The sequence below is a fragment of the Solea senegalensis genome, linkage group LG15 (assembly GCF_019176455.1).
Source record: "Solea senegalensis isolate Sse05_10M linkage group LG15, IFAPA_SoseM_1, whole genome shotgun sequence".
Lineage (NCBI taxonomy): Eukaryota > Metazoa > Chordata > Actinopteri > Pleuronectiformes > Soleidae > Solea > Solea senegalensis.
Genome location: NC_058035.1, coordinates 17,920,278 through 18,064,456, shown reverse-complemented (window position 1 = coordinate 18,064,456; position 144,179 = coordinate 17,920,278). Strand labels below are relative to the sequence as shown.

Genomic DNA, 144,179 nt, shown 5'->3' with positions numbered 1-144,179 from the left:
AGTTGTGGGGCCCAGACAAAATGTCACCACAAAGTCAGAATGTTGTCACAAAGATAGGTTTGTAAGTTCTTTAGACGTCACAAAGATATTAATACACACATGTACACACACACACATCCAAAAATGATGGAGTCACCACAGACAGTAAAGGATTGACTGTTGCTCTGTTAACCCTTGACCTAAAGAAGGTTTAAATGCTCATGGTTTTATGTAGAAGTCGGAGGTAAGATTGTACAACAGTAAAAAACAAAACAAAAAAACCCTGAATACAAATCTAATTTGTTTGCTGTCACAGGCATTCAAGCTTATTACAGCAGTAATGTTGTATTGTTGGGTGAGATCCTGGTATAGCTGTGATAATGAGCAGGTTTCGCATTCATTATCTCTTACTCAGTAAAATGGTATGAAGACATAGGGTCTGCATTGCGAAGCTAAAGCTGGAGTAGAAAAGATCCAGTGTAATCTGGATGTAAATTTACTAAAAAGAAGTCTTACAAAGGTATTTCTTCAGTCTATTTTATCGAGATTGTTACTGAGCAAATGACCTTTTTACATTTTTGTCTGATGAGCAAAGAGAAAAAAAAGAAAGAGAAAAAAAAGAAAGAGAAAAAAAGTCAAGTGATGTCAGACAGTTTCTGCTGCTCAAACACAGAGAAAATGGTTGATGTCTGATTCAGTCAATTGGACTGAAATGTTCATTTATTGTAACGTGACACACTTATATCTGAGTTTTTTTGTTTGTTTTTTTTCAAGTAATCATCACAGCATCTCCTCGTTTTGTTCTTATCTGAAATGTCTGATTACAAACGTGTAAGTGTCTATGTCTACACTGTCAAGAGTCCTGTCAGGAATCAAAGAATCTTTGTGAATTCCCTAATGATATTAATGCATGTACTTGGCATTTCTCTTTCTTTTGAAACATTAAACTCTGCATCTTGTTTTAGAGTTGTATTTCCTTCCATTGTCTTTTTGATGCTGTGTCATACAAATCTGATGATTCATTTTTCAGTTTTGCTGGTGTTTAAAAGCCTGTTTTCTTAATCTCATCGGCACATATATGTTTGTTCATGGTAACCTTTGTAAGTTTTCCCATGGTGCACAAACGTGAGCTCTTCTATGCATATAACTGACACCATCAGCCTTCCATTGCTCAATAAATAAATACGAAATAAAAGACTGGAAGAAATCCACTATCAGCCATAGGTCATTCTCAACTGTGGAATAGCACCAGCTATTTTCAAAAGAGATGAAGGGTGAAATTGGTTTTCAGTTACCATGTTATCACTGCTGGATTTCACGAATCCGCTCTAATCAAGCCAAATCTCAATTCTGTCAAATTCAAGATTCCCCAAAGGTAAAGGTAAAGCAACATTTGTCATAAAGTCAGATGTTTTCAAACTATTTAAAATCTATATGTGTTGGGTTAGTGCGTCGAGTCAACATATCTAGTCACCATGTAAAATGACATCATTTCGCGGAAAATGCTGCAGCCTGTATTTTTGGAAAGGATGCTGACACTATGAGGAAAAACCATGATCCTTACTAAGCTCTAACCAGGTGCCTTTTGTGAGTAAACATAACCGCAATTATGGATTTTTTTTAATCTCCCTTAGTCCCTCATTTAAGCCAAAAGCAGTTTGCAAGTTTAAAAAAACATCATGTTTAAATGTGCATAATAAAAACTAGGGCTCATATGAATCTGTGGTTTGTGGAAACCTTAAATAGCAAACTGTGATCCTGGAGATTGGGTTGCATGTTGACAGGTGATTCATTAATCTGTCCTGTGGCAATTTTCCTGCTGAACTCACTTTCATGTTGATCCACTGAGTCTCTTGTCTAACACGTTGACCAGCAACATCATCTTCAGTCGTCAATGTGGTTAATGTGAGTTTCCTTTTAAACACGCCAGGATTAAACGCAAGCGGTTTATAATAAATTCACTGCAATGCCAATAAAATGAGGTCATGTGTATTTCTGACAAGCTAAAGAGAGTTTGCCTGATTTTATGTGGGCAGTTTTATATAGTTAAGTCAGCTAGCAATAAATGGGAAATAATGGTTCTACATAAAATTGTGAGAGAAAGATGGAGGAGAAGGAATCGTATTACTGGTGATGTTATATCAACTTAATCTGCTCACTCCTTGACAGATCCATATTTTTCATGACATGCATTGTTTAAGAGTTGAGTTGGTGAACTGACAGTTCATCCAATTAATTATTGGTGTCTTTTAGTCACAGCACATCAAATGAATTTGTTTAAATAATTCATTCATTCATTCATTTATCTGAAAGTCAATAACACAACTCACTAAGCTCTAACTCAACTAACTGAAATAACCACTTCTGTGGTCATTGTGCAAAATGACATGGTTGTTTCTGGGAAGATTCCTAATTAAGGTCATGTAAAATAAAGCATAAAGCTTTCATAAGGGAACGTGGACCCGTCCAACCATTGCAAGGTTGTTGTACATAATTAGTGTTGAAGTCTGTAATAATGCCTAAAGCAGCTAATGCCAACGTTTTATGTTTTATGATAGACACTGAATGTTATGTCTGTTGGTAGGAAATAAAACAGATTATAACAAGACAAAAAAGTCAAAAGCTTTGATGAAAATAAAAGATATTGTGCTTTTCTATGGTTTCTAAACTACTTTCTTATTTGTTGATTTATTAATAGTTCTAATGTTTGGAAGTAACAACTGTGTTCCTTCCTCTGCTCTCACCTTTTCACAGCTTCTCCCCTGTTATCATCTCCCATCCCTAACCACTCTCTCTCCTCCATTCTTCTCTACTCTCTATTAATTATTAATATGAAGAATACAGGGCTCATTCAGGATGCATAATCTCCATGTTTTAATAATGTGGAGGTTCACAACATACACTTAATCGCAGTACAGAGACGCCACCATTAAAATACTGCTACACTATAGATGTGTGAGATAAGCATCACACGGGTAACAGAGAGACAGTGGACAAAATAAAATAAATCTTATGGACTGTGTACAGAAAGTAAAGATTTGAATAGAATTGTACCTCATCCAAATAGAGATTAGTGGAAATGTGTCTTCAAATGTCATAAAAAAGGTTCACTGTGTTTTCTCAGTGTTTACACAATTGGTAGAATGCAATGTTTCCCTTTACTCCACCACTGGTTTATATTTATTAAGACTGAGTGCACAGGTGTGGTTTTCACTCGTGCAGCATCCGTGATCCACAAGACTCTCCACAACAAAACAGCTGTAATTACCATATCAGTCTTTTCTTAATCCCTTCCTCCCTCTCTGTTGGATTCTATCTTTACATCAATATCCCACCCTCTACTTTACTTCAGCCTTAATCTCCATCTCTCTGTCCTATAGTTTCTCCTGCATGTGCCACTCTGCAGAGCCCCTGGTACAACAGAGAGGTTCTCTATCTCTTTGCTCTCAGCTGGACAGAGACACATCAACGCTCTGCTGAGCTACATGAAAACCCTCTCCTCTCTGGTTCCTGCATTTCTCAGTTTTTCCTCCTCCACCTCCCCTGATCTCTCTTATAGGTTGTCTCAGTGAGCGATGGCAGACAAGTGCCCCTGCTGTGGTTACAATCCTCCCACCTCCATGTCTCTTTTTCTCCTCTCTTTTGCTCTGGATTGCGGTTCCCATATTACTAACAAGAGTCTGCTGTGTGGAAATGGTGACGAATAAGAATAGGACACTTTTACAACATACATACATACAATTACAAGGTAAAAATATTCAGGTATATTACTGAACATGTTGAGTGCATCTACTGGAGGTAAATGCAACGTATATTCTGTTTACAACTGTAAAAAAAAGGAAATTAAAAATATATACAGTCTGTTTCCAAAGGTTAGTCCTTCTGGAGTTACAAATCCACTGCAAGGTCGAGGATTGTTCGCAGTAGCATCAGTGGCTTGCTTATTGCTTGCTAAACATTTTGAAGAACTCACTCTTTCAACTCAACTATACTGAAAACATCTTTTTTGAGTAATGAATATTTTTCTCTGGATTATAGGTGCCTATACTGGATTACTGTCAGTGGTAGCTCAGTGATTCTCTGTGGCTGATGAAGCCCCAGGGAATCCAGGGATTTTGCACTTATGCTGGGGATGCAATGTGTGTCAGGATGTGTGTAAAAGTCTCCTCCTCCCCAATGTACCTCTCCCTCGTAACATCTTCTGGCCTGCAACCCAGTGTCTTTGAGAGCCATATTAGCAAGTCTGAAAGTGTCAAAGGCAGAAGCGCAGCCAGAGCTCAGAGGGAGGGCGAGGTGCCGGGTGACCCTGAAGTAATGCTCATGAGAAGATGAAAAAGTGAAAGTAGACAACCCATTGTGACAGCTAATATATGTCCCAATATTCATTACATGTCCCTTCCCCTTGACCGCTCAACCTGGGTGGGATTTAAATTAAATGGTGTGTTCAGGTATGCTGGAGTGAGGGAGGCAGCATGAGGCGAGGAAGAGAATCGAATATATGCCGTGTAAAGTCCTTATTAAAGTTCCGCTTCATTACACGCGAGCATGTCCACGGACCACTGCATGAACAACATTCAAACATGAGGCTTGTATATCAGCACAAGGGCAACATGGCTGTATGTGTTGTGTGTGCATATCTATGTCAATTAAGGTAACATAAGAAATGTAATTTAATCCATGCTGGGTAAAGGAGGGTTGATCTGTGAAAATGCTAGCCGTCAGATTAACAGGTTTACAGGATATGCTGAGGTCTGTGTCAGGTGAGTGCTGGATGCTTGTCACAGGAACACTGCAGCTATCACAATTGCTATATGCAGATGTTGTACCTGCTAATGACACTAAATACTGACAGGATGTTTTGGAATTCATCCCAGTGCGGAAAGTGATGAGCACAAGTTGCATTAAGAAGCAGTAACAGTAGCATTAACAGATATGTCAATCTCAATCTGATCAAAAATGCAAATATGCAAAAGTATCAGCTCAGGGTATCAGGGCAGCTTTGTCGTTTTTTGTTTTTTTTTCTGTCAGTCAAATTCTATGATGATTGGATTTAGATTGGAATGATTGGTAAGGTTGGTCTTAAAACAAGCTGTCAACATGTGCATGTAATGCTTAAGCATATCTTGAATATACCTGGTCTTGTTCACAGCAGATATTTATTGTAGGACACGCAGGGATTTAACCAGTTACATTAAGAGGGTCTGCACAGTCTACAACTGGATTAAGGCAGCAAGTAGAGGTGAACTGTACACTGTGAGCCTGAGTAAAAATAAAATAATGTGTACAGTTATTTGTGTTGTTTATTTTCATGTATGAGTGCTGTACATGAATGACACTGATGTAAAGTGGTTCTTACATAACATTCTAGTCTAATTTTGTAGCAGGGAAACAATATAGTGGTAATACCGTCTTATTTTTAAGTAATCCCAGAGTAATAGCTTGGTAATATCAATAAAAATGTGTGTGGGACATAATGACTCACAGACTTTATCATGTGACAGTATTGTGCTGTTGGTAGTCGACAGTATTTCTCATTACCAAGCCACTACCTGGACAAAACTTGTGTTTCCAGGGAACAAACATAACAAAGTTGCTACTACTAGCTCATTTCCTAATACATGACGTTGGTAATTCCAATTACTTCACATACAGTATAACATGCATCATCTCTTTTCTTTATCACTTGGAAACACTTTTGAGATATTTACCGCTTGCAGTATTTTTTTGTATGTCTATTAGTTTTTTTGCTTGTCCTTTGTATATAACTACATACTGTATATATATCGTGCACTGAGCTCGTTTGACACTGCATTTCGTAGGATCACTCAAGAGGATGTGCACCGGCTCTGAGCAACAAAAGGCAAGTAATGGGATCAAGTTGGCAGCACACCAATGCCCGCTAAATGTCCATAGCTGAATCCTGCTTAATCTGCTTTGCTGCCATAGTCAACGTGTCATAAAAAAAATGCACAAATGAAACCAGTCAACAAAGCATTTTCTTACAGACTGTGGCCTCCCAGTCTCTTGGTAACACACTGTATATAGACAATTCTGCAAGATATAGATGCAGAACACCTTGTGAAAATGACACCCATGGCATTCAGCGAGATACTTTCAGTTCCATGTACTGACCTAGTTTGGAAACAAAAGTGGCTCGCATGTGGACATCACAATCTCACACCTCCGATAACGTCACTTTGTTTATATGATGTTGAGTTGAGGCTTCATGTAGCTGATAAAGCACCAGCATCCCAACAACTAGCAAATGTCATTTGGTGGATGCTTTTACACAGAGTGCCGTACACTCTCATAAACACATCCATGCACCAGCATGGGTGGCCCCAGGGAGAGTCATTCTCTAAAACCCCAGCAGCGTTCATGTCTTCCTTTAAACAGACTCAGCAAAACTGCTCTAACTTAGGAAGCCTGTAAAAGAAATTCATCATGTTGAATTTTTATCTTAAATATAGAAGCAAAGGCGGTGCTTTTTCTGTAGCCACCATAAACAGACTATTTCAGCACTATTTATTACATGGGACAGCTAATTAGACACTGGAGTTAGTTTGAGAAAATGTTGTTGATGTTTTTGTTTTAAGAACACAGAGCAGTGAACATACTCCTACATTTAAAGGCAGAGCGTATCATCAAATTATGCATTGCTATCTTTAAACAGGTAGGTCAAGCAGGTTCTCTTCAAAGTACTTCAATTATTGAAAAACAATCAAGAACATTTCTAATTAACAACAATCATAATTCTGAAATTCTGGCTAATATACAATTCACAACAGATTACTACTCCAAGTTGACCGCGATTGGTTTGACATTTGATTATATTTAAAGGTCCTGTGTTTAATAATTACTGACACCTAATGGTGAGGCTGTGGAGTGTAACAAATGAAGGACTCCTCTACTCACTCCTCCCTTTCCCCAAGCATGGCCGTTGTATTCCAGAAGGAATGCACACATTTTCCCAAATCTCCACTCTTCCACTCTCTCTGCAGTTTCATTAAAATGCACATCCATTCATGCTCTAAGTAGAAGCATGGTGGCACAATATGGTGGACATCAAGCAAAGCCTTTGCGTACAGAAGGCTTACTCTAAAGCTATCAATCAATTTCTACCAATAATTCCTTGTTAATGTTACAAACTGGATCTTACTATCCAACTATATACAACATTTTAATGATTAAAACTATTATTAACAAATCAATTGCTCAATTAAGTTTGTTTTTGGTCTGAATCGCAAACAGATTTAAATCCCTACTCAGCAAATATCACACAAATGCAGGTTGAAAGTTATATCACTATAAATATAAAGTGATAAAGAAATACTACTACTTTGAGAAGATGATGACTTAAAAAAACTGTGTGCTTACAGTATGACTGAAGTGATGTTCCACGTGCATGGAGAGATCTATACTTACTCTCTAGGACTAAATAGCTACTGATATCCATTGTGCACACAACCTGCTTTAACATTTTTAATGTTCCCTGAATCTTACAGTTATTTATTCAGTGCTATTTAAAGTGAGTGAGACAGCAACTGTTGAAAGCACAGCAACCACACCTCATGCACAGGAATAAGTACTTGTCTGCCTTCATTCTGCTTTGAGAAAAGCTTCAAGACCTTTAAGTTACACTTAGAATAAACAGCAGGCAAAGATCTGACTATTTGAGAAGAGATTCAAATTTTGGAAAAGCTGACCTTTTGGATATACAAGGTTTTGGGAGGCCGCTAAAAACACTGCTGTGTGACTTATGGGCCTCGTGTGGTTGGTTTAAAAAGAGAGCAACCACTTACACAGAGGTCACTGCAGCCTTTGATCATCACCATCAGAAAATCTCCATCAACAGATAAGCTTTATCATTTGAAAACATCTGGAAACATAATTAAGATAACAGCTTAGTTTGATACATGCCAAATCAAAGTTTAGTTTGATAAGATCCCTGCCCATGGTGATACATGATTCCACTATCACTGGATAGAGAGGTTTGTGTGCATTTGTGTATTTAAGCAGTGCACTAAGAATTCCTCCTGAAGCCAGTTAGAGAGAGAAATGGGGAAGATATATGGAGGCAGATAGGGACAAGCAGAGTGAATGAGGGAAGACGGTGAAAATAAGAGAGAAAGAGGGTGAGAAACAAACGGATGAGAGCTCTCCATTCTCTGTGTAGTAGCTTTAAATCTCTCATCGCCCTCTTCCTCCATACTGGTAAATTATTCAAAGCTGCTGATTTATCACCTCCAACAACAACACAGATATAATAGTTCTGTGTCTTAATGGGAGATCCACTTTAGAGGAGCTTCTGCAGTCATGGATACTCTGAAAGCAATGGGCTCTTAATGCAGCTCAGCAGGCGAAGAGAAAGTGTTGACCCAGACTATGCTACCAAAAAAGAAAAAGGCAAACAAAAGTGCTTTGCAAAAGTCTGTGGCTGGTAAGTCAGCATTCGTGTGGTGGTTGAAATCTGCTAACAACATTTAAGTGAAATGAAAAAGAAGAAAAGAAGAAAATGGTGATATCATGGATGCACTGATAAGTAAACGCCTGCATGTACTGAGTTAATCATTGGTGTTCGCATGTGCACTGATGACTTTCAGTGGCTGAAAATATTGCCTTTATCAGTGGTTCAACAACGATCCACCCTCAAGTGTCGGGTTACTGAGTGTGAGCCCTGGTTTTTGGCTGTCAAACTAACAACGTGGCCACTTAAGAGTGCAACGGCCTCGGTCACTGGTTTGAATACTAGCATTAATGGTTTGCCCTGGATGTTTCTGAAAGAATGCTATTAGAACCACAGCCGGTGTAATAGATCTATTTTGCCTGCTGTTGGTTCAGTATAAGGACTACGTGGCCTTGCTTTGCATTCAGCCTGTAACAAAATATCAACTGGCAATATTGTGTAACAGACACCGAGGTAATAATATCTGAACACTTGAAATAAACAATAATGTGCATCACTCTGGTATTGAATTTGACTTCTTCTGGTTAAACTAGGACATGACCTGAGTGGTTAATTACAGACAACTGACAGAGTGCTGAGTGAAAACGACAGCTAATACACATGTGAGGGTAGTAATTGCACTAGTATGCGAGAAAACATTTAAAAAATGTTCTTGTTATGGCTGCCACTGGCAATCAGTTAAAAACCTAGTGAAGCAAATGTGACCATTTGTATGCACCCACAGTGTGAATTATTATTATCATTATTATTATTATTATTATTATTATTATTATTATTATGATAACAATAATCATAATAATGATATTAACAATAATAATAATAATAATAATAGTAATAATAATAATAACAATAATAATACTACTAATAATAATAATAATAATAATAATAATAATAATAATAATAGTATGGACTGACCTTGGCAAACAAACAACAAGAAGTTGTTGTGTTTAGGTTCCTCCTAAAATGCAGGCCATGAATCAACTGGGGGGGAAAAGCTAGCATATAAACCAAGAGTGGAAACATGTCCCCTTGGTGTTTTGGATGTTTTTTGACCTCTGCCTACTGACAAAAATCAATAGTCATGCATTTTTATCTATAACAACTAAACACTGTCATTCATGTCTGAGGTGGATTTTTTTCTTCCACCTTTAATGGCAAATACATCCCCTGACAGTACAGTACTTTGGGATCTTCAGCATTTAATGAAAAATGTGGTCAAATAATAGCCCTTACAGGTCTTTAGTTTCGACAGGTGGCTCGGCAAAGGTGTCCATTTTGACAAGTGGATTATCTATGAACTGGAGCAAACTTTTAAGCCTCTTTCATTTTGCTGTCTGTGTTGTGTCCTAAAAAGATAATCACATAATTAAATATTGATGATATTTTAAACCGGAAGCTCACAATCGGATTTCTGGAAGGTCAGAATGATTAGACCAGTGTTTACTCAGTCATACAGTAGCTTGTGCTACAACAGCTAGATAGAGAGTTTTACACAGGGAATGGGAAAACAGTCAAATCAAACGATTAATTCACAGTTGTGTTTATAAGAATCCTGCTTTGTGTCATATCACATCATACATTTTTCATACCTCTAGGATGCTGTGGAGATATGAGGGCTCCCTGGTCCAATAAAGTGTGCATGTGTGTGTTTTTATGAGTGCATGGAAGAGATATTTGCTTTAAGGAGGTAAATCTGAAATGAAAAGGGGTGGAGAATAATTAAAACACACACACACACACAGAGGGAGGGTTCTTAATGACCGCAGAGGACAAATATCCATAATGTGAACAGATTTAAATTCCCACAACACAAGAATTGTCCTCCTACCACCTCCAACTCACAGGCGCACACATACACAATACATTTGTTTCCATCTGGTGATGTTTACTTTAGACAGTAGATTCTGCTGCAGGAGGAGGGAGGAACCCGAGAGATGCTTAGAAGAGATGGATGAAGCAACAGTCTGATGGGAAAGTGAGTATTCCTTTCGTAGAAATCACCAGATTACATGCATGGTCAGATTTCATCAACCCCTCAGGTATTTTTGTACAGTGAATCTGTCTGTGTGTCTCCCTGTCTCCATGTGCCAGTGCTCAGGAGATTTCACTACACGGGAGCCATTACTTGGGGCAATGAAGATACTCAGTAAATAATGCATGCAGTATTTATTGCATGTTGGCAATACACATGGCATTTTGATCACCAGGTACGAGCATCAAACTGCCACATTATCTCTTGTCTGCGCGCTCAGATGTAGATAACAGGACATTTATAGAAAGTGGCATTTATGATTGAGACTTATGTGGTTAATTTGTGTTCCATACATAACAGAAAATACACAGTATATAACTACACACGGCATCGGAAGCATAAATCCACAGTGTTTCCACTGTCAGATATAAGAACACTGTTCAGTATGAAACTGAATATACAACAAAACAAGTTGATGACAAAATATCAACACAGACACCCTCAATCAACGTTTATACCACAGTTAAGGGTCACTGGTGAGATTTGTATTATATTGTAGGGCGACCTGCCAAATGACTCTTCGGGAATGACATTTTAATTGAAAAGGCTGCATCATTCATTTCTGTGCCTGAGGCCTCTGCAGTCCACTTTGTTATCCACATCGACAGTGATGCATTTCCCATGGTGTCAGGTGATGATTTTATTCATTCCAACATTTACACTTCAGGTTTCCAGCCAATTATGTTAACGTACAATATGAGCAGCCATTTACTCTGGATAGATGGCAACAAGGTGGTATGAAGAGTGCTGGGGTAAACCTCCCTCTGTGATTAACTATATATATATGCATATATGCATTATGTGAGGCATGTGGCATTCCAGGAGCAACCAAATGGACCTGCACAACACTCGAGCATCTAGCTGCCATTTCTGGTATCCCTGTAATAAAGATATTCCAGGGACTGCAATACACTGCAAAATAATAGTGTTTAGAATTGAAACAGGCACTACAATAAGTCTGGATTTTTATCTTCCAGTCAAAACAAATAGCTGTGAAAGAAAAGAGTGCAACTGGCAATAAGAGGGATGTGATACGAGCAATGAAGGAGATTACAGAGGCCAACAAGACAATGTTATGAACAAGAAAATGGATAAAAGGCTAGTCCCGGAAAGATGAATAGGAGCTAATTGTAAAATCACATAAGGGCCAATGGAATTCAACCAATGCACAAAGCTGAATCGTGCCATGTTATACAAGTGGCTGGATGCTAATGATAAAACCTAATTTAGATGTAAGAGAAATACCCACCCCAAACACACACACACACACACACACACTCCACCCTAGCCCCAAGACCATGCTATGAGCAAAACAGTGGATAAAAGCTTGCTTATATGAAGATAAGAGAACTGGCTGAGAGCAAAGCCAGATAAAAGGCTGTGTGAGATAACAGCCGTGTAATATGTGTGACTGTTTCTTAATGGATATGATGACTCATCTGGGTGAGGGAGTGAAGGATTACATGAAACAGGATTATTAGAATCTTGTTATGAAAAAATAAATAAATAAATTAAGCAGTAATGTCTTATAGTTACTGAAATGAGCACGGCGATCAGATTATGATTATTTGCTGTGATTCCTTTGTTTGATGTTATTTAGTTAAGATAATGACTCACTGGGTTTAGAACAACAATAGGATTTTAGGCAATACAAGACAAAAAGCTCCAAAGACACGGGAGATCTGATGTGGTTTGACAAGCATCAGATTTGCATTATAGCTGCAATAGGGCAATGCTATTGTCAGACTGACATGATGATCGTGATGTTGACTTAATATCACACATCCTTCCGTTCAGCTGTACTGACTGTGACATGACTTGATCAACCAGAAGAAATTAAGAAATAAATAAAGCACTCAGTGATCATTGTCGTTGTTACAGAGTGGAGGTCCCATCCCCAGCCAAGCTCCCCATGATCATATAAGGGTGAGTTAACCATTCCCTGTTTGTGAAAGTGGTCACATTTAGGCACCAGGTTAAAGCATCAGGTTAGGGCCAGAAAGTGAGTGTGTTTTTTTTTTTTGACAGCACTGCTTCACAGTGTTAAAACACACCAGGATACTGCTTCAACACGTGACGTGTGTCACAGTATTAATAGATGCCATGTCACAGCATTAAAACATCCCATGACATCATGATGGCCACACAGCAGTGTCATAATGCACCATGTTACTTAAATTGCACTCTTTCACAGCATGAAACCACACCAGGAAGCTGTGGCATTTGCCACACCTCCAACGCCTCCTACCTCAGTGACAATATTTCCTTAAACAATCATGAACTACATCACTTTATAAATGTTGACGTGACACATTTCAAAAATATGAACGCAAACATTATTTTCCTGAATCCATCATTTTTCAAGATTGGTAGAGAAATAAAATAGCAATGTTTTTGTAGCCTGATAATTGAGAAACCTATGCATATTTAATAAATAGTATTTCTAACCATGCTTAAGGTAGAGACGCTGCAGCTGAATATTCTCCTCAGTGCTGTGTAAGTGTCTTTAGACCCAGTGTCCTATGTGGTTAAGAGGCAAGAGACCAGAACAGCTTCAGCATAACTGATGTAACGTGGGCTCTACGTATGCTGTCACACAGCAGACAAGCCACAAAACCAATCCTGAATAAGCTGTTGACAGCATCTTACATAGTGCTGGTTATCACGCAATTGGTCCATGAAACGACTAATCCAACTGACAACATTCATCTGGCAGCAAATGAATCCAAAAACAAAACAATGACACAAAAAAACAACAACAACACATACAAATACAGTCGTCAAATTTGAGAACGACAACGAGGGAGAAAAATGTCGAATGATAATGTTGGTACTGCAGTATTGGACTTCACTTAATCCCCATCATGACTTAATGCCAGTGTGATGGTGCTGTGCGCTGCAATTACCTCCCACTCATACATTGTAGGGACAGACAGGGACGAGAGCAGATGCTGCTGCTATGAAGACAGATCACTGTGGGCTCTACGCGTCTTCCCTGAGCTGTGATGCTGGAGTGTATAAAGAGTGTGTGTGTGTGTGTGTGTGTGTGTGTGTGTGTGCGTGCATGTGTGTGATGTGTGCTCATCTTAGCAATATTGTACTGTGATTGTTGTAAATGTGTCGTGATATTTGTGAATATGATTTTATGAGCTTGTGTCTTTGCATCCTATACCTGCTTGGAAGTAGATCAGGGGCTTTGTTTGCCTGTGGAGTTACAGTAGAAGGATTTGTATTAATGATTTATATTTGGATGAATACAGTGTGTGTGTGTGTGTGTGTGTGTGTGTGTGTGTGTGTGTGTGTGTGTGCATGCTTCATATCGATCAGACAGACTGCACTGGAGGCTCCGGATGGATGACCCTCTATTAGGCTGTCTGTCTCCCAGGAAGGAACACCTCAGCGTGGGGAGGATATTGACCATGAGGAGTTGAAGGCCTGGAGGTCTGGATTTTATTTCATTCTGAGGATTTCAGAAAATGCCACCATAAAAAAAAAAAAAAAGATATCTGGAAAATATTTGCCATAAAAACTGAACATGGCCATGACTCAGCCATGTCTCATCACACACTATGAGGCCCATCTGAATATGCTACACATAAAGAGGAAGAAGCTGTTCATTTTGAGGTGACAGAGGTGGTGTTGTCTTTTTTTATTATTATTATCATTATTATTATTGTTATTATTAGTAGTAGTAGTAGTATTATTAGTATTATTATTTTAACAATAATAATAATAATAATTTAACACAGCTGACATATACGGAGTGTCAGTGTGCAGGCCTCAACTAACCTACATTCAGCTAAACATGTCACTTCCCCGTTAGCTATATAGTGGAGCTGGTGCTGAGTGCTGTTTTTTTTCTGTTGTACTGTTTTTACAGTGAGCAGCAAAACAGGCAGATTACATCAGGTGCTTGGTTTCAGGTCATTTTGGTAAACAATAGGAAACAAAACAAAACAGAAAGAACTACTTCTCGTAAGAATTCTCGATCAATCTGAAATAAAGGAGTTTTAGTCAAACTAAAAGCAGTGCATCATTAAAATAACATGGACATGCTATAGCCCATGTTAGTTTTTTTGTAGATAGACAGATACTTTATTCATCTCACAGAGAAATTCACAAGTAGTATAATTTCCAGGAGTGATCAAAGTAATTTTATTACAATAACAATCAGCTCTATCAGTCTAATATATATTGCATATCACATTATCCATTCTGTTGATACAAATTACAGCTTCACAACAAGCCTATGGTGCATGCACTAGGCTTCATTTCCACCTCACTTTTATGTCCAGCTGGATGTCTCAGTAAATGTGTAACTGCTGTCACTTCTGGCAGTTTTCTATTCTCCCTATTTCACACTGCTCTGCTCTGTTCCAGAGCCTAGCAATGTCTTTTATTTATTTGTTTAAGCAGACAAGTTCCCATCTCATTTACTCCTCCTCATCTGTTGCCTCCATCTCTACACTGTTTCCTCTCTAACCCCTCATTGGCTGCCATCATCTGCCTCCTTGCCTCGAACCCAACTACTATTAGATAGGCGATTTTTGTGCACACACACTCGCATATCTGCAAAAGTAAAGTAAATCCAATGACAATGAGGGAGAGAAATAAGAGCATGAGAGAAACGCTGTGTTCAGACAAATGCAGTAAACTCAAGAAAATGAATTCAGAAGCACACCTGGCTGACAGTGGCGAGAACAGAGTGTATTTTATCAGACTCAAATAGGTGTCAGCCCACAAAAATCTATGCACCTCCTCTTCTTCTTGCAGAATCTTACAAACATATCAACTCCAAATATTGCATATTAAAACAATTAACTTGTTTAGTTGTTCCATGGCTAACAAAGGTGCTTTGCTGGAAACATTCCACACATTTTACGCTGTAAAAATAGGATGAAATGCCAGGAACAATGGAGTACTTGGTGTTTGATACACAACATTATTTCAGACAGTACTGTTGGGGGAATATTGGCAGCAGTTATGAAACGCAGGCTCTTTTTATAGTTTGTGACAGAGCTGTAAAAAAAAAAGGGGGGGCAACATTTAGTGGCAAGGTTGCGTTGGCTGAAAACAAACCCAAAGCAGGTGTTAAATTGATGGTAGATCACATACCAAAGCACAGTCCAAGTTGCTCAGCACTGGCAGTAAGTGATGAAAAATCTTGGGCATAGCCTAGGCAACCAATTGTTATATTTCCACCAAATAATCCAGAGTGGGATTATGTTATGTAGCTGTGTGGGCTGGGATTCACAACATGAAAACTAAAGAATCATAACCCTTAATTTTCAACTGCTTTATCCTCCACATGAGGGTCATGGGGGGAGCTGGGCATGTCGCCAGGCATTACAGGGCCAACATGCAGAGACTAACAACCATTCACTGTCATCTTTACATTTATGTCGCTATATAGTGACCAATTAATCCTTTTGACTGTGGGGGAAAACCACAGTACCTGGAAAGAACCCATGCACACATGGAGAGAACCTGCAAACTCAAGATAGAAAGGCCCTCGGCCAAAACACATACACCTATGTGGTAAAGATAATAGTTTGTCTAACCAGAATTTAAAATGGTGACCCCCCTGGATGTGAGGCAACAGTACACCGCTGTTTGGTCATGAATTAATTAATATACTTAATTAAAATCAAAGAATCAGCAGCAGGAGTAAAACCCTATGAAAACAAATAATCAGGAGCTGGCATTTCCCCCACTGGCAAAATTTAAAAAAAAAAATCAAAAAACACTTTTCATGACCTGACCTGAACATAACTGTGAAGGGCCATGGAAAACTGTGAATGCTTTGTCAAGTTCTGATCATGATTACACTATTACAGATGGGTTGTTACGCTCCATCTAGAGGAGGACAAGCAGGACAGTGGCAGCAGCCCTCACGCTGGCACACACCTATTAACACACACACACACACACACACACACAGACAACGGACGCACATCACATCAATCAATCCAATACGAAAAAGAAAACAAGAAACAAACCCACACACAAAACAATATGACGGCAGTCATAACATCCCCTTTCCCAAAGATTAACATCCCTCTATAATGTTTTTTGTTTGTTTTTTTGACAAAAAAGCATTATAGAGGGATGTTAACAGTTGATAATAGCGATGATATTTCCTGTACACTTTTTTAGATTAAAAAAAAGGACCAGCGTATAAATCGAGTTGCGCATCGTGGAAAGGAAAACTAACTGGTTTATGGGCAGTAAGGACTTGTACTGGCTCTGAGCTTGATCCGATGTACACTTCAAAGTTTTGGAGCACAAGCAGAAGGGCAAGGGCTTCTTTTTCTATGGTGCTATAGTTTAGTTGATGTTTATTAAATTTCTTGGAGAAGTAACAAGCAGGATGATCAATGCCCTGCTCAGCTTCCTGCAGAGAAGAACCTGCCCTGCACACACTGGCATCAACCTCGAGCTTGAAAGGACGCGCAAAGAATCGGGTGTGGCGAGAACAGAACGATGCCTTAGCTGATTCAAAAGCTGCCTGACATGTGGGTGACCAAACAACAGTTTTCAGTGGGCTAACCAGACAAGATAAGCTTAACAGATAGGGACAGTGTCTCAACATGGTCGGACCATGTAGACGAGTAGGCAATCATCCAAGTATGCTTTATTGTACCTTATCCCCGCCAACACAGTATGCATTAGTCGCTGAAAAGTAGCGGGGCGTTGTGTAATCCAAACAGCATTACAGTGTACTGGAGGAAATGGTCAGGTGTAACAAACGCAGATATTTCTGAGGCACGTGACGTTAGAGGATCTTGCCTATAACCTTTTAATATGTCTAATTTGGTTAATTGCAGAGCCTGCTATATCTACACAGTCCTCCATCCGAGGAAGTGAAAACGAGTCGGGTTTGGTGAAGATGTACAAACTGCAGTACTGTTATAAATTAAACGTTGGCGGCGTCTTTCTTTAACGATAAGAGTCATGCTCCATCTAATTTGTATTAAAATTAACATGTACACCAGGTAGGAAACATACAGAACCACAGTCTCACCGTTCACAGGAAACTGATTCAATACGCACTAGCTTATAAAGAGATACAGCACTACCCACGGAGGAGGAGTCAGGTGTACAGGGCCAATAAATCAATTTCCTCCTCCACATGCATACTCTGACTCGGCAAGTTGTCCGGTTGCCTGTCTTATTCGGACTGTGCATGTAAATGTACTGATTGTCAGAGCAATTCCTCTGCCCTCTTCTGCCCAAACACCTTGATTTGTCATTTTTGCACCTGACTCAAGTATTTGGTTCAGTGTTACGTGAACCATCTGAGCTATAAACAAAGAATGCAACTGTACAGCAACAGGAAACTAAATGAAAAACATAAGAACGAGCTATGACAACAAGAGCCTGATGTGATCACGATGAACTGAACCTACACAAATTTGTACTGGCAGTGAATCACATTAAACACATCCCCACCGTGCGGAAATAACTCAAGTTATATCAAATTTTACAGAACTGAACTGATTTGAAATGCAACCAAGCGTAGAGAAATATACTGTGCCAGCTCTATTTCCCATCTAATGAAAGTCAACAGTGTCCATTAACTATTTGCAGCCTCTGTCTTTTTTTTTTTCTTTCACTCTCATATAATTATTAATGTCTCCCTATCAATGTAGAGAGGGGCAGAGAGTGGGGAAGAGGATGGATGCCATTTTCAACCCATGTAGTTCCCAGGACAGAGAAGTCCTCATGAATCTTACATGTTGCACATTAAGGGTCAAATGTATGTCAATGTGTGTGTGTGTGTGTGTGTGTGTGTGTGTAGATAGTACAGGGAGAGATGCCAGAGCAGAAGGAGCAAAAGAAAACAGACATGTGGATTAAATGGCAGAGGAACTGATACATGATAGAAGTGACAATAATACTACTGTTATGATGGACAGATGAGATAATAATGAGGCCATAGGGAGGAGAAAATGTGATTATCACAGATTGTGCATGTGTTTAATGTGTGTGTCCAGGTATACAATTTAAAGTAACGTTTGTAATGCTGCAGTTGTATGGACTAGTGTGAATAACACAACTCTCATATTCACTGAAATGGACTCAGGAGTTGGAACAAAGTCAATTCATGGGTGTGTTTGATGTACATGTTTAACCACACAACTTAACTGCTGTCACTATGAACATGTTTTTGTTTGATTTGTTTATTTAGTTTTCAGTCTTGTGCTTGCCATAACCTCGTAACTTGACAGAGAAAGATGGAGATTAATCTCTGGAATAAAAGTTAGCTCCAAAAAGCAAGACTACTTGGTGCGTTAAACCTCCTGTCTTCAGACTGGGGTGGATGAAAAATTCAATCTGTCTCTGCTGTGCCAGCACTTGTGATGTGATGTGACCTGCATCTGAGTAAATGTTACTTTCCCACCAACCAGTTGGGCCACGTCTGCCTGCACGTCTATCTATCCATCTGCCTTTCAACGTGCATTTTATTCCCATCTTTTGCTGCGACCCTCCAAGTCAAGGTATCTCTCCTCATTCTGTGCATTTTTGGTGTTTGATAAATAGTCCCAAGGCTTGTTGCAGACAGATACCTAACGTTACTTTCTCCAGAGGTACATGAAACACAAACTTATTCTCTCTCTGTCTCTGTTCTTCATAGTCTCTGTCACGCACTAAATATTCAATGTGAAAGTAGCCTGTGCTGTGCCCTTCACTGTGACAGTTGTTACATAAATAACTAGTGTTATTGTTGCTATTTATTTATCCCATCCCTTATACATCATACTGCTTTTTGCATGTTGAGCTATCCATTATTGACATTAAAGCTTTTCTCAGAGTGTTCACAGCCTGTCAGGGATACTCCCGTGTAATGGGAGAGGATATGGACCTAACAGCATTGGCTGAGACAGGATAAAACAACTCCACATTTAGAAAAAAAAAAGAAAAAAAAATGCACCATGCAAGACAATTATTGGCTTTCCATCAGCCTATTTTTAAGCACATTTTTGGAAACACACAAAAAATATGAAAAGCCTTGAATTGTTGCACAAACTTTTTCATAAAAAGTTGGTGAATGAGAGCAAAGGAAACGGGAATAAGAATAAATGCAAATAATAATATATACAAGCAACAGAAGTATATGTATCAACAGCTGTTGGCAGTCTATTTATGTCATCAACTTGCGGCTGCTTCTGCAGACATTAGCCCAATTTACCGCTAATCGCAATGAATTAAATCCTTGTATTTGCTTAAAAGCGGCGAATGGAAACACGCATTGCTGCACATTTTCATTTACCTAATAAAATTTGGTTGGCAATACAATTTCTTGGAAACCTAACTATGTGGAAAGGTGGAGGGAAAAAGAGAGAGAACAAATGAAGAAAATGAAAAGAACGAAAAAACAAAAAAAGAGGCATCAAAACAAATGACAGAACACAGGGACAAAGAGAAAACAAGCGAGGACAGAAGAGGAGAAGCTCTCCTGGCAGTGTGAACATGTTGAGGCTTAGTTGGCGCACACACACACACACAAAAAGCGGTTCCTCCCAACCCTCTCTGCAAAAACTGTGATGTCCCTGGTGACAGGTTGCAAAAAGCTTTCTCATTGCCTCTGTCTCACCCTCCCTCTTTACCCTTAACCTTCTTTCTTTTCTGCATTGTGCACCATAGGCCTCCATCCCTCTGTTCATGCATTTATAATTTTTGGCACATCCCTAGCTTTTCCTGTAATCAACCTCTGCATCTATTTAGCCTTTATTTATAGGAGATGTCAGAATAGCTGAGATGCCAATGCTTTTTCACCAGTATTGATTATAAGATACTTAATTGTACAAACAGCCAGGACTTCAACAGTGTTAGTTTTTGTACAGACTATAGAGCTACCATATGATAAAGCTGTGTGCAGTCCAAAGAAGACTTTTAAAAAGAATGTGCACACTAGAAAAGTGAGCATTGATGCACTGGAGAACCCTATTGCCCCCATTGAACCCCATGCAATAGACAATGGACGAACACTTGCAAAATCTAGGGGATTGTGAATGGGGTTTTGAGCGTTTTAAGTTTGCAGGGTTCTGAGTATGTAGAAATTAGAAAACAGCGAGACTTGCCTCTATGGTCGTACACACTGAACATGTGAGCTTATTTCCCAACGTATAAATAAAAAACCTGTGAAACCATCTTCCATTACTTCAAATGGAAGATATAAAACACTACACAATCATGGATCACAGATATTCACAGGATGCATATTTGTAGTGAACATTTTAAAGAAAAATAAGAAACATAAATAAGATCATTATGAATCATGAGGTATTGGAATGACAGATCGGAATCACTAGCACTCTTGGCCAGCTAGTAACATTTACAATTCACTTACATGAAATATTAACAATTTAGCTCATTCACAATAACTGTGAGCAAATGATTAGGATATAACTGTATATTGTCCTATCCCTTCTCTCCACATAGCCACTCAGTTCTTTCATCCTAGCCATTCTCTTGCTCTACTTGACTCACTTCCTCATTCTCACCTCCTTATGTCCTCAGTGACACCTGGAGAAACAGACAGAGCTGGCAAATCCTCCGATGCAGAGATAGTGAGAAAGAGGGAAAGAAAATGTTGAGCTTTCCTATGGGGCACACCAACACACTCAAAATGCCATTAAAATAACCACTTAACCCCTCTAGTAATATATTATGGTGCCCTACCACTTACTCTAGAAGTGTGTTTTGCACAGCAACACATTCTTGAACTGAATAACCAAGGGAAATGGGGGGAAATGCAGGAGTCCGCTCAGTTTTTAAGGTGGAATGAATTGACTTTTAGGGAGCATATGCTTTTAATTCTGCCTCATAATTGGACTTCTCATGTAAGTACAATTCAGTGTTTTTTTGTGCATGCACAGACCCCAATTTTAACTACTCTAAGATGTGTCAAAAACTAAAACTAAAATGAATTTTTAATGTAAGTTACCGGAGTTAATGGTAAAATTGCAATTGCAAATTTTCAGAATCTTGTCTTAGTAACTGAAATCTACCACTCCATGCCGCTGAAATCCGGCCCCCCTAGTGACTGGCAAAATCATAGTGTGAATACATCTATGTGCGTTACTTGGCAGGTAGCTCAACAGAATCTAGACCTGCACTTTGTGTGTGAGTTCAAACCTCAAGTGATGTAGAATGCTAATGCTAATACAGTTAAGTATCTTAAAATCTTGTAAAACACTGCTGCAGCGTGATGGAGGGTGAGGGCCTGTAGGGTCAAGGCTGCTTACAGTAACAATTTCACTCGGTTTTGTGAATGTGATTAAACAGTATCTGTGCTTCGTATCACATTATGTGCTAACTTTGAATGTTCGCTAAGCAAATCGGACATGATCTGCAACGGCGGGGTACACCCTGGACAGATCGCCAGTCCATCACAGGCCTCCATATAGAGACAAACAACCATCCAGATGAGATGAGAGGAATTCTTTGTTTAGTCTTATCAGTCTAATGCATGAAAGGCAACGGGTGTTGACTCAGTAAACTCTCTCGCACATTTGACATGCATTCGGTGGTGTTGAGCGTTGACCTGAGGCCTGTGGCGTAGTTCATTCATCCTGCTACTTCACACATTACCCTTTGTAGTCCCGTATGTGTATTACTATGTACACAATACACATGCACACGGTAACCTGCAGAAAGCCTGATCCACTCTGTAATATTTAAATATCACAACGTGTGCACTCACTAAAACCTACTCAATTAATCATGGCGTTCTTTGGCCCTACTGTAGCTACTTCTGAATGCTAACATAATGGACAAACTACTTCCATTTTCTCCCTGAGCCTGTTTAGTGAATTCAGGGTGGAAAGAAAGCAAGGAGCAGAGGAGAGGAAAAAAAGAGCGATTGTGATAGAGTGAGGGATAAAGGGAGAGCAGAGGCAGAGAATAGGGGATCAAGAGAGGTGAGGCACTAAGGAAAAGCATGTTTATATTGCTAAGGGGATAAGGGATATTAGATACAAATTATTCATGTGGTTATGCCAATCCACATCTCATGAGAAGGGCCCATTTGTACGGTGAAGACGACAAATACTCAGATACAGAGAACAAGAGTACAGAGCAGGAGCTTGCAGAGCAGAAATGGGTAATAGAAAAGCGACAACAAAAGCACAGTTAACATACATTATGAACATTTTCATGAACTTTTAAGCATGTAATTGTAACTTATAATCAAAAAACTGTGCAGGGACTGGGAAATGCAGGGACCAAATGTGACAAAAGTTGCACAAATAATATGGTTTGTTTATAAAGAACATAAGAAAATCTGAACTTTTAATCACCAAAACTCTCAAGTTGATTGTTGAACTGTTAAGAGAATTTGAGTCTTCTGGAATGCCCACAATCTTTGCTGCTGCCCCCTGAAGATACTTTGTCACCAGACAATGTTGTAAATTGCTGTATACATTGAGCTGAGGGCCACACGGTGGTGTAGTGGTTAGCACTCTGGCCTTGCAGCGAGAAGACCCGGGTTCGAGCCCCGGTTGGAACAAGGGCCTTTCTGCATGGAGTTTGCATGTTCTCCCCGTGTGTGCGTGGGTTCTCTCCGGGTTCTCCGGCTTCCTCCCACAGTCCAAAAACATGCAATGTGGGGATTAGGTAAATTGGACACTCTAAATTGACCGTAGGAGTGAGTGTGAGAGTGAATGGTTGTTTGTCTCTAGTTGTGTGTGGCCCTGCGATGGACTGGCGAACTGTCCAGGGTGTACCCCGCCTATCGCCCGATGTAGCTGAGATTGGCACAGCACCCCCCGCGACCCTCTGGTGGAGGATAAAGCGGTTAGATGATGACTGACTGACTGACATTGAGCTGACCTCAGATACTCCATCAGTGTAAATTCCCCTATGCAAGTGCCATCACTTCTGACCACATTAACGCCACCTGACTTGGACTTTAACACTGCCACACCATAAAAACATCAGAGCAGCCTATATTCCTTAGTTCTTGTTTAGAGCTGCTAGAAGTGAAAAGATAAAAAGCTAGCTTGGTTGACGGATGTGAAACCAAAACATCTTAACGTCTATGACATGGCAAGATGGAGAAACAGAGATGGATGGAAAACCTAAGTTAAGCTGGTGTTGAAGGACAAATGCAGCAGGCAGTGGCATCATTGGAGATGACAAATACAGAAGCTCATCGTTGTGGCGTATCAGTGTCTGTTTGTGTTACTGCATGTGATGCTGTCCAGGCTGCAAGGAGCACACACCGCAATCTGCTTACAATACAATGACGTCTGATTGGTGTGTGAAATGTGTTGAGTGAAAATGTGTGCGTGTGTGTGTCAGAGCTTTGTGTAAGTGCTGGTTGCTGGTTAAAACTAGAACTATTACAAGTGCATTTCCTAGGCCCTTAACTTTACTACAGAAGGTAACTTTTGGCTTTTATATTTTTAAATGATGGTAACAGACGAGTATTAAAAGTTGCAATGTCATGTGTGTGTAATGTAAGTTGACCATGAACTGACACATGCAGATAACACATGTACACACACATGCATGACCCCTCACACAAGTATACACACGCTCTCTAAGTTGAAACATTCAACATAATTCATGCTGAATGAGGCCAGATATCACTATTTATTTATCTTTTCTCTTTATACCTGCTTTGCTTTCACTGTCCTCAAATCATCCCTGATCATTCCTTATTTAACTCACTCTGTTAAAGGCACGAGTTTATTTCACTTTACTGTATCCAAGTTACGTATTCATGTTGAAGACAAATTCCCAAGTGATCACTATTAAATCTTAAAATATGTTCCAAAAAGTGCTGTATGCAGTGCTAAAAGAGCAGGAGCAAAATTACCAATGCAGATTTATGCATCTCTAATGGTGGTCATTTCATTGGCGTCAGTAGGCTTTGGCAAAAAAGAAAACCAGCAGCTTAATCACTGTCACTGTTCAGCCCAAAAACTCAAACCTATAAACTGCATCTTTTTCATCTTTAAGTAGTGAAATTGAGGCCAAGGTCTACTTTTGTGAAATATGCTCCACTGGCTTGACTGTTCACGGATCTGGGATTTAATTTTGTACAGGTGAGAGTAAAGACCAGCTGTCAAAGTATTGGTATTAGAAATGTATTTATTTCTTTTGATGCAACTTCATCATACCTGTACATCCCTGTCACTACATCGCTATATCTATGGTGGCCCTGAAAGGTCAGACTTTGTCAGACTGTATAGGGGCAAGATGACTGGCTAAAGCATAATCGAGCATGCCAGACTATTTCCACAAACACAAACACACACACACACACACAACGACACACGCCCAGTGAAGCTATTTTCTGGAGTTGACACGTTGTCATTTGTTACAAAGACATCTCTTCTCCTCCCCCAGCCTGTCTGGACCATGGCCAGAGTTTGTTTTCTTGCGTGTGTGGTGACTAAATAGCAACAAGGTTCAGGGAAACAGAAAATACAAGAACCAGGAAAGTTGAGGATGACTAGGGAAGCAGAGAGTCATACGTGGCTGATAAATTTGATAGATTGGTGGATGAGCAGTACCTGGATTGTCGCTGTAAACAGCTGTTGCTATTTTCAGCCAAAAGATGAAGAGATTAAAAAAGGAGAGAATGAGGCAATGGTAAGATATCATGAAAGGAGATGAAGTGAAGGATTTGGAAGAAAAGGCAAAGGACCAAGTGATGCATGGAGAGAGCGTGTGAGATAGAGAAAGAGGGATGATAGTGCAGATGAATTAAATGAGGGAGGGATAGAAGAGAGGACTGTATGGCAGAAAGACACAGTCCATCATGCACCCTGTCTTGCTGTGAAAAGAGGAAGGACAAAGTTTAACCAGGATTTATCACCTGTGTCTAGTCACTGGAATAAGGCTTGGGATATAGATCATTACGGAGGACACAAATAGACTTGCATGCACCTGAACTGGGGTCAGTCCACGTTCTTTATACTCAGTTCAGAACATCTGACCAATACGCCTGACCTGTGCATCATGGAGGAAAGTATCTAGATAAAGAATCAAATTGTGTCAATCATAACATTGTGTGTCTTTGTTTTTGGCGTCATTAAAACATAGCACTGTATTTAACTTTAAAGTAGTTTTAATTGGATTTTGTATGAGTTGTGGGAGTTTAATTTGCTGCTAGTTATCTTTATCAGAGATCTTGTTCTTATCAGGTTTTGTCCCAGATTACTAATTTGTAGCACATGTACACCACCAAACTGCTAATGGTTTTCTTGTGGAACTCATCATTTATATAGCAGGAGTTTGGTTGAAGACCCTATCAGACCTTCTGCATTTTACTAATTTATTACAAGAAAAGGCAGCTGAACATTTAGCATGCTACACCATCACTAATGTCATTTTTTTGTTGGGTATGGTAAAACTACTACTAATACTACTACATTATACATTTAGATGTTGTTGTTTTTTTTACTCAAGCTTTTCCAATTCACCTTTTGCGTGCTACATGAATTAAGAATATACTGCTTTAAATAGTCTGACAATGTATCACACACATCCAAATGTGTCACACATCCACTCCGGGAAACCAGGTCTAGCTCAAATTCACTGCCTTTAAAGTGCAGGATTTTAGAAGTAGTCACTGTCCTCTATACTGTAAATATGCCCCCTATAAATTAGCCATGGAATATTTCTCCTGTATTGTTGACATGAAGACTAAACAAGTCTGTGCAGCCCTGATATCCATGGAGAACTTGAAGTGCTGTGTCTCAAAGCTGCTTAGAGACACGTTTATGTTCCCATACATTTATATTTTCTGCTTTGTAACATTTGAATCCTTGTCACATGGTACATAAAACTAACTCAGAGGACATGTATAAGCCATGAACACTACAAAAGTAAAAAAAAAAGCTTTGTAATACAGTATGTGAATAGAAAACCACTTTCATGTAAAGCACAAGGAGTTTCATACAATAGAAACATGAGTCACTTCTTACTAAGATGTTTTACATATAACGTTTGTTATTTTAGCACCTCACACTGATACTGTGAAAGCAAAATTGTTCATGCCTAAGTCAATGCTGTCAGAGATGCAAAACCACTCACTCGCGATCTAATTTTTTTTGATCAGGTACATTTTTTTATCAATAACTAATTTTATGAATAACTAACTTTAATAGAGCTGTCTGACTGACATCTCTCAGTGGATGCCTGACCATCACCTGAAAATCAGTCTCGACAGGACTTTCTTCTGCGTTCTGGGACCTCCCACCTTACAAATTAAGCATTAGGTACACATCGCCTGGTTTGTTTCTTAAGATTCCACAAACATTATAAGAGATAATAGGTGGATTTTGCTTTATTTCCCGTCTGATCATATATGGTCTGTATTTATGTGAATTTTTAAATAAAAAAGTATGTGTCATGTACTCATTTTCCTATAAACAAAAGTATGAGGGACCTATAATGTACTTTAATGTGTTTGTTGCAGCTACAATTCATGTCAAACCTTTGCATAAAACTGAATGAATGAAACTGAATGAAGAGTTAAACACTGTAGGCAACTCTGTTAGACTCACTTTTCCACAGGAAGAGACAGTGAGACTTGGTGCAATGGCACCGTGGCAGACAGTGAACGGCAATCTCAGTTGGATGAGCCCCAGTGAATCAAAGAGTGAATGCCACTGACAATGGGTTCAGTATGTTAAGGAGTGCACATCAGACTTCATTATCATTACGATGATTTACAACAGATGGCTCTGGAGGAAGAGGAAAGAGGTGGGGTGAGATGGAGAGGAGTGAGAGATGTACAGAACAGTGAGAGAGGGGATATGGAAGTTAAACCGACCGAGAGAGAGAGAGAGAGAGAGAAAGAGAGATAGATAGAGGGAAAGGAAGGTAACTTAAGGAAGTGTGCATGAGAGACAGAGGGTGCTGAGACTGCAGAGTGTGTGTTGCTCTGTGGGCGGGTTTCTGATTGTAATGACTGCAGTGAGGTTACAGGTCTAATTCGTGGAAGGGCTACATAATCAAGCCACATTGCTGTACAAATACTTTACTCAGTCAGTAAGGTTAAAAAGTTATGTGTGTCTAACTTTAACTGCATTTATGTCTGGTTTTCATTATGTTTCATTTTACTTTGTTCTATTTTGTTGATGGCCACATGCAGAAAGAAAGACAGCAACGTGGGTAGCGTTCGTAATGAGGTCTTTTTTGCTTCACAAAAACACATAGTATCAAACAAATGAATACAAATAATAATAATTACAAAATCCATTGATAATAATGTGTTGTAAAATGTGTTACTGCTAATTAGTTTTGTTTTTTTTTTGTTTGTTTTAATAATGTGATAAACAAAGATTTGACTAACTGTAAGCCATCATGTTCATGCACTACACCAGTTTCCTTCCAGTGCTTTGGCGTGGAGTAAACAGGTCATTACAGGTCAGCTTGTGTGTACTTTAGATTCAGAATAGTTGCACTGGAAAAGTCTCTCCATGATTTCATTTCAACCTGCAAGTTATTTACAAGGATACCAAGAGACCATTAGCAGTGATGGCTATTTTGGACTCATTATCTTGTTTTGCTGTTGATTTCCCCTTGAAGCAGCAAGACGAAAACAAAGCATGCAAACTAGATTTTCCTTGTATCTCACCACAACACTTTTCCAGTTCACAGGTTTTACAACAGTATGGACACCTTCTGAATTTCCAACATGAGCTGTCTGCAACTTCTTGTTGAAAAATGGTAGTTTACCTAAGCAGCAATAGCCATCAAAAACTAATTAAAGTGCAGCAACTCCATAAACTGTTGAATAATTTGTTTTGATTGGAACATAAATACAACTGCAGCGATGACTGCTTTTGTGCTTTTGACTCAGTGTCCCAGGGATATAAAGAAAAAAACACAGCAGGGTAGTCTTTTTAGCCCAAATATGTTACAGCCTCCTTTTAAGGATGAAGCATGGCTCTCAGGAGACCAAACATAAGGGACTCCACGACGATATCTCACCAAAAAAATGTAGGTTTTATTTAAACAAATGCTGTCATTTGAGACAGAAAATAGGAATGAAGGAGGTCCCGGCAGGTATACCTGAGTTCAAAAATCCTGGTTTACCTGGTAATTTTACTGTGAAGCGTGAAGGAGACTCTCTGTATCACTTTATGAAAGAATGTAATGTAAACCCAGCATTTCTCAAGTCTGTACTTCTGTGTCCTTCCTGTTACCGTCTACCTCACCCTCTCTCTCGCTCTTCCCTTCTGACTGTGGTCTTGTAACCTTTCCAATCAGTCTGAGACTTTCATCACACAGTCTTTTCTCTGAAATCACATACTTTCGGGGCAGACTGAGAGGAGAAAGTAATTCTTGCCAAATGAGAGGCACAGCTGCACATCCGTGGCCTGATTTCCCTCCTGCAAAGGTGAACTAAATTTTGACCGAGGTTATGGCCGGTGACAGTAATCACACATCAGTTGGTGGATGTGAGCCATTTTCTGTGAGGCTTGAGCAGGGTCCTTAGGTCACTGCAGAGAGGTTTAATGAGTGCCAAATTATCCCTCTGCGCTCCTCCTGCCTCCAGGGAGGCAAAAAAATCTGCCCTGTGGTAACTGTAATACACAAACAGCACACAATCGGATGAACATACAGGAATGATAACTGTGTGGTCTGATTGTCCTCCCTGCTCCCTGCCCTGTGGGTGTAACCCTGGTGAATATTGCAGTGTCCCTGCTGTGTTGCCAGCTCCAGCTTTGATTGTGTTTTAATATGGTTCTGGTTAGGGAAGAACTCATGTCCGGGTGAGACAGGGCAGGTACACGAGGTGGTTTTCATTATGATGATATTAATTCAAGCAGGTTGAACAAAGTTAAGAGCCAGATTTGATATGGAATCTTTCATTCTAATGAGATATTAGATGTATAGCTGGCAATAATTCAAACAAATCTGCTAAAGCTAAAATAAAAACAAAGTAACCAGGAAACTGGGAAGGGCTGACGCCAAGCCTGCAATTTGTGTGAGGGTGCAATTCTCAAAGTTTAAGCCAGAGGTGTCAAACTGCCGGCCACACACGGCCCCCCCAATCAATTACATATGGCCCACCACTTAATATCATTGTATAATGAAAACATGATCCGGACCTCCTCTGTGTCTGAGGCACAGCTGCCAGTGAGGTATTGACAGAATATTTACTAGTAATATTTTTACCTCGTTATTAAATTTATTACATGAAACATTAAATTGCATATTTATAAGCTTGTTTATAAGCTTGGTGTTTTAATTACAGCTGTTATTATTTTCTTAATTTTAGATTTATTTCTCTGTTTTTGATGTTAATAGATTTATTTAGCATCATAAATATGTGGTTAGTGTGAAGTATATAAGTATATAAAGTAAGTATATAAAATCAAGCATTTTACTTTGAAATTCTGTGAAATCTCATCGTGGAATATTGTGCCCCGTCTTGACCCGTATAGCCGCTCATCGGCCCCCAGGTCATTCAAGTTTGACACGCCTGATTTAAGCACATGTTTTCATGCATTGCGTTGTTTTTTATTTTTTTTATGTTCACATATTAATGAACACCAAGTCTATGGAACTCAACTCAATTTACTGTCATTGTAAAACCAACAACAACATCTACTTTTTGTTTCCAGATGAAACTTTAAGAATGAAAGTGACTGACTCCAAGGCTGGTTGGTGCAAGTGTGACACGGTCCAATACAAGGGCTTGCTGATGACGTAATATGATGTATGTGAGATGAAATAAATAAAACACTGCCCAGACTAGCTCAGCATTTTCCATTGTGCATTTCCTATTTCATCATTTTGTGTTTCAGCAGATTCCAGTAAAGCAGCACAATAACCCCATTTTCTCATAAAGCTATAAAATACTTCCTATGACTTCCATCTCAGTCACTGGGACTGTCATGAGCCCATTTGCATTCATGTTTTACATTTTCTTTTCTCCTTTGAGTAATGTGTTTAGAAAACAAACGTGGCATGTCTTTGGTCATATTAATGCTGGCCATGGATGTTCCTGGAGGATTTCATGGAACTTGATGAAATATAACCAACCCTTTATACTTGGGCATAACTCTTCTGGGAATGTGCTTTATTTAAACATCAGACATGTAAAGTAACCTACATCAGTTATGTGGTTAGCTTTGTCATGTAGATATACAAATTTGTGAAATATTGCTTTAGATGTTGAGTTTAGTTGTATTAAAATGTCCCACAGCCTTTGTGGTACAAGAAATACATCAGAAATGCAGTTGAACAGTTGACTTATATTGTTACTTGTTGAATTGTGAAGAATCTTTTTTCTTAGTTTTTCTTAGTTGTCATCATCTATGTTAGCTTCTGTATTAATTCACCAGATTCCATGTCTTCTGTGAGCAATAATGGATTTAGGACAGTGAAACAAACATATCACGAAAAATGGCAGCACACCTGACCTTCAGACAGAATGTATTCTCTGCCTTACAATTCTACGTTTATCTGATTAGCGAGACTTTGTGGGACATATCTACTCAGAAGGTGTGGTATTTGGTACCAGTTGTAGCTAATTGTTGCACAGCATTGGGAAGTGTTTACAGGCTGTTAGCAAAGAGCTCACAGTTAGACAGGTAATTAGAATATCAGGCAACTTCACAAGAACAGTGTGAACAGGTGTCGTTGTGTCCTGTGCACAGATGTAAGCAATTACTGACATTTGGATATTAGATGTGCTCGATGAGATGTGCAGTGTTCATGCAGTGTAATTCACAGCATCCCATTTCAGGACAATGCAACAAAAGATGTTAGTCAGTGTTTGTTCCTTGAGGAAAATGTCAAAAGTAAAATTAAACAAAAAAAACCCAATGCACATATAATAGCATACTGGACCCCTGCCTGGATGGCATGTTGAAGATAAATTGGATTACCCTTATTGGTTGATTCAATTTTGACATGTGACCGCTTTGTAGGTTGGCCCGAACTGTACAAATGAAGCCATTTATCACAGCATGACTGTAATCCCAGTGAACTAGTTCTTCAGAAAACTTCATCAAACCCCATGACTCAACTACTGGCGCCAGGGTCAAACGTCCACTTGCCAGCATCTCTTTCAAAAGGGAAAGTAGAGTTGTGTTTTTAAAGTTCTTATTGGGGAGAAAAAACGTGCACCTTTTTACAAACATTTTACTAAACATTTCAAACAATGTGTGTGTTGACACCATGTGTAAAGGTGTGACCTGGTAAACCTTGGTTAAATTGATGTACACAAAATATATTGGGATATTGTTACTGAAATACTGCCCAACCATATCTCTACATAAACGCGTGTCTTTTCTTGTCTACAGTTTTCTGCCAGATACCTGGCAAATGCTTCTTCTGAGACAGCTGTCACATTTTCGCTGCGGGAGGTGACAGTTGAAAACATTTGCACAACTTCACTGACACCACATGGATTGGGTGCTGTGACTTTTTCCAAGGACAGTAAATGCATCGCCTGCGTTACCTGCATTGACTCTGGTTAGTTATTGTAGAAAGGCCTGTTAGTCAGACTGCCACACTCCGTCCCTCACTCTCTCTCTCTCACCCACACACCGCGCTGACAACTGACTATGCATGGAGCGTCAGTTACACCTTCCACTAAAATATAAGCCAGACTTTTGGTCAGTTGTTGCTCGGGGGAAACTTGGACTTACCAAAGCGTCTGTTATCAAGCAAAAGTGTTTACATTGCCTTGCAGGGGTTGTTTAGTTGTTAGCCTTGAGGGATTTAACATAGCCTAAAATAAAAATAATAAAATCACCTTTGTGACAGAACAACTGCAGAACACTGCTGTATCCCTGTGTGCACAGCCTCCGATAACTTCTGAAGAACATCAATAATAAAACATCTATCAGAGATGGTTGGACTGACTTATTAAAAACGTGACTATGCATTTACTCAACTGTGCCTCAACTGTGTTTTGCAACGTTGCAGGCCAGGTTTTGTTTTTTTGTTTGTTTCAATATAAACTGGATATCAAGTTGCAGTCTGCATGAAATCAATCGGTGGGCCATATATACCTACAGGCTGGGAGTTTGAGACCTCCGCTTTATGCTATAACCCTTATTCTGTTGAGCTGATTAGGCACCGCCTACTAGCACCAGCTCAAGTTTTACCATAGGAGAGATAACAAGTCCAATTCCTGCTTTCCTACAGTCATTAAGTTGACTGCTTGGTCTGGTTAGTGATGAGCAGGGCTGTCACAGTGCTGCAAAGCTCACCGACAGGCTAGCATGACCCCCACATGTGAATTTACACATAGAGACAGTGAGTTAGCGCGAGAGTCGATAACAGAGGGTCAAAGCTTCGATTGATTGAACAAAACAAATGCATTGTCAGCCATTACAGTTGAAGAGTAGCAACATTTGTAAGTAAGTACAGGCACTACACGCCATCAATGAAACAGAAACACGGTATGTTACCCGAGTACGTCATGATCAGCCACTCACACCACTGCTCCTAAAGAGCCATGCCACATGTTCAGACACCCATGCAGTGGCCATTGTTTCTGTCTGAACTGGTCTGAATATGAGATGAACAAGCAGTTGAACATCGGTCGCCTGGGTGTATATTTCTCTGAAGTAAGGGCTGAAGTAAAAGATTTTTAAGTGTAAACACGTTAAACTTTTCAGTGGTATCATCATCCTTTTTTTCTGGCATGTGTTGCACTTGCTCTGCTGGCAATGGGAAAGAAGTAAATCAAATTGTAAAGCAGGTCTGTCCATGTAAAAAACAATAACAACAAAAACATATGTGTGTAAAAAAAAATAAGATATATGAGATAATGTGAGAGTCATTTCTCACAGACATCCAATAATCCACCATTAGGCAACCATAATGGATTACCTTTTTCAAAACTGTTAATGTTATAATCCTCCATAGACCTCACAGCTGAGTTTTAATTAAGATGTACGTATAAAACGCTGCTGTTCCATGTCTGAGAACCTTTTTTTTTGTAGGTTAAGAAATTATCATAGTGGGCATGTCATATACAGGCTGCTATATTTAGACTAAGATTAATCATCATTACATAAGTAGAGCATTGCAATCATTGGCTAACAAGGAAAACCACTATTTCCACTTGAACTATTGCAAACAATTGCTTGACAGTAAAGAACAACCACACTCAGCAAATGCACAGTGTATTTCCATCAAAACAGTGATAATACACACTCCATGTCAGCAATGGGTTAAAGAAGAGCCAATGACCAACTATAACAGACTAAGACACACATGCACTTAGTGCAGAGCTGAGTCCTGTGTGTTTAAGCTCCCCCACCACCAGTCACCAGCCACCACCGGCCCTACCAAAGCCATTCTGCCCCTGTGTGTCATATTGCCATGTGTTTCTGATGTGAACAGACAGCCCAGTAGCAAACAGTGGCTCGACCTAAACATACCTGCTGTTGCTTCTGGCTATTTAAAATGACAGCAGAACCCAAAGAACAAAAGGTCTGTGTATGCATGTGTGAGAGTGTATGTCTGTGATTATGTCTGAAAGATGTGAATGCAAATTTCAGTGTGAAATAAAAGCACAAGAAAGGGGAGTGTGAGAAAAACGTTTTTACATGTGTATGAGGATGTGAGGTCTGTGTGTGTGTGTGTGTGTGTGTGTGTGTGCATGCAAATGTGGGGACAGCTGTTTGGTTGAAACCATCTTGAGGCAATTTACATTCAACCAACTCTTTGTATTGCACATATCATTAAAGTATGTCTGTGTGTGAGTGTGTGTGTGTGTGTGTTTTTGAGGTCTTCAAAGCAGCTTGATTTTCCAGTTAATGACTGCTGTCTTCAAAGCAAAACTCACACAGAGACACAGAGTCTTACATGTCCCCATCTGTGTAACATCTCTTGTGCCTCGAAAAAGCACCACTCACATATCCGGTGAACTCTCCGACTGTACGCTTTTGTTTATATGTGAGAGTGTGGATTCAGCAGTGTTCCAACATCTGAAGCTGTCTTGCTCTCACTCTAACTTTGTGTCTGCCTGCCACACACAACCACACTGTCCAGACTTTTACTAAACTACCTACTATAGCTTAATAAACTCCCCTCTGGAAAGGGTTATCAGAACAGAAGTATAGCAGAGACAACTCAAAGCTCTTGATGAGGTTTTATTGCACACATACACACAATTAACATTCGCACACTAGTTGGCCTGACACATGCAGCTACACTAGCCTGCCGACAGTCTTAATTAGTTAGTTAGGTTGGAAACCTGCAATGCACACACAAAAACTGTGAAAATCAATTTAATTCCTGCTTGTTTTTGAAATCCTAGCAATGCTAGTGTATGGTCACTCACGACAAGGCGAAACTAAATAGTTAAACAACTGCTCCACACACGCAGTCTGGAGATCATCATAATCAAAATAAACCTTAAAGTAAGACGAAAGATAATACAGTGAACATCATTACAGTAATCTGGTTTGATTGTAACATATATTAACTATATAGATTGTCACAGTAATTGTTCACACCTGTTGCCTTACAATACTCATTCCCACTCACCTGCATAGACAAATTATCAAGAAAATAATCCTAATAATCAAGAACATAATCATAACATCTATAACTTATAATAACATATATAGAGAGCAATAGTTTCAGCTGCTGGGAAGTTCTACACACACACACACTTATTAACATTCAATCATTAGGACAGCTTAAACAAAGTGCTATCCCTAACCTTAACATAACCATTTAATACCTGACCCTTAACTTTATCAAGGCACAAATTGAATCTTAGTCTTACATTTTACCAGCTCTCTCTCTCTCTCTCTCTCTCTCTCTCTCACACACACACACACACACACACTACAAGGAGAATGATTAATAATTTCAAGAGTGTGTGAGTGATGCATGTGTGTGAGATTACAGTGACTTTTCTTCCAAAGTTTAAACTGTATAAAAACAGACAAGGAATATAACATATGAGCTTTAACGTATGGGGTCACAGAGTTGGGGGAGTGGAAAAGTTCTCTCTCTCCTGTTGTGATATGAATTATTAAATAACTGTCGTGGTTATGCGAGTGGCATATGATGCAGCATGTGTCCGACTAATTGTCCAAACTAATGTTGAAGCTTTAAGGCAGTCTTGAAATGCAATATTGAGCTCACGCTCCCTTTATAGTCTCCCACTTTGGTAATATCAGTCTTCATATAATTAAAACAGAAGGTCACTGCATAGAATAGCGAGTCAAAACATTGCATTACGCTCTTTTTTAGAACAACATTAAGCAAACTGGATTTTTTAATAAACACAAGGGCAACTATTTGATTATGCAAGTCTCTGCATTTTGATAAAAATATGTATATTTTTAAATAGATTCAGTCCATTTTCAAGCACTCACTTGGTGCAGTTTCATCCCTGTTGGGATGTGCTAAGATATTGCTAAGATATCCCACACTTAAGCCTTACCCTGGGTAAGGCATAAGTGTGGGAAATGATACTCCAGCTTCGCTGATCATCCTTGGCTGAGCACTTCAGTGTATTTGAGCTTCTACTTCACAAAAGCCTCGTCTGCTGCATCTTCAGCAGAGTGAAGTTTAAGTAGATAAAACAGACTGCCAAATGTTGGACCAAACGCCAGGTCAGGTCTTGGGCCAGCACTGATGAGCTCTGGCAAGACACAAGATACTTGGCTGACGTTAGAATGTATTTCTAAGCCTCTTATGACTGCTCTAACACATACCAAAATCCTTTCCTGGCTGTCTGTTTGATGTGCAACGCAAATCTGATGCAAAGTGTTTAGGACTGTGTAAGTAATCTATACTACTTTGAAAAATGAAGACATTGAACAAAACACTGAAAATGAATTACTTTAGAATGAATGTAAGTATGAGTAAGCGGGTCTGTCAATCTTACCGGGAGTGAAATGTAAGCAATAAGGATTTCACAAAGAGAGCTCATGGAGTCGAGTTCCCTGACTCCAGTTGTAAAAATCAAATATAATCATATATTAATTTATATCAAGATAGATCTCAATGGGATATACAAGCAATGCCTACATCAGAAGATTGGAATCATTAACTCTGCATAATGAATCATTTTATCTCCTAACTTTCCTCACATGCGGTCAAGAGAATTCAAGCGTCTTCTAATTGAGGTTTTAATTCTCACTTCAAACAAAAAAAATATATTTTAGCATGAAGCCTTGCTTCTGTTTTACTGACACTGATATGTAGATGCTGCTTTGTTTCATTGTTTATACTTTTTTTTTCCCATTTAAGGGCCCCACATCATGTGGTGATCTCCAACTTTGTGTTGAATCTTCTTATCTTATTTAAGGTGAGAAGTTAAGGAAGACCGGGTTTCTATCACACCAACATTAGTCATTATACAGTTCGCTTGCTACAGGTCTCTGCTTACGTGCTCTCAGCCCCTCTGTTCTTCCCTCATTCCCTTCTCAGTCTGCAACACTTTTCATGCATAACAATGAGAGACCATGTTTATGCTCCCACTACAAACCCCTTTTTAAAATGTATTCATTTTTTTTCTCCCCCCTTTGCTTCTCATTCACCTAATCCCCACAGTGCATGAGCGGTGTTTCCCATTAATTTCCCGTCATAGTCTCATTTGCACTGCAACATTGTTTCTTAAGAAACCAAAACTTTATTTTTTTTTTACAGCATCATAGATGTTGTTAAAGTGGCTGCACCCATTCTTCACTGTAGCAGATTTACTCAGTCCCACCTTGACACACACACTAACAGACTGGCCATCAGAAGCAAAAGGACAAATCCTGCCACATCAGTGGCCCAGTGGAAAAAAAAAATGATATATCCATATAGTTAGTTCCATGCTTGGTAGGCAGTCCACCCTCACACCCAACCCCCATTGCCTGTAGCTGTGGGCACAATGTGAATCTAATTCTGCCGGAAACACTGATGGGTATTACAATAAACTGAGAATAAAGAGCATGTTAACAGAGCAAAGAGGACAGGAAAAGAGTGTGCGCAAAACAGCATGATGGAGAGCGAAGATGTCCACATACAGAGATGTCGAGACCAGTGTCAAACCGAGCTCAGTCCTCCTCTCCTCTAGCTTGTTAATCTCACTGGATTTGACATTTGGAAACCTCCACCACTCTCTCTGTCTCTCTCTCTCTCTCCTCCTCTTCAGTCCTTATTTCCCCACACACCCCCACTCACTCCCAGTGCACTGAAGTGTGAAAACATAGTGCTACCATTGAATAGACGAAACTTCTCCTTGGCTCTAAATCCCCTCAGAAGCATGGTAAGACAACGATTTCACAGTGGTAAGGCTCACCTTGAACAAATGACTCCGGCTCCAGTTTGAGGCTATAATACCACAAGTAGGAGATTTTTTTTTAACAAGACCAGTGTTCACTTCCAGGCCATTGTCCCTAGGAATTACACTGTTACTGTGGATTCTGCATGTATTAGTATGTCATTTGTGCTGCCAGGGAGAAAGTCATGGTGTGGAGGTCAGGCTGGTGGACGAGGATGCTTTACATCTGACTTTTATGCTGAAGATCAGAGTTATCATTCATCACAGGTGACAATTTCACTTAATTTGGTTTGAAATGTTCACTTATGCAGCGTAGGGATGGAAAAAGCAATAATCAAGGCCAAAATGTGGCAAACCTCATGTCTTGTATAAAGACATCATTTGGAAATCATGCAAAGTTACTGTCTTTTTGTCCAAAAGAAAACCTTGATTTGCATCTCCAGTGTAGAATAGTAACAATAAGAGGGGATTTTGCACAAAAGAGAATGGAATGCTTGATTTGTATAATGCAAACGGCTGAATCCTCACATTTGCTTCAAATGAATGTTGGTATACATTTGCACAGAATGGGGACGAGGGGTTTCTATGTCCAATTGGCTAAAATTCTAATTAGAGGGGATCTTTTATTGTCACCATGAATCAAATACATTAGTAATACAAGAACAAAAAAAATGTCAAAGTGTTTATTTTGGCAGCTGCTGATTTAAGACAAACAAAATTGTGAAACACTCATTTAAGATTTATGATACAATTTTGCTGGTTTGGCTTGGTTTCAAGATAATAAAACAGTCTGATATGTCTATGTGGAAGACAATATTGTTTTTTGTGCCAATACAAACACAATATTGGTATACAAAATTGAGAATGTGAACCTTGTGCAGAACTCTACCCGCATGTAATGCATTTTCAAGATATACCACAAATCACTGATGCGGGAAAACGCATGAGGGGTTTGTATGTGAATAGAATTTAAAGAATCACTGATCAGAATTCTGCTGTAGATTCAATCACCTCAAAGCTGTAATGTGTTTTGAGAAGTGACAGTCAAGCTAAATTGATTCCATACAATGTGTGTGTGTGCGTGTGTGCGTGCGTGCGTATGCGCCTCCATGTCTATAGATGGCTGTGAGGACAATATTTAACTATTTTGTGAGGACATCTTGAACTTGTGTGGGCATGTTGGCTGATCCTCACAACTGGTTAGGTTAAGGTTAGGTTTAGGTCAAGAGTTAGGCATGCAGTGATGGTGTGTGCGTGTGTGTGTGTGTGTGTGTGTGTGTGACACACAGTGAGAGAGATGCCAGTTGTTTTCCATCCAGCTCAAGTTACTGGCCCTCACCCTGAGCTATCCATCAACCCCATGGGAAGACTGATAAGCTAAAGTCAAAGGAGTAAAAGTGAGTGAGATACATAGTCCAAATATGTTAGTTTATTTTATTTGTATTAGAAGCTGGGCAGAAAGACGTCAACAAGTAAATGTTTTTATTAAACATGTGTGAACACATTCCCAGCCAGTGTCTAAATCTTATACTTTACTAATTCCCTTAGGGAAATTATTTCTCTGCATTTGACCATCCTAGAATTAGGAGCAGTGGGCTGCCACACTGAGTAGCACCCGGGGAGCAATGGGGGTTGGGTACCTTGCTCGGGGGTACCCCAGCCCTTTCGACCTGGTTAGGACTTGAACCTGTGACCCTGCAGTTACAAACCAAGTTCCCTTTCCACTTGGCCACGGGCCGCCCAAGCCATTGGAATTAGCAAAAACTGTACTATATATAATGTGTCTTATATGACATTGGGGGTTTTGTTAATTTAAACAAATACAAACAAATGACAAAGGACAAAAGCTCCTGTGTGTGGAGGATGCCCCATATCACAAACTGAATTACACCAAAAACCCACACTTGATTCAGTCCCTCTGTCTGCTCTTCCTGTCAATCCCATTTAAAAAGTAACCGTGATTAATGCTCAGAGGAAAACATGGCTCCATATGTCTACATCTTTTGGAAATCTACTCCCATTGAGCATGAAGAAAGCTGACACACCAAGCTACATTTTCAATGACAAGATCTATAAAACCTTTATTGTAAATTATTTCGTCTTCAAACTGAATCAGGGAAACACAGCTTTCTATGGACAGCAACAGTACGTGAAAACATCATGTGGCATAATTACTGGGTAAGGTTTTACTGACACCCTCTATTATTTTGAATGACTGGGCTTTTGACAACGAAAACGGTGTCACAGTGTTGTCACTGGTGATGTGGCACAAAGCAGGTATAAGACGTAAAGCAAGATTAATACTGTATTTACACTATCTCCTTCTAACGTCCATAAGCCTGAGAAAATAACTGATTCATTTTACCTTAGCAGCGCAATCAGGTATTTTCCTGTGGTCATATGCTATACGGAAAAGGGTGAATGCACCGGCTTTAAAAAAGAAGATGAATTCTAATTTGAATTGGGGGTAAAAAAGCATAATCAGTTCCTAAAACCTCTATAGATTTCATATTAAACAAAGTATTATTGTTGTACACAAGAGGCCTCTAAGTTAACCTGTGATGTGATAACTGGCCTAAAGCAGGCTTGTGTGCACAGCTTCCCCATTTTATTTATATACATATTTATGTGCATGTGTGTGTCACAGAGAGAGAGAAAGAAAGAGAGAAAGAGAGAGAGAGAGAGGGAGTGGTGAGGTAGAGGACTTATGAGGATGTATATGACAGATTCATAACTCAACCAATTCCACAGTGGGTGGTTGTGTTACGATAGTATGCTGCAAACATGACAAATTGCCAACTCACTGCTCACTAATTGTCCCTGGGGCCTGGAATACAAGTGCTTGTTGTGAGCTAATTGTCACCCAATGGGAATGCACCAATCCACTGAAGTGAGAGATAATAATATTCACATGGCTGGAATGTTGTTATTAAAAGAAAATCCATTACTGATCACCTGGAACCTGGAAATCCATGGACTCCTCAAAGCTATTCATGTGATGGTGTTGCAGTGAACTTCAAAACTTCCTTGGAGTTGAGGTCAGCTGAACAGTTTCATATAATTTGGACTCTCATTTGAGTCATCCAAAGTGCTAATCAACTGTTGCCCACTGGGAGCTGCCTTATTAGAAGAGGGAAACCGATGACTTTGTGCAAACCAAAGCAGCCTGTCCCACTGTAACACTGGGTGCATGCATGCTAAACTGAATGTATTCCCTTTTTGTCAATATCACATGAACTTACTGATTGTAAATTGCATGTAAACTGACATAACACAAATGTTTTCCTACACACAAATCCTTACATCCAAAATAGCTTCTATTATAAAGTGAAATTGTCAATTGAAACCATTTTATTTCTTCTCTTAAAGCAGTTCCATTGATGCCTTAAAAAGTTGACTTCACTGAATAACTAATTCAATAAATTCCTCATTTCGCATTTCACAGCGTATCCAACGACAGAGAAAGACACACCGTCATATTCACATATCGTTTTTTTCACATAACATTGATGACATTCACTTTTATTTTTATTTATTTTTTACTCTGTGTGTGCATCTGTCTTTTCCTCTCCCTCACACCATCTCCCCCCACCATCTCATTTCTCTCTTCTGAGTGTAAATGTTGATTTTGGCCCCGAGATGTCTTACTGTTTGTTATTCTTAATAAGGGTGCATGTCATGTGTCAGTGTGTGCAACTACAATTTGCGGGTGTCTTGCTGCTATTTGCTCTACATGTGAACCTCAGAGCATCGCTCTGATTCATCACCTCATTAATTATTCTTCTCTGTAGCCTCCCACAACAAACCCCTCTTGATAAAGCCGCAATCCACTAATTAAAGAATAAAGAAAACCATGGGGTTTGTATGTGCACATGCAGAGTTTGCCAGAAAGGTTTTTGATACACACCATGTAGTTCCTCTTCACAAATGAAGAAGATGCACTGAATTTTCTCAGAACAGATCTATGCTGCTTGCTACTGCTAAAATCTGATTTGAGATAAACAGAATGTTTGTAAATCCCTATAACCACTAATACAACTGTGCTGTGCATTTATTCACAGCTGGTAATGAACTACTGTGTTGAAATCCTTCAGCCTCTCTTCTTTTCGTTTGTGCTTCACACTTCATGAAAGATGAAACCCATAAAGAGCCGTGCTGTGATCAAATATAACAAATAAATCATTCTATGGGAGAGAGCAATGTAAACAAAATTAATAAATACACAATACAATACAGGCAAATAGTAAATTATCTTTATTTCACAGCATGTAAGGCTGCAATGATTAGTCAACATTATTGATGACGACTATTATTAAAATTAATCGACGTGGTATTTTATTGTCGAAACGTTGTCAACCTGTTTAAAACATTGCATCTGACAAACCACTACAGCAAGTGCAGGGGCAGTAGACCCATTTTCTCCCATTGTGCACACCAAAAAACCAACAAAGGAAGAAAGAAAGCATTGATTTTAAAGTTTTATAATTGATCACAAGAATACCTTCTTGTTTTCTCATTTTAAATGGTCAGTTTGAACTGTGAACATGTTAACGTCATTAGCAACATACTGTACACTCTATGGCCCTTTTCCACTATGGTTCCAGCTTGCTTCGCCTCGCCACGGCACAGCCCAGGTTGGTTTTCCACTACAAAAATAGTAGCCTACCAACTCAAAGTGGGCGGAGTCATCACTGCACGGCTGCATAATTAAAACTATATGTTCTGTATTGCCTCCATGACCGGAGCACAGACTCTGTCTGACAGAGTCACTGGACTGAAACACAGTGGCAGGGTTTGTGATGCCGCTCACCGGTCACGATCAGCAGTGCTGTCACTAAACACACCAGAACTCTCTGTTAAATATTTAGATTTTTAGACATTTCCCTGGTAATTGTTGGAGATTAACCCACATTTTAGGATCGTTAAGTCTTTCTAACTGATCTACAGTTCGGCATTGTTCGGCTTGATGCTTGTGTTGGACGTCTCTTCCTGTGACGGCACTCTGACCAATCAGTGGCCAGCAGTCTGGCGACGTCACGCACAGTGATCAAAAAAAATATACCTGGCACTATGCTTGTGGAAACGCAACTTAACCGCGCTGTGCCGTGCCCAGGCGAGCCGGTGGAAACACAGCATTAGTGTATGTCCTAAGTGATTTTTTTATTTATCCACATGGGACACGATATGTCAGGTATGTACATATCATGCTGCTGAGAGGAGGTAAGTAATAGCGTAAGCAATGACAATGTTCGGCCCTTGAGTATTGATGAAGAGACTCTGTCAAGAGAGCAGACATGTGGAGGTGTAAAAGGAGAGAAATGTAGCAGCTCTGATGGGCATTAATGGAGAAGGGGAGGGTAATCAGAGTCTGTGTTTACTCACTCATTCTCATTATCACTTTCTAACACACAAACATAGGCAGGCATGCTCCACTCAATCAGTGAAGGATAAGATAATGACAGGAGATGGATGAAGGGAGAGGAGTCCTGCTGAGCGATGCAACGCAAGAACAACGTGTGTGTGTGTGTGTTTGTAACCTACTTGGGCAGCTCTCAGCAGGAGGTGCAGCAAAAGAAAAAAAGGTGGTGGTTTTCACACATCAGCCTGCAACTTTGAACACATACACACAGAAAACACAGGCTCTCACATGTTAACCAAACTTGTGGGAAGTCTAACAAAAAGAGAATGACCGTTAGGATAAAAATTGAATGACTGCAACATGAAACTCGGCTCCTCATCGTAAATAAATTAAAAATAAAGACACATTGGTATGTCTGCAAGCCCAAATTGGGTTAAATCCTTAATGACTTTTGCTGTTTTTGTGAGGGATCAGAACTCTCTACAAAAACAAAGTGGTCCACCCCCCACAGAAAACCAAAACACACCTTTAACCCTTGAACTGACTGATTGAAAGCTTGGCACAAAACCTGTGGGGATGTGGCAGCTGAGAGGCAGCTCTTCTCGATCTTAAAACAGGCTCACCAGTATTGGCAAATGTTGCAAAGTTTGAATATAGCTGCTTGTTATTTATTGATGAATAAATGTCCTCCATGAAGGAAAGAGTGTCGAGGTCTTAGCTTAAATCGCTGTATGATGGTGGGTTTCAAAACTACTGACTTGCACTTCTCTGGAGTGAGTTACATTGTCAGCTGAATCCCTGAAAAGTACATTTGCTTACCACAAGCTCAACTATAGCACATTCTTAGTAAGCAGAGCACTGGTCTGTTTGGACAGTAAGCTGCACTGAAGCCAAAAGTGCTGTTCTAACACCACATGCTAAATTACAAAAATCTGTAGCAAAGTGATGTTAATATTTTGAATAGCTTCACAGTGGATATGACATGACACACAATCAGTGTCTGCAACTGTTAGTCAGTAAAATTTAAAAAGAATAAGATAAAATGATAAGTGAATTGTTGTGACGTGTACAAATGACCACACCCATTCTTAAAGTGCAGTTTGTAGCAGCAAACCTATTTGAATGAATAGTGATGGAAAATGCTAATAGATCTGTGTGAGTGAGTGTGTGAGAGAAAGGGAGAGAGGGACAAACCCCCAGGATAGAGATAGAGGGAAGGTAAAGAAAGATAACAGAAGGATGAAGTCACTATCCACAGAATACTGTTAAATCCAGTGGTCAATAGGTTGTCTCAAGCATATAATCCCTAATCCCTAATATATAATTGGGACACACGTCCTGTGTGCGTAGGTTGTTGTTAGAAAGTCAACATTACTCAGGTACTTAGGTATGCGTATGAAATCCCTTAAATGTCTGCTAGAAATCCTAATCTTATACTCATGGGTCAAATGGTGACATTTTGAATAACGAACAACAGTAGAGAGCAAAAACCAAACATACAGACACATCCAGTGTCTGTATATTTCCCCACAGTAGCCAGGTATACAGCTGTCTAAACACATTTAATTTAAAGCTCATTCCAGCATCTCAACAAAACATCATAAAACAAACAAAATGCAAGGTTTTTAATAATAAATGCACAGAAAATGTCAAGTGTTTTGTCAGTTCTGTAAGAAACACGTCTGAACACACCACTTCAATTACACCACAGGAGTAAGTCAAAAATCAAATGAGAGCTCTGTAGTTGTTAATCTAACATTTCTTGTAAAATATCGAGTGTATGCCCCATTACGCAAGTGTTGTTCAAAGGAAATCATTTCCACAGTATGGTTACCTTAATCGACTGTCTAGATTTTTTTTTTATTTTTTATTTTTTTGAAGAATCAATGCTCTGAAACCAGATTATGCCGAGGCTGGCTTGAAATTTGCCTTACAGTTTTCTAATTAGGCTCCAGTACAGGTTTTGGTTCTTTAGAAAAGTTTAATTAGAGTTAATGGGACCTGACAACATGTAAGGACACCTGCTGTTACTTTGGTAAGCCAATCTAAATTGAATACAGCTTCATCAGTTTGAGTTTTCGAGGTTCATTTTCCTACTGTAACAGAGGTAGAAGAACGTAGTCTCATGGTAACTGCACAGCTTGGTAAGGTAAAGTTGTTAGCCTGTGATTCTCTTATATAGGGACAGTATACAGTATATTGCTGTTAAGTTCATAACAAGCCATCATACTGGCCCCTCCCTGCTCCTATTACCCAAGTTTTGCATTTTTATGGTATACAAGAGTAGTCAACCCTGCTATTAAGCAGGACCACAGCAGAAACCTTTATTTTCACCGATTATCTGATAAACCAGTGGTTCTCAACATGGGGTCTGGGGACATGTGGCGATCCACAACCCATAGCTTGGGGGTCTGCTAAAATATTAAGTCTTCTGGATGTGTTCATGACTGAAGAGAGACTGAGCTGGGAAAAATGTGTGTCCATTTGTAGTGCATGGATTAAGTCTGTCCGCCTGAAGGTGACTGCTATACACTGTATGCTGCACTGGCAGGAGCTTGCATCCAAAACCTTTGAACCAGATCTTCACTCAGTTTTGAACACAGCTGTGGCTGCATATGTTTGTGAAGTCAAGGACACAGCAATGACATTTGTTGCAAGAAGATGGATGCTTGTAAGATGCAATGCTGCATCGCTCTTTAAGTCTGATGGCTCGCCTACATTCAAGTTTTGCAGCAGGTGTGTAAGCAGAATTAGGGGCTGTACACACGAGCATGAGTTTAGGTGAATGCACTAAAGTTTATCGTATCAGCTTTCTATCCACATGGAAACTGTGCTTTGTTGCCTGCTGTCTGTCCTTTCTATTGAACTGAACTTCAGTCCACTTCTTGTACTGGTGGGCATGTTTCCATACAAGAGGGTCAAAGTCAAAGTTTTTTATACATAAACATTTTTTCCCACTGTGCCTCCACCGCTGCAGATACAGATACAAAAAAACAGGCTAATATACATATTTAGGGTTCTGATTAAATGAGTCTAGATTGTAGGAGTTTATCTAATGTCTCTCCCTCTCTCTCTCTCTGAATAAAGCATAGCAAACAAGTGATTGCTATTCAGCTCTGCTCCTGACTGCTAACTCATACACAAGGCTGCTCTCTGTTCCCTCTCCATGTCGCTTCATCTCTATAGAATTCTCTTTAATTCTCTATCGTTGCCCACTTGCCGGACTAAATCTCCCGATCTCTCCTCTTTTTGTCATTGTGATTTTGCATCCCATCTCATTTGTGTCCCTCTGTCATTGCGTGTCTTTTATTTTTCAGGATATGGTTAGGGCTGTATATCAGCACAAAAATTAATGAACAGGTAAAGAATATAGATGGATTGATGTTGTATATTTTTGTGATATTCCCTTTTTTTCCCCCCTTATCTCCAAATGCAACCCGATTCCTCTTCTCTGTCCCTGTGCAAGGGCCCCAGATTCCTTCACTCATACCGCTAACCCCCACCTTGCCAGCGTGCTGACAGCCCAAATTCAATTACTGAAGACTGCATGATAATCCTCGGCCTGTGACTGGTCACTGCAGCCCTAAATTAAGTGAGCACAGCAAGGGGGACAGTGGAGTAGAGAGCATTAATATGAAGAAATAGTGGGGTAAAATATGAAAAATGACAGAGGCCAAGAAAAGAAAGAAAGGGGAAATGGGAACCATAAGACAGGTTAATTGACTTAAATGAAACATGTGCTTCACTCATTTGATCCCCTTAAAGCCCCTGATATCCCTCAGACTCAGGCTAAAACAAACAACCTTGCCCTTAAAAGCCAAGTCAGTAATCCCTGTATAGCCCACTCAAGCAGCCTCACCACACATAACCAAAACATTGGAATAAAGACAGCGACGTATCCATGTGTTTCCTTATTTAGAATGAATTGGTTGGATTATACATCAAATATTACAGGCTTGAACCAGTATATTTTCTTGTGAAAGCTACAGGAAGTTTATCTCTACATGCAGAGTTTACAGATATCATAGCAGAACTAACATGGAAGGAAAAGGTTATTTTTTGTGTCTTGTAGGAAAAAAAGTATGAAGAATGGCAAAGGATATTATTTGAGGTCACTCTATAAACAGACTGTGTTATCAGTATCCCGTAGGAGTTGATTGCCCTTTACAAGAAAACACTGACCTATCAGTTTTTTATCAACAATGCAAACTGTGAAAATGACACCTGGTGTCTTTTCTGCCGGACTGTTTTCTCACCCAAGGTCCTATGGGATGTACATAGAGCACATGTAGGCGAGTGAATTGTGAGCTTGATGGCAATGTGATGTAAAGGTATCGCTGAGAGACACAAGTTAAAATGATTCACGATTCTGATCTCTTGATAGAAACCTGCACATTTAAAATCCAGCTTTACAAGAGGTCAAGTGAATTCACACTCTTTCTCTGTCTGTTTTCATCCATTGCATTTTAATCCCAGCAGAACTGGACCCTGTGTAAAAATGTTGTTTAAGCCCATTTGAATGTTGCCTTGTCATATTCATAATGAGTTACCTCTAGTTATACTGAAAACACAGAGTTTAGGATATTCCGTTGGTGACTTCCCGTGGCATAATTATGATTTCCATTTGATCAGAGCAATAGAGAAATAAGAAACACGCCAAGTTGAAGTAGCAGAAAATGATTTAAAGTGCACATCTAAAGGCAACCCTTTGATTTAACTTCCAAAGGAAGCTCCTCTCCTCCTGGACCTGTAAGTAGCTTGATGCATATGCATGTTTATTTCACGTTGACATGGCTGGCCATCATGATCACTTTGCATGTATTTTCTAAAGTAACTCTTGCACTTTTAAAGCTCAACAAATACCCTTGGTCACCAAATAATTAAGAGTTTTGTAATATTGAAATGCCTGTCAGCTCGTGTGTGTGAAGGTTGAATCAGTTGGACAATGAAATTACTATTTTTCTCCTCACAAAAATGAACCAAAATATTACTTTGGTCTCAGACGATAAGCCTTTTTATTCAAATAAAGAAGAACTAAACCAAGTTCTTAAAATGTGATAATAAACTAAATAATGTCAAGGGACAAATATCAACAAATACAAGACTATAAAGAATCAAACAACAGTCAGGTCTGGCTGTACATTACGTTTAGCTGAGAGCCAAACTGAGGCTTAAATATGCTTAGTCAAGCCTGAATCATACAGTTGTCTGAGCCAGTGTGGTATACAGTGTTGCCATGTGCACCTGCAGTTAAGAGTATTAATACTTGATGGTTGAGCAGTGACATCCACGAGACGAGGAGGTTTAAAATATCCATTCCATCCTTTTGTCTTCTCTCCGTGTCTTCTATTCGAGAGCTCCAATAGTCTTTCTTTGTGTTTACTTTATTGATTTTTAGCTTCTGTTTCTGCTCTTTTTAACGGCTGCTTCCGTTTGTGTCTTTATATGTCTTAACGTCTGCACATGCAGAATATAATGTGAGTGTTTATGCATCCTGTGGGTGGCTGGGCTTGTGGTTGCATATACCCTACCGTCACTGTTTGGGGTTTGTGGGTCAGCATGTACAACCAAAGAATAGCCTTTCGATTCCAGACTCCTCAGAACTGCTGCCTCAGCTGAGTGTTTACAACCCAAGTCCGCAGGCTCTTATTATGGCCACCACACACAACATCACTGCCGTTCTCCCCATGGTGCACTCCTTCAGTTTCAGTGATCTTTGTGCTATGTATTCATGTAAATGTGTGCTTGCTCCAAGCCAAAGATCACTTCAGATGTCAGTAGCAAGATTACATTACATTACGTCATTTAGCAGATACGTTTATCCAAAGTGACTTCAAATCATCTTGTGATCATCATATCATAATATATCAGCAGCCTGTGGTTTGAATTTGCGGGTGGTGAAATCATAAGAGAAAATCTACTTTCTGCTTAAATAGTTATCACTATATGTTATTCCCTTTCCCTGTTATTTTATAAATGGAAATATTCTGACTAACTGTTATTTTACAAAGTTCATCACAGCCATGGCTCTGTTATGGAATCCAACATAGGACTAATGGACATGGACACATGGACACACACACACACAACAGCAATCATGATGGTGGTCTAAGAAGCTCATTTAATATTCAAACTACCCCTTACCACACTGTAAAGACAACATTAAACCTGCATGAAGTTTTTTTTTTCTTCTACATGCATGACCATGTAAGGACTCCTTACATGGTCATGCGTCCTTACTAAGGACACTGAAAATGTATGTTTATGAGCTGACTCTGGAAAATAAGCTCTATAATTAAATCAGCAATAGGTAAATTTACACAGAATGACTTTTGTTGCTGCTTAGATCGGTCCACCACACCATGCATGTCATATATGTACACAGATAAATAAGTATTTAGAATACGGTGGAGCTTTCACTTGAGAAAAACAAAATCATCAAGCTAATGTATAAAGCCAGAATGTACCAACTTTATAGAAAGGGGGGGAGAAACAGTTTCATGATGACACGGCTGTGCCTGGGTTAAAATAAGTATGCATGTCAGAATAAAAAAATATATATATTAAAGAAAAAAGCAAAAAACAAAGTTGCGTTGAAGATTTATTTGATTATTTTTATTTATCTATAGTTTCGCCAGAAGCCTGGGAGTGAAAGGTACTGTGAGGTAATGTGTATGAAATATACAAATTGTGTGCAAAATGAGCTGCAGTAGTTAAGTGTGGCTAAAAAAGCCCTCTAATTACATTTGACAACATGCCCTTTATCTTAATCCAATTATGTCATTGTGCATCCTAAGTAATAAAGATGTGCTAAATGCCATAATGAAAATGAAAAATGTGCATTATAATCTACTGCTCACCACTGCATGAAAAGCCCTGCTGTCCATCTTTCAAATGAGAACTATCAGGCCTTTTTTAAACCAACACCAAGCCACCATCATACAATCATTCACAGCCGAGTACAAATGAAGCTTTGTGCCAGTTGACAATTTGCTGCTTTTGAAAATATGCTTTAGTAAAGACATACACGGTGAATTTGTGGATGACAGTGAGACAGGTGCAGTGGTGATTCAAGGAGTAGAGGGTGTGAAAGTGGATGAGTTTAAATACCTGGTGTCAACCATCCAGATCAATGGAAGGTGTACGAGAGAGGTGAAGAAGAGAGTGCAGGCAATGTGGAGTGGGTGGAGATGAGTGTCAGGGGTGACGTGCGACAGAGGGATAGCAGCAAAAGTGAAAGGGAAGGTCTAAAAGAATGGTGGTAGTGAGACCTGCTATGATGTATGGCTTGGAGACAGTGGCACTGTCTAAAAGACAGGAGACGGGGCTGGAGGTAGCAGAGCTGAAGATGCCGAGAGTTTTGTTGGGAGTGACCAGGATGGACAGGATTAGAGTTTGGAGATAAAGTAAGAGAGGCATGGTTGAGATGGTTTGGAGATAAAGTAAGAGAGGCAAGGTTGAGATGGTTTGGTCACGTGCAGAGGGGGGGATAGTGATGATATTGAATACAGGATGATGAAGATGGAGCTGCCGGGCAAAAGGAAAAGAGGAAGACCACAGAGAAAGGTCATGGATGTTATGAGGGAGGACCTGAGGACAGTTGGTGTATTAGAGGGATACACAAGGGACAGGGCACGATGGAAGTCAAAAGGAGAAGAAAGACACACAATAAAGTATGGACATGTTGATGAGAAGGGCTAATTCTATATTACATTTGAGTGTGGGAACACAAGAGCAGCATGAAAGTCACATCATTCTGATCTGCTCATTTGAGGAAAGATGTGAAATTCTGGACACTGAATTTCTCACAAAACTTTAAAATGTAAAGGACTGAGTACAATGTTTTACATAGGGCTGTTCAACCAACTGACTCACAGAAAGAAGGGTCCCCCACAGCCGTTCCTACCTCACATCCTGCTCCTTGCCTCTCATTGGCTGCCCCTGACATTCTAAATATGCCCTGGGAGCAGTTAAACGCTGCTCCCAGCCAATGAGAATAGAGCAACTGTTGCATTCATTTACCCTTCTGTGTATGAGGCTGCTGCTGCTGCTGCTGCTGCTGCTCTTCGGTCTATATATTTCTGATGTGAAACAGCTTTCAATGTCACAGTAAACAGGGTGTAACGTCTCACTGTAATCTCACTTTGCAGAATTGCTTCTTTTTTTTATATATATAAATCACTTCCAGAAACAGCTAAATCAGTTTAAATAAATGTACTGTATAATGCTCACAGTAGCCTGATATTATTAAAGTAAAAATTGTTTTTATAACTGTTTGCTGGGTCATATGAGAAGCTGTATGAAAGGTACCTTAACTGCACATAAACATATAAATGAATATTTTATTACTTTAGTAAACCGATGTAAAGTGATAAGAAAAAGTAAGAGGAGAGATGGTTACTCTAGTTTCCAACGCCCTCCATCGGCAGCGACGTCTCTCTCGCTCTCTCTCTCCCCCTCTCTCGCTCTCTCTCCCCTCTCTCTCTCTCTAGTCGCTGCCGTTGCGCACACGTTCAGTTTCCCTCACTGCCCTCACACCATTTCCGAGGCTCTTGGAAGGAGGACGGATAAACTGCGTCGACGGTACCGGATTTGATAGGAGGGAGGAATGCTACGGTGATTTCCCTCTCTTCTCTCCCGACACCCACCCACCCAACACCTCCTCCTCCCCACCAGCATCACTCCTCTTCATCGCGTCAATCTCGGAGCCTAATCAAGACGCACGGCTGCTCAGTTTATCCTTTACCTTATCTTTTTATTCATTCTTGAGTCCCGCTTACTTGGTTTGTTTTTTGTTTTTTTTGCCTCTGCGCTCCGGCGGATAAAAAAGGAAAAGAGAACATTTTGGGTGGAAGTGGAACCGACTTGGCTCTACTTCATTTCGTTAGCCGGTCTTCTAAGCGCACACAAACAGAACCGAAGTGGGGTTTCAATCAGTGGACGTGTTGGACATTTGATCTAAGAAGCAAAAGTGAGCGTTGTCTACTGGCTTGTATGTATTGTGGAAATTTCCCTGGACAGGCGGAGTCTCTCAATATCAAGGTAAGGACCGCTCGACTTTTTTTTCTTTATTTTTTGCCACCCGTGCGCCTCTTTCACGGAGCGTAAAACTGGCGAGAGGGGACTGAGTGGAGTGTTTCGGTTCCCGGGATGCTGGGGAGATTGTGGTTCCACATTGGCTGAATTAATACATTGAATTGTCACACAGCCACTGTATCTACAGGAGATTAAACATCGCAATTAAAAAGTTCACTTGAAGAGGTTTGATGACGTTGTTTGTACAAAAAAAGGAGTATACTGGTACGAAAATCCCAGTGAGCCGTTGCGCATTGGCGATGGTAAGGAAATGTTTAGATTTGTGATGTTTGCTGTTAACAGAGCAGACTTTCTTCTCTCCTTGTATGACGGTTGGATGTATGTGGTTTCCATATAACGTAGAATGGATTTTTTTCACGTTTGAAGCGTAGCGCATATCCGTGTGTCTGGATTTTGGCAATGGTATGTTGCGTGCGCGACCTGCAGCTGTGCGTTTCTGTGCGCGTCTGGCTGGTTTGTGTGTGTCTGGCCACGTATAGTAGCTTATCACGGTGCAGGCTCCGTTTCATTGTCTCGGTGCCTCCCGGCGGCTCTGCGTAACGACGACGCACAACTTTTCTTTTGATCACCATCAGGTATGGAATTGATGTGCGCGCGTTTAATCCAGATAAATGCATAATTAATTAAACCATACATAAAAGCCTGAAATAAACGTTATTTGAAGTAGTCCCTGCGATATTTGCATTAAAGGGCTTTTTGTGCCAAACAAAACCCCCCCGGTCAGTAAACAACTTGTACTTTACAGTGTGAATTGTCAAACGCGACTTCTTTATTTCCCTTCCAACCTATTGTACAAAATCCTTATTACTGTGTGTCGTTTTCTCGTGTCTCACGTGGACTGCTCTCTGCAGCGTTCGTTGTCTCTTTGAGAAACTATAGATCCCTGAATGTGAATCCCTGAAGAGTCCATCCGGTTTAGTATTCAGTTCATTTGAATACTTCAACCAGAGCTGCGTCCTTGCCCTTTCCGAGTGCGCCAGTGCAGGTGAACCTGCATGAAAAATGCATACACTGCTCACCACTTGCCTCTGGGCTCATCCTCGCTCAATCTGTACTCAATTAGGTCCGTGCGTTTGGCTCATCGTCCCCGCAGAGCCACGTTAGTTATTTTTAATTGTTGCACGGGCATCTGCTGAAATGTACTGTAAATGTGTCCCCGGGTGTTGCTGCTGTAATATAAATAATTATGGATGGATGGAGTGCTGTGCCGCTGGTGAGTCGTTTTTGAGGAGAGATAATCTAAGTGAGACATTGGTCCATGATTTGGGTCGCTGCAATTCCGCTGCGTTTTCAGTGGGGAGAGAGAAGGGGGGGGTGTAGAGGGAGAAAGACAGAGAGGTGATGACTGTAAGGCTGTACAGTCTTTGGTATTCATGGCACAGCTCAAGATTGCTGCTCTCAAGCAGGCAATAATCTCTCTCCCTCTGTCTCGCGCGCGCTCTCTCGCTCTCCCCCTGTCTCCCACACTGTTGCGCAATGAAACGTCCTCCTCTTCACCACCAACTCCTCTTCCCCTCTCTCCCCTTCAGCATTTCATCTTCTTCCCCCTCTTTCTCCACACTTCCCTCCTCTTCTCTCTCATTCTGTCCATCCCAGCTCACACCATGCTCTCTGTACTCTTCAGTCTTGTGGGAGCCATTGAGAAAATAATTTGCTGTTGTTGTATTTTATTTGACAGCGGGTTATTGCCAGCCATGGCTTGGCTGCAGGTTTGCACTGTTGTTACTTGGTGTGACGTTTAACAAAGGACGGAGATCCTTTTTGAGCTACTGGCTCCGGTTTATAAAAATGAAAAAAAGAAAAGAACAGGCTTGTAACTTCTAGTGTTATATTATAACACGCAAAAAGCCATTCACACTTTTTTGCAGTTTAGCAACAATGTTGTTGAGGCTCCGCTCCACATGTCCTTACTTATTTGGCAGCGAGTGCATCATTGTATATTTTCTGCCTCCCTGCAATTTGCCATTTGGACAAAAATCTAGTCAAAATTGCAGAGAAGAAAAGTCGAATCCTGAGAGTTTTTGTTGTGGTTCAGTAGCCACTTAAAAGACACACCACAAGTAAAAAGGTCCCTGTTTTTCCTAGTTCTGAATTTGTGCTTCTTGGTTTTATTTTATGTCTGGGTTTGTCCTGAGAGCCTTGTAACTGTGGCTGCACAGAAAGGTTTTTGTAAACAGCACCAGCGCTGCTTGATTTGTGCTTTTGAACATGCGCTTTATTCCCTAATTGGTCATTTTGTATATCAGTCACATTCACTCATGAGGAGAGGACATGAGAGGAGAGAGAACTCGAGGGGAAGGAGGATGTGTTTGGCGGATAAGATGAGGTGTGGAGTAGAGAGACAACAGTGAAGGCTATCAGAGGAGCACGGCTGAGAGGAAAAGAGCATGACTCCTATCAGGATGGAGGAGGAGGTGGGGAAAGAAAGGAGGATGGCATGACTTTTATCAGGAGTTTATTTTGTCTCACTCTTTTATGAGAGTCACTGTTGTCTGAGTTGAAATGGGAACTGCAGCTGGAACCTGTCTGTCTTCACTTTGCTATCTCAGGAATCAACATAGCTCCCTTTTCAATTCCCGCAACTGTGCGATTTATGTCTGGGAAAGTAATTGTGTACTTAAAAGGCGGGACAGAAACATAGAATTCCCTTGCACCAGTACATCTTTGTGCTATTTAGGGTGAGCTGCAGACAGTAACCTGGCTTAGATGACAGATGAAAGCACGGTGGGTGAGGGATCCAATTTTTCACTGATGTTCAGCCAAGAAATTGCACAAAAAAATGACACAGAAATGTTGTCAAATTTGCAAGATTCATCAAAGCCATTACAGGTCCTGGCAATGGAAATATCTCTCTTAATGGCTGTATCCCTTATAGCTTGTAAATATAAAATGACTTAATTCTGTGAACATTTACATAAGAGCAGACAGCACCGAGAAAGCTGTGTCCTTCAGCAGTGTTTGAAAAGACACAATTAGGCCAATGCTTGCTGCTGTATTTAAGTTCACTTCCACACTCTTAATTAAAGTTGCATAATGTGTTATGTTTGTGGGGACATACACGTGAAATGCATAGAACACAGAGTCACCAGATCCCTTATAAACAGAGTAGAAGCTAAAATTTCAGTCTCATTCTAGTTGGAGGCCTCTCTTGATTCCCGTCTATCCCTTTAGACATTTAACATCAATTTACAATGCAGACATGAACAAAGATATGTGACATTTTCATCCGTAAAGCTGATTGGCCATGAGCCACTTTTAAAATGTGCATGACTTTTTTTCCACATTCTTAAAATTTGCAGGCTTGCACTTGGAGATATCAACTACTGGAATGGGTTTAAAGCTGTGCAAATGCTGCTGACATAGCTCACCAGGGAGGCAGCAAGATAGAGGGATTAATTCATTACACTGTAATCATTATATTTATATTTAAATAGGCACCAGCTGCTTGCTCTTATGCGTTACTCTGTAGTTTATTTTAAAGTTTTCTAAAAAAAGGAAGAAAGGAGAGGCCGTCGTTGCAAATAGACTTAAAATGGAAGAAAGTGAAAAGAGAACAGATGAAAGGATCACTGGTCCTTTTCGACAGAGGGAGTGACGACAGAGGGAGCTGTTGGGCTTTGCTGCAGCAATGACTGCTCTCCTCTTTTTTCTTCTGTCTGCTCTTTCTAATTCTTTTCCTTTCTATCCTTTTACCTCTACCCTGTCTCTCTCTCTCTCTCTCTCTCATCCTCCGTTTCTCTCTGTGAAGGAGCCAGCCAAGAGTCAGAGAGGTAGTTAGGCTCCCCAGGGACATGGGATTCACGCATATACATCCCTGCATCACCGCAACCAGTGTGACTTGCCTGTGCTACCGTCAGATTTGCATGACCTCCTTGAGAAAGAGAGAAAGAAACCGGGGAACAGCAGTGAAGAGGTCCCTGGGTCCAAGGGTGCAAACAAAAGACGAGTCAGAGAACTGGTTTAACTTTATCCTTCTTTCTTCCTGCACAGTTCTAATTCATCTTTTCATACTTGATTTTTTTTACCTTCTTCTTTTCGCCTTTGTCTCCCTTCAGAGACTGAACTGTGTGAAGTCAGGTAGATGTGGTGGTGAAGTGTTTCATAATTTCCTGTGGCAGTGTGATGGGATTATAACTCTAACCTCCGGTCTCAACCAGATTAATGACAGATCCAATAATTAGTGTTTTTGACCTCTAATCCCTTCACTTGCCCTTTCAAGAGAAAAAGACAGTGGCTGATTTGTCTGCATGTAACGAGGGCTGAGGTGGATGGGGAAAACATTTCCTGGATATTGCTGCATGAGAGGCGGTCTAAAACACACAGGTTGTTCACTGTTGTTGACAGTTAGCCTCAAGATAAAATGCTTTGACTTTAGTTTCCTTTGCCTTTAGGCTATGAGCCTGTATGTTTCTCTTTTTTTTTTCCTGGTGCTCATGTGGTTTCAATTAGTCCTCAAGTGTTCAACATTCCTGTGACAAGAAAGTTATAGCACATGGACTGGAGACAGTAAATTTCCAGCCAAGTTCAGCACATGAAAAACAAGGCTTTGACAGGAAAGAAATGCTGTCATCCCATCATTTAACTGACTGACATTTTTCAGTCTGCTAGGTTTGTGAAATTTTACATTTTCACAAATAATTTTTTACATATATTTTTACACCATTCAACAGCTGGAAGAAAAAGTATCAACAAGCCAAAGAAAAGATTGAGTCTGTTAGAAATGTAAGCCATTTTATCAAAATCGCTTCCAACATCCATCTCTCTGCTCTGTGACCTGTTAAGGTTATATGTGCATGACCTTGACCACATAATAAGGTCAACATAAGGCCCTGATGCTGCCTGCAAAAAGGACATAGAAGATAAATAAATAAACAAATGGACCTGGAACTGGAAAATCATTTTAACTTTGGGGTAAAAACAACAAACAAACAAACCCAAAAGCCACAAAAAACAAACGAAAAATATGTCCCATGCTCTCATTATTTGATGAGCAAAGTCACCTTGAAGCTGTTTAATTAGTGCAGGCTTAGTCTCAATAGATCCACTTGAGGATTTGGCGACATGAAGCAGAATACCAGAAAACAACAAGAACTAAATTTAGAGTAATTATCAAAAACACATGGCAGCACAGAAACACTCCAGCATCTATCAAATGTAAAACTTTTAAATGTGAATTGCTGTCAAATCTCATTCCAGGGAACACAGAGACAGGCACTGCAGCTGTGTGTGTGTGTGTGTTTTTAACCTTTGGAGCCAGTGCGGAACAGACCTATGTGGATTCATTGCCAGATGATGAGGCTGTGGTGTAATTCTGACCCTGGTGGAGTCTGGATCAATGTTAATTGAAGAGCGATTTCATCGATTTCAATACTGATGATCACAATACAGTGTTGACAGGGTCATTGATCGGATTAGAATGATAATTGATTACTCCAGATAGAGAGCGATATTGATCAGCGCATCGCGTCTCTGTGTGTGCCTGAGAGCATTCTCTTCAGCAAACGCACGCTCAAATGTGAAAACAAACGTAACGCCAATGTGATTTTGCGAGGTCTGTGTGTGCACCCACAAGCGTGTGACAGAGCATATCTGCGTAATCCAGTGTAATTTGTTTTCTGTGACAGTCGTTAGGTGCAGTCAGGTGGTTTGTGGTCTCATGATGCCAGTCACAGGAGAGAAAGAAAAGCAAGGTTGTTCTCTCACAGCCAATTTTAACTGCGTGACTTTGTTGGTAGATGGTATTCAGTGGGGAGGGACACTGGAAAACAGTGAGAGGAGAGGAGGAGCAAGGAAGCCAAGGAGTAGAGATGAAGGTCAAAAATAAATTTCATCTCACATGTGAAATTCCGTAGCCTTTTTAACATTCTCCTCTGAGTTTGTTTTGAAAGAAATCCTCAAGAGTGTCATCAAGGAGGATTTTTGGCTTTGCTTTAACAGCAATTAATAATTCACAGTTGAAAAGACTTTGGGTCCGACAGATTTCGTATAAAATACAGAAGAGTCAGTGAGAGAGAAAGGAAGGCGAGTTGCCGCATCGTTCGGGTCAAGGAGAGATTTAATGAGTCATTTGCTTCTCATTATACAGGATAATAATTAACAGTGTGTTTGTGTGTGGGTGGGGAGTGTGCAGCCATGAGTGAAGTGGTCAATCATATCTGTCTCACCCTGCGTAGTCTTTCCCGTGCCACCCTCTCCTCTACCCTTTCCTCTGATATACATTAGGGCAGCAAGCACATACTTGCATGTTTGATACACCATTTAATCGTGTATACAGCCGTTTCTGGATTACATTAAAATAATAGAAATTAATGACGGAGAAGTTGAGAAAGCACACAGTGATCATCAATCGTAAAATCTCTGAAGCGCTGTCTTTTTCTTGTCTTTCTCGTCACCTTCACCCTTGCTCCCTTTTCAATTCTCTCCATTAAAGCATACCGCAATGTGCACAGACACACACATGCACACACTTTTGTAGAAGCTGGTGTTGATTATCATAATTAAACTGGTTATGTTAATTGTTGTACATTAATTTTGCTGACAGAACACATTTCCAAAGGTGAACTCCATGGACAGATAGCTATTGCCTCAAGGTACGATATGTGAATGTGTTAGTTCTTGTCTATATATATATATGTGTGTGTGTGTGTGTGGGGGGGGCACGGGGGCTGTCCAATCTGTTCCAAACTGGTGTGAACCATCTGCAAACAGGATTTACACGTGCTGATAAACATAAACGTTGTTGCTGATAATGAAAGTTGAATATTGTCTCATGAATGCTTATCTGATTATCTGATTATGAGCAGGGTTATATAGAGGACTCTGCAGGGGATTGACACATGGAAAACTGTCCTGGTCTCCAAACCTTGTATCTATCTGCGACATCCAACATTTATCATACATTCCTGCTGGCACATTGTTCCTTTGTTTAGCCACAGTTTAGGCTAATGAGAAAGTGAGAAATGAGATTGGATGACCCAGTGCACAGAGGGACAGAAATAGCTGCAAAAGGAACAGCCCCTAACATATAGCTGGAAGGCAGAAAGCACAACAAATTGTTATGATGTGTAGTGTCTGAATTCATGGCGAGAGGAGGGATTTGGTGCCTGTTTATTTATAACATTCTCTCAGGAAATAAGCGGCCTAATCTCCATGTCGTACATCTCCATTTTTTCCTGATTTTCCTGATTATGATGACATGGTCTGTCGTATCCGTACAATATATCCCCAATGCTAGGGAAACATTCTCTTCGACCTCCTAGTGTTTCCTAGTTCCTTCAACAGACTTTGCTGTGGCCTTTGGTGTTTTCTCTAGTGCTTTCCATGGAGACAGAAGAGTTGTGGCTCTAACATTTGAACTGCCTTACCAGTAAATTTGTTCTGTATGTGAATTATTTTGAGAAATGCCACAAAAATAGATTAGTGGCAACCTATCTTTAAAGCAAGACAATGACTGTGTGTCCACGGCACTGGCATATGCACGGAGTTATCACAGCCCTACTTGGAGAACTGTTATTTGCTTGTTGAGTGGTAGTGTGAGTGTTAAATCGTCAAATTGGCACCCATGACTTAATCAATTTTGAAGCAAATGAAAGGCATAAGATACAGCCAAACAGAGATAGTGTTTTTGTCACCATAGAGTGGATTGGATCCAAACCATAAGGAGAATAAAGTTGAACCTACTGTGCAAATCAGTACAATTTGGATAAATATGAGAAAAATACTTCTTAACCACACATTAGTTTCAAAGTGTGAAAGTGTTAATGCATTTCCAGCACTACCAGTCTGCATGCTGGCAAGGCCAGGCAAGGCTTTGATCACACTGGGACTTAAGTACTAGTTACCATCCTCCCATGTCTCCTTCACTCCTCAAGTTTTTCTCTCTTTTCCCTTCTCTACAAAGTCATCTCCTCTTTTTCCGCTTTTCTCATTCCGTCCTCTTCAATATGTCTTTCCATCACCGCTGCCCTCTGTATTTACCCAAATTGTGCAATAAATGAACTGAAACCAGTTCCACTGAAACTGCTAAAGTCCCATGAATAAACCTGACGAGAACACATGGAGTAAACAAAGTTTTACTGATAAGTATTTATTTATCTAGTATTTTCCGTACCACATATACCCACACACAGACCAATCTGTGAAATAATATAAGTGCTGTCAGAAAAGCTTGATGTGAGGGTGTAGCGCCAGACGATGTCTTACTCATACACAGAAACGGAGAAAGTGAGCTGACAGTGCACACGGGACTCTGACACGCACATAATTCATGCACAAAATGCTGTTTTCTTTTCTAAGACACAACACCACTGCAAGCTTGACCTCTTTACCATAATAACATCTCCATTTACCTCCCTCAGTCGCTTTGTGTTTCTTTTTCTACGTGTATATGTGTTTATTTTTCCTCCTGTTAACATTTCCTTTACCTCCCACACTTTGGTTTAGCTTCTATCATTTATTTTCACTGTCTGATTCTTTTTCCTATCTTTCTTATTTTTATCTGCCCTTTTCCTCTGTCTCTCTCTCCCCATGCGCCACTGTAACATGTGACACTTATACTGGTGTAATATGATTAAATATGACGGGTGCTTCTTTGTTGGTCAGTGTTTATTTCACTTTTCCCATGCTGCTGATTTGACTCAGACACATGAAGATCAGTCCTTGTATAAAATAAAATAAAATAGCGTGGGAAAAAACATCGTCATCTTTCCTCTGTAAGATTCTGTCTGTCCAAATCCACTTCTTCATCATTTGTAACCTCTTCTCAATCGTCTCTATTTCTCATTCTCTGTCTGTTTTTATATCTTCTCTCTCTTTCTTTAGCGATCAGTTGCAGCTGTGACTGCACTGACCTTTAAAGTGAAAGGAGAAGAAATGAATGACAGATACTGTATATTGTAGCCTCCACCAGGACGGTCTAATAGTTATTTCACTATACAGAAGGCCATAGCTAACCTATATGTAGAGGGAGTTGGAAGGAATGAAACAAACAGATCACCAACTACCCACTCATAGACACTTTTCCTCACAGTCATTGAAATGCAATTACCCAGTGACAATTGTATACTATTTAAAATTGTGAATCTTAATAGCAGATATTAATAAAAGAGGATGTTTCTTTGTAGAAACTGATCTGACAAGCTTCAGTTACTTTTATTTCAACAAATATTAATTATAAAGATAATGTTACAGCAGTTATCATTACATATAGGCTGTATATCCTAGCACAAACATAGTGTTTATTGCAGTTAGTTTGAAATGTGCACTACATATAATCCTGTTTGAGCTATTTATAAATCCAGTGATGCAGCAGTTGCTTTGAGCCATTTTCATAAACTCCATGTGTTATTATTGGTGATGTGGAGTGACATCAAATTTGGCACATCTCTGTTGATTTGTATTGTGGTAATATGAAAGCAAATGCTATCAATATTGTTTATATTCCAGTGGCAAGGCAGAACAAACAAAGTTACAATGCACATGTGTGTGTGGGAGTCACCACAGATTGGTCTAAAGCTGACCATGCAAGGTCAGTGTGTAATATGTGTGTCTGTGTGCTCATGTGTATCACCAGAACAACATATAAAAGTCCTTTCAGGCAGTATGTCTGCATGTACTCGTGTCCCCTAAAGGTCACATACACAAGGTTACCCTGTGCTGTATGTGGGCTGAAGCACACATCTTGCCTGTAGTGTTCTTATCTTTAAGAGAACCAGATGTTATGATAAACACAGGAAGGCCTTAATAATCCCTTCAAGTGCAAATGGTCTATACTTTAAAATAGTCCTTTGAAAGTTATAGACATTAGGCTAGGATTAGGTTCTGTGGTGAAGGAAACTATTCATTAGGGGATTGTGAAGTGACTCTTGCCTTTGGAAAGTCCTTATAGATATCCTGTACCGCAAATGTGTGCGTGTGTGTGCAAGTGCTGTTTTGTATGTGTGAACAGTGAAAGGCATAAACAGGGGCAAATAGATTATCCCTTGTCTAGACATCAGTTTTGACCTTTTTATACATGAAAATAGTCCTTATGTTTTATTCACAGAGAATGCTAATATCCCATTCAACCCAGCAAGGCACCGATCATTAAGAAGCGTTTATGAAGCAAAGAGAGGTCTGTGTCGCCGGGATTCACTCTGGAGATAAAAAGAGATACATCAAAGAACACATTCTGTGACATTTAGAGGAGAGGAACATCCCCGTACAATAAGCGGGGAGAAACAGATACATTTGCTTAAGCCACCTCACTGCACAGTACAACAGTGGTACTTGTTGATGTTGACATTTAGCACCTGGCGTAGAAATAATAGCTGTGATTTTGATTTGAATTATTATTTTCCTTTAAGCAGTCTTCATTAAAAGGTGTGTTGGAGCTGCCAAGGTCATGACGAGAAACTTTTCAGAGAATTTCTTTCCAAGAATAAAATAGTGTGGGAAGTTTAAGAAGCAACATTGCAGGGTCTACTGAAGTTGCAGCTTGGCATAACAAAGAGCTCTCTGTGTCAACCTGGAGAGGGAAGGGAGGGAACTTGGTTTCAAAAACCATGTGTGGGGTAAGGGGGTTATTATCAAGTATCCAGCGCGTTCATGCATTGGTTTGGAAAACACAAATAGGGAGGGAGCTGAGAACGGGGGGAGAACGCACAGGGGATCAGTTTGCAGGGAGGGGGGGATCTCTCGGTACAATGACTGTTGTGTCCTCCACTTTGTCACTGAGTGGAGTGTTTGTTGGGGTTTGTGGGTGAGGGGTTGGTGATGGCAATTTAGAGGGGTAATTAGGGTCATTACACATGCATGGTATGTGTAATGGTCCGCAACATTGCCGATCAATTCCTCCCTTTTATACCTCCAGGGCACGTCCCATGCGTCTCAGTTCACCATAACATTTTTACCTTTCCTGTGTTCTCTCAAGTAATTCATGAGACAGGCATGTCGCTGTCAAGACAGTCCCTTAAAATGGTTTATATTTTCAAATCAAACCCCACAACCACAAACATCCCATACAGATCAATAGCATGTTAAAATGAATCCCTGAAAGCATTTTTCACAACGTGTTGTATTGTATTTGGTTTATGAACAACAAGGTCAAAGGTCAGATCAATAGGAAATACAAGTATAGAGTTTTTTTTTTCAGTTTGTGTTTTAAATTACAATCAATTGTCTTTTTTATGTTCCATGTTTTGTTTTTTTTTATCTCCTAATTCTAATTCCTAATATTATATTCCATGTTAGGATATCCACAACTGAACAGCTGTCACAAGAGAAGAACTCTACATTAAATATTAATACAGTTATTAGCTATCCAAAGGCTTTTACTTCCAATGGAGTAAAATGTTTGACGACACTCAGACTGCTTTGGAATAAATCCATGATTGCACTTAATCATTATGAATAAAACAGTTTCAGAGCTATAAAATGAATAATGACTTTTTGGTGAACAGATCACGACCTTCCTTTGAGCTCGAATGTTCGGCCAGTAAGGTCTCTCTGGGCTAATGTCTATGTAAACGGTGTGTGTCAGTTACTGGATAAATGGGATAGGGGGTACATCCCAGGCTGAAGGGTGGTCTTTAAAGGCTTAGTAGCATCCTCTAAGACCTTGTGTTCTGCCCCTTGCATTCTCAATAGAGCAAAGCTAATCTGGGTCTGCTTAAGGATGCTTCTTACGACACTTGGTGACCCCTCTCCCTCCAGCTCTCTCTCTCTCTGCTCTCTCCTGTCTAAAGCCTTCTACCTGTGATCTCCATCCAAATATCAGACTGTTTGCCCCTGTGCTTTGGCCTCACCATCATTTTAAAACATTGGCGCATAGGCTAATTGTCGCAAAAAATCTTGCTTCTCCAATTAAGCTTGCGAAAATTACATTTACGTGGCTGTAAAGGTGTGTTTCCAATGATAATTCACTTCTCCCTCCACCTCACTATCTCTGCTTTCTACTACCCCTCACTGGCTCCTTAGGGTCAGGGTGTCAGCTGTTGGACAATGGGACAGCTGTATCCAGATCAGCCCAAGAGCTACGAGCCTCCTGAGGGTGGGATTAGGCCAATTAGTAACTGCCAATCACCATGACATATTGTGGACAGCGCGATCAATACTTAAAGGGATGGGTGGGAGAGAAGGGGGTAAATAAATGGAGGATGGCAGTGAGGGAGGACTTTGAGCCTCGACAAAATGAGGCACACGTTTGGCAGGGTGGAGAGATAAAAGGAAGGAGAAAGGAAGGAAAAGTCTAGTTGATGTAACATTGACAGTGGGCTAAGATCATATACAAAGGGGGCGAATGGAAACATATCCATGCAGGAGCTGATATATTTTTCTATCTTGCAATGATGCACACATATTTAAGAAAAAAAAAAAAACAAGCATCTGAGATGTTATGAGACAATGTAACATTACATAGACAATGTAACATATTGCTTCTCATAAAGTCCTTAATAAAAATGGAACGGATAAATATGGATATCAGAATAAAAATGGAAGCATTTATAGTCTTTTCTGTCTTCCTTATGTTTCACATTTGTGTTTTTATGGGTTTATGTCGTAATCAAATCGAGTTTTCCCAGAGGGGGAGAAAAAAAAAAGTTTGTCGTGGTTAGGGACATCAGAAGATCCCATCTCCTTCCGACAGCTGAGAGAGGGGGGAAAAAAGGCCTCAGTAGAGAATCAATAGGCCTCAGAGAATGAATGGCATGGAGGGAGGAGGAGGATGTGAGGGACTTTGGAGGGTCGGAAAGAAAGAAAAGATGCAAAACGAGGAGGAAATTAAAAAATGGGGTTATATAGGGGTGCAGATGGTAAATAAAGATACGGCATGAGATTTGAACATGCAAGAAAAACAGCGTTTTGGAAAAGATGTGCATCAATGCATTCTAAAGTCAGTGAAGTCGTTCAAGACAAGAACAGCCCCAAGAATGAAAATGAATCATAAGGCGGGGGAGACATGTGATAGAAAATGAAGTACGGAGACAAACCGTGGAACATCTGTCAACTTCAGACTACTTAAATATAACTAAGATTAAATACTGTATGACGTCAATAGCAAAATATGACTGTTCCTTTTAATATTTTGAGCATCTTGAACTGAAAGTGTATGTATATGGAAGAACACAAGTAAAGGGACAAAGGGAAGGGAAATGCGAAAAGAACGGAAAAGAAGATGCAGTATGAACATCTAAGCAAATTAAGCATGGGGGAGTTAAGGGGATGATGCAATCGACACAAAGAGTATAAAACAAAAATTGAGCAAAATGGAACAGGATCAAGTAAGATGCAAAAAAAGAGACGCTTTAAAAGCAGTAAAGATGAATAAGAGGATATGTGAGTGTAGCTGTAAGAGGAGGGAGAAGGAGGCTGTACAAAAGTTGACATGAATGAATAAAAGGCCAGATGAGTGAAGAAGAAAAAAAGAGGAAATGGGGCAAAATAGAAGAAATGGGAGACAGGGAATAAAGACGAGGAGGAGAGGATGTTGTATGAATGTGAAGCCTGGAACATCTGGTATGACTTTTGATTAGGTCCTTGGCCCTTTCAACTTGTATGTTTAAATGTGTGTATGTGTGTGGGAGAGAGAGAGAGAGAGAGAGACAGTGAGAGAGAGAGACTAATGCAGTGATGCAAAAAGACACACCAACCAGCGCTGCCACACTCACTTATAAACGCCTGAATGATACAGAAAGGATCGAAGATATGAGCAAGAGAGGGGTAGAAACAAAAAAAAAGAGATGGATGAAGAGAGGAGATGCAAAAAAGGAGGAGGACAGATGGAGGGGAGGGGAGTGGTGGGGGGAGAGACTGTGAGCAAGAGATGGAGGGAAGGAGTCAAAGGAGAGATTTGTTTTTGATTGATTTACCTCATTCTCCAAGGCCACTGAGTCATGTAATAATCGGGAGGATTTTGATCTGCACTCTTTAGGAGGGGATGTCATTTCTTCAGTTTACTCATGTGACCGTGTGTAGGCTGCACACGCGAGACAATTTTTTTTCTTTGATTTTTAAATAGTAGTTAGTATGGCTGAGGCATTACTGGAAATGCTGTTAAACAATACTATACTCTTATCTTCCTTTTTGCATAACCTGCAGGAGAACATATTGCAGGATTTTGGTGTTTTGTTCATTTATTACTGATTATTTATATTTTAACAAGTGAACCTTCTGTCTGTTTAACTTTTGATTTGCTTTTGTTTATGTTTAATTGTGTATCTTACGATTCATGGGACCTGGTATACACATTTTAGCGCTATTTTTGTTCTGAAAATGGGAATTCTGAGCTTTGCTCCGCATGAATCACAGTTCACAAAAATACTGTTTGTTATGCAGCCCCTCATTTGAGCCTGACTGAGTCTGGCGATGTTACCGCTGGGCTCTTTAAGGCTCTAAAAGCCCACTTACTTCTAATTTGCTATTTTCCAGAGTGCTTATAATTCATTGATTCTGAAAACAATCACAGTTAAATAAAACAGTTAATTGGAACTTTTTTACATATTCAAGACTCGGGCCACAACAGAGACTTAAGCATAACAACTCTGTTCTAGGGTTAGGGTTCCAATCACAGTCAGTGAATAAAATTTATAATTCCCTGTCTGTAGTTGTATGTTTAAAAATTGTGCCAAAAATGTTTGTAACATGTGCTTCCAGCAAAATGATAAGCTGCCATCAGCTCATTTCTCATGCAGAAAAAAAGTGGAGGGACCTCCAGTTAGTGCAAGAATTACAGACAAGAAAGACAAGAATTATTTTGACATATATTTAACCTCATTATTTGAATCTTTGGCCGTATTTGATTTGAGCACCAAACACTGCACAGTCTCCTTAAGTATTTTTACTCTGATCCACAATTATATGTTCTCTCAAACATCTAACACACACTCTGTCGCTCCCTCCCTTTACTCTGTCCTATTTTGTCTCCCTTTTCCACTTTAAAGTGTGTTCTGTCTGGTCGTTTAGATCTTAACAAGCACATTTTCTGCCTGTGTTAACCCTTAAGGAGGCACTGAATAATTCATTTGGCTCCCACAAGTTTGGCTAATAGGTCAGTCACAAAGCCATAGATTTGTAAATGAGGGGTAATCCACCTTTATTTGTGTGTGTGCGTGCGTTTGGATGGGTGAGGCTCGCTCGCAGTTTTTAAGACAAGGAGCATTTTGTACAACAGGAATTTTGTGTAGTGTGTGTATTTGTGTGTTTTAGCTGTCAAGTGCTGAGTGCTGCCAGGATTTGTAGCTGCGCTGCCACAATGACCCTTTCATGCAAAGAACCATCTGATTGTGTGCATCGTCGCGCATTCATCTTTGTGTGCGTGCGTGAGTGTGTGTGTAAGTGATTTTGTAGGCCCATTTTCCGTGCAGCCAAATCTCTTTATCCGTCCAGGACAATACGAGATGGAAGCCTGAAGGCACAGACACAACCGGACGGACGACAGACACAGAGACAGACAGCTGAAAGATAAGCAGACAGACAAGCAGCTGTATAATTTAGGTCACTGGCACACGTGTGCACACTTACACTCACAATCTATCAATACAGCCAAAGCATTTCTACCTGCCTACCTATCTTGGTATCAACACAGGTGTCTTGTACTGTAAACACTCCAGTAATAGGAGGATTAACTTTCAGCATTTCTATCTACTTGATGGGTTATACTCTTTGCTGAACGCCGCAAAAACAATCTTGCGTCTAAAGCATGTATGTGTGCACGTGTATATCCGTAGTACATGCAACTTACACTCCTACAGCAATAGTAAAATATATATAAAAAAACTCTTAACAAATAAACATTTAGAGCAACGTTCAGGAGAAAGAAATGGGTGCCTGAGCCACGGAAGAGAAATGAGAGCAAAGCAGTGAAGTAGAAAAGCTTTTTAGCTGCAAGGTAAGAGAGCATATTAGGCCGAGTATAGGTGGGGAAATACAAGAGGGGGCATGAAACACTTTATTAGTTCTTGATGAGGCAGCTTTTAGCCAACAAGGAAAAAAAGCGAATACAGGAAATAATGGATTGGAAAGGTTGTTTCCACCTCTGGGAAACTCCAAAGACAGATTAGACTATATTCACATAAAATTACACACCAAAATAGCATTTAGCAGAGCTCGCTATTCGCTGGATATGGATAAAACTAAGGGGAATAGAGACAAAAATGGAGACAAGATGAGGAAGGAAACAGGACTAGAAGGCAAAGAATAGAAATAAATGAGGAAAAGGAGAACAAGAAGTGGAAACTTGGTGCAGAAGGAACGCATGCATGTGCAAGAGAAAAGTCTTAAAACCTGGTCTGGCAGCAATCACACACTCACTATCCCCTCTCTCTCCCTGTCTCTCTCCCTGTCTCTCTCTCTCTCTCTCTGCAGATGTGTACATTGGCCTTCTCCGGCTCCTAATTTGATGCGTTTTCCATGGCTGGGGCCCCCTTCAGTGTGCATGAGCTTATGTGTGGTTTTGGCAAAAAGCAGTAAGTTTGAGTGTATTTCTGGCATTCTTTATTGGTGGTGCATGCTAAGCAAAGGCTGTATTTATGTCCCACCACTGTTCCTCGTATTTCACAGATTTTCTTGCTTTTTTTCCTTTCCTACTATTTTCCTTTCTACGCCCTTTCAATTTCATGCTCAGCTACTTTGCTTTCTGAATTATCAGTGTCTTACCTCTATTGAATCACTTTTAGACTCAGGATTCTGTGTGTGACACTTGTCAGTTTGTGTCGTCAGCTATTTATGAAGCGTCTGCCTGTTAGGGCAGAAAACCGAATTTTATTTCATTTTATCTCCGTGCCAGTGCCGTGGTCAAAGTGTTGCTCTGCAGTACAAAAAAATAAACCACATTAAAGTACTTCAGGCTTTACATAAAGACAGAAACTACAAATAGCTGCACAGATGCTACATCATTTTCATAGTTGCAGGTTCTCTGTGTGTCACACTGCACAACATCTGGAGTCCTAATAATCACGATGAGATGATGCGATGATGCAGGTGACTTGCAAGTGATTGACAGACTTGTGGTTAAAAAGAATAACGCAAGAGGAGAAATTAGTAATCACGCACCAAACCAGGCTTACTTTTGCATTTTCATGCCTACAGGCCTGATAATTTTTTTCCCTTCTTTTTCTGATTATCTGACGTTGTATTGCTATTTGTCTTTGTCTCTTTGATGAACCAAAAATTGCAGCAGATTTCCTGGGACTGGAAACTGTTGCATGTGTGTCTTAATATTTTACACTTCCATGACCATGAGATGACAATATTTGACATTGACATCATATGGACCTTCAACAGTCAAGCAGTCACATCCGTAAACCATGTCAGTGGACAGGTGGAGGAAGCCAATTCCCAAAAGAGAGCCCCACAGACACAGAGGGAACATGTTAATTCCGCATAGACAGGTTTGAAACAGAGCCTCTTGCTGAGAGGTGACAGCGCGAGCCGCCTCACTGTCTGTGCTGCTAACAAAAACACGTCTGTATGTACTCTCTCTGCTAACCGAGTTCTCCTTACTGTATGAAGTTGTCCACGTACAAAAGATGCTTTACACGGTCTTCTCACAACCACTTAACTAACTGTGTATGCTAGTGTTTGTTTGTGTAGTGCTTGGTTGGTTTTACTGCTCACAATGCTGGAGTTTTTTTGGCAACAGAAAGTTCATTTAGTCAAAGTGACAGTGGGGTCTGGGTGGTCCAGGGGTGGGCAGGGCCATCGTTATGGAAACAGTTGGTAAAAAAAAAAAAAAAGTCTCACAATTACATATTAGTGGATGTCAGAGACAATAGTAAATCAGTGAAGTAATAAAGAGTTGTGTGGGAGAGAGAGGCTGTGTAATGTCACACATTTACATAACACTACAGTTGACTGCAGTAAAAGGGGACACATATTTTAATGGTGTGAGTGCCGGCCCGCAGGGAGACACAGTAGGAGGTTAGGAAATACCACACACACACACACACACACACACACACACACAGTAAGCAGTAGACAAACGAGCTGAGTGTGATGTAAATGGTTAGTCTTTTCACTGTGTTTTTTTATGTCAGTTGCTTGTTCCTGTTGAATAGTCCTGTGGCAGCTCACCCTGCTTCCTCTGCCATTCAACCATTTTCAGAAGGCTGCTCCCTGATGTGTTAGGACGCACGCAAATGTGTGTCTTAATATACATGCTCTTTCGTGCCTATTTTAATTCTGTGTTATGTGCCTGTTTACCTAGTGCGTGGTTACACGAGAGGACACTTCCTGGTGTATCACAATACACACTGATGCTGATTTGAAAGGAGTTGCCCTGTTGGTTCCACTTAGTCTTTATTTTACAGAAATGATACAGAAGTGCATGACCCCTGCTCTGCTTCGCTTGAAGTCATTGACAAAAACTGCATGAAAGTAGATACCTCACTATATTTACTTGAGTCAATTGAAAGCTGAACACGATGTTCTTTAATGTCTTATGCTGTGTCGGAGATTTGATCTCAATCAATGGAATCAACAAAACGGAGAACTGACAAAACATTGGCACTCTCCCACATTTACTGGTTTCCTATGAGCCATTTCATATAAACATAAAAATTAACATTTTATGTAGACATAGATAACAGAAGGGAAACAATAATGGGATTTTATATTGCATATGGATGTCATCAGACACACTTGTGCACACAGGTAATGATGCCTCTCCCTTTATCTTTGTGTGGAAGTGTCTGTGTCAGGAAAATGCATCAGTGTGGGGTGAGCGATGTGGCAAAAATATCATGTCATGTTTTTTCGACAAGAAAATCACTATCACGTTTTTTATATGTATAAAATGTTAATTTTTATGTTATATATATATATATATATATATATATATATACATATAAAATATTCTAGAAAGTGTATAATCATTAGGATAGGAGAAAGCAATGAGGTTTTTATGTGTATCAGAGGATGTGTACGAGCAGCACATTAAAGTGTGGCCGTGAATATATCATGACCTTGAAGAAGAGTACGTGTTGTATCTGTACCACTGTTTCCCTTTTTCTATGCCGCTTTCTAAGCATACGTCATACCGTTTTTTTTTCATGAGATTTCATTATTTATTATCTCAAAAGAAAGGAATACATTAATATAAATGTGTAAACAAATAGCAAAATGTTACATCATCAGCGTGATGCTAGATTAATTTTGTGGTGGATACGTTGACTTTTGGTAGGTTTGCAATCTATTTTAAAGGTCTGTTCTTTTCTATATAATACAGTACACACAAACGAGAGAGAGCAGGCAGCAGTGGTTAGAAGAGCTGGATACTGAAAACAGCTTGAGAGCAAGCAGTGAATCAGAGACACTAATCCACTTTTGTGACGGTCACAGAGTGGTGATGATAAAAAAGGAATGTAATGTAAATATGGACATGAAGTGCAGCTTTTCCTCTGACAGATTCTGCTGTCTCACACACACCCACAGTCTATCGCTCTCTGATGCAGAGGCTCAGTCAGACCATCCTAATTTTTATTTTAAGATATCCATGACATCATGGAACAGAAACCGGTGAAGCAAAGTTGCAGATTCTGCTCGGACAGGAAAGGCCTGTTAGCTCAAAAATCTGTTTTTGTAATTTCCACTTGCTCCTGCAATTTCAATGCCTTCAAAACACTACAACAAGCATTAGGAAAATCAAGATTGATTGTACAATGATTGTAAAACATCTCGGGATCTCATACACCAATGTCAACTGCTTTAGCAAGACTAAGACAAAGACCTTAAAGTCTTAATTTTAGAGTGTACCTTGAAAATGTCATACAGGGAACCCACTTTGAACTTCAGTTAGATTGGTTTGACCTCTGGTCATGTCTGTAATCGACCCCCAACACTTAACATCAATGGATTGTGGGGTGGGCTTCATTTTGAAAGGCTATAGATCCATACAAGCCATCAGGGATCCAAGAGACCACCGTTAACCCCCCAGTAACACCACCAGAGTGTCTCAGAGACTGATGCCTTTACAAATTATTCTGACTGTCGCCATACCAGCGTCACAACTTGGTAACACAAGCACAAAGAGCCTTTGGGATTTGGTTTAATGGCACACTAAAAATAGGTGGTTTGCCTGAAAAGCTGGGCAAACAGGTGTTTACCATCCTAGTGCGTTATGTCCTGATTTCTGTTTCCTCGTCGCTGTGCTTATCTGCAGCCCAGGACACACCCAGCATTTCTGCTCTCTCTCCTCTTTATCTTCCTCTCCCGCTCCCTCCCTGCATCCCCTGAGGCTGTTTAGAGGGGATCTGTGACAGATTCTGCTGTGTATATGTGCGTGTAGCACTAGTAGCTCTAGTGGTAATGACACGCAGATGGGGTTATTCATCAGCGACTGAGTCTGTGCAAGAAAAGCAACCATCCCCGCTTTATCGCCATCAATTTATCTGTCTATCCAGATGATGTATCTGAATGATGATAGATAAAAGGAAATCCTCTTTACTTAACTCCTGAGCTCTTAATACTATGTTTTTGTCTTCTTTTGTCTTACATGACCTTCTGCAGTCACGGGTGTGCTGTCAGTCGCTGCCTATTTTACTGTCTGTGGCTTTATATTTATCTATGGAAATATTGTTTATGCTGTTTTCTCATTAAAGGTACTCTGGGTGAGACTTCTACCTGCACTGTGAAACTGTAAATTAATTAGTCCATTATGGTAATACATTAAAACCAATTACAGCCTCATTTGGGAGTGTGTGCACGTTTAATCACATGTCGGTCAAACACAATCACAAACACTTTGCAAATAGGTCAAATATCTTTTCCAACAGCCATTCAGAGCTTCATATACGCATCTCGCTTATCTTTCACACAAACACTAAGAAGACACACTTTGAGACTCAGTCCTACACATATGAACAGTTTGGAACACACACACACACACACACACGCAAATACACACATGCTGCAGGGCTTCTACAGCTCCATTGTTTTCTGTCGTGGCTTTTTACTTCCATAGTTGATGCTTGTGGGTGTGTGTTTGTGAGTGCATGTGTATTTGTAAGACACTACGATGAGTGGGGATGCTTGACAACGATTGCAACATAAACCATTTATAGCATTGGAACAGGACTCGTTCCATGATAACATAACATACCACAGGAAATAAATGAGTATAAAGTATAGAGAGATCGGTCTTTGGATGAAGGATGGGGATTCAGTTATTTCTGGCTCACACAATTGATTAGATGAACAGAATAAGCCACTTAACACTTTCAAAATTCAAAAAACAGCTTCTGTGTGTGTACTTTTTCTTCTAGCATAAAAACTGACCTTGTCGGGACTAGTAGTCCTTGTAGAGACGGAAATCTGGTCCTAATGAGGCATAACCTAATTTCTATGGAACAGGTAAAGTTTAAGGTTGTTGGTTAAGCTTTCCAAATGTCATGCAGTATGTTAAGAAGAAGCAAACCACCTTCAGGTTTTCACTGACATTTCAGATCAAAAGGGCAGAGAAACAACAACAAAAAATAGCAAAGATCATCAAAAATCATTGATACTTGCCAGGTGTGTGAAGTCTGCTTGCCACAACGTGATTGCAAAAAAAAAAAAACATTTTAATATCAGTGGATGTGTGATATAACTCTATATAAGAGCACACATGTACCTGCTCGTTTTGAAGAAGCACAAACATTTCATAGAAGAAACTGAAAACAAAAAGGCTGTCAGTATCAGTAAAGGTTACACTACCCCTAATTTTACCACTGGTGTTGGATAGGTACTCTGTATGGGGCGATAACCAATGCCCAGTTATCTGAAACAAGATCAGGACTGGCAGACTGTAAGGACTTGGTCTGTGCTTACAAGTAAGCCAAATCAGATTAGCCACTTACAAGCAGGGCAGAATAAAAAAAAAAAAGGGACACAGAAGGTAAATGGGTTTACTTTGTCCAGCCTGGAGCAGTGGAAATGTTCAAATATGAACACCCTGCTCCTGTCTATAGGTTTTACGGTACAAAACAAGTAAGTCTCCTAATCGGAAGCAATAAAACTGCAAACTGCAATTTGAATAATTCAATAGCAAATCAAAATCAGAAAGAATACATGAGAGATGAGGAATAGTATGTAACAAAGGAGATTAAACACAGAAAAGTAAAAAACAAGTAGAAAATGAGACAGAAGAGAATGACAGTCAAAAAAAAAGAATGTTGTTTGACTATTCTAGCAGCAGTTAGGTCTAATTGATTATGGTGACCCCTATTTTCTAACTGCAGTCTCTTCATTGATCCAGCTACTGCTGCTGCTGCTGCTGCTGTGCACTTCTCTACAAGTGATTCTCCAAGTCATTACTGCCAAGAGGAGGATCGTTTTACCCTGTGGTTCAAAAATGACTTGTCTAAAAACTCAAGTCAACTCCTCAGTGATTCCTTGACACAGTAAAACAGGTCCATTTAAACAATAAGACCTGTGGATGGTCCTCATGTCCAGAGTGTAAATTTCATCAAAAGGTATAATATATTTGAACTGGTATCTTGGATTGTTGCCCAATTGTACCCAATTCCAGACCACATTTAATTTTAAATCACAGATACAAAGGGAAGGAAGAGAAAGAAATCATTTGAGAGACTTTCACATTAAGTAAGTGAGGAGAATTCAATTTTTCTCCTGCTTTACAATTTACAGATGTATAATACAGCAGTCTCACACCATCAACTACAACCTCACTTGTTCTGCCACTTAACCTTTGAAATCAATTTCATGTTAGATTACAGAGTGCGTGTGTGTCCTCTAGTGGAGGTCACAACCTTTACCTGCTGACTCTGTCTCCTTTCCTAAATTAAAAGAGTGCATCACATTACATACAGTACACACACGCAACTGCTAACACACTGTGGACTGATACACACAGCAACACACAGCACATCGGATTACCTATATAAGCTATTGCAGCTAGCGCAAAGAAACTCAATAGGCTTTTAACATTCATTTGCCTGGACAGCAAGGCTGACAATAGCTCTACCAGAGAGAGGAAGAGTGTAGGGGGGGAGACAGAGAGGGAGATATCAAGGCTGACTTTACATTACAACCCTTGAATAGGACAGTGAAAAGATCAGGTTGAGAGAGATGTGGAGGGGGGCAGAAGAGACAGAGAAGAGGCAAAGGATGGCTAAATATATAACAAGTTGGTTGAAAAACAGACCTGAGAAGGATAGTGGTGTTGGGGGTGTAGATCAACTGACCACATGCTCATGCAGCCAATAAAAGCGACAGCAAAAGGGTCTGATGAGGTAGATTTGTTAGCATGGTTAACTGTATTGCAACAGAGTACGTTGTCTTTTTTGATTCTTGATTGCCCCACAGCCTCTTTAATCACCTTTTAGTCCATCCTCACCACCAACAAGTCAGCTACCTTCCTTTAGTTTTAGTATTTCTAAACTAAACTAAACTATTTCTGGGTTTTTTTTTCAAATTAATGATAATAATATGTATCTTTGAAGACCAGGAAAGTGAAATCAGGCCCCGCATGCTTCACGTTGCACATCGTGACACTTTATGATGAAAAGATCTAGAGTCAAAATGAAAACACTGGCATTTGCGGCACCATGTTTGACAGCGGTTTCAGAACATGTCAAGTTCAATTTTATCTGGAGTTTACTGTGCAAGGGGAAAGAGAGGGAGGCAGTTGGGAATAAGTGATGGTAAGGATGGAGAGAGGAAGACAGGGAAAGGTTGAGAAGAGACTGTGAGTAATCGAGGGAGATAAATGAACATCTATAAACGCCTCTCAACTCAGTTCTGCTGCAGGGAGGGGCTGAATAATAAAACAAACATCCTCCTCATAGTTAATGGGTCTATTTAATTCCTACTCCAGCTCCCGATTAGGATTGAACATAACTCTTAATGGTAGTGTGCATGTGTTTGTTTCCGTTTGTTTGTAGTTTTGAGTGCATGTGTGTGCATATTGGCATTATTTGATGCCCGAATACATAGTATATATAATGCATACAGGAAATGCTGAAACAATCACGAACACATACTAAAGCACAGCAGATGACATGTGAGGGGAAAAAGGTTGTGTATGTTCAATATGAATAGAAAACACTGCAGGTCCATTACACTTTGTAAGAGATCAGAAGGTACGTCTGTGTTTGAAGAGCAGCTCATTACTTTTTAGCGATGTTTTATCATTCGTATAATCTTGTGAGGGTAATAGTGTCACACCGTTAGTGTGGCTTCTTTGTTCAGACTGCTACTTTAAACAGGAATGGAATCCAATCTGGCATGAATCCAGTCACAGCCATACATCTCTTCATTTTTAGGTCTTTCATGCACCAGTTTATTACTATTCGAAAAGGAAATCTTATCATCAATGTGGGCCACTTTGATTCTCCCTGACAGGCTAACATTTTGAGGAATGGCATACAGGAAATGCTCTTCTCCTCAAGGACAAACAAAAGATGCTATCTTTTAAAGGGTTAATCTTTCAAAACAAATCTTCTCTTTGTCATATGTGGTGGTAAAACACTTTACAGTCTAAAACTGGGCTTAAGAGTCATAAGATCTTATACGTGGCCTTAAAATGAAAATCCATCATCAAAACAAAACTGTTTTGATGGTGGATAAAAAAAAGTAACAACAAAATGACAAAGGGTACTAAAGGTATAAATTCCCTTTTTCACTGATAATAGCTAATACAGCTCACTGTTGCTCAGCTTAGCTTTCCATTACTCAAGCACATGGTGGATATTTCTGCTGATTTATCATTGCCACAGGCTTTCAACAGATATTGGAAAAAAATGGCTAAGACGCTGTGATCCTAAAAAAAAACCCTACAGTAACTTTCAAGCTACTTATTAAGTTTGCATGTTTTTCACAGCACTAGCTTAGAACAGAATTCCATATAGCGCTTTGAAACAGCTCTCCCCTCTTTCTCTTCTTTCCGCTCCTCTCCCCAGATGCATTTTAGAGCTGTCATTGGAGAGTGACCTGTATTATCTATCTCTGACTCCCTCCCTCTCCCCAGCTCTGTCTCTTTCTCTATCTGAATGGAGATTTAGATAAGAGAGTCTGAGCTGCAAGAGAGCAGCCGCCGAATACCAAAGACCAGACCAAAAGCGAGAGGGGGAGAGGAGCAGGGAGTCTGGACCAGATTTACAGAGCCATTTGTACCTTGTTTCAGACTCTGGAGGTTCCTGTTATTTATCAAACAGGTGCACTGGGCTCAGAGTGCAGTTTGGCTGTCCTCTGCAGCTCATCTTGTGTGAGCGTCACCTTTAACCTTTTAACATTTGACTGTGAGGGACTTTCATGCAAGTAACCAGATGGCATGATGCATGAGTGCGATGGAGTGTTTGGTTGGACTCATGTAAAGGTATCCTCATCAGAACAGCAGCACTGTAAATTATTTGAAGGAGCTTCACAAGCTTTAATTGTGATTTTAACAGTAAATGACATCATTCACCACTTTATCCTCCACATGAGGGTCACGGGGGCACTGGTGCCAATCCCAGCTGACATAGGGTGAAAGGCGAGTCCATTACAGGGCCACATAGAGACAAAGCACCATTCACTCTAACACTCACACCTGTGGTCAATTTAGAGTGTCTAATTTGCCTAATCCCCAAATCTGCATGTATTTGGACTGTTGGAGGAAACAGGAGAACCCGGAGTAAACCCACACACACACAGGGAGAACATGCAAACTCCATGCAGAAAGGCCCTTGCTCCGACCGGGTCGCTCACCCGAGTCCTCTCGCCGTAAAGGCAAGGTGACATCATTCATGTTTGTGTTAATTAATATAATACCATATGTTTGCGTTTTATTGTGGAATTACTTTAGATGTAGCTATTACTGGAAACTGGAAATATGTATATGGGAAAATACTGCTGTATCACAGTAATATCACTGCACTGAAGATTCAGTAAAATATTAAACATACTAAAATGGCATAACTGAAAAGTCAAAGTACACTGATAGCAATTTATAACAGTTTAATGGAGAATACTGTATATATTTTAAACTACTGTGAAACTATAGTATCTAGGACACAGATATTAATTGTAACTAATGAAGTAACACATGAACTCAAGATGTTATTCATCAAAGATTGGATGGAGCTTCATGGTTTGATAAACAACAAATAAATAACAAATTCATAAAAGAAAGATAAAGTTATAGCCTGCAATTCACCCTTTTGTGTGTGCATGCACGTCAGATGTCTGACATTCCCATCTTCTAATTGTTATTCAGTGTGCATGTGTGTGCTAAAGAGAGTGAGAATTTCAATCTGTCATATTCTGAATAACACACACACACACACACACACATGAATGGTCCACCATTTAAAATGTCCCGAAGGTGATCGATGAGATGGTGATGGAAATGTCATTTGGTGCTAATGCATTTATCATGTCATGTCTCGCCTCACATTTCTTTTGTCTCTTTTTGGTTTTCAATAATTTCTGCTCTTTTAAAATGAGACCATTTGAATGCAGTGATTCATTCGATTTGCCAGTGGTTTTCCTCTGAGGAGGCAGACCGAGTGTGCAGGCATCCAGCACTCTGACTGGACTCATTAATTAGTGGGCAGGACAATGAAAGTCTGTGTTTAGATGAAGCGCTGTGATGGGCTGGGTAAATAAAGAGGCAAGCCCCGAGATCCCGAACCAGTGATCATCTCCATAACCACAGATCTGTTATACATTCTCACATGAGGCTAGTTCATGGAAACAAAATTGAGGAAAGACACTAAACATCTGTGTTAAGTCAAAACCAAGATGGAATTTTGCTTCACTGTATAACTAGATGTTATTAAATATATGGATATGTACTTCGATGAAAGCACAGAGTTTCTCTCCCACACGGGGAAAGCTGGACATCTAGGTGAACAAATAATTTGACTGTAATTTGGGGTGTAATGCTTATTACCTCAAGATGAGTGACTGTACAAGTCAAACATATAAAATGATATATAAACTGAAAATGATATCATTGTAATAAGACAAGTGATAGAAAGGTATTTCTTCCTGTTTGTATCACACTTGTCTGTGTTCTGATCAATTTATATATCAAGACATTAGTAAGTCAGAGGTAAGGTGGGCTTGATTTTTCGTTTAATTCTCAGACGAAGTTAAGGAGCAGATCTACTTTATGTGGAGATACATTTTTGAGGCAGCATTATGTGTTCATTTGTGCGTGACCTGCCGGCTGAACTGCTTTAAGTATGAGTAAAAGAGTGTGTCAAACAATAACAAACTATCTAAATGAAAATCATTGACAAGTGAGGCAAGTCATAACTGAGTATGCGGATGCATACATAAGCAGCCCAACCATGCAGAACTGAATATGTAAAAAGCATATTTACTTCCTATCTTGCCCCCGCTCCCCCTTCCTCCTGCGTTTTTTTTCATCTATCTCTTCCCTCGATCTTTATCCCTCCTTCCCTTCATGGCCTGTCAGTTAAATGACTCTTGTTCATTTCTCTGTCTCTCTCAGTCAACTTATCACGTAGACTATATGTCTTCCCCAGCCACACCATCATTCTCTGGGTAAACACCCACACGTGTGTGAAAGTAATGGAGAAGTTAGTCCAAATCTGCATATTAATGAATGCATAGTCTTCAATTGCTGTTTGTCAATGGGCTTGTGTGCACATATCCAATTAGTGCATGTGTTTATTGACAATTCATTAAAGCTGAACCAACTTTTGTTGGACAGCTGTTTGCCTAATGCCACACATGAAAATGTGAAGCATACTGCATATGTTTGTCTCTGGGTGTACGTCTGTTTGCAGAAGATTCGGGTGTTTTATTGTCTGTTTTCCCTTCATGCTAATCATGTTATTCTCCACCAACCTGTCACACACCAGGATGTGTATAATTGCATTCGAGTTTGCACACAACATGATCAGTGAGAATCTTTAAAAATGAAACTCCAGTCCTTCCGCTCCCCTTTTTATTTATACTTCACCCTGACACCAAATTTAGTTACCACAACCAATATACAGCAAGCTTTGGACTACATCCTCAAAAATAGCTTTCTCTCTCAATCCTACAGGAAGTTCAGTGTTTCGGTTCCTTAGAACAATGAATATTCTCAAGATTCAAATGACAAGTTTGTGCAGATTAGAACCTGGAGGGACAATTAAAAAGCCCCTCAAATTAAAGTGAAAAAGACGCCTGTCGCTGTGGGGTTAGGGAGTTTTAAATGACCTCACTGATTTTTAAACATAGGCAACGTTTTTCTTAAATGAGGAACACTGCCTTCTATAGAGGAACTGTGAATTTAGGAGAAAAATCCATGTGGGGAAAGAAAGCTGCACCATAACAACACTAAATGTGTTTGTCTAGTCTGTGGTAACTTGAAATTGCCCCATTGACTAAAGGTGTAATAACAAAGTGGCGTTGTTACTAGGATATAATGAAACATTTACTGCCGTAATGGAAGAGAAGCACATTTTCAGATTTTGCTGACATCAAACAAAGCCAAAAATAAACTTATAAAATACTTATAAAATATGACATTGCACATCCATATTACTGTGTATTTCAAAGGTTTGTTCAGATACTTTTGTCACTTTTTAAAGGATGCTGCACAAGCAATTCCGTGTCTATAAAGAAAGAGAGTCACACTTTGAACTCGTCTGTCTCCATCTTGCCTTGGTTGTTCTGATCAAACTCTGCTATAAAGGCATACGGCATTAATGTGTCTGCAGGTGACCTTACACCCACACCTGCTGTTTACACATTCTGCAGATTTAGCAACACTACCACTTCAGTTTACTTCAACACACACACACACACACAGACTAAAGCAGCTCTCGCTTTTAAGACTCACATTGACTCCCAGTCTTTTGGACAGCCTAACCAAATACTTATTCTTAACCTTAACCATAACAATTTAAAGTCGAACTCTAACTTTAACCTATAACCACAATTGAAATGTTAGCCCTAAACTTAACCACTTCCTCAAAAATTAGGTTCCGTTTCAGTATGGCCAGGTTTGGCACTGGTCCTGACATTCAAAAACAGGTTCAGGATCAGTGTGCATCTGATCGACCAAAGGACGCAGAGTCATTAAGATAGTCATCACTGGTTTGACTCGACCTGTTTTATCTTTATATGCTGCCCAGGTGGAAAGAGTAAATATAGAGACTTAAGAATTGACTGCACATTTTCTTCACCAGTACAATCCTGAACTTCAATCACAAGCTGTGCCAGGCCTAAATCAACAAATTTGAGGTGCAGTGCACACAGTTATTTGCTTTCTTATGCTTGTAAGGAAGCCAGTCTCTAAATAAAACAAAGAAACTGGAAGAAACACAGTTTTCAACAGTAGGCAGAAATGTAGTGTTAGCCACTGAAAATGGAAAAAAACAACATCACAGTGACTGATCTTTAACCCTCCTATGACCATCGTGATAATCAGGCCATCTGGATTTATTTTGATTTTATGGCTGAAGTATTACGAGTGCCTCTTCCCCCTTTTTCAAAGATAACTTTCACTGTTGATTTCTGGCACTTATTTAGCCGTTTAGGAATTATGGTATTGAGAATCTGACATATGGATCTTGCTGGTGAATCTTGTCTGTGATTGGACAGTCATTCCACGGAAGTCCCGAGGACTACCGTGATGACAAGTATATAGGCGCAAAGCTCTATGTCTCTGCTTTCTGGTTTCCATCCAACCATCTATTTTCTACCACTTTATCCCCTTGCGTGAGGGTCATGCGGGGTGCTGTGCCAGTCTCAGCTGACATAGGGTGAAAGACGGGGTCACACCCTGGACAGATCGCCACAGTCCATAGTTTTTGAATTTTCTAGATATCACAAACGGTCTAGGAGTTATGGTAATGAGAAGTATGCATGCCTGTGACTGTCGGCGATGACAGGATGGTAACAGAAGGGTTCAAGTGTACAGCATAGTGCTATTTAAGAGCATTTTACAGACATATATTCAGATAAGGAAGTGGAAAATCACTCATGTCTAAAGAAAGTGCTGTGGGAGTAACACTATTGTGGGAGCAGGACGTCTGAGTTTGAGGACAAAAAATAGGCCTATATAGTTAGCAGCCAATCCTCTATAAAATAACTGCCTGCCACTTGCACCTGCAGCTCCTGTGCAGCATTTTATTTTAGACTCAAGAATGAGTCAGAGAAGAGGAGGAGGAGAGTCAGAGGAGGATGCTTCACTGAAGATAAAATACTGTATATGAAAGGAATGGTGGAGGAACAAATAAAGACTAACGACACTTGCATATTCAGAAAACAAGTATTCGTTGATTTTGCAGATGGGTGCTCAGTTCAAACAGGTCTCACAAATTACAGACACACTGCATGATTGAAGTTGCCACCATTCTCCCAGAATGCTTGGCACTGTGACAGTGACTGTGGGCGAGGAAATCGTGTGGGCAAATGAAAGCAAAGGAACAATATGTGTTTGCAGGTATGCATGTGCATGAACATCACAACAACACTAGAAGCAGTTTGTACAGTATACGTCCATTAAATAAAATGTGCTTCTGTGGTTTGTCTATGTGTACTTTCACCTGTGCACCTGTGAAGGCACACTCATGGGTAATTCTGACACAGCTGGGGCCGAATCAGTCACGGCAAGCCAATATGTGAGTGTGTTTGTGTGTGTGTAGCTCCCAGCTGGCTCACTGTGCTGATCCTCAAAGCTGCTAGCATATTCTGCATCATTTCACCGCAGTCATACTGAGAGCATCAAACTCATGAACACACGCTGACAGTTACAAGCCTGTTTTCACTCATACATTCATGCAGAAAATCACTTTGGGACTCACTCAGTGACATGAAATACTACGCTACATAGCATAGGCGCGTTGGGCCGCTTGCTATCAAACAAATTTCAACATTTCATTGTTCTTAAATGACAAGTGCAGTCTCCCATCATCTGTTTAAAGGAGCCAGATAAAAAATAAACCACTCTTGGTTAAGAAGGTCTGCAAAGGCCAAAATACTAATTAATTAAACCCTGGGTCAAGGATGACTTGAGGGCCCTTGGATCTAGCCAGGTTTCTCCATGTAAAGGTCATCTGTTGTAGTGCCAAAGAGCAGGAGCTGAATGCAGAGTCCAACTGTCAAGGAAACAGCTTCAAACTTCATCCCCGGTCTCAACAGAATACTTGCAATTGCTCTTTGTCTTGACAGCATAGCATTTCTCCCGTGTTAGTGGTGACACTGAGATTCCAATTGGCTGCCATTGTGGAATAAATCCTATCATGTTGAAACACAAGCTTTTAATCCAAAAGAGTGCAATTTGCTTGGATGTAACTCGGATAGAACACTATAATCTGAATACTTATTTTGGTCTCAATCCAGACTTCAATCGTAGCCTTTGAGCTAACTTGTCTTTTGCATATGTACATGAAATGTTTGTGCAAATAATGTATGTGTGTGTGTGCGAGCAGGACAGCATCTTTCAAACAGAGAGAGACCGATTTTAAAAACAAAGTGATGGGTAGATTTTTTTGTGTGCGTGCATCAGACGAGAACCAAATTCACATAAAAACACAAATACCCAATTTCTTGCACCATAAAATAAAAGCTTAACACTTAAGTGCTGGTGTTTTGTCTTTTGATGCTAGATAATAGAATATAGTAGAGCTGTGTGGTGCTTTCAGTGTATAGGTTTACACATTAACATACTGTGATGCACATAACAATCCTATTAGAAAGGTAAACCATGAACTATATTCTTAATATGTATTATTGCCAAAAAAAAGGTCAGCGATGGATTGAAGTTGCATATTCTCTTATACTTTTTGTGTTTCACTTTGTGTTTTCACTTCAAAATCACTCCTCATATATGACTGCAATTCATTGCAGAAAATCAATACAACATATTCTCACTATCTGAAAGCTTGTAACATGTATGAAACATGTATGTAACTGAATTGCTGGCAGTGGTTGACCAATCAATAGGCCTTTATTCATGTGTCGCATATTTTACATGAGACCCAATTCAGACAGCACTTTATAGTATTGACAGTATTGTCTCAGGGTCCCTTGCAGTACCACAACACGATGAAATCCATTTTCTCTCGCATAACAAGCTGTCATTTTCTGGTTGGAGTGAGCTCAATCGTTTCTGCATACAAAGCAGGCAGATTTAGCTGCAGAACGATAATAGCAATAGCACAACAGTGACTGGTATGATTCCACAGCATCATTGCAAATACCACGGAATACTGATGATCATTAGGCTTCAAAAAATTTCAACATGTAAAAACATTAATTTTACTTTTGCTACTGACGCTGTAAGGTTAATATATCTTTTTTTTTTTCAATCTGAAAATGAGAGAAGAAAACATTCCTGCATGCAAATTAGACCAATGTGTTATGGTGATAGCATGCCGATGATTGGTGGAAATTGCCAAGACTGATTAAGGAAAATTCATCATGTGCTAAAAAACCCATGACTGTGTTGTGCATGACTGCATTGCTATTTTCATTCTTCTGTGATGCATTCAATTTAATCAATTCTTCTGAATCAGGGAAATGATGAAAGCGACCTGAAATGATGAGCTTTGATGATTACATGATTATGTATTTTAGCAACTTTCTTTAGCATTGTTTCCATCTGTTAACAAACCATTTGTACCAAACAAAGCACAATGTGTCTACAAAGAATTTCCACACTAATTGGAGGGGGTTGAAATAAATAGCAGACATAGAACATCCACTAACCCACTCAGAGTAATGTAATGCAATAAAGGACATAAAGATATGCTGGCTGTAGATTACGTACCATATTCAAAGGAAGGGTTTGTCTTGGGTATGAATGCATTGAAAGAGCAGCGGTGAAAACTGTTGGTTGATGTAATACATGTGAACAATTTCTTTCCTACTAAAACCACTTGTTTTTCAGCTGCCAAGGTTAGGTTTATTAACGTTTCTAAGAGTCTTGGTCCTCTGAGCTTTGTGATCTTTCACTGCACATTTGGCATAAAATATTATAAAACACCTAGTTTCCATCGTTTTACTTGGGTTCGACCATACCAACAAAATAATAGAGATAGGAAGCACATTTTTGTAAAGAAATACTCTTTGGATAGGCGGTTTTCATCTCTGTGTCTGTGTTTTGTCTCTATACGTGTGTAGCCTTGCCCAAGTCACAAATGTTAATTTTGAGACATGTTGCTTCATACACACACACAGAAGGGAAATGCACTGTACATTCATAAAGCAGCATTGCTGGCTCTGAGACACTCCACTGGGACGGGCCAGGGTTAAGTAGCTTACTCCAGGGCTTTTCACTGGTAGTTACTGATGGAGGCGAGAGCATGTCTTGTTCATTTCTTTGCCCTGATACAACACCTCAGGTGATGTGGGAATGCAATGATAAGACAAAGACAGCAACTTTTGTTCTAAAATTCCTTAAAATCCTCTGTGGCCATTTCTAATCTTCGACTGTGATACTTAAGAGCCCAGACTTTGAAAGAAACATCAAAGCCAACTCATATACTTTGATTCAAAGCTCAATCATAGGAGCATGTATATGATGTATAGTGCATCAATGCTAATGTACAGTGCAGGGGCATATAAATGAAAGAAGGCTGTAGATAAAATGATTCTATTGGTATGGCATATTTGAAGTAAAATTTCAGCAAGTGATATTATGGACACCCAACGCACTTCCTGAAAAAACGTCTGCAGATATCTGTTAAAGCTTTCACTGTTATTTGAGGAGTTTTGTTGCTGATGTATAAATATGCGTGCAAAACAATATATAAATCTTTTGTCAGAAAGTGTGTTTTGTCTAAAAGTCAGATAGCACACATTATAACTGCTTCCCATTCCTTTTCTTATTAGCACAGTTTCATATGTAATATTATGTGGTACATCACACATTCAATTAACACACACCTAATTACATCAGAGATCACATGAACCCTTTCCTCTTCAATAAATGGAAGTACTTGCATGTGATTAATGTAAATTCCCTCTCTCTTTCTTCTCATTTTTGTTACGCAGGTCTGTCACTGTGCAGAAGAGAAAACTGCCATTGCAGCAACACCGGGTATGAGATAAAGGTATGTTCTGCCCTTTTTTTTTTTCTTTCTGTGTGTGTTTGTGTGTTTACTTCATGTTTGCATAGAGCACTTTGTTAAAGAGGACTTGTGAAATGCAGTTTTCTTTACGATCTCATACCTGAAAATGTGGATTACAATGCATGTGCCCTCTGGTCACATGTTCCCAAATTCACTGTATCACAAATCTCACATCTCCCATATTAAGCATTTTTCCCCTTTTGCTTAGAAAAAGTTGAATAGATTAGACGGAGATCTAATCGATCCTGAGTGTGCTTATCAGTGGCTGGCAGGCTGACGAGCCATTTTCAGAATAGCATAGTCTAATCCCTCAACTGCAGCCTGTAAACTGGAAAAAGACAAACTGCTAAAAAAGAAAAACACCAAACAGACAGTAAGTCAGACAGGGACCTTAGTGGTTTTCAAACACCACTGTATACACAGTAATTATGGCAATAATCAATAATGGTTGTATTTCTATTCTATTCTATTTCTAATTCTGGTTCAAAGGCTCTTAGACCCTGTCATCAAAGTCACCTCATGAGGTCAGAGTCATGTGATGCTAACGGTTTTGTTTATGGATATTGAATTAAGAGAATGAATCAGTAATTGGAGATTTCTTTCTTTCACACAAAATGATGACTTGAGCTCTTCCAACACCTGCTTTTGCCGGGATCATTGTTTGGCTGCCAATAAAATGTGTCTCCATCGGCATGTATTGATTACACTGGTAGCGTATTAATCGTGGTTTTAGGGGTTTAGCTACACTGTTGCTGATTGGATGTTTAACCTTCTGACCTCCAAACTGGGATCCGAGCACATATTGCATATCCCATTACAGCGGGCATTCATCCAGATGACCTCTGGTGTGACTGTGTCAATTTAGCAGCTGGCAAACCGACAAAGAAATTATGTGTGTGTGTGTTTTATCTTTGTAGAAAATGAGTCCAAAAAGACACAAAGGTGCTTATCTGAACCAGTCTCAAGTCACATCACCCCTCCCCCCTTCTCTATCTCCCTCACTGTATATTTATCTCTCTCTCTTTCACCAGATTAGAGCTTTTCCTTTAGGACAATTGCAGCTAAAGGAGGGCAACAGATTTATGGTCCTGTGTGTGTTTATGTGGCTGGAGGAGGAAACATACTAGTCGTGGGCTACTTTTCTCCGTTATTTTGGTCTATAACATAAATATAGACAACAGGACGACATTAGGACCAGCACCTATTCTTGAGTTTTTAATATGATATGGGGAGAGTTTCATTCTTCGTTGGTGCTTTACATCAGTTGGTACTGGTAGTGTTGCATTACCTTTCTTTCCCTTTCTCGCCCCGGATGCATCCATGAGCATCTATCTTCATCTGCCTCCATCTTGCCCTATCCCTTTGTAACCCTCTGTTACACCAACTGTCCTCACGTCTTCCTTCACAACATCCATGAACCTTATCTGTGGTCTTCCCCTTTTCCTCCTGTCTGGCAGCTCCACCTTCAACATCCTTTGTCCAATACAATCACTATCTGCACATGACTAAACCACCTCAACCTGGCCCCTCTTACTTTATCTTCAAACCGTTTAACCCAAGCTGTCCCTAGAAAATATATTAATTTCTAATCCTGTCCATCCTGTCCAATCCCGTCCAAATCTCAGTCCTGCATCACCAAAAAAAATCTAATAATGATCTGAGCTATTATGTGAAGGACACATGTCTCGTGCTGTTCTGCATGTACATATCTCAATACTGAAATGAAAACTGTAAATAAGATTTTTTACATTTCTGGCATAGTATACATATCAGATGATGGTGCAGCAACTTGAGAATGAGTCAATATAATTGGGAGAAGAGGTTGGAGTGCAATGGCACAATGGTCCAGGCTATGTTTAATGTCACACGAGGAGTAAGGAATTATGTTCAGTGCAAATGAGCATGTAAACAAAAAACAAACTGAAAATGCACAGTACAGCAGTTTCCCATTCAGTATTAACACAAAGTCAGTGGAGGGTGCAACATAGCGCTGATCATGCCTTTTTATAAAAGTGTAAAGTAAATAGTAGAAATGTTGTTAAAACTCATTAAATATCAGGCTCATGTATCTTTACAAATGCGACACTGATGGGTGTCTGGGAGGAGAGATAAGAAGCAGGAATTAGTGAAGAGGAAGATCCTTATTCTAAGGATGTATACAAATACACAGGGTGCGTTTTAATGCCCCTATCAGTATTGATTACCCAGCAGTCTGACAGATTTAGAGCTGGGAATATAGTATAGCTGCCCTTTCCCAACCCACACAAACACAAGAAGCTACAATGCAATTACAGTATACCAGAGATACAATGAGCTGCAGTGACAGCCTCGTTGAATTAAAAACCATTGTTTTCTTGCGGGTTTATGGCGCTGCCAACCCTCGAAGATCATTTAAGGGTAAAAGAACGATGTCACTGCAAATCCTGTCTGGACACTAAGAGTTTTGATGTCATCACCTGCTTCTTTAGATTTGCCTTTTGTTGTCTGCCATGGTTTAACCCTGTAAATTGTGGGACTCATAAAGTATTATCTTATCTTAAAGCTTATACCACTCAGCCATTCTGAATAATAGCATCCCAATGCCTAAAAGCTACTTTCGAGGCACTGAATCCCAGAGGCTTTGAGCTTTAGATCATTTTCAAAACCACATAAATTCCAAAGTGAGGATTTTTTTCCTTCTGGTTGGCACAATATGTGAGCAATGACGGATTTACTATTTACTGTGTGAATAGATGCACTTGCAAAATGCCTCAATCGCAGTCTCATTTCACATACAAAAAAGCTAGCAGTTTGATGAAGACAGGATAACAAATTAAAACAAGAATGTGACTGACACTCCGCTTTTATGCACAAGTCAACGTCATAGAGTGCCAATTCAAATGGCTGAAAGGCAAGCGAACAATTTAAACTGCAATTAGGGAACTTTGAAATGCCATTTGAGTAAACACTCAAGTTTCCCAAGGCTGTAGGTCTGTATTTTAAAGAGATCAAAAACAAGAGAAAGCAAAACCTCCTCCTGTGAGAGCTGCAATTTGACAATTTTAACAGGGTGACTCTGGGAAATCTCATTTTTGGAAAGATGTGAGGCTCTCCTCTGTCGTAGCAATTATCTTGTATCTGAAAATCCGTTTTACACATTTGCTTATGAAACAGGTAAACAGACGATGATGCAATCATCAGAACATTGGGGACGATGAATGGAAAAGTCAGGTAACTGTGTTAAATTTAAGAGCTTAAGGGATCAAGTGTCTGGAGAAAATGGCATTGCAGAAGAGAGAAATTGCATGTAGAATATGGAGTTATCCTCCAATCTGAGATTACAGGCTTAAATAACGGGCTGCTTTTACTGCTTTTAAACTGAGATAGACCATTACAGACAGACAGAAAGTTTGGTGATGATTTTTTTAAGGATCAGACAGGACTTTTACCTCAACCCATCATGCAGACCTTAGATATTATATTTCAGTGGAATTATGCTCTGCTCTACATTGGCCTTTAACTGTGTTGTGCTATGAATTTATATTCTCCTCTCTTGCTCAGTTACCTTCGTTACTCTTATGTTGTGCATCTCTTAAGGTTGTTTTGTTCAGTTCTTCTGTCAGTACATCTCACTCATGCACCACTCAAATGTAAATATCCCATAGGGAGAGAAAGAGCAGATCAATGTGTTTGCAGTGAGATTACCACGCATCGTAAACCCATAAACCCTGTAAGGAATCAGAGGGATGAGGGGGTCAAAAGAAAGAGATGGTGATTCAGGGACAGCGCAGACGCAACAGAGGGACATCCCGGGGAGAAAGGAGCAATGCAAATATGGATAATATTTTTTTGACAAGTAGGATAAAATGAGAAAAACAGATGGAATGAGAGGCAGAAAAGTACTGATCGGAGGGGGGAGCAGGGAGAAATGTCAGACGGCAATGATACTGCAACACGGAGAGATGGAGAGAAAAAAATGTAAGCCCTTGAGGAATTAACTCTCTCATTTTTCCATGGGGAAGAATGGAAAAAAAGAGGATTTCCACCTTATATCCTCTCAGCCTCCCTTTGATATCTTTCTCTCCCTCTTTCTTTCTCATTTTCTAATATCTTTAGTCTCTATTCATCATGTTTTGAACAGACTCGCCAAACTCGCTATGCATGAACACGGACGGCTAACCGAGCTGGATTCAAATACCTCGCTTTTTTTCCCCCCACTTTTCCCTTCAACTGATTCACAAATTTGGCTGATCTCCTCATCTCTCTGTCAAAATCATTCTTTTTTTGTTTATGTCCTCTCCTAATTTCACTTGTTTGCTATGGACTTCAAAGCACAGTAAATTCCGTTTACCTGGCTCCTCCTTCATCTGTGGCTGTCTGGCAGCTGTGTTAACTGTTGCACGGGGCCAATAACACACAACAGAGCTCGGCGTTGTTGTGGTCGGTTTAACAAGCTCTGCTAATAAGAGGAATGAGCGTCACGCTGATCAGTTAATGGTACATTCACTGGCTCTCTGCAGCGAAGTGATTTACAATTTTAACAGCTTCCAGTGGAGAAACATTAAAATGAGGGTTGATTGAATTACTAATGTAAGGTCATTGGAAACTGAGTCACACAAACATGACACAAGCACTCATCATATTGATCCCCATTAACCCTTGCATGGGCATATTCTTATTGGAAACGTGATTGTCTTTATTAATTATTTAACCAGTTACCTCTTCTTTTAAAGGTAACAATGTATTGAACAATATATCCTCACAGAAACTCTAAATAAAAAAGTATAAATAATAAAGTCACTGTTAAATATTTGCCATGTGTGCATTATAGATTTATGTAGGAGTTAGTGATTTGGATTGGTTGTGATCCTCTTGTCAAGGTGGGCTTCCTACATGTGTGAGGGTCACAGTAGCTGTCACAGTGCAGTGTTTGGATGCCTCCACACTGCTGTTGAAAGGGGATAGAAAATAAAGTGTTTCACAGCTGCAGGGTGAAACAGATTTTAGAGTCAATCCCAAGCCTCAGCAGCGGCAGCAGCTCAAGTTACTCTCCATACCTCCGCTTAGAATCTTCGTGACTCCCTTTTCGCCCGATCTTCCCTTCACTCCTGTTCTCCGCTGTAGCTACAGTTTCCATTCCCTTTGCCCGTCTTAAGTTTATTAAGTCTAGGGCTGAAAAACTGGTAGCGCAGCTGTTATTTTGGACAACCTCATGCCTTGTAATCATCTGCCTGTACTTGTAATCAGTCTCCAAAAGCTGCTTTCTCGATTGTCGATGTTGGCACTAGATGCAAAGATATACAAATTGTCCACGAGTTCCGGCGCAGACTCAACTACAAAGTAGTGATGTTGCAGAAGTATAAATCTTTCTTTTCTGTTTTCTTGGTGTCATCCGACCTCTCATTTTCTCTCTCTCTCTTCCCTCTTGCTTCATTTTCTTTGCGGTCGTATGTCCCTGCTCCTCAGGCCTTTAAGAATCCGAAGTATTTTATTTTTCCTTTAGTCTCAAATCAATTCCAGACGCCCCCGCTTCCTACCCCCCCAACTTTTTCTCTTTCTGTACCTCCCTCAGGGGCTATAACTCCCGACCCCCACCCCCCCACGACACACACACACACACACACACACACGCGTAGAAAAGGAGTATGAACGGCAGTATGTGAATGACACACAGAGGGTCTCAGGATTTGCTTGCTTTTCCATCGTATATGTTCCTAAAAATGTCCATCCTTTCCCATTTCTATTTCAGGAATTGTGTGCCTGCTGTTGTGTGTCTCATTTTATGATTGAGCAGCATCTTGTCCTGATGATGGTTTCCCCTTTGCTGTGTCTGTGTTTGTCTTGGCAGACCCCATAGCACAGTCAGTCTTCTTATCTCTCAGATTAAAAGGTGCAGTGACATTGTCATGAATCTCTTGTGATAGAGTGAGTGTGTGTGAACTCTGAAACTCCGCAGATGTCCCTCTGTGACTTGTTGAATGATTGTATTCATTAAACAGTTGTAGATGTATTCACAAATGGAGACTGAACAACCACGCTGAAATATTTTGAGAGAAAATGGTCATGATCCAAAAATAAGAGATACGAAGTTGCATATGATTAACAATAATGAAAAAGAGCGACATGTGATTCACTGCAGTAACGTCATTACCTATATTCATTTTCCTTTGCAGGGTATAATCTAAAGGTCTCACGCATATATTTGCAGTGTCATTCTGATGCTGCAGTGCAAAGCTTTAATTGCAGTGGTGGATTTCACACAACTCTGAGAGAAAAACGGGTAAAGGGGGAGTAAAAACGAAGAAAGCAGCAAAAATGTAAAAGAAAAAAATAAAGTTCCAGTTATTGTCATTTCAAGCATCGATGTTGAATCTCCACTTTTAATTCTAGAGTTGGTCATTTTGGAGATTACTCACCAAAATTAACTGTAAACATCCGTAATGTGAAGGTCGTTTTTCCAGTTGTTGAATGCGTCTATGAAGAGAGCATTCCGATGCAAACCAATAGCCAGTAAACAACAGTAATCAGTATAATTAGAGCTGCATTGTTTTGCCTCGAGCTTAACTGCATCTCCCGTTGTTTCTCGTTGTCTATTTTGGCTGCTCATTTGGAAGAAAACGGAGAGCGGATTAGGTCGGTCATTGCCTTTTTTTCAGCCCAGAGGATGAAGGTCAAATCGGGAATAGCACAGTGATGCACTCCGCTGAAACATTTACCCAATTACTGTTACAGTTTATGTGTTCATTACGTTTAATAGTATAGAGAAGATATTTTTAACAAGAGTTCACGTTTGCCACTTCTACAATGGTTCTCTGTAAGTGGACTCATGTTCGCAAAAACATTAATTTCAAGATTTACGTTTAGTGACATTGGGTTTAACTGAGTAAATGTTGAATGTTTATGAGTAAAAAGTAAAGCCATGCAGTTACTGAGCTTATCTTATATTACTACTGGTCTCATACTGGCCTATCAAATGGCACAAAACTGGTTGTCTTCACCATTAAAAGCGTAGTGTATTTTTCTTACAGCTTGTCACAATAGCTTTTTGCAGCCATCAATTGTAATTTTAGAGAAATAACTTATAAGTTGTAGTCAATTGTGCTAGTAATTGTTTGATTTATAAAGGAAGTAGCCTAGTAATTCCAGGTTTGGAAGCTTCGATCAATGCCAATGGATGCTCTCTCCCTTAACAACTGAACTGGTCCTGCATGTAACATATACTCGGCTGTTAATCAAAAATCAATCAAATCACCTGTTCCTGCATTTGTGTCATGCATGAGAATGAGGTTTTTACCAACCATACCTACTCTCCAAGCAAGAGAGTCCATTTCAACTTGCAGTCTCTCTCCCATCTGCCGCTTTCTCCCAAGAGGAATCGGCTCTGTCACATGGAGGAATCTGATCCTCTTCAGACGTTTCTCTCCATCAAAAATATATCAAAGCTCCATGACACAAAGAGCATTGGTTTTAGAGAGAGATGGATAACAGGTGACTAGCACTTGTTCCAATTAAATCCGTTGGTGACGTATGTCTCTACCTTTTGTCCCCACAGTATTGGGTATATATGTAACCCCAGAGTTAGTAATTATTGTCTGTGCAGCCATATCATGTGCCTTTAATGGTGCTTTGTGTCACTGATACTTTGATTTATGCCTCTTACTCTCTTTCCCATATTTTCTTCAGTTATCTGTCTGACAGGGCAGGAATTATGAAACGGTACAATTATAAATTATAGATTCTACTACAATTACGGTTTCAAATTCTTTGTTCTGGACATAAAACTACATTGGAAGAGGTAGAACTTCCACCCCTCTCCCCTGTAAAAGTATATCTAATTATATTTAAGTGAGGCTGATCATAGTACAAAATGTGTCTGTGTTTGTGCAAGGTCTTGTGGATGCTAATTATCACTTGTGTTCCACTAATAGTCTAAAAAGAATCAGCAACCTTTATACTCATCCTAAAATAATTCACAGCACACATTACACACACACATCCACACAAACTTTGAAACAACTGAGTAACCAGGGTTGTGTGTGAATGTGTTGCTGTTGATAAACTCTCATTAATCCCTATTTTAGCGAGTGCTGAGAAAGCGGTGTAGCTCCATCTTTGTAATTGTGCCTCCCCCACAGACACTTGCGCACACACACGCGCACACACACACACACCTATTAGGACCTCTAATTGAAAGGCAATTAATCCTCAAGTTTCGTGGTGTGAGCTAAACGCTGGGTGTCTGTTTTCAGCAGCACTCTGTTTTTAAGCTTTTAACAGACCACAAAGAGCTGGCCACTGAAACAAGACACGAAAAGTGAACTTTGATACACTGACTCCCTGTCTGTACATCTTTGTCTTTTCACATCCTTTGTCTTTTCCTGACCCTCTCTGGCTTCCCTTTTCTCCCAAGTTTCATACAACCATGTTTCAGGAAAGAAAACTACAAATCATTGTGATTATTACTATTACGTGTTGGAAATCTTAATAGTTAATACTTAACTGTCTAATCTTCAAATCACCCGATGTGAGCAAATAATTTAGTCAGGTAGGTTTAGTCTCGGGTTGTTTGCCTTCAAGTGACTTGACATTTAACGAACGGAAATTATGACCCATGTCCTTATATCTATCTGCTGCATATCACCCATTGTCCCTCTTGCTCTCTGTTGGGTTCATTTCATCCATACTTCATCTCATCAGATCTCCTCTTGAAGACTTTGTCAGTTGAAGTAACCAGACGTGTATAATGGAGGGGAAAACACAGCCCAGAGCTTTGCGTATACACCAGAATAGCTTGGGGATTTGTTTTGGATTTATGCAGTAAAATCTCATTTTAAACCTCATATGACCCCCTTACCCTTCCCAGCATAAACAGAAAAAGAAAAATATCACATCTGGTTCAAATAGTATTTTGGGTTATAGAGGGGTCCTTTTGCTGGAGGCACTCTAGTGTGAGTGAACTATTGCACACCATTGTGTCCTTGAGTTACTGTAATCACCTCCTAAACACAACTTTGTCAGTTTAGTGTAACTACAAGTTAAGTACATGTTGAAACCAAAATAAAAAAGGCCTAAAAGCAGAGTAATGCATATTGAAAATGTAAATACCATTTAAATATGTTCAAAAAGCACCTTTGATATTTATTTCTTAAATATACACTTCAAATGGTTTCTTTTTTAGTTCATTTTAGTGACGTGGGGTAGAAAAGCATTCTCATTTTTAGATGAAGCAATGACCCACAGATCTCTGTTGTCCTGTTTGTGTCAGAGCAGACTCACAAACAAGCCAAATGTCACGAATGTGACTGTGAGAACACGGAGGGGACAAACATGTCGCCTTCAGGCTGTGGCGTGGGAACGAACAACACATTCTACATCCCTTCCCTGTTCAGCTTTGACAGTTTGCTAATTCAAGCATGATCCTTTCGTTTCATGGCTTTGGGGCAATCGATATCTCCTGTGGTCATTTCAGGCGAGGAACGGCAGGCTTGCTCGTTGTGTTTCAGGCATTTAAATTGTGTTAAGGTGACATAATCATGGTCGTTATGAAGTCCAATAATAAATCATTTGAACACCAAACAAACGCTAAATGATAAATTAATCAACATCACAGAATATTTGTGAAAAGTATAGACAGACAAAGACAATCACATGAGGAAAACCTTAGTTGTATCACATCTGTACATTAATTAATCACTTTTATTACTACTGGCTTGTAGAGGGATGGGGGAGACACAGAATATTTCAGCAGCTTGGGCCAAATGTGTATTTTTTTCCCCCCCTTTCTGTAAAGTTTCCAGACATTTTCCAATGTGATTTTAATGGCTGCTGTTTGTGGTTTGGCTCAGCTTGAGGAGAGGGAGAGAAATTAAAGAATAACCCAGACAAGGACACCAACAGATGCAGTGCTGTGAGAGAGCGAGCGAGTAAAACACTCACAGCAGATTCCAACACGTCTACCATGAACAGGTTAAAGTGTTCTATTGTCTTTATTGTGGGAGATTCAGTGGTTTACAATGTGACACAAACATTAGTTTCCAGTTGGGAAAGGCTGTCTGACTAACACATACTTAACAAAACCTAAACTTAAGCTGGCGTAGGTGTTATCAGGTAAGCGATTTGTTAAGTGGGTAAAATCTGAGCTCAGTGAGCTGTATGTACAATGCAGACTGTGTGTCAGTGCCTCATGCAACTACTAAAAAAACTAACCCACTAACTGGTTCAGTGAAGAATTGGCAGGTATGGTTGTACATAGTCAACTACAAAGAACCGTTGGTAAAGATATGTCAGCCAGCAGGACGCTGTTACTCCACTGCTCTGTATGACACGCACACACTGTGCGTACGGCCATATTCTAATGTTAGCCAATGAATCACAGTAGTCTAGTCCAACACTTGAGTCATGGATTCACAGTAACACTCCAAGCCCAGGGGAATAGCATGCACACACACACACGCGCGCACACACACAGTCTTATGTGACCCTTGAGTCATGTATTCAGACAGAGAGGAAGTGGTCTGGCCAAAAGGCATGCTCTCCCTGGGGAGTCATTATCACTGTTTCTGTGTTGCATTTTTGTGAGAGGCTCTCACTGTGTCACTCGCTGAAACAAAAGAATACCAGACGTCAAATGTGTACAGTTCAGGTGCCACAATCCATATGCACTGATGATGGAAAGAAAAGAAATAAATGTACAGTATGTGCAATAGAAGGGGGAATGGTTTCCAAGCTACTGCTTGATTTGAATTAGATAGCTGGGACATGTCATTGTCATTATGCAAGTCGCACATTATCATATTGTCCGTCACACCTGGCAGTCATTGTCCACCCTGCTGTTAAACTATTTAATTATCAGCTTTGATAAGGTGTCAAGATATTGTTATTTTTGAACTTCTATATTTTTAATTGCTGGATAAATTGGACAATTAATTTGACACGAAGGTAAACAACTGTAAGGACAAGAGACAAGTAAGTAAAAGCATTTAGGCTAAATATTCACAAGGAAACATGCACATCCGTCAAAAGACTCAAGGGTAATTAACCAGATGATGAGCCGTAATGGGATTAACTGTCAACACTTCCTGCTTGGCTGGTCATGTGGTCAACAGGAGCCCATGGGCCCTCAGGGAAACCAAAACAAAAAACAACAGCCAGGGTAAACATGTCCAAACTAAACAACACAAAGGACTACTATCATTGTCTAGAATGAATTCAATGAGCAACAACAGACAATCCCTGTTCAACCATCTCAGCAGCCATAATGGAGGCTGGTCATAGCTTCAGTTGTGAGCAAATATTGCATCAATATTTAACCAATTAACCCCAGAGAGGGATAGCTATACATTAGTGTTACTGTGAACCATTAATTGACTCCAATTTTACATTAAGCGCAATTATGTGTTTCCCACTTTGCATCAGTGTAACACATTCAACATCTATCTTTCACCTGACCTTGTATTCCCGGTGAAGGTTAATGTCATGCTGTCATGGACCATATAATTATTATTGCCCTGAATTCTACTTCACCCAAGTACAGAGCTATTTGTCTTTCATTATCCCCGTTTTCTCTTTCAATATTATTACTCTTCAGATGCATTGGCTGTTTGTTCAAATGGTGTCAAACATTTACTTACATTTCCCTGAAAATGATCTCTAAAACACTCCAGGATTTCATGTTACTGCACAGTAATAAAGTTGGAAGTATTGAGACATTGGTACAAGTGTTATGAAAAGGGTTGAGGTTTGACATTTGGCCTTACGTGTTTGGCAACAGGTTTGACTTCCGTTTCCTGCTTCATCTAAAAATGTAAAGATGTTATAGAAAACATTTGTGTCAATGTTGGTTCCAGGTGTGTTATTGTTCAGTTACAGACATAAATATGCAACAGCAGCAAGACACAGTAAAGGCACAGGCATCTGCTACTAACAGACGCATTAACGTAAATAAGTGTTTCACAAACAAATTCAAACAGAATCAAACTTGAGGCTGAATGTAGCCAAGAGTTTTTAGATCAAGAAAAGAAAGAACGAGACAGAAAGAGAAAATCATGCTTACTGAGTTCTTACTGTCATTACACAACCAAAATTGCACCACAGAAGTACGAGGTCAGATGGAGGATTGATCAGAGTCGCTGTGACTGAGCGTGCCGCCACAATGGACCAACCTGACCCAATGTGTCTAACATTCATAAAATTTTATGATAGTCGGAGGAAACCGGGAAGCATGATTATTCTGTTGGAACTAATTGAGCATTATAAATGTAGAACAATCTTTATTACCTCCACAATACTCACTTGATGCCTAGTCATCTTTGGTTCAGTCCATTTGATCTCTGCATCATCTATTTTTTCTTTTTTCGTTTTTTTGCTTCATAGTTTAAAGCTACTGGATTTTTCCCTGGATAAAATGTAGGTTGTTTATTATTTGTTCACCGAACACACCCAAAATGGCTGAATAACTGCCTGCTACTTGTCCAGTATGGTGTTTAACAGCAAACTAAAACCCCTGAAAAGACGATCTGAGCCCCTTGCTGCCATTCGCATCATCTCCATTTTGTTTTACATGGCTTTCATTACATTTGCAAACAACATAAGTCGAGCAACATAGTGACCCGGGTGTTGTACATTGCCTGAACCTCCCACACTGAATCAGTCTGTGTCTAATTGAATTAAAGCTAATGAGTTTACAGATAGAATTGTCTGAGTAATTAGTACAATGTCCTAATCAAGACAACAACCGTTTAACAAGTCACATCTTCAACTGCAGTCTGTTGACATTAGTCTCGTATGACCAGACAGGAACAGATGATAAGTTTTTTTTTGTTCTCGTTAATTGATTTGTTTGAAGGTGAAAGTTTGAATTAAATGTAACATACATTTGTTTAATTACTTTGTCCTCTGCTCTCTTTTAGGCTTGATGACTGGACAATAGCAGGAATGAACAAACTGCATTAGTCAAGAACAAGGACACAAACGAGGCGAACAAAGGCAGTGACGTGAAAGCCGGTGATGAGAATCCACATCAACTGTCGCCATCTCAACTAATGAACTAGATATTCATCAGAAGCATTTTGTTTGCAAAAACTGAATATCACCTCAGTGGGAGCAGAGCTCCACTGAGTGCAGATTGCCAGGGTTTTAGAGTGAAGAGTTGCTTGTGTTGGACAAGAAACCAGTGCTGATGATGATGAAGCGGCAGGGCCTTGGACTGCTGAGAGCCATCCTGGTTTTGGTGGGAGTATCTGCTCTCTGTAGTGTCGCATTAGGAACCCGGAGAGGAAATGCTTCTTTGGATCAAAGGAGCAACAAACACAGACATGCAGGTGTGTGATTTAAAATGTGGCGATGTCATTTATACCAACAGCAGAAGTGTATTTACATACTCCTATGTATCCATCGTACTACGTTTTTTGTTTTTTTTATTAACTAGTGATAAATAATTGTTTCCATTGAGGCAAACATAAGTGAAAGCAGATGTTCAAATAAAGCTGCCCCTCCACAATAAACCACAGTCTGCTCCTGTTAGCAGCTGCACTTAGGCAAGTCAAGTGCCGCCACACCTTCAGAGCTACTTTTTGAAATGAGTGTTGTTCCCACCAGCCACCCACATTTTCTCAGCTGGATTTTGAACCAATGATTCATAATCCAACACTGTTCAAGAGGTTGCTGCCTCCAGCCCACGTCTGAATTCAGCTTGTTGGAAATATTATCAGAAAATGAACTACAGTTGTAGTGATAAAGAAATCCATTCATTCACCATAGTGACCTAATTTTACCCCTAACAATAGAAATAATATTCAAATGAAAGCTCATAATAAAATGTTGCTGTGAATTTTAGGTTAAACAGAGAAATGTAGTATTTTTAAGACGTGTATTGATGTTTGCTTTTGTAGGTCACCTGTCAATGCGTAGACACAAACAGAGGATGGGGAAGGAAGGGCAGGTACTTCATAGGTCCAAGCGTGGATGGGTCTGGAATCAGTTCTTTGTCATTGAGGAGTACACTGGACCTGACCCAGTTCTGGTGGGCAGGGTGAGTAACAAAAAATGCCTTTTAAATTGTATTTAATTGTGTTTCTATATTTGTCTCCTATTGTTTTTTTCTTTTGTTTTTTATGGGTCTGAGTCTGATGATAAGGATTAGAGTTGATTGAAATAATAGCTGCACTGTAAATCAAAACAAAAGCCGGACCGATATTAGTCCCAGTGAAGTTGTACTGAATTATATATACGTATGCTGGCCTGGTGATGCTCTGTGCATGCACCACAGTTGCCACCCCCTGGCATTGACCCCAAAATAATACAAGGAGGCAGTGTACAGAAGGGAAAAAAAAAAAAACTGTGAAAAATATAGTGAAATCCAGGCAGGTACATCTTTTGAATGATGGGGAGACCGGTTGCTCTGCCAGCTCAAAGACTTGAATATTTTAAAGTTTATGGATGGCTGGAAGACTCAGAATGGAGCTTGACATGCTAACAACTACTCACCAGTTAAAAACTAAAGGAAATCACCTAATACTAACAAACTGCTGACTGAGAGAGGTCATGTTAACATTGGCGAAGATGATGATTGGTGGCCCCACTACATAACACCACTCAAATTGCAGCTTTCATAAACAATGTTTCATATCATATTTCACTGTCAAGTGGTTGTTAAGGAATATGACACGGTTTTAAATACCTTACTTATTGGAATTTGAACATCTCACAGAGCACAGCCTGTCCGTCTTTTTCATTCAGCTCCTTTCATTTGTGGAAATGAAGAACGGAACGTTACCTGTGCAAACCAGGCTAAATGTCTCAATGTGCAATTACTGATCCGTCACTCTTGTACTTTATGTTCCACGGTGTCTGAGATCTAGATACTGGCAGCACCAAATGCATATGTGTTCTTTGTCTCACTCTCCCCTTGTTTCTCGTCTCTTCAGCTCCACTCAGACGTAGACTCCGGGGATGGAAACATCAAGTACATCCTTTCGGGCGAAGGCGCGGGAACAATCTTTGTTATCGATGACAAGACGGGCAACATCCATGCCACAAAAACCCTGGACCGTGAAGAGCAGGCCCAGTACACCTTAACAGCCCAGGCAGTAGCAAGAGAGAATAATCGGCCCCTGGAGCCTCCGTCAGAGTTCATCGTGAAAGTTCAGGACATTAACGATAATCCTCCTGAGTTTCTGCATGGGCCATACTACGCCAGGGTGCCCGAGATGTCCAATGTTGGTGAGTAGTCAAACTAAATGGTAAAGGAATGGGAGGGGAGGCCAAGTTTGATGCTGAGGAAAAGGGATGGACTCATGTTAAAGACTGTCAATGGATATATTTAATATTTGATTAACAGTAAAACAAAACAAAAACATTTACGTTAGGTTATACAGTGAGGATTTTCTGGTTCTGTGGTTATTTTTAGATCCAAACTAAGACCAGTAGATTTGTTTCCTTTCCACATAAAATGTGATAATATTGATTCATATGAAATACTGATCTTGATGAGTACAGAGTCTCCGCTGTAAATGGAGTGACATTTGTAAATGAAGTCCCTGATGAAGTTAGTGTTTTTTGTCTGCTAACCATCTTCTTTCATACATAATTAATCATAACTGCAATCTGAACACAGGAAGTGTGGCAGAGAAGTGGACATGAGACAGCACTTAGCTGACACATTCAGCTCTTCTTTTTTTTTTTTTTCTTTTATCATATGTACTGTGCATGAAAGGGATAAAATGTGCTCAACCAAAAGCAGACGCAAGGAGATACTAACAGTATGTTGGCACGGGCTCTTACCATCTCTTTATAGTCTTTTTTTTTTACATAGAGCTTCTGATTTTAATAGATTTTCTTTCAAAATATAATGTGGTCTTGGGGATTCTTCAACCCCTCAAAGCTGACCTGAAATGAACTGCACTGGCAGTTGTGCTGCCTGAAACCCAAGAAATCCTTTCTCTGAATGAAAAGGACTTCCAAAGAAAGAACATCCGTTAGCCACCTACATGAGTGAAGGGAGTGAAGAGTAACAGAAGGGGAGGAGCTACTGTATTTAGATGGAGAGGGATTTGTGCATAATACACGAGTATAATCAAACCAGCGTTGTATGTCAAATCCATAGCTTAAACAAATATATACACACTAGAAAGAGGAGTTAATGTGGAAGGGGAATCAGAATCGGGCGCAGGTAGGGGTTCAATGTTTTGCTCAAGAAAAACGTTTCAAGCCCTCAAGAAACTGAAACCGCCCCATTACTCAAGAAAACCTACTTAGCTGCACCACCTGAGTGTAGTCATCCACCACGTTTTGATGGTGTCATAAATCCAAGAGCTATAAACTTGTCAATGCATGACATAAATGTGATGCTCAACACCAATTATCAATATTAGGGGGGTATGAAAATGATGAAATGTAGGAGACCAGCTTCATGGGAGCATGTTAGCTACAGTGAAGAGTACAGGTAAAGTTTTTTTTTTTTATGTCCTTTTCACATCCAGTCAGTGCAGACAGGTGAAACAGCACACACTCTTATGACAGGCTTGTTTGTCAAACTATTCTTCAACCGAATCACTGAGGCAGAGTCATTTCCTCACTTGTCTGTCATGTCTATGTTTCTGTCCTATAGGTACCTCAGTGATGCAGGTGACAGCCACAGATGCTGATGACCCCACCTACGGCAACAGTGCCAGGCTCGTGTACAGCATACTGAAAGGACAACCGTATTTCTCTGTGGATCCTCAGACAGGTGAGGCTGAAAAGAGAACTCTGCACTGACAACCACCTACATCACAACCCATCTTTGAAGTAGCACCATGCAAAATAACTCAAAGACTACATATAGAGAGGCTTATGGGAATAGTATACTACATGCTCACTGGACAACATCCTGTAACGTATAGTCACATACACTTAGCTATCTATTTGGTTGTGTCATATAACTAATATACTTCCTTTGAATAATGTTTAAAATTTAAACTTAAAGACATGTTGTTGTATTATGTACTGATAATGATTGACCAACTGTTGATTGTCAGTTAAGGAAAATGCCCAGAATCTGCAAATCCTAATTATAACAGCATGGGAGATAACAAGCTTTATTTTTTACCATACTATAGGCATATTTTGGAAACTGCATGTTGCTGAGACTTGAGTGAAAAGGTCTCTGCTTTATTTATATTTTACATTACCTTCTACCACTGTGAATACAAAAAGCTAAGTACTCACTGTTACAGGGATCATGTAACACCAAGTACTTTTCTCTGAAATTGGTGAGAGAAGAAGGCAGTGTTGTAAAAAAAAAAAAAGAGGTCCCCAGAGCCCAGGCCTAATAGCTGGGTTTGCATTAAAAGAAGAAATTGGATGTCAGGAGAAAGGTTAGGGCAGACACCCAGCTATGCTGGGTCAGACAGGCTGCAGAAGAACATGAAGACATGAAGACAAAGGTTAGAGGAGGAGAGAGGAATAAGTTTAAACAGGGCAAGTTCATGGAAAGAGAAGTTGGTGAATAGAGAGGGAGAGAGATTTGTACAGAGTAAATCTGGGTAATCAAACCAGTGTTGGGTATTTGACTGGCTCAAATCCATAGCTCACATTTCTAATTGGTTTGGAGATTACCAGCTTTTCATTCTGTCACTCACCCAGCCACATGCTCACACAAATGTGCGCGCATGTGCACACACACACACACACACACTCACCTTCCCAAAACTGCAAAAAGACCTCAAACTCAAGACGGAAGGGAGGGACAGAACCAGAGCAGTGGATTAAACAGAATGCAAAAATGACTGGATCTTTAAATGTAGAAAACGAAGGCTTCTTAGTTCTCTATGCAAACAATAAATGGTGATTTATTTTCTGATAGAATGACATCTATTACCAAGTAAATAAATGGTTCAAAGGAAGAGAATCTGAATGTTATGTATAGCTCTTACGATAGTTTGACATATTATGAGAGGGCTACATAGGGAATATTTGCCTATGATATTGGCATACAACTACATCATCATATGTGAAAGGTGCAAAAGGTAAAAGTAATCTAATAAAAACCTGTCCATTTAGGTACAATCCGTACTGCTTTGCCAAACATGGACCGCGAGGCTCGTCAGGAGTATGACGTCGTCATCCAGGCCAAAGACATGGGTGGTCACATGGGCGGGCTGTCGGGGACCACTGAGGTTAAAATCACACTCACAGACGTGAACGACAACCCACCAAAGTTTCCACACAGTGAGTACAAACCCCTGCTCTATCTATTTATTGTTAATGACACCTAATGTATAATTGACATTTTCTCCTCGTGTAGGCTTCCTTTAAATTGTGGACGAGTGTATGTTAGTGCACATACACGTGTGCGTGTGTGTGTATAGCCCAGAGGACATGTCGCTCGCTAGTTACTGTGTGAAAAACTCAGGAAGTCACTGTAGGAGGCAGTGATTTGTACCACTATGCCGTCTTCAGTCGGTCTCCAGTCTAACTACATGACTAACAACCCCTTTCCCGCAATCTGTCTATCCTCTTCTTCACCCTGTCTTTTCCGCTCAAGTTTATTTCGGCCCCATTTTTTTCCCCTCTTTCTCCTCTTTGCCGCCCCCCACCCCCAACCCCCTGTGCAACTTTAAGCAAAGGTACTCCTGGCAGAGATTCAGTAGCTGTAGGAATGGATGAAGAGAAGAAGGCAGGGGAAAAGAGCAGACAAGGGCTTAGAATTTAACCAGTGGAGAAGCTGAACAGGCAAGAAAAGAGAGGGACATAAGCAGAAGCAGTGTAGGGGAGAATATAAAAAACTGGGAGACACACACAGAGAAAGGGGCTGTTCCTGTGTATTCCAACAAGCTGGCAGTGTTTCAGCACTGAGCTTTAATTCAACAAAATATTTATTATGTGTTTCAAATATGGGAATAAGCAAAGCAAAACTAAATATATGCAGTCACGAGTTTAAGGGTTTATTGTCATACCTTTGTAAAAAATTTAAAACTTAAAACTTAACTATTGATTACACTTTACTGGTTTATATGCAAGTCAGAAAAAAAACTATAAACAAAAATGAACTTCAGAATTTCTGACAATTTGCACCAGACAACCTCACCAAGAGACCACACTAATCTCTTAATTCAAGAACTTAGTTCAGTACAACATAGTTATAAGAGAAATCAATAAATGTTTGTTTAGTATCTCAGGGTCACCCGTCTGTTGAAAAAAAAGAAAAAAAATGGAGAAAGATAAGCAAGTCGGGACAGAAACAAAGAGGCTGAGGAAAGACAAAAATAAAATTCAAAGAGAAAAAGGTAAAAAAAAAAAACAGTCAGAAAAAAATATACGGCACAGCATGTGTGAGTTCACAAAGATTTTCATTTCCCATTCAAGCCGGGTTTTTTTTTCTTTCACTCGATGGCTTGATCTCCCCGTCTGTGTTTGACACAAACTTGCTGTCCCTGTGATTTCTCCCTTTCATCTAATTATCAAGACACTTTTTTTTGCACCAATGGAGGTCTGGAATTCTCAAAAGGAAAATTAACAAATTAAATCAGTTGATAGAAAATGTGTAACACTTCTTAAAAAGATAATTTGTATTTCAAAAATGTCGTTCAGTGTAGGTGTTTTCAGTTTTAAAATAACACGTTTTTTTCAGAAGAAACTTCCCTTATATACAGCTACCATACACACTTGCCCTTACAACAACAACATGACCGTTGCTCCTTGCTAAATAATGGAATTGAACCCTAATAAATTTACTCTTACTGGTAAAACATGCGATTTTATGTCGTCAAATGTCTGCTAATATGCCAGGTTGATACAAAACATGCTTGAGCTTTACATACACATATACATAAAAACAACAAAGCTAGTGGTGCCCTAGCACTTTTGCACAAAATAGTGTTTTATCTTATTTTCCTTGACACCGAAATAATAATAATAATCAATATTCTGCATAATCACAGTACTCACTGCAGATCTGTAAACAAGTCTGCCCACAGCAGGTATTTAGAGCACCAAGCAACGGTTCTGCTAATGACTATACCAAAGATGAATCATGAAGTAATCAACCAACTTCAAATGACCTGTGTAAAGTTTGTGTTTGTGTGATCAAAATATTGGCAAACGTTCCCTTTAAGAATCAGTTTAGTGGTGCAAACCATAAGCCTTGTCCACGCCCACCACAGTATTAACACACAGCACAAAGACACATTAGCTCTGGGAATAAACAACTTCCCAGTTAACACACAATACATTCATTACTTAATATTAAACACATAGCACATCAATTTAACAGTTATAGGAAAAAAGTTTGGATTCCCATTAAAATTACTGATCTAATAGACTGTGGTCATTATATGAGTCAAGTTTATGTGCTTACATATAAACTTTACTGGTTTTATGAGCGTCTCCTTCCAAGATCGGACTGTGAACAAAGCACAACCATTAAAGTAATGGCAGTACATTTTCTCATAGCCTCTTCATGAAGAGTGTATGATAATATTAGTAAAATACATTGGAACTCAGCTTTGTTTTCACTGTGGTCCTTGAACGTAAAAGCCCACAGTCAGGTACGCCATTCTGCCTTTTCTATCACACAATGTTGAACTCAGCTGCCATGAGCCATTTAACTAAAGCTACTTAGCAAAGAATATAGCAACAGGCAAAGTGAGGGAGGAAAAGGGGCAAAGGGAGGGCAAGGATGAAATGAGCTTCGAGGCAGAATAGGCAGGCATTTGAGTGTGAGAGAGAGAGAGAGAGAGAGACGGGGACAAAAAGGAGCAGGAGAGGAAAGACAGGCATGAGAGAAATGGGGCGGATGTGGGGAGGAGAGTTGAGGATGAATGGTGAGATTTAGAAGGATGAAGTAGAAAAAGGAGAAGCAAATGACAGATGAAGAGGGAGGGGAGGACTTTTGGAGACGAGCACACACACATGAAGAAGAAAGAGGAGGGGATTTAGTGAGGATCGATGGCGATGTGGTGGAAAAACAGTAGAGGGCTGGAGGGTGGCAGCGGGGATTTGGGATGGATGGATCTAGTCCTGTGAATCGCTCTCCACTCTCCTCCACCCATTTTTAGTTGGAAGCCACGTGACCAAATCAATTTCATGATTGACGGGTTTGCTACACATGGGCGAGGAGGATAAACATGCTAATGGCATAAAACCAGTAAAATGATGAGTCCGCTTTCAGTCTGAATCATCACAGAGCTGGAGAAGAAAATGACAAAGGATGGATTGGGGAAGAATGGGGAGCTGAAGAGAGGAAGTAGAAGGAGGTGGTCAATGAAATGCCAGTTTTGGGAAAATAGTAGAAAGTGGATGATAGACGGAGAGAAGAGGAGGATTTATGGGGGAACAAGAAAGGACAGATGGAAGAAGCTGCAGAGAGAAGGGTCAGTGAGGAGTGAGATGAGGAGCGGAAGGAGTATATGAGAGACAAGAGAGGGAGAAAGATAAAAGAAGAGAGAGACATATGGTCCTACCCTTCTCATTCTGCAAGCCAGGTGTCTACTCCCTTAGACATACACACCTGACACTACAGGGGATATTAATATCCTTTAGGCCATATAAGACAGATGGTATAGTTCATGTTAATCCCTCACTGCCCTCCAAAACTGACCCTGCCTCAGATAGTAAATACAGTGGCAGCCAGCCAGGAATCCTCTAAAGAGTGTTGAATACCAAAGCAAGCCAACAGTAACATCAGCAGCCACCCAAAGCAAAGCCAAGATAATTTTCTGCCTCTATGTTTTCTCCCCAGGTGTTTACCCCATGTCTGTGTCAGAGGATAAAGTGCCAGGTGAGGAGGTGGGTCGGATAAAAGCTAAAGACCCCGACCTTGGAGACAATGGAATGGTGAACTACCGCTTAATAGATGGAGATGGAATTAACATGTTTGAACTGACCACCGACTCCGAGACCAGAGAGGCTGTTATTAAACTGAAGAAGGTAAGGGACGAAAGAAACACCTATGTTTACACAAGTATGGTCCATTTAGCACATCGTTGATATTGCATCACCTATCTAAGTGATTACAGAGCCACTTTTGAATTCACTGTGACTCATATTTCCAGCCACCAGATGAATATTACATCCAATAAATCACTGTTTTACTCCTCACTCCTCATATTTTAGTCAGTAAATTGCATGTTCTACTAAGTTCACAGCTATTTGTTTTCCAACAGTGGAATTTTAGAGTTTTGTTTTTTTTTGGTTAAATTAATACAAAAGTGCAGTCAACAACATCATTGACAGCATAATAAAGAATGAGTCACAGCACAGTTGTAGGTCAGACAGCTAAACAATGTGCTGTAACTCATTAAAAAGCTCTTTCAAGTGGAGGATCAAATAATGAGAATTCACCATTATTATATAAAGGACACCTTTTTCATTCAAGTCGTTGTAATCATCCATTATTACAACAATGATTCAGAAAGATTAAGAAGGAAAGGGAGCAAGTAACTATGTAGAGATGTCCGGTTGCTTTTCCTTATTGACCGTTTCAAGAACACTGGTCAGAAGGAGTGTTAGTTGATTGTAGCCGTTGTATACAGCTAGTTCTCATGGAAATTATGTGTGCGTCATCGTCCACTTCATTTCGTTTGACACCACAGAAATGTAACTGTAGTTGGCAAATTTTGTACGGACAAAGCAGAGCCTTAGACAGTCCAGAGTCAGAGAGAGACAGAGAGAGAGACAGACAGAAAGAAAAAGTTTGTGTGGTGTTGACTCCCCTGACAATCCACACAGTTTCTCATTGTGTTGTGACTGTCATGAGTGAGTGAGTCGTGAGTGAGAGTGCATTAACCTCCGTGCTTCCCTAGGCCAGAGAGCTCATCTTGAGCACTGACTGTAAAAAACACACACACACACACACACACACACACTGCTGTCTCTTTGGCTGCAGGTTAGGATTATGCACAACACTAGCTTTTCCCTGACAAAGCATCCAACATTTGAGTATCTCAGATAAAGTTATTGTATTTTTTAGCTGATATAGCAATATCTGGGGAATAGATAAGTATACATTTGATCATCAACTGTTCTCATTTCAGAACGGGCATTGAGATGTGCAATTATGTCCTTAAGAGTATTTGTTATGTGTGGCAAGAAGTGTTTCCTGTTCAGAGGGAATGACGTTGCTGAAAGGAATTGGAGCAGCCAGCCTTTAACCTAGAGTGTGTATTTTTTACTGATGTGGTTGGAAAATCTCTGTCCGATTCAATCGATGTGAGTCTCTTGATTTTTTTCTCACAACCATGTGAATAAGCCTTTGGAGCTCAGTCGAAGGGAATGGCATTAAGACTGCCAGTCTAAGAGGCTCTCCTCCCACTGGTGTCACCAAGACCCAGCAAGGAAATGAGTGGATGATTATAATGATGCACCCTTCTTCTTTCTTAAAAAGTGTGACCTCACTGTAAAAAAAAAGCCTGGCACACACACAGACACACACTGGTCTGCATGCAAGCAAAGCGAGTCCCAAACATGATATGTGCCGACATTCACTTTGTCTTTAGGCAGAACTGTGTGGAAGAAGCCAGAGGGGGTTTTAACTGAGGCACTTGAGGGTTGCACTTTTGTTGTATTCATCATTCATCATTATGCAACCACAACCTTGGAGCTGCTGAGCGGACCAAAGTCGATACAGCCTCACTGAATGAATTAACACATTAAAATGAGGAAACAAATAAATATAAAAACAGTTGATTACCAGCACCACTTTTCCGTCACAGTAGTTCTGCTGATTGATGCATGGCCATGCCTGTGTGACTTCTGTTGCAACAATAGAGTCAGGAGGTTTGTCTGGATGATAAAAGATTGAAATTATGTCAAAAAAGTCCAGTTTGACCCCCTTATCTGTTTGAAAAAAAAAAAAAAACATTTGGATGTGTATGACCCCTTAGTCCAGTAATTTGCAGACAAGTCAGGGCTGCAAACGCACCTACAACTGAAGTAAACCGTAATCAAAATAAGTCTTTAAACTAGAGAGTGAAATCAAAACATTATGTATCGTGCTTGAATTTGATGTTGAATTGTAAACAGCATGTGTGTGTAATACCATGCAATCCCACTTTTCCTCACTTAGTCTGATTATTGCATCTTGATTCAGCAGCATGTCTATGAATGTGTATTTGTGTGTGTGTGAGACCATTGTGTTTTAATGCCTCTGGGGAAAGCAACACCTTTTGTACCCAAAAGTCAGTACCATGCAGAAGCATGCGCAAGAACATGTTCAGACTCACACCTAAACACACTTTAAAATCAGCATGAAGAGCAGCCTAAATTGTGTATCCTCTCACTCTGCTTCACACACACACACACTGGGATGAGCTTTAATCAGCTATTCTCTTTCATCTGTGTCCTGACGAAAGCAGTCCACGGAATATTAAGGAGCACTATAAAAGTGTGTGTTCTGAGTGTGTGTGTGTGTGCGCGAGAGAGAGAGATAGAGAGATTGACAGAGAGGCAGAGAAAGAAAGAGGGGGCAAAGGAGACACAGACCAAAAGAGAAAGAGAGAGAGGCAGCTTAACAATAGAAGGAAAATGAAAGAACTGGGTCACATCTATTCTACTAGCATTGTACCTGTCACCAAGTAATGCAATGGCACCACCAAGTCGGATGCTGCTGTGACTGAATGCGAGTGGAACAATCTATTGAGGGAGGGAACGTCACTCTGGCTTGATGTCATTTGACTGAAAACAGCTCTGAATCTGATTAAAGAGCTACTGCAGGCTGTTCTCAGAGGCATTACACACAGATGATGGATACTGGTATCCAGTGAGAGGAAACAATGATATGAAATTCTGGCCCCGGCACTGGCCTTTACTCTTTCACAGTTGAAAATATTAGGTTCAGAGACTTTCATTAATAATAAGCAGGGTTGCCCACCTTCAATGAAAGATAAGACCTTATCTTGCAAATGCCCGCCACACAGCAGCTGCCGTCTTTAATATTTGGTGTTATTTGACATTATATAATATTTCACATACTTGGTTAGTCTCTGTGACCATCTTAATCACTGGTAAGTCCTGGTACAAAAAAAAAAAAATGTGTCAACCTCATAAATCTGTAATAGCTTCACTGCTTTTATAACACTTCACACATGAGCCGTCCCTCTTCCCACTGGGATTTCATTAAGTGATGGTAGCCTCGAGATGATAAGATTAAGCTTGCTTCTGGGATTATGCCAGTTCAACACCCCTACACCAACGACAAATACAGTGATGGGGGAAAGTGGTCATTATCTGGGTGAATAATACACAGGAATTATACCCAATAGAGTGTTATTTACTGTGATTATTGCTGTGGCAGAGTGGCTGATTAAAGCAAGTGGCAACCAGGTGCTGCCAACAACAAGTCTTTATAATCATACCAGAGACCTCTTGGGTTTTATAGTGGTTATACAATTAAGGCCAGTACCTTTGTTGGCTTAAAGGTTTTGCCTTCAGTTGTCTGCACACACAATTTTAGATTACAAATCAGGAGAAAGAGGAGGAATTAAAATGTGTATGCCAACAAGCAAACCATTTACCTGAGGGTCATCGGTTTGTACAGTAGTTGCTGTGCCGCTTTTTTTATGATATGCAGGAAGCATGTGACTTTTTCAGTTATGGCAACAAACAGTGCACTCCAAAGGAAACACTCAAGTCAGATCTATAAGGCCATTAGCAGTCAGTGGGTTTTCTCCTAATACAGTAGAGAGAAAGCCAATAGCTCAGCTCACAATATGAATTCATTGAATCTTGTGGTTTGACACGAAAACAAAAAAAAAAATAAAAAGAAAGAAAGACAGTTAACAGATTGCATTTGTTCTTATGATGTGAGATGACACCAAGTTGTGACCCAAAGCTCTGCTCCCTTTTATCATGTTGTGTCCCAAACTCCCAAACCTAATACTGGCTCATAAAAAACAGATTGGTAATGAACAGCCCGACAGAAACAAACAATGCATTTTGGTCCCAACTCGTATCAAGCAATTCTCAAATTAAAGTCAGTATTTGGGTTACTGTCAGTTTGAAATAATAACAGTAATAGTTGGACTGCTGAATACAGCTGATAATAGCCATGCTTTCATCCATGTAGCCACAGCTCCCCCTATCAGAAGACGGGGATACAGCACTGGTCACCCTCTGCATTGCAAAGGCAAAGTGTCTGCAATAAAACATGCATTTTCTTCAGCAATAAAAAAAACAGCCTCCCATTCGGTTTCTTGACAGCTTATATTTAACTAAATGGATGGATTTTGGTTTTGGATTAGTGCTGACTATTAAGTGACGTGTATTCTCTCTCTCTCTCAGCCAGTGGACTTTGAAACTAAAAGGTCATATACATTGAAGGTGGAGGGATCCAACCCTCATATTGACCCTCAGTTCCTTGCTTGGGGGCCCTATAAGGATGAAGCCACAATAAAGGTACATCATTTTAATCTATAAATTAATTTATAATATAAATATATATATATATATATATATATATATATAATATTTATAATTATAATTTTCATTACTCCTGTATGGTTGTAATAGTATGTATATTTACACATTTATGAAGGCATAAACTGCTTGTATGTCTCTGTGTGTAACGGATATAGTGTTTTGACACTTTTCCATGTTCGTGTATGTGTTTCCGTGTAGATATCAGTGGAGGATGCAGACGAGCCTCCTGTGTTTGTTGCTCCCAGTTACATGTTTGAGGTGGAAGAGAACGCGCCTGAAGGCACCCTGGTGGGACGAGTCCACGCCAAAGATACCGATGTTGCCAACAACCCTGTCAGGTAACACAGACACACATCTGCTAAGTCAGCCTTGTTGCCCAGGGTGAATTTGGATTTTCACACTGTGTAAACAATTGTGGAACACTGCCAAAACAACTATTAAATACTATTCCCTCGGCAACAGGGAACAAACAATATGACTCAAAGAAGCTTGACTTTACACTCATATTTTTTTAGGCAGAAGTAAGGATTACACATGAAGGAGTTTTCAAAAGACTGGGGATGAAAAATAGGATTATAAAGTCACAGCCAGTCACATTTTATTACAAACAACTACCAAAAACAAACAAAACATACAATCACTGGGACTGGACTCCAGACTAGATTTTTTTTTACATTTAATAATTAATTTCCATATTGCATCATTCCGACTTATAACCCGCTGTTTTACAATACAGGCTATTACTGTGATGCAACTCGGGTTCAAATTTTGTTTGATGTAATACACAATAGCAAAATGATGTATGTATTAGGAAAAAACAAGTAGTAATCAGTGAACAGTAATCAATTCTAAAAGTAAGGGATACTGTATCAATATAAACAGTGCTGTACTGTCGTTTGAAGCTATGGATTGGTTTGATGAGGCTATGCTGTTCCTTCCTCACAGCTGATCACAACTACTGCAGGTGTTAAACTTTCCTGCTTTTGCTCCCAGAATATGGTCGGGAAGCAGAGGGGAGGTTGTTTCTCCGGGTCTGTAGATGTGGTTACTTTGGGCCAATGTTGTTCCTTTTGACTGACAGATGAACACACAGACACTCAGCTCGAATAGGACGAGTCTGGGCATTTATTTCTTCCCAATGGCAGGGAACATTACACATTAGTGCTTTACTTTATATCTAACATTAACTGTGCCTGGTCCCCAGCTTCTCATGCTTCACACTCACAGCTACACAGCTGCCTCTCTCTTACTTGACCACTCACAGTGTGCACCCACATACACATATACACACACACACAACTTGGCCCTTATAGGAGCTGCAGTACTCTTACAAACCAGGAGTTGCAATAGCAGATTGTGTCTCTAATGACCCTCATCCACACCTTGACTCCGGTGAAATTAAAGGCATCTTGGTGCAGTTCAGTTTGGTACAGTACAGTATGGTTTGGAACGGTTGTGTTTCGACTTAGAACGGTACCTTTACTTGGTAGGCAGGTTGTCGGCTCTGCCAAATGGCTGCATGAGCGAGATACGATGTCGGACTGGTGTGACGACAACAAATGAAACACCGCAACGCAGAAGACAACAACACAACAGACAACAATGGATGATATCCAGTAGTTTTTTCTTTGCCTGCTCTGTTTGTGGCGATTTGGCTCAACAAAACGTCAACCTTTTTATGAGAATAGACTGAGGGCATTGAAGAAACACCGGTTGCAAGGGAGGCGCTTTTCTGTTGCCCAATTAGCTGACTGCCGTGGGTGGAGCAGGTCTAGCTCCTCCCAGAGCGTACCATTTTACTCTGGTAAACTCTACAAAAAAGGAACAGTTGTTTTGGTATATGGAATCGCAAAAAATGGAATGAATGGAATCGCAAAAAATACACACCATTCCATGCCGAACCGAACCATACAGTACTGCTCGGTGAAAACCTGGCTTAACAACCTGAAACCGGGTCAAGGGCTGAAGGATCTGCAGTGTTCAACGAGACAACTGTCTAGAGGCTAAATACTGGAACATTTTACCACCAGTCAGTCAGAACTGAAGAAACCATTTGAAATGCCAGAAAGGTCAAACATCTTCAACCTAATTAAATCAAGTCCAGCGAAACTCCTGAAGATACAATGACTTGGATCAATCAGAACCTTCACAGACAGAACACAAAACATATTCTAATAGTTCTTGAAGAATTTATTCCATCTATCTTGAGGGTTTGCAAAGTTAATAAATTGCAGTGTTAGGCTCCCTCTGTTTTCTGTGCCTACATTAGAGAACTGTATTGCATCAAATCAATTGAATCACACAAAATTGTTCCATAATAAAAAGCTCCCGAAGCATATCGGAGCCCACCTATCAATATACATATCAATTTGTCCTCTGAGGGAGAGATGCATAATATATTATTGTAACATATATTGTGTATGTCATTTGTCTGTATAGATACATGATCCCGCGATACACAGATGTTGAGCAGTTCTTCAGCATAAACTCAGAGGATGGAATGATTATCACGACGAGACCGCTGGACAGAGAAGCACAAGCCTGGCATAATATATCTGTGTCAGCCACAGAGATAGGTATGTGTATACACACAGACACACAACCTCATCTAGAGAGAGTTTCAGAGGCGTGGGTTGGAATGAGTCCCACACTCATTTCCGAATGTTTTGTTTCTTTCAAATAAAGCTCATCATTGTACAAGCTTGGGCTCATACCAAACGCACTTTAATGTAAAGTGACAGTGGCTACGAGGTTGTCAGCATGAATTGACCGATAGTTCAACCCTTTCAGTGTTTTGTATTATATTAATAATATACAGAAAGCAGTGGTTAAATTCATACAAAGATGAACAAACCAAGTGAAAAAAACATCCACATACTGACATCCATTTTTTTTTTTTATTTATTATTCTTCTTGGTACTGAACACGAATATGCTTAGTTGGCTATTAACGGTGCATGTTGGTAAATTATCGCCAGATCTGGGAAAACTGTTTTAAACTGCTTTTTGTTGTTAGTGCAGTTTGGTGAAGCCTTGAAGCAGTGAAGGAGACATGAGAAACTACAGTTGAGGCACCAGTGAAACTTTACACTGCCCATCACCACCACAAACACTCCTGCTAACTATACAGACTGCGAAGGGATAAAAGAGGGGAATGTCAGTTGACCCACAGGCCCTCCGGAGCTTTTTCTCCCCAGTTTCAGCCCCACACAAACATCCAACCAATGAGCCACAGTGGCCCCACCCTGGTATTCTGTGGTTGGGGCTCAAACTACTAGAGCGCCGCGTGGTTTCCCTGTGGTGTGCTAGACGCCAGACAGCCAGATGGAAACAGGCCTGCTGCCCACAAAGTAAGGACCATTGCAGGCTACGCTAACCGCTGACAAGCCCTGGGAAGCTAAATAAATGTCTTGTAATGACAGGGTAGTGGAAAAGTCATATTGACTAGAATTACAAGTATGTAAGACAGTGGAGTGTAGGTTTTTCTTTTTTAGGCCAATGGATAGATTGGAAAAAAAACACACACTGTCCTCTCCCAATCTTTTGGTTGGTTAGCAACAGCAGAATTAAAGGGATAGTTCAGGGGGTTTAAAGTGTGGTTGTATGAGGTACTGACACTGTCAGCACTGATTACACCAAGTGAGGCACTGAGCACATTGCAGCAGCCAAGAACCAGCTCGAGACACAGATGCTCACTCACTGACAAAATGGCTGCTGGCAGGGACGAGAGGAATGTCACATTTTAGCCACCTAAATAAAGGCGTTCCTAACTGTAAACTGAAGTTTGATTTGTGAATTGCTTACCCCCTGTACCAAAGTACATAGCTAAACACAGGAGTTGTTGATCCACTGCTACATCCATCATTAAGTTCAAATGTATATGTTTGTAACTTTGGTGTTTGAAATCCTTTATTCAGAATTAGCAAAGTGACACAAGCTTTCCAAAAAAAAAGCAGCTGTAGACCAAAAGTAAAAAGCAGATTTTTTTCAATGTACTTTAAACTCACTGACAAATTCAAGGCAAACAATGTGTCAGGACCGCATACAACGTATGTAACATACGCTATGGTGGCCTTATAATAAATACACAACAACTCCAGGGGGGACATAACAAGAGGAGACAATAAAGACCACTAGTTTATGTAGCAACACATGGACAAACAATGATTTAATATCAGTGAAAATGTTATGATGGGTAACATTTCAGTCACTATGTCATATTTACATCCAGCAGGCATTAATGTGAGGGTGTAATGTGCAATAACAAGTGGCTGGCTGATTGTTGGAGAATATTCAGTTCAGAAGCACCAAGACAATCACAAATACATTGCTGCCATTGACTGCTATAGACGTCAATTCGGCCACTGCGTTGAAAATGGCTGGCAGCCAATGAGTTAAAGCAGTGTTTCTCAACCCTGGTCCTCAGGGAACACTGCCCTGCATGTTTTACATGTTGCCCTGTTCCACCACACCTGATTCAGATGGAAACACTGCATTAAAGAACCAATGACATACTTTCTAAAATAACTGACACTTCATGGGACGCACAATGCTGCCACTTTCGTCTTACACGTCTTTTTTGTGTGTGTTTATGTAAAGGGGGCCACCACCAAGACACCAAAGTGCGCGTTAACATCAAAGTGAAAGACGTGAATGACAATTCCCCAGAGTTTGCCACAAACAACGAAGTCCTTATGTGTGAAACGGTCGTGCCAGGCAAGGTACGTCCCTGTATGCATGTTTGTGTGTGAGTGGAATAAGCATGTCTTAATGAAATTAGGGAACCTAAATGTACCCACAACCAGTGATTTTGTTTGCATGTGTCCTTTCTCATCTTGTGTTCTTCTGTGTGTGGATGTGTGTTGATTAGATCATTGAAACAGTAAGCGCCGTGGACAAAGATGAGATGGCTCACAGACAACACTTCACATTCACCCTGGCTCCAGAAGTTGCCCACAACAACAACTTCTCTCTCAAAGACAATCGAGGTAAAATAACCTCTTATACCCCTTCACTTCTTTCTTACTTTCCGTTTCCAGTCTTTTGGAACAGCTAGTCATCGTGACGTCTGTGGTCTCTCACTCTCTACTCCTTCCTATTCACTCTGATTAGATCAAAGCATAACCAGATGGAGGTTTAAGTTCCAAGTAGAAAGCAGCAGGTGCTCTGAATCGCTCTCTCTCTCTCTCACACACACACTCACACACACACACTCAGGCACACATCCTGTGGGCTGCATTAATTGCAGTGAACTCCCTGTCTGTCTGTACATATATCTTAGGGGGGTAACTGATTGAATTGGCTTTTGTGAGAACAGAGCGCGAGAGACTAAAAGAAATGAAATAAGAAAAGAAGTGTGTGAGCGAGAGAGAGCACAAGAGCAGGCAGAAAAGAGACGAGGAGAAGAGCAGAAAACAAAAATGGAAATGGAATCTATTGGGCCGAGTTGTATATGATAAACATGGTGAATAGTGTAGGATTTAAAGGGCTTTGTAAGGCACTGAAACAAAATCGGGGAATGTATCTATAATCCCTGTGTCTCTGTGACATCGTGCAGACAGACAGACAGGGAGACATACATGCAGCCTCTCTATCTGTTCAAATAGTCTCCGATTTCTGAAATACATGCACACACACACACACACACATACTTGCACACACGCATACTCACAGCTGTCAGGGAGTTTCAGTGTTGGCATGAGTAACAGGGAGGGATGGGTTCTACCTTCACTCTGTGTCTTTTCCTTTTCACTATGTGTTTTAGTGCATGTGATGATGTTTTTTGTTTGTTTTTGGTTTTTTTTGGAATGAGATGAAATTTAGAATTGGACAATGACATAGTTGCTGAAGGCAAGCACATGAGTCCAGGTGCAGAACACAGAACACCGTTTGGTGGTTGACAGTTTAGTAGTTGTGAAATTGAGCAGTGCTTACCTACTTGATTCAATATTCCGCTGTTCTTTTGAAATTGTAAGTTTTGAGTACCTTTCCATCACTCTACCTGCTCACCTTTCTGTTTACAAACCACATTTATCTGTCTCCACAGACAGCACAGCCAGTATTTATGTGCTCCGTAAAGGATTTAGCCGTCTGACCCAGGATGTTTACTACATTCCCATTGAGATAAACGACAATGGCTTCCCTGCTCTGAGCAGCACCAACACCTTGACCATCAGAGTGTGCTCCTGTGACAGCAAAGACACCATCCTTTCCTGTAATGTGGAGCCCTATGTCCTACCTGCTGGTCTCAGCACTGGGGCACTGATAGCTATACTGGCCTGTATAGTCATCCTGTTGGGTAAGGAATTTTTATATTAAAAATGATGTTTTGTGCTGCAAAAAGGAAATCAGAATTGGTTCCCTGTTGAAGATCACCTCGTAGTGTATTTACCGAGGGAGTTTTCCAACAAGTTTACCCAATAAAAACAAACTTGCATCATATTGACTCAGGAAAAATCATATTGACAAGGATGAAAAAGTCAAGTCACGCTGTCCGGTTTTATGTCCTCATTTGAGCTGCACTGCATAATTGGAGCTCATTTTGATTTGTACAAGTCTTTGCTGTCACATTCTTCCGAGTAGTTACTGTAATACTATCAGTCAGCGTGGGCACAATGTATGAGGAATAGCAATGACTTGGGTGTTTGTTTTCTTTGGATTGTATGTGTAAAACCTGCTTTAGAAAACAGTAATTGTCTCTCAAGCAAATTATCCCCTCAGCTTCAGTTTTGTTAGATAATCCACTTTGCAGTCATCTGTCTTCCTTTATTCCGTGCTCTGTAATGCACTTGTTCATTGTGTGCAACGTAACGCTGCATTTTTTTTCCCTGTACCACACAACAGAAAACCTTTTAGAGACTGAAATGTTAATAACTACCCACAATTAAAAGAGCATGTGTGTGGCACAATGCAATGATTAGATTAATTAAACTGTCCAAGGTCTAATTACACTATCGCCCACAGTGCATACTAATTATCTAAGGCTTACTTTTCTACTTCTTTCACAAAGAATGTGCGAGGATTATTATGTAATCACTGAATGCGCAACGATTTTCACATACTCCGTTTCTCTTTGGCAGCGATTGTTGTGTTGTTCGTTGCACTGAGGCGTCAGAAGAAGGAGCCATTGATCGTGTTTGAGGAGGAGGACATCAGGGAGAATATCATCACTTATGATGATGAGGGAGGTGGTGAGGAGGACACTGAGGCTTTCGACATTGCTACTCTGCAGGTATGAAGAGGATGTTGATGCCTATATGAGTGTGTGAGAATGTGTATGTATGTATATATGTATATAAATATACATATATACTACACATATATATATTAGATGTGTTGACTACCAAAAGCTCATATACAACCAAACTATGTTTATATTGAGGCTTGTTTGGTTTCATATTTCTTTTTCTTTTTTTTTTAAATATGATGGATCAACTTCACCAGCAAATAAAAACTACATTTCTTCTGCTGTCACACTTCTTTCTTCCTTCGTGCATGATTGATGAATTTTAAAGCAAGGTGCCGTCTTTCTTACTGTTTCAGAATCCAGATGGTGCTAATGGTTTCTTGCCAAGGAAGGACATCAAACCAGAGCTTCAATTTCCCATCAGGCCCGGCCTTGGCCGTCCTGCAGCCAACAGTGTCGATGTTGATGACTTCATCAAAACTCGAATTGCAGAGGCGGACAGCGACCCAACTGCACCTCCCTATGACTCCATTCAGATCTACGGCTATGAAGGCAGAGGATCATTGGCTGGTTCATTGAGTTCCCTCGAGTCTGTAACAACAGAGTCTGACTTGGATTATGACTATCTACAGAGTTGGGGGCCGAGGTTTAAGAAGCTGGCAGATTTGTACGGGACCAAAGACTGCTCCTTTAATGATGGCGATGACGGAGATGACTCTTAACAGTGGTCTTACTGAGTGGACGCCCCCGATTTCTGATTTACTGATTCCATGTGGATTTGTTAACTGAGGCTTAACATTTCCCCGATCCCAATTCTTACCAACTACCAACTGACCAGTTCATGCCAATTTGTCAATGGATTGTAACAGCTCTTCCTTTGCCTGGCACCTCACTGGTCCTTGAAGACTATTTGTTGATGAACAAATCATAAACACTTGGACTTAAACCACTCCCAGTTTTTCCCCAAACTTCTCCCTACCCTCTATATCTCGTTCCTTCTCTCAATTTCTACAGACTTGAGCATTGTAGGGCTGGGAGACGTGTTTTGTCACCATTTGTCTGTTTGTAAGTAAATTGCTGGGAGGAAAAAAAAAATGTTGCTGTATGATCAAAATGACTTGCTTATAGCAAAACGTTAAGTTTATTTGACTTCCAATGTACCTTTGTGGGCTGGATTCACCTCTTTCCTCAGTTGCCCCTGAGAGAGACGTTATTCCCATAACAGGTTCTCGCGTGGCCTTAGCAGGTCACATAGTAGCTCTCTTTTTGATGTATGTAAAAGACAAACAAGAGCGTGTTATAAGTAAATCAACAGGAAATTTAGTCTAGGATCCAGCAAATGATTGACTAAATGAAAAGTCATTGATGGGAAATGTGTGTTAGTAGGCTCAAGCAGTCAAAACATTTTTTCTTTTCTTCAAATTTGTTGTGTGTGCAAATTATAGCAGTAACTGATTCAATTGGCATGAAAGACTCTGGGTTGTTGATACTTTGAAGATGCTCACAGCATCTTCACAGTATGGTGGCCTTATAATAAATAAACAACAACTCCGGGGGGAAACATAATAGGAGGAGACAATAAAGACCACTAGTTTCTGTAGCGACACACAGACAAACAATGACTACTCAACTACAATTTTTATTCCCAAAAAGAGACAAACATGGTATGATTTTAACACTGTAGATGATGATTTGTTTTCATTCTTTACTGCAGTGAAGACATGACGCCCGCTCCCCATACATGCCCTTATGTTCCCATTCCTCCCATTAACGATCACTTCCCATACCAAGTCCACCAATGAATGATCACATACTCATTCGGAGTCCACCAACGTTCAATCACAATGAGTAAAAACCTGTGAGCTCTAAAAATCGCCTTAAACTTAATGGACACTCTTGCAGCGCAGTGCATTTCTGTTTTTCGTTCCTCTTTTTGTATCTTGAAAAGTATATTCAGAAAGCAAACTATTCTCCATGTTAGATATGTACAGAGCAATGTGCAGACATGTGATAAATCATTTTTAGGATCCAACTTGCGCCTCATGCAGTCTTAAAATAGAATGTACTGTTTCTGCCTGCATGCTAAAATGTAGTCTGGGAAAATGTGCATTGTGTTTATTTTCCCAGCACCAGCTATGTTGGCTGCGACATCTGTTGTATCAACACGTGTTGCTTTTTCAACATAAAATGTGTGCGTCGGAAATTAATACAAGTGTGTTTTCTGAGCCACATACGAAGGGGGTCGAAACCAGAACATCCTTTTTTACGCATGCAGGTACTTGTTCAATCTCTTTTTTTTAATGTTATTATATTATTATGGTTATTATTGTTTTTTATATTATTATTATTATTATTATTATCATTATTATGAGAACATTTTTTTCTTTCTTTGGCTGCAGCTACACAGGAACAAATTCATGTTTGACTTTTTGCAGGTTAGATTTAAAGTTGTCTCAACAGTCTTTGAAATCTACTGTCAAAAGTTAAATCTCAGCTTTGGTTGATGCTTGTGTGAATACAACCCTTTTCTTAGTTTTCCATTTTTTTTCCATTATGTTGCATTTTGTCATTCTTTATCCCTGTTCAAGAGGAAAACTAGCAATCTGTGTTTGTTGCAGCAAGAGAACGCCTCGTTTTTATTCTCTGTCAAGTTTTATGGTACCAATTTGTACAATTTTAAAAGTTCTTATTTTAGTATACATGCAGAATATTCCAATATTACAACAAAAACATGTTAAGATGATAAGATAAAAAAAATGTTACAACATCACACTTATATTTTCTGAACATTGTACTGTTGCTTTACTATGTGCTTCAATCTCCGAAGCGAAAAAAAAACTTTGAAATAAATGCTCTTTTTATAAAATGAGAAGTGTGTGTTGGAGTACACTTTGTGTGAGCTCTGGACATTATGGGAACAATTAGCTGCAAGATTACATGGGATTTGTACACATTACAGTGTTATCGTTATATTAAATGTGAAAATGTTTGCCCAATAACCTGTTGATGACTAAGGATCAATCATATACAATCCTTTCATGATTTTCCAATTGAATGATTTTACTATAATTCTTTTTTTATTACTGTATTTAATTGATGTTTTGTCCAACGTGTTCCTTTCAGTTAAAGCATGTCCTCCACAGTACTGGAATTAAACTGCAACTGGCTGAAATTACAAATAGATAGAATTGAGTTAGATATTCAGCAAATATCAAACTTTTTAAACTAAGTTTATAATGATGATGAGTACACGTTCAGTTCCATCCACAGGAAGTTGCATGAGTGAATTATTGTTTGATTTTTGATTTTTTTTTAAAAATGAATTATTTCAGACTCCACATTGTCTGTGATGTTGCCGTCAGTACAAATACTTTTCATTGTTGCAGTCAGTTCAATTCCACTTGAGGCATTTCTTTGTTTGGAAAGAAACAGAGCTTTGCAAATAACAGACTTCAGCTGTTCTTCCAACATGAAAGAAAAACAAGGGGCAAGAAAAGCAAGGACAGGGAAATAATATAAGCAGGTAAGTAAATAATGAAAATGTATGACTTGGAAGAAAGGGGAGTCTAAATAACAGAAATGGATGAGATCAACAGGAAAAGAAAAAGGGGGGGGAGGGGGAATGCATGAACTTTTGTACCTCCTACTACCAAGGTCCCACTGGGGAAGAGGGAGGTGGAGGGAGGAGAGGTGATCATCTGCACCTGTGTGAACTCTTTTGCTGTGTCCCAGTGGGACAAAGAGAAGAGACACTGGAGAATTAGAAAAAGGGAAATAAAAATGAATCACTGTTTCTGCCAGGCGCACACACACAGATGACAGAGAAGGAAGCTGGCATGTTGAGGTGGAGCAGAGGTGTTCCAAAGGTGTATGGGGGTCCCAAACATTAGGGGGTCCAACATCAAATCAAACTTTCCTTTTCTTTATGACTAACTCAATCATAGGTGCACTGCTTACATAATAATGCACTTAAATGACAAAAATCTTGGAATGAAGTCCATGGCATGAGGACTTTAGTCGTTTCCTGTAGCTGATCATACAATATTAGGAGGTTTACACAAAAATGTTGTTGCTGAGGACTGACTGAGAAGTGAGACAAGTAGCAATAGTTGTTGGTGTGTGTGCATTTTGTGCATGTCTATGATTGAGTCCTATCCTTATTAACCATTTAATCCATAAATACCTTTAAATCCATGAGGCCCCTTGGAGCCTGGCCCGTCTCTGCTCCACAAAATCTCATCAGTGGGAGAGAAGCATCAAAAGAGAACAATGTTACCAGAAAACATTTTTACAATCAGTTTTGTGTGCGTGTGTGTGTGTGTATCATGTCATGTGACAGTGTTTGTATTTTTAGGTAGCAATTTGGTTTAAAATGCAGCACACATGCTGTTTTCTATGCATCATGGAAAACACTGCAGTTTTATTGTTGCATGGTAATTCTACTCTGGGTGTGAGTTTTTGTTGCCATTGCTTGTAATTTGTATCCTTGGCTTTATTTTGTGAAGACTAGTTTAAGACTGTGATTGTTTTTTTTGTTGTTTTTTTTTCCCATGGTGTGTTGTATAATATGTTTATAGTGGAAGTAGTGCAGTGACCCATAACCTCTCTCTCTCTCTCTCTGTTTAAGAACACCTTTTTTGACCTTTCCTTTTTTGACAGATCCTGGCTGGCCCTGGCCTTCAGGTCCTGGACCTGCACCGCTTGATTATTCTCTGCCATAGGCTTAGACTACTGAGGGACAAATGGATCAACAACACTCAAGCCTCTCTCTCCCTTTCCTTCTGTCCACCTCTCCCTCTAAACTAGTCATTATCAAATCCATGTCTAACAATGCATAGCAATAATGCTTATCATTAATTACTACATTCATATCACTAACCCATCTCCAAAATCCTTCTGCTCTCACACCCTGCAAATTCCTAAGGATCATGGCTGGTCGTTACCCAAGGCAATGTACAGAATGTGCATTTTATTTTGAAAACCAGATGTTGATATCCTTACAAATCAGCTTGATTCATTGGTTCACATGTCTTTTACCGTAAAAGCCTTTGGGAGGAGGGTGTTAAAATTCAGTGTTAGATAGTTTGACCACAGAGAAACAAGTGTCAGATAGCATGTGCTCCTGTTATTGCTGGACTGCTAAAGGCTAGTGCCAGTTTAAAACACAGGTCAGAGGTCCACTTCCGCCAGGGAACTATTTATCTGGAATATATGTATCTTGTTAGAACAATAAAGTATCACGTTAAAACTTGAAAAGTATATTGTTATAACATGATCTGATCTGTTTTTATTTAGTTGGTGTGGCAGCAATATGCTTCCGTACTTCAATGACTTGGGGCCTGCACAACAAAACAAGTTTAGTAAAATCAGGATGTTATCATTTGTGTGGTTTGACTTCACCTAACATCAGCCAACAATATGGAACAGGCACAAATGTTAGTTTTACTATTCATTATGTACATTAGTCTTTGGTACAGTATGGGATAATCAGTCTTCTCAGTCTTTTAGAAGCTCTTTAAAACTAGACGGGACAAAGTATGGATCAGTAAAACTGATCCAACTAAAAACTGCTGCTCAAACTTCTTTATCCTGCTTGGACACCAGTTGGACGTAACTGGTTCTGTGCTCTGACTGGTCATAATTTGGCCTGCCAAAAACCCTCAGAGCAGGTTAGAGGTTCAGTATAATTACCATGGTGATTTACTTAAATAAGATGTGAACTAACTTTGTAGTATCTGAATAACTGGCATTAAACCTACATTTATGTCTCTAACCACAAAACCTGCTTTTTTGCTACAGGTCTCAGGTCTTCTCTTTCAATATAACATAAAACATCTCTAAGTGTTTTTGCCACGTCATAGCCAGGCCAACATCAAAGATCTATCAAGTTTTTACTGTCTGGGTTTACTGTCTAAACCCATTTTCATGACTGTGGTTCACAAGCCCATGAAACCCCATTATCTGCAGTCACCAAAGTTAAAATTTATAACAGTTCAGAGAAAATAAGTCCTGGTTCATCTTTTTTTTTTTCATCTTACCTTTCCTTAACATGTCTGTTTATGCTTTCAACATTCTCTCTGTCTACTTTCCCGCACATCTCACCCCTCACTCCCCTGTAAAGATCATTTAACTTCTTCTCGTGTCAGTGTGTGGGAGGGGGGATCCCTGGCTGAAGTCTGATAAGTTTTTAATCATGAAGTGGCACTTGAGCAAGCAGGAAAATATTATCCTTGTCACTCTCGGAGGAGAGGAGAGAGAGATGTGTATTTGTGAAATACTTTGTGTACAAGCTGGATGGATGTCCTTGAGTGCACTACAGACAGACAGTAAGTTAATTAACCAGTCAGGCAGCCAGACTGTAATGCAGTTATTCATTCATTTTGCCAGTGAATCTGTTAGTTGGTTAAATGCATGTGCAATGTGTTTGTGTATCAACTGGATGTCCTTCAATGCACTGCAAATGGAAACACAGCAAGCAATCATTCACATGGTGAATTTACCCATCAGTCAGTCACAGTATGTTAATTACTGAGAGAAAAACTTCTCTGTCTGTAAGTCTGTTGTTCAAGTCAGCCAATTGAACATTTTGGAACTACATGGCATTCAGCTTGGCAGTGTACTGATCCTTTCAGACTAAACCTTCACCTACCAAACAAGTGACAGATCGTGGCAAGAAGAGGAAAAAAAAGCACACTATGTATGTATCTGTTATAAAAAAAATGTCAATGAAGGTACATCCTCAATACTTGATTAGTTTTCACCCTGCTCCTTTCATAGTAGATGCTTAAATCCCCATTTTAAACAGTATAAATGGTATTTTATGACAAAACTTGTGGCGTTACTTTATCACTGTGTGAAGACAGGACAGTGACAGCAAAGAATAAAAGCAAAACTAAAAAAAGAGATTTTTTAGGAGAGCATGTTGCTAAGTTACAGTTAAATTCTGCCAGTTTACTCCATCCATCCATCAATCCCTCCATCAGTTGGTGCGTGGCTGTGTCATGTTGCATGTGACACAAAGGACAGTACTTGTTTGTGGAGTCAACACATAACTGTTTTAAAGCTCATCATATTCACATGCAAAAATGTGTGCACCATGTCCACCTGGCATGAGAACACTGTGAAGGGGCAGAGGCTCTCCGATGGAGCAGGATTGACCTTGTCGTATCTGATAATCAAACAGCAGCACTCAGCTCTCTGGCCTGATGGTACTATGCTGCACATCTGAAGCCGATTGTTACAAAGGGAAGGTTACGAACAGGGCACCTTTACACAGGAGAGATGACAGACAAAGCAACTAGACCTGAAAAAACTCTGAGTGTGTGTGTGTGCATGCGTTTGAAAGTGTGAGGGGGGGAAAGGGACAAACAAAGGTTATATATAAGCAATCAGATGATGTTTAATCTTGTTAATTTCCATAATCATCACATCTCTTTCCCTTAACCCCCACACAGCTTTGCAGCAGATCACCACTTGTGTCCTCCTCTGGTCCTCTCATCTCACAATCCGCCTCTGGTCTCATCACCAAGCCACACTCAAAAGTGGGGCAAAAAGCCTGTCATCATAGAGATGCAACAATTTCAGTCACTCTCTCCCGAAAGGGAATCAACAGACAGACTTTTATTTTTGGGGTGAAAAGAATGAAAACAGTGCAAAAGAATTCCCCTCTCTAGATGGACTCTGGCCATTGTGAAGTGGGCATGATTTTCTGAAAACTAAACTATTCTACTGAGAATTTTAGCTAAAAAGAAAAAGACCTAATGGAGCATTTTACTACATGATGTGGGCTGGGTGCCCAGAGCATTAGTAAGTGCATTAATTAGCAGTCTGACTTTTTGACTTAATATTTTCACACCACTGTTATATAACTCACTATTGCTCACTATGAAAGTCTGTGTGTGCTTGTTTTGTATTGTGGAATGTCAGTGCTGCTGGAACACACGATGATATTCTACTGTCATAACATCCCTACTCAATTTGAAAATCATACCTTGCCAGTGTAATAACTCAGCATGTCATCTACAGGCATCTGCACAAGGAAGGAACAACACATACTGTACAAAGAACTTGTTTCCTTTCAGCATGTCTCAAGTAATCCAGCACACAAATTCCCTGTCTCCTGAGATAACTACCGCAACTTCTTTACACTGTGATTTATATCATTCCATCATACCAGTATGCATTAGGTGACAGGTCTGGAGACAGAATAATTGTTTTTTTGTGGTGATATTGTTGGATTTCCAATACCAAAAATGGCAGAACCTCAGTGTGGATGTGATAAGAATGTCTTGGTTCTGCTGTCTGGAGGCCAACCTGCAATTACGACAGGAGGAGCAGAGGAATACTGTGGATATTAGGACGTGAATGTATTCAGGCAAAAATATTTTTGGCTATGTGAGGGCATACAATAATGATCTCTGCAACTTAGAACACCATTAAAAGTATGTCTGTAGCTCTCTGCAATCTGCAATATACAGAGCTGGAGCAAGACTTCAATTATAGTGCAATAATATTTGATTGTGCAAACAAACCACATCTATCATCTGACTGGAATAACTGGACCCCTGATGTCTGAGTTGCCAAATTCAAACCTCTGATTGGAACAACCAGTTTGTTATCTGATTGACTCCACCACAAACGTCTAGCTCATGACTAATTTTCATCCAGAATCCATTTGATCAAAAAAAAAAAGCCTCTGCACCACCATGATTACATGCAACACTGAATCTGTCACAAAAGAAGATATTACAGCCATTTCAGCTGTGATACTGCCAGCGTAAGAAAAGCAGAAAAAGCAGGAGTAAAGGCGAGAAAGAGAATATGAAAGAGGGTAGAGAAAAGAGACAGTCTAGATTAATCCCCTCTTCCATTTAGCATCAACTGAACCTGCTCATATTTAATGCATTTTTAATGAACTGATCTTTCATTGCATATCTAAAGCTAATTTGGTGTGTTATGGATCTCTTTTGCTGCTTAGCCAGTGTGCTGATGCTCACAGTTGCTGTGATGTGTGTGTGTGTGTTAAATATGTGCACATGTGCAGGGTCTCTGTGCATGGCGGTGTGTTGTTTGGGTGTGTGCACTTGGCTCTGTTGAGTCTGTGTGTGGCTCACAGATGGGTTGGATATGCAGCGTGGGCACAGAGGGGCTGGCTGAGCTACAAGCCATATCGCCAACAGCGTCATTACTCACAATTAGACCCTAAACAGATTAAAGAATAGGGCGACAACCAGCCAGCCAGCCAGGCAGACAGTCACATAGAAAGAAAAAAAACAAATTGTATCATTACATGCCATGTTTTGGTTTATTTCTTGTGCATTACTACTTCAACTCATCCAGCACCATGAAATACTTACTTATACTTTTTTCACTGTGATGATATGAAGTTGTTTTCCTTGGACCTGCCTTTGTCCCTTTGTCCTAACCTCCAGACCATGGCTGTGCTTTACTTCTAATGGTTACACATAAGTGCAGACTGAAGCCCTCCATGAGTATTACCACGGGAGACTACTAATTTGGTTTTGCCCTTGCACACTGGTAATTTTACTCAGTCATCCAGATGGTAAAATAATTTACTGGAGGATTATGGCGAACTGGGGACACTGCACACCACAACACCAACAGGACAAGAAAGCAGGCACAACTCTAACAACTGTTGCTGTTTTATCCACCCTCTCGTTTTACTGCTGGGCACTATAACAGGGATATCTGCAGCTATGCTCCTCTGTAAAACCAAATTAGCAATTATCTGGGTGAAAGTATCCCGCGGTGTTAATGTTGTCCCAAAATAGTAACACACAGCACATATACAGAGTGTAATTTTTGCTTTTTTAGAAATAGAAAAAGCCTGCTGGAAACAAGAAATTAATTTAAACCAACAACCACCTTGGAAAGACATTTGCCAGTAATTGGAGGGGCTTCACAGTAATTGTTCTAAACAGGTCTATGCACAAAGTAGGTTTCACTAATTCTATTTTTTATGTGTCAAACCCTGCTCTTTTCTTAAAATATATTTGGATTACTATAAATCTCATTTTAGAAATGACAACATTGGAACGCAGCAGAGCTTTTCTGTTAATACAGAACTTATTTAGGATTACTGATCTGTCATGGTATGATGAAGAGTCTCCACGAGTCCCCTCACCTTTCAAATGACACCAACTGAAACTTTAAAGGCACATCAAACAGAGTAGAAACATGTGTTAAGTCGTCAAACAAATATGTAATTAATGCAGATTCTGCCTTCATAAAATCCACAGTAAGAACTGATTCTACTCAGGTACATTTTGTAAAACATAAAGAAATGTTAAGCTGCAGTGTGAATGAAGTGCAACATGGCTGACAGAGGTGCAATCAGGTGTGGGTGTGGTGATAGATACAGTTACATTACTGGTCTCATTGCTCTGACGCAGCTTTGCCAATCAATGGCGCATGACAACAGCTTAATGAACAGAAAGAGGCCACTCCAGGAAATCATATTGTCATCTGGAGAGCACAGAGCTGCATGACATCTAATCTGCAGCCACAGGCTGAAGCCAATTGCTTTTATTTTGCTTGTATACAACGGCAGCAATAAATAATAAAAAATAAATTCCATGAGGCCACAGCTGATACCACTTAGTTTCATTTCTATTTAACCGTACTTAATAAGTAAATTATATGATCAATGTGACACAATAAGATTGTTACACTGCAAAATTTGGTACAGTTTTGTTATGAATTTCAAGAATAAATTGTGAAATGCTACTTTTGCTTTTAAAAAAAGAGACTATGGAACAGAGTCAGTGACACACAGGAGTACATGGCTGCTTTGTTCACACCTCTGTGCACACCATGAGTCTGATGAGCACAGTATTATACTGGAGGATTATTTTCTGGGGCCAGGGAGAAAAATCTCTGTGAACCACCTCATAATTCTAACACAAATTAAGCATATATGCTGAGTGCATTTAAAGGCAACTCCACTCTTATTAAACTCTTATTAGATTAATTTTCTGTGCCGAGCTCACCCAGCATGTTATAGCAGTGCATCATGTCTGTCTGACTGCAATCAATTCCACAAAAAGAAATGCAGACGGATGAGTTCAAAACAGAGGCCACCACAGCATCCAGAAGTTTAAACGTTCCCTTCACAGTTGCACTGCCAAATGAGACATCATTTTATAATCTATGACTAATCATTTCACAAACCCATAAACTATGGATCACAGATGCCCCAGAGGTTCCCAGACTCCACTTTGAGAACCACTGTTGCAGCAGCTCCATGTTAAATAAATCTAATTTTCTAACGGTAAACTCAGAGGAAAGCCATGAGTGGTAACACTACACTCTGTTACTGAACTCGCTGAGTCAGTACAGTGTGTGTCACAATCTGGTGGTAGCAGGCATTTACTGAACTATTCACTAAGCTTATTATGCAGTATGAAGCGCATGTGAACAACCAAGCATGCTTGGGAAGTGATGAGTTAAAAATGATTTACGCGTCAGTTGTTATTCCCTTACTGCTGCTCAGTGCATTGAGTTTGCTCTTGTTGACAGAATCAACAAGGTGACAACATACTGACATTGTACCAGAAACAGATGTGGCACAGATGTGCATTCTCTGAACAAAATTCGAGTGAACCATCAAACTGTTTGAGCTTCTTCTGTGCACCATGAGCTCTGTGCTTGGCACCAACATATCACACAGATGGGCAAAGTGCATTTCAAAACTGTTCAATTACCCAAATATCAGAGCACTGCTTGCACTCATCTACAAAAATAGAACCCTTAGTGTTTTTTGGCCCATGTCTGTGCACAGATATCACTGAGCACATCGCTGGGAAATCATTCTACTCTTAGTCTGTAAAATATAATAAATGTCACCACAACTTTTGTTACTGTTCTAAGATAATAAATAAAATAAATACATTTTCTTTATTAATCCCCTTAGGGAAATTATTCTCTGCATTTAACCCATCCTAGAATTAGGAGCAGTGGGCTGCCCGGGGAGCAATGGGGGTTGGGTACCTTGCTCAGGGGTACCCCAGCCCTTTCGACCTGGTGGGGACTTGAACCGGCGACCTTCCTAATGATCAATAGCCAGGAGGAAACTTACAAGGTCAAACCCTTGTAGTGCTGTTAAACTTGCAACACTGTTATACTGTTCAAATTTCAAATTTAAAACGCAAAATCGGGTGTACAAATACAATGTTTTTTCTCAATAAAACGTTTTTTGTTTATCTTCATTTTAAATTTTCAATAAACTACACCATTTTAACGTGCAGTAAATGGTAAATAACTGCTAGATATTGAAAGTCATGTTGGAAAAATGGGCAAAAGCACTACTCAAAAGGACATTTCCTGGCCCTTTTATGATTAAAATAAGCAAAACAAAAAAAAGTCTAGAAGGACATTTTGAGGCTTAGGTGTTAAAAGGTTAAAAATACATTTAAACATTCTATTTTCTCACACTTGTAATTACATAATTTTAAATTTAAACTATCTGTAGCAAGGATGACTCACACCGGTTGAAATAATTCAGTATTTGCATAATTATTTTCATTTCACTGGCATAAAATAGCTAATTAGAATATGTTTTAACCAATGAGGGTCCAGAAGGTGACACAATTAACAATGATAAGGACTGTTCCCTGAATTTATTGCTATGCTCAATGGAAATACAATGGAAGACATACAAGAAAAAAAAAATGTCCTTCACATAGAGAGATTAATTGAGCACACGGTAAATGTCTCTGGAGGTTTGGATGTGACGGGTTACACTGAGGTGTATAATTGAAGCTTCGGGCACAAAGTAACTGCACTTAAGACATTGACGTTAATTGATTTGTCAAAAAAATGCAGAATAAGTCAAATCTGTGCTCAGAATCAGATTTACAAAGAAAAATGTTACGACAAAAGGTGGAAACACGACAAATCTCTTGAGCCACCTGCAGCAGAACCACCGACTGCTGTATGAAGAGTGTAAAACTACGCAATGCTGCTGTGCCCAAGGGCTCACAGTCGCAGCCTGCCTCTCTCCCAGCAGGTGAGGCCTGCACTACTGTGTACATTTGTGTTATTTGCAGAGGTTTGCCTGCCTATTAGATCAGAATATAGGCTTATGTAGGCCTGCGGTTTATTATATTTCTCTGTTTTCTATGTAATACTGTGCAGCTGTAGGCCTGTTTTTGGGCATTTTTTGTTATTTGACCAATTATGCCTATAAATGTATATATATATATATATATATAAATATTTTTACTTACATAATACATTACATGTTTCAAACAGGCAACCGGTTGTTATATGCACGGCTGAGCTTCGTGAGCAAAAAAACAAAACTCACAAAACTGATTGATGGTGATTACTTGTGGCGTGGATTTAAAACTACACACTTTACCATTTTGAACAAAATATCATTATAATATCGTATATCACCATTCGAACAAAAAATATCAAGATATGAGTTTTGGTCCATATCGCCCAGCCCTATCTGCTCATCGGCTAATACAAGCAATCAGCCATTATCTGCATGAATGGCATTGGCTTAGAGTGTTAACAATTTTAATATATAAAAATGGCAACGAGGTTGAGGTTATGAATTCACTTAATTTTTGCTGTACTTTGTCTTCATCTCTTGCCAGTTTTCTATTCTATTCCTCTGCATTTCCCTGTGTCATTTATATTTGTGTTCTTCTCATTTTCTGCGCTCTTTCATCTATTCTGCACACTCATCCACCCTGCATTTCTCTCCTCTCCTCTCCTTCCCATCTCCTTCTCCTCTACTGTCTGTCCTCGACATTTTCCCCCTCTCCTCTTCTCATTCTCTCCTCTCCTCCCTCTCCCCCTCCTCTGACAGAGCTATGAATAACAATTAGAGGATATACAAGTCACACAGAAACCGTTTAAAAGTTTGAAATCACTTCTCTGTAAAGTATCGGCCTGTTTCAGGCGGATGGAGGGAGGGAGGGAGGGAGGTTATGGCTAAAACCAGGTCTGTCACCAAGGATACTGAGAGAAAGGGGGAAAATTATTCTTTCTCCTTTGCCATGCTGCCTGCCAGTCCTCAGTTAAGAGGAGATTATCAGCCGTTCCTGTCTGGTGCCCAGAGAGTTCTAGTTATCATGTGAGAGGGGCCTCACCGGCAACACAAAGAAACTCTTCTGATTGTTGTCGTCATGCTACTGCAGGTTTAATAACAAGCCGCTAACAAAGAAATTGGCTTACTTCATATTAAACAAGCCGCTTTGACAACGTGAAGCTGAGGTGAAGCCAGTTTATTTTATTATGGGATAAAATCTGTGGTGTGGTGGCAAGCCTTTCAAGGTGGGTGCAAAATACATTGTCAGGTCTGGAAGCTCCGAGTTGGTGTTGTAAGGCTGGGTGGGTTTTTTTATGTAATCTAAGTGATTAATCCAGAAATGTATTAAAAGTAGATTTGTTACACACCAGTACCCATAAATAATAACATAAAATGCAGGAGAATAAAGAATACATTTTTATTACAAGTTTAATAGAAGGGTATTGTACCATGTGTAAAATGTTAAGTACGACACAATTAAAATGACATTTTATGTAATCTAATCTAAATGTCCAGCAATAAAAAGAAATGATGGGGCTTAAAATGCTCTTTTTAAAACTAAGAGCAGTTAACTCAACCCTCAAGTAATTTATCTTTCCTTCCTCATGCATATTTATTTTTCTTCTGCGTTAACTAAGTCACGGACACACTTGTAAGTTCTGAGCATATTCATTTGGCATGCCGCTCACTCCTCACATATCTGCGGTTTCTGCTTCTGCTGATTCCCAATCAGTGCAAGACCTAATAATGACAGGATGGAGCTCTACGTATATGTGCACCCTAAAGAAAGAAAAAGCACCACAGGACTATTTACCAAGCATTTCACAAGCATTCATAAATGTGGGATGACTAATGCAGCTTGACATCATGTCGTGAGACTTCAGATGTTCATTGAAGCGTGGAAACCTCATGGAATGAGATTGGTCATCCACCACAATAAATTCCATAATTTTCTCCCTGCTTTAGCTTCATGACATGGCATCTCATGCTTCTTTACTCCCTTACTTTGTCCTTATATAGAGTTGAGTACCTTCATGCAGATGTGATAATTCCTAAAAAGCTGTAATTTTCAAAACAGCTGGAAGTAAAAGATTAAATACAAGCTGCTTTAAGAAGCACTCCAAGCATACTGCTAACTCGCTCACCCTCCTCCTCTATTTTTGAATACCCCTCCGCTAACTAGTTTTCACCACAGTCACCTCTGTCCCTTGCGCTGCCTCACGCTGGCTAATTGAAATTGGCACATTTAATTTAGCCCTACAGCCAGCTTCATTCCAGTGATGGATGGCAGTGGATGAGTGTAATTGAACTTTGGAGAAAAGAGGAAGGAAGCAAAGGAGGAGACATCAATTAGCATAACCTGACTGGCCACTTCATTTATCAGCAGGGACAGAGGGCTTGGAGTAGAATAGAATAGAATAGAATAGAATGAGTCTGCCTTGTTTTTCAGAATTTTTGTAGAAAATATATATGCATCTCAAACGTGGAGACTAATGTGTAGACAGCAGTGGAAATTACAATTAAGATCTCTGATTCCATTTCATCTATCAGTAATGCAGCGTCTGACTCCATCGCCCATCGTTGTTCACAAGTTTTATAGGTGAAGTGTGTTTCTGTCAAGCCTGTTTCTTTGATACTTTGATGCATTTTCCCTTTTTCTTTTCTAAGCATTCATTGCCATCATCTCAAGCTGACAGAGTTCATATTGTATAGAGCAATCTGCCTTCATTCCGCCATCATTATTTATATTGTAGTTCCAGTTTGAGTCAAGCTCATTTCTCTCCACTCTTTTCTAGATTGAGCCTAATACCATGTCATAACTGGCAGCGGGTTGTTATACATATGAGCTCTTGCATTGCACCAACAACAGATATAAAGCAGGTATGTCTGCTTAATTTGTGCTTATAACAGTTCATACACATGTAAGCAGAGTCTGTGGTGGGGTTTTGAAGTAAGGCCCAAAGTTTGTGCTTTCTTGTTAACTAAATCTGAGCCAGTTTTTTTTTCTGAATTTAATGAACACAGACTCTGCTGGAATGGAAACGTTAATAATTGTAGACAATACATGTGTGGTGGTAATATCAAAGCTGCTCTGTATGTCCATCCGTGAGGGGGGGGCTGCTGTGCCAATCTCAGCTGATATAGAACCATAGGCTGGGTACACACTGGACAGTTCGCCAGTCCATCAATTCATCAGTTGAGACTGTCCAATTGACCCATTACCCATATTGCTGGTTTTTGGACTGTGGGAGGAAACCAGAGAACCCGGAGCAGACCCACACACACACACGGGGAGAACATGCACACTCCATGCAGAAAGGCCCTTTGTTTTCCGACCGGGTCTCGAACCCGGACAGGGTCTTCTTGCTGCAAAGGAAAGAGTGCTAACCACTACTCATACAAATATCTAATCAGCCACTCACATGGCAGCAACTCATTGTTGAGCTATGGAGACATGGTCAAGACGACCTGCTCAAGTTCAAACTGACCATAAGTACGATTAAAGTGATAAAGGTGATTAAAGTGACTTTGAACGTGGCATGGTCACTGGCACATGTAAAAAGTGGCAGTTGACTGTGTTTTCTGTAATAATTTGATAGTATCAAGCCTGAATATGAATAATAGTTTTATATTTTGTAACTGTTCCTGCTGTGTTGTTAAAATACCATGTATAATTACAGGGACTGATTAAGAAAGGAAATTAGGACAAAACAAAAAACAACAACAATCTGCTGTCTCCAACAGAGACTTATATGTACACACAAACATACTCAACTCAACAAAACATGTATAGATAATTCTTCAACTAACACTGTTTGAGGAGTGTTTACAAAGCCCCCAGGCAAAATACAACTTCCACACTTCAGTTACATCCCTTTCTTGATTCCTTTTTATTTCCTCTCCTCGTTCATCCATCTTACCACAATCATTCTCCCTTCCTCCTCCATGGCACTTTTTCTTAATCTGCCCTGCAGCTAATTAGATCAAGATATAGTTAGTGTGTGACAGTATTCTCCAAAGAGTGAAGGAGCAGTATGAATAATTGAGAAGCTATTATCCTCTGCTATTACACGCTGAACAGAGCAACAGGTTTGGCTGACATGGATAATACCACGACCACCATAATTTGTCACTGTTTGTGTGTCTTCCCCTAATTAAAGGTGCAGCATGGAAAACTGAATGTCAGAATGTCAGATCAAAACAAGCACATCTATGATTGTGCATGTAGTCTACACTGACAGGAAAACAACAAATGAACACCTGCTATTGTTTCAACGTCGCATTTAAATTATTTCAGGTTTTACTCTTACTTTCTTCTCAAAAAGGAAACAAAAATGTATTCTACAAGATTCATCAAGTACGACATAATAGATCATTCGTCACAGCCCTTTTAGTGAGTATTAAGACTCCAAAGACGTGGTAAAGCAAATATTTCTGGGGTGATAGCGAGTTGACATTTATTCAGGGAACATTGATGTTAATTAACTCCGACCCATTTGAACATGTGTTAAGGCCTTAGCCGTCACCAGGCTATAATAATTTGGTAACCTTTCAAACTAACAGGCATAAAAGAAAGGCAGAGGGGAAAAAGTCTGAAAATATAAATTGACCATATGCATTATATACTGACAGCACATTAATATGGCCTCATTAACCTTTGTGAAAAAGAGCACAATTCATGCAGGCAAATAGGAGCCAGCAACAGGTTCAGCATCAGCAATGCAGAGCGTCTTTGTTTCAGAACTATTATGCTTTTGTTCTCTCTCTACTACTCTTTTGTCTGCACATTTTCCATCATCTCTCTGGATCCTGGTATTATTTATTATCAGTAATATTAACCCTTACAACACATTATTAACCATTTTGCCATTACCATGTTTAAACATACAGTATATACAGAGACTATAAGAGTGTGCAATATAAAATGTCTTACATCTCTTTTTCAGCACAACCTAGACAATCTGATAAAACATGTATATTTTGATCAACTATATAAACACACCCAAAATGTCTTAAAAAAATCTAATTGAATTTGTTCAATTTGGAAATATGTCAGTTCAAAGTTTGCTTGCCTCGTTTTTATGAGCAAAAATTAAAGAAAAAAACTGTACATTTTGTGACTTCTGCACAATTATTGCTTCTTTATATCACTACTAAAAACTTGACATAAAATGAATCATAACGTTGACTCAACAACAAACTCATTTCGTAAAGCCTGAATATGTGACCTATAAACACACACCCCCAGGATGTCCATATAAAGAGTTGTGTCTCTTCTTTCCATAATATTGTAGGGTCACTGCCTTACAATGTAAATTGCCTTGATATAACGTATGTTGAGATTTGGTTGATATACAAACAAAATTTGATTGGATTTGATAGCCACCACACTCTATATAGTTGAGTGGAGGTGATTTCAATTCACCCGGAGAGGTAGTGTGTGACTGAGTAAGACAGAATGTGACAGAGGTAGTTTCTGGAGAAAGAGAAGCCTTGTATAACAAATAATTTCAACACGCACAGAGGTTTGTGCAGCTATTCTTCTTGACACACTAATTGCACATTCATATATAAAACATCAGAACAATAAAAGATTTATTAAAAATGAGGAAGAAACCCATTAATGGGTTTATTTTAAGACCTCACCTAAACAAAGCATTATCCTCAAACTTAATCATAACCTGCCTAAGCTTAAAACCACCACAATTTAAATCTTAGCCCTAACCAGTTCCTCAGAAATTAGGTTCCCCCTCATGAGAACCAGGTTTTGTTGAACCCCTTAGGACTGATAAGTCTACACACACTTACAATATCCATTAAAATAATCCATAGAAGAATGTGCCTTAGCCAAAGGAATGTGTACCAAAGCCCAGTACTCAACTGGCCCTGGTGCCAAATTTTGTAAGACTGTAGAATCAACAAGTGCTGATGTTAACGGTGCTGGTGATGGTACAGGACAAAACAAGCTGTTTGTCTATGACAGATTTTAGCTGTACCCAACATGTTTGTGTCTCTGTCAGGCCCAGTTTACACTGGATGTATCATGTGTGCGTTGCGTGTATGTGTATTGCATGCATCTATTTATTTCCTATTTTTCATGTGTGAAAAATAAGAGATGTGATTTTGTGTCAGAGATAAAGCAGAAAATAAGTCAGAATCGTATTGGTGATGTGGGGAAATGAGCGAAACGCAGTGTGAGTGGTAACAAAAAGAACCAATAAGAGTACTATTAAAGTACCACTTATTAACACTCATATGTTTAATTCATTTGTAGCCACTGCTACAAACATTTACACATTGATTCTTTTTTCTAAATGTTGAATTCTTATCTCACGTCACAGTGGTTTGAGTAGAGCTTTTATTCAGTCAGCTTCACTTGACTCGTGTTTTTTCTTTTTTCTTTTCTCCCCCTGTCACTCACACAGACAATTTTATTTCTGCACACCGACACGGCGTCAGTGTGTATTTTGGATACAGCGTGAACGACGCCTTATCTAATCTCGTATAGTCACAGGAGACACATCCTAGACGCATTTTAACAGCAGGTGTTAACAGTCATGCTGAAAGACCGTGAGATAATAAACCAGTCATTTAGATGTCTCAATTTTACATCTTCAGATGATCTGGTGTGTGGATTGTTCCCACTTGTACATATCAAACAAGAGTTCCCAATTTTACTTCAAATGGTTCTCATTTTACATTGTATTTAAAAAGGACTAGTGTCTGTGCTTTTTTAGCCATGTCTAAAAAAAAAATCACTGCTTGCAATTTTCTTAATCAATGTTTTGACTGTGCTTAGTTTCTACCTTACTGGAAAGCAGTGAGTTCAAATCATTATGGAAATGAACAGAGACTTGAGATGAGAAACTAAATTGAAATTGGTGATCAATCAAAGTCAACATCATGTTTCCTTTTTTTAGTCATCATGGTTTGATTGATTTAAGTCTGTGCTGCACCCACATGCAAAATTAACACACTACAGAAAGTAGACTTCTGATATCATGTTTACACTGTGTCCTAATTTTTGAAAGTCATTTGAATGATCCATATGATGGATTACCTAACTCAAGCAAGTGTCCGCCTCATGTTGCACCAGCTGGACATGCAGTACGTGTTTACATGTACATTTTGTGAGTAGTTACTGTGACATTAACTTACCAGTTTTGAGGATCTTCAAAACAGGAGCTACAATTTACTTAAGTCAATTCATCTAAAAGCTGTTGCAGTGAGACTTTTTGAACAGACTGACTGAAAATAAGACTTCTTTAATAAGGGAGAAATTAAAAAAAAAAAAGGTAACTATCAGTATGCCATATGGCCATTGACAGACCAATCATTCATATTTAATACAAAGCTCTCTCAACACTTGCAGGTGAATACTGATTGGCTATAGCTAAGCTATGTTCTTCTTGGGGAGACCAGAAGGAAACGCATTATAGTAATCAAGTCTGCCAGTAATAAAAGCATTTATTAATGTGTCGGCCAGAGAAAAAAAAAAAATCCAGTTTTACCAAATTTTCACACAATTTAGAATTTAAAAAAGACACGCCTATCAAAGACTGCTCCTAAGTCAAGGAGGTCTTAGTACTGCAATTAGCCTGGCAACTGGACTGAGATTTTCCAAATGTGTTGTTGGCTGATTAAATAAAATTTTCCTCTTAAACTTTGATTACAAAATGGCAGGTATTTGATATTGGTCTATAGTTGCTGAGAAGTGAGACATCAAGACTGTTTTTCTGGAGAAGCGGTTAAACAATGGCAGTTTTAAAAGCACTGGGGGAAAACACCCATCTGAAGAGAGTGGTTCACAATATTGAGAACATCCATAAACTGGTTAAAATGGTTGTTGGAAGAGGATCTCAAAGACATGTGGGCTTTAATTGAGGAAAAACAGCTTTACCACTGAAGTGGGCAGCAAACTTGACATGCTCCTGGAAAAATAAAACTGGATTAAAACACTGGAAGCTATGAACAGTTGAGAAAAGGAACCTGGGGTTATTGAGGTGATTATTTATCAATCTTGAGAAAATGCTTGTCTTGCCTGCATTACTATAAATACTCAGCTGTTCACAGAAGATGTCATAGTTGACAGTTCATTTGTTTTTCCTCCATTTTCGTTCAGCTCTTGGACAGTTTCTTTGTAGTTGTTATTCCTCCAGTGTGTTTGAGTTGATCTATTTTTTATTTTTTTTATTTTTTTTTATTTTTTTAATTTAACAGGAACAATTGTGTCAAGGGTTGTTCAGTTTAATGTTAAAACTGTTAACGATGGAATCACAAGGAGGGTAAAGAGTCAGTGTCACGTAAAAAGATCAATGCAATGTTGAAATAAATGAGGACGACAAGGGCGGAAAGACTTTGTGTTACAACCATGTCTAGATTGTGAGAAGGCTCAGTATCATGTTGAATAAAAATCAAAGAGTGCAGTTAATTAAAATATCTGCGAGTGACAATTGACATGCAAATTAAAATCACCTAAACTAATGACATTATCACACATTGTGGGGAGGTTGGAGTGCGTCTCTGACAAATTTGAAATAAAGGCGGAGCATCTTTTGGGTGACCTGTAGACAGTCATACATCATACAGAGGGCTGCTTAAAAGAATGGCGTGATATTCAAGTATTTATCAAAAACCAACCAAAAAAGTTGAATTTGTTGTCAATTTCTGCTGTGCATACATTCAGAGGAGTTGAAATGGAATTTCCCTTGGCCCCTACAGTGTTTAAAAATATATAAAAAATTAACAGTATATACAATAATAGCCGGTATTAATGCAATATATACATACAGTAGCAGTTTGGCATGGATTCACAGCAATTCCATAATTGTAGAGATTGAGCAAAAGAGATCAGATCGAATGTTTGAGCCTTTCACCTTTATTAAAGATTCTCGTTAGTGAGCTTACTTTTTGCAAGTAGATATATTCATGGAAAAGCATTATCGACAGCTGCAGACTCCATGTTGTTATTTTAGGAAAACAGTAACCTTTCAAGATGACACTTTACGAGCACTAATTGTTTCTGTGGAAATCAAAACAGGATGCAACAGTTTTTGATGTGATGAAGCTGTGTGCATATTCCTGCAGAAGCCAACAGGTCACTTGGGACCGCATGAAAGTAGGACGACCAGTGCTAGTTGCACCTAGCACTGAATACTCGAAGAAAAGAACGATAGACAGGAAAAAGATGTGCTTCGAGTGGATTATTTCCGTCATACCACAGGAGAACAGCTGCATGAAAACAATTAGTCTAATTTCGGCAGGTTTGATTAACACTCCTTACACCTGATGTTTAAAGCCTGACACCTTAAGGCCACAGGAGATGCTAATTAAAACATATATCCTCCCTCTTTCATTGCTGGCTAATTAAAACATATAGGACCTTCAATCGTCAGAAATAGCTAATTAAATGATATCGTACTTTGGGTTTATAGCTGCCCAATTAGTACATATTAACTTCAGTAGATACTGCTGGCTAATTGAAACATACTTCCCTATTCTTTATATTTCAGTCCCCCGACCTGTCATTCCATCCATCCGTCTGATGATCAAATCTAGTCGTATACTAATAAATAAGTATCATTTCTTATTCGAATTGAAGCCCATGTATCATGTAAAAAGAGATGCAAACCCCTGGTGTGCATGTAATACACATTCAAGTTATTTTTGAATTAACGTTTGTTAAATATTTAAATCACCAATGCGACATTTGCTACTCCTGCACTTTTACTTCCCTCACTTCACTTTCCAGGGATGCACAGTAGAGAGTAGGATGCAATGGTGTGGCAACAAATCTGCAAATTTTTATTTAGTGAAGATATTCAGCGGGTGGAATAAACAGTCCACATCGTCACAATGTCAGAGAAAACTCAAGTCAATAATTGAATAAAAGCCACTGTGATTTAATAATTAAATCAAAAAATAATTTTGTCTTCCATATTATATGTTGCATACCTTGAGATTAATCCTCTGATAACTGAGGGAACAAGGTTCATTAAACACTTTTGTTGTGCATAGGTAAAGGTCACCTCCAGAAATCTTTGTCTCTGAGGGAGGAATCGCCTTTAGAAACATTGTGCTAGTGTCTCTTTGTTCATGTTAGATGTGTCTCTTAATTACATGTATTCTTTTAATTGGGTTATATTACCCTTAGTGGTGGCTTTCTGAGGAATGTATACATCTATAAAACACCCTACTTAAAGTTTGCCATTAAAACATCTAAAATCTGTCTGCTTGCAGTCTTTGAAAACAGCTCAATTTTCACAACTGGACAATTGTGTAACCATTAATGGATTTTATGGGTTTTATGGGTCATTGGCACAGCAATTCCCCAGACGGGTAAAGTTCTAATGGAAATCAAAAAATGTCAAATTAGTGGTAATGTGGCTTTTATTCAATGCAACAATGTAACGTTTATAAAGGTCACAATTGCTCCGAGCCTAATTACAATTACGTTGGCATCTTCTCTAAACGATCTTATGTCTCCATTAATGCTTGATTCCATTGACAGATTTTTTTTTATTTCATAAGCTAAGGCCTAACTGCAGATGACAGCTGGAGGTCAAAGACCAGCAATACTCATCACAGAGCTGTACAAGATGGTTAAAGGCTAAAATTATCATTACCATTGTTACTACTGTGAGGACTTTCACAATTCATAATTTTAATAATATACAATTGTCCAGTTTAATCAAAGAGACAGTCACAGGGGTTAAGAAGACGCAAGCAAACATTAGGAAGAAGTGTGTAATATGGAGTATTTCCATGCTTCATGTCAAATGATTTTATCATTAAGCCGTCTTTGCAACCACATATCATGTATTGTTCACAATACTTAAGTAATGGAGGTTTTCATTTTCTCCTTTTATGGGGGGGAGGGTTTCTACCACATTTCAAAAGCATGTAGAAGTTAATTGAAAACCCTAAATTGCCCATAGGTGAATGTAAGAGTGAATGGTTGCTTGTCTGTGTTTTTGCCCTGAAATTGACTGGCCACCTGTCCAGGGGTGTAGGCCGCTTTTTGCCCCGTGTCAGCTTTGCTCCAGTGACCCACGACCCTCATGTGGAGGATAAAGTGGTAGACGATGGATGGATTGTTCAATCTTGACATCCCACAAAACATCAAATAGAAATATACATCCAACTGTGTCATGCTGACATCTGTAGTGTTTGTGTGTGTGCGCGCTTTCTTCCACTGTTGAAGCACTCATGATTTATTGCCTCGTGTATTAAATCTATCACATTGTCAACACCCCACCCCCATACACACACATACAGAGAGTAACAGAAACAAAAAAGATGTGAACTTGTTGCTCTTCAGGGAAAAAACATGGCAGCTTTTGAAAGCTGACTCAGATCCTTCCCTGTAACAAATTTGGGAGCATGAAGACCAAACTGCCAC

At 39.7% G+C, this 144,179-nt stretch overlaps 1 protein-coding gene across 2 annotated transcripts; it reads left to right on the top strand.

Annotated features, from left to right (window-relative positions):
• Window positions 1–51,595: 51,595 nt before the first annotated feature.
• Window positions 51,596–122,584, top strand: cdh11 (cadherin 11, type 2, OB-cadherin (osteoblast)). Of its 2 annotated transcripts, XM_044045030.1 has the most exons (17): window positions 51,596–52,111; window positions 68,507–68,607; window positions 86,081–86,139; window positions 99,045–99,455; window positions 100,026–100,165; window positions 101,061–101,355; window positions 102,743–102,862; window positions 104,176–104,343; window positions 107,855–108,042; window positions 112,393–112,506; window positions 112,729–112,868; window positions 114,970–115,106; window positions 117,129–117,250; window positions 117,400–117,517; window positions 118,576–118,827; window positions 119,609–119,760; window positions 120,072–122,584. In XM_044045030.1, exons 4-17 carry the CDS (start codon window positions 99,314–99,316, stop codon window positions 120,435–120,437), a joined length of 2,454 nt encoding a protein of 817 aa, XP_043900965.1. In that variant the 5' UTR covers window positions 51,596–52,111; window positions 68,507–68,607; window positions 86,081–86,139; window positions 99,045–99,313; the 3' UTR covers window positions 120,438–122,584. The 2 variants fall into 2 exon arrangements, with proteins under 2 accessions (XP_043900965.1, XP_043900966.1); XM_044045031.1 differs by lacking the exon at window positions 68,507–68,607.
• The last annotated feature ends 21,595 nt before the right edge of the window (window positions 122,585–144,179 follow it).

Coding starts and splice junctions, on each gene's coding strand:
- cdh11 (XM_044045031.1), top strand. CDS start 99,314: ATGATGATGAAGCGGCAGGGCCTTGGACTGCTGAGAGCCATCCTGGTT. Junction 104,344..107,854: donor CCCACCAAAGTTTCCACACA/GTGAGTACAAAC, acceptor TTTTCTCCCCAG/GTGTTTACCCCATGTCTGTG. Junction 108,043..112,392: donor CTGTTATTAAACTGAAGAAG/GTAAGGGACGAA, acceptor TCTCTCTCTCAG/CCAGTGGACTTTGAAACTAA.